At 38.0% G+C, this 144,179-nt stretch overlaps 1 protein-coding gene across 1 annotated transcript; it reads left to right on the forward strand.

Moving 5' to 3' along the window:
- Positions 1-8,854: 8,854 nt before the first annotated feature.
- FGF10 (fibroblast growth factor 10) lies at positions 8,855-68,651 on the forward strand. Its single transcript, XM_057403081.1, has 3 exons — positions 8,855-9,410; positions 62,530-62,633; positions 66,290-68,651. The coding sequence occupies exons 1-3, from the start codon at positions 9,074-9,076 to the stop codon at positions 66,485-66,487; spliced, it is 639 nt and encodes a 212-aa protein (XP_057259064.1). The 5' UTR covers positions 8,855-9,073; the 3' UTR covers positions 66,488-68,651.
- Positions 68,652-144,179: the final 75,528 nt, after the last annotated feature.

A 144,179-nucleotide genomic window follows, 5' to 3' on the forward strand; every position in this document is an offset into this window, starting at 1 on the left:
AGCCATCAATCAAAAAGCTTGGTAGACAACGTCCCAGCCTTCACTTCTCTGCAGATGTTCCATGTTGGGTATAGGATAGGCTGTTTTCAGGGTCCACAGTACTGTGTATTTCTGAACAGATCTTCAATGCCAAGTTTCCATTTTGAAGAATACATGGCTTCTCCCTAGCTCCCATTTGAGGATAATAACCAATTGCAAAAGAATGGAAGAACATTTCTTCTGAAAGTCATCAGGGAGGAACTTGTCCAATGGAGCTGAGCATAAGCTCCCAGTCTTAGTCTTCTGGAGAAGAACCTTTTACTGCAAAGTGGAGAGGAAAAAAGAGCTTTATTTCCGTCACCCCCATCTCCTCAGAGAGCAGACTTGCGGTGGCTTACCTGATTATGTGATGTCTTGACAAATTTGAATGCATGTCCACAAGGAACCAAGACGGGGAAGACTGCTCGGTGATTAAACTGAATGGTCTGGGTTAATGCATTATTTGTAAATGCTTTTTAATTTTTTTTTTCTGACTAATTGCCATTCAGTAACCATGAATCTAACTAGCTGTCTCTCAGGCCTACAGAAGTCTTTTGTAGGGAGCGCTCACCTACCACTTTACTAACTAACTAACTAACTAGGTAACTGGCTAAATAAATAAATAATAGAATTGTTAATTAGTTGAAAAGTTTTCTGCTTTCTGGTGCATGCCTGACACAAGCACCAGCAAGCAAAGCTGCCCTGGGGCAGGCTGAAGCAAGGGTTACCATTGTTTGTTTAAATTGCTGGTACAACAGACTAACAGAAATCCAAAAGACATGAAAGCGCTAATATTGAATGTTTCAGAAATTAACCAAGTATTTTTACCCCTGTATCATTTGTGGATATTGTAGGTTCGCCTATCTAGTCAGCCCTTTCATATACTCTTAGGCAGTATTTTTCATTAAATAGTGCTTTTCCACAGGCAACAGTCAATATTTGCCACAACTAAGTAACTTGCTCTTTGTTGTTTGTATTTCTATAATTCAGATATCCTGTTCCCAGTAATTACATGAGCATGGTAACTTGGTGATTCAGGGCTGGAAGGAGCACCAGAGGCAAGCTAGCATCACAAGCAGAATAGAAGAGAAAGAAATGGAGGTGTCTCCCTTTCTTTGGCTTCCTCCCTCATTCTTTGGGTGAAAGAAGCTTTTGTATGCTTTAGAAAACTGCTCAGGATGAACTTATACCAGATATATATTAGCTTCTACTGCTTGTTATTGTCTGTAATGTCTTTCGGTCTAGCAAATTCCAGCCTGGTTTAGCGGGTACATATTCCTGAGCTGAACTGAAAAAAACTTCAGCATGTTTTTTAGCATTTAGAAATACAAAGGAAGGTATTTTACCAATCACTGGCATGCAAAAAATCATGTATGTCATTTTCAAAGTTTCTTACTTTTAACTACATGTAGGATACATGAAATGTGATGTCAAGTTTACTGATTCTGGCATTTAGGAGCTAACCACTATAATCAGTAACTGGCAACATGGTTAAAATCTGCAGTAATTTATATCTGTGTGGCCAGTTGTTACCCATATGCTGTAAAGAAAAATAATCTCTTTAAGCCTCACAGAATAGATGACTGCTCTTCAGGGAGTTGCTTAAATCTTTAACATGCTGTAAACATTTTAAATAATGCTAGAAAGAAGATACCATATTGTTATCCTTTGTCTCTGTGTTCTGATCTTAATAAAAAGCTAAACAATCTGCTAATAAATATAGATCAAATTAAGTTGCTTTTCCAAAACCATAATCAGCAGCTGGAGAGTACCCTATAACAGAAGAAAATCATCTTTTAAAAGATCACAACTCAGCAACAAGCTGGCTTTGAGGGACTCATTCTTTGAAACAGAGCCTACAACAGCAGTAGAGCCTGGCTTTTCTTTCTGAAATCTAGAACTAAATAATAATAAGGGTGTATCTAGCTAGGCAATTATATCTGAGTCATGGTGTTCTTTCTAATAACATCAGGGGTATTAGTGTGCCCTAAGCTGTGAAGTGCTTTGGAAAAAGTCCCATATATATGAACTGACTCATCATTTGCATTTGTCTGCTCAGTATCTTCAATGAGACATGTTTGTCACATATATGTGGAAAGGTGTGGTCTAGGAAAGTTACTGTCCAACTCTGCACAGCAATTCTGCGGAAACACAGGTAGAAGGTGCCCGATAAGAGATGCTGTGTTACACATCTCCCGGATGATGTCACACTTGGGAAGGCTGATGGATGCCCAGCCAGGCTTGCAGTAGCTGACACTGACGGCTTAGTGGAAGCCATGGCAAGATGTCCCTTGCTTCCCAGCCCTACCCCATGCTTTTCTACTTGTGAAACGCTTACTTCCATCACCCTTCCTCACGCTGAGAGGTGCTTACTCACAGAAGTAATTCCAGTCACTGCTACAAATTAACTGACAAAGAAGAGGCAATGTGTGAGCTGCCCCTGCAATGTGTGAGCTATTAACTAGCTCAGAGGGAGCCCAGCTGGCTACCCTGGTTGCCTGTGGTGAGGCAAGCATGTTCAGCTGCTGGGCTGATGTTCCTAGCTGTCAGCTCTGTTTCAAATAGCTTCAAATAGCTCCACAAGCAATGCCTACAAGTGACTCCCTCACCCCCTTCCAGAAGCACTCAAGAAGGACAGAGCCTAGCAGAACATAAGAGTTTTGGCTTGGCTTTCTTACCTTTCTTTCTAAAAGGGATTTGGGTTGGATGCAGGAATAGTACCAGAAAGTATCTTTCAGGGTACACATCCCTGCTCATAAAAAAGCCTGTATAACTTTTGGGGGGCTTTTGTCTGGTACATCCGACACAAAGACCTTTTCCAGAAAATTAATAGGTACCAAATTATCAATATTTCTGGAAAGTTTTCTCCAGGGAATGGGAGCTTCAATGTCACAAATGAGCCAACATTTTGTTCCAGCTGAAGGTTTGAAACCTGGGAATGATTAGTGAAAATGTTTATAGTGTATCTTCAGAAGAAGCTGTACAAACAGAAAAACCAGTACAGGGGAAAACAAACAAAACAAAACAACAAACATTACCATCAGCATTTTTAATTACAAGTAAAACTCACAGGTGCATAGTTTTACGGGGGGGGGGGGGGGGGGGGGGGGGCTGTATATCAGAATGCACAAAGTAGTTCTTTGGCATCCAGGTTACTATCCTCATATAAAATGTAATCTTAGATGAGATTAAGTGGGGAAAAAAAAGAAAGAATCTACAAAGGTTGAACTAACACTTGCCTCTTCCTGGCAGTTTCTGACAGTTTTGTTCTCAATCATTCATATTAATAGGAGTATTTAAGTGGCCTACATTCATGGCAGTCCTGTATGAAACGAGAAAGAAAAACAAACGCTAAAACAAATCCTCTAAGATTAAAGTAACTCCTTGAAAATATTGCCTTTTTAATTATGTTTGTGCCGCAGAGTATGCAAAATTGGCTGCCAGCAGACCATTACTAAACACAGTGTTCAAACCGTGCACATAGCTATTTATGGCACTGCAGCTCCATGTCTGGTGGTCTGTAGTCTCCTCTAGCTGACCTCCATAGAATCCATTCTTTTACTTATTTCTTCTTTTTTTAATAGCTCTATTTATCATGCAAGAATCATACAGATATTTCAAATGTCATACCTCTCTGTAATTTATTTTCAGACATAGCAGAACTATAAATACATTCTAAGAGAATAGCCATAATTAGCATTTTAAGAAGAATAAACAATTCCCTTAATTGTCTACTTCAAGCACAGCATTCAGACAATTTTGCCAATATATCCATGAGAGAGAAATACATACTACTAAGTAATGGGGCAAATCCTGCCTGGTCCCACAATTCAAATGTGTGTTCACAAGATGACCTGCGCAGTCCTAACAGCTGCCATATTTTGATTCTGTTTCTTAAAACACAAAATAGGGCATATTCCAGCTAATCACTGCTTATCACCAGTGGCAGTGCTAGCCCAGCCAACTCTTCATTTTTCCACCAGGTCTCACAGGGTGGGTACCATCTTACTCCTTCTGAGGACTAGCCTCATTCTGGGCAGGGCTCTTGGCCATTCTCACTAGTAACAATGTAAGCTGGGTGGAAGCATCTCTGGCTGAACTATGTTTTGGTCATCTCAGACTCATTTTGCGCATGTCTGTTGTTAAGTCTGACCTAGAAATGCTCTGCTAAACTCTGCTAGAGTTCTTTTCCAGTTACAGATACTGAGCTGGAAAAGGACTGCGCGTAGAGAAGCCAAGCAGTATGCTCCACACACCACCAAATTCCACTACAGGCAGCTGAAATCGTATTCTGATTTTAGAAGCCTTAGTCCAGCTTCAACTCACAGATGAGTTACAATGCCTTCAGTCTTGATCTTTGACCACTTAAGGGCTTATTTTATACCTAATTCTGTACATAAAATGAGAATAATATTAGTATTTTGACACTTTTTAAACGACATGGAGGTACATGATATAGCAAATAATAGGGGTAAATAAAATCATAGTGATTTTTCAGATTTCTCAGAAGAAAACAACTATAACGATTTTCTGCCTCAAGCTTCAAGACATACCTTATTCCGATAAAATACAGTGGCCTTCAATCCTTCCTATTGGTGGGCATGAACTCCACACTGTAAAGATTTCAGTAAGGAGTGATGCATCTCAAATCAAAGAGCTTGTCTCATTGCTGTCTGATGATGTGTACTATGTGACGCTGCCTTTTCTTACAACCAAGATTAGTGTTTTATAACACTACCATGTTCTGCAGTTCAGAACTGACATACAAATGGAGGCATACAGGCCACCACTGGCAGTTGGCATTCCTTGCCTCATTTCTGGCAGGCTTGCATCTCTTGCAGTGACATTTCTGACCCAAATCTCTCTTCTCTTTCAATGAAATCACTGGCAAATTTCCCAACACCTTGAATAAGAACAGAATTGGGTCCCATGACCACAAGATGCATGTGCATCTCTCACCATACTGTAAAGAGCAAATGGCCATGATTGCTATCTAGAAATTCAAACTAAGGGGTGGTAACATCTGAGAGTGAGTTGATCATATTAACACTCAAGGCAAAATCTATTCCAAATGGCAAAATCTGTTCCAACTGCCTTAAAATACTGCTTCTCTGATTCAAGTTACCTACCTCACACAAAAAAGAAAAATAAATTACTCTTTGCCTATCAAGAAAACAAAAAACATTTACTGCAAGTATAAAAATAAATAATTTGTTTAGAGTATTTTTCGTTAAAATTCATCTGTGCAAGTAATTTCCCTGAATATTCTTTGGAAAGAAAACAGCCCCAAAAGAAAATTCTTAAAATATATTTTCTATTTTTTGCACAGTTTTTTAGAAAAGGGGTTTTATTATTTCATTCTGCCTTGGTCAGTGTAATTCAGCATTTATAAAACTGCAGTGCCAGAAGCTTTTCACATAATCTTAGAGTGGTATAAAGCAACGCAGAAACGTTTTAAAAGCAGCAGGTACCATTCTTAGTCTAGGACCTGTACTGAAGGTAGTTGCTTTTCAAGTTTAGCAGGGGAACAATTAATAAAGGAACCCATTAAGGTCTGATTGTTGCTGCTAAAAAGGAAGGTTGAATTTCAGTCCTTTGAAGTGACTGAGAATGATTCAGGCCTCATTACAGAGATATAATCTACATTCATACATTTATGTTAGTGATTCAAATCTATTGGGACAGATTGAATTCCGTTAAATAGTGCATCTTTCCTGTGGAACTTTTCTCAGGCTTTCTCAGGCTAACCTAAAAGGTGACCTGACAATACAAAGTAGTGGGGTATTTAGGGATTCAACTGTGCTATAAAAGAAAGGCTATACAGAAAGTAGAAAAAAGAATGAGATACAATCTAAAAAGCTATGTCAGCTTTTCATTTGGACTCTGTTTTGTAAATGCCCTCACTGTCATCACACAGGGTAAAAAAGGACTCTATGAGTTGTAGTTGCTTTAAGAACTGCACTGAATACTGCACCTGCCAGAAGCAGATTTAATATGAAACTCCAGATATGTGGGTTTTGTTCTTGACCACAAGATCAACATACAGCCAATCACAAGCTGTACAAGAAATAGGTCTAAGAAGAACTCTTCTTGAGTAAATTCATGACAGTACCTATTTTTTAAATGAGTAGGTGTTAAATATCTGTTTGACCTCCAAACTACCATTTTTTCCTGCCACCAGAGATCCTAAAATACCAATTCATTGTATTTTCCAGCATTTGACAGGAAAAGAAAAATGAAAGGTTTCCTCAGGTGTATACTTTTAAGACATTATACTGATTATTTATGATGTAAGCGGTTGGAATCAAAGGAACTTCAGTTTTAGAAACAATGTATTGTACTGTTCATGACCTAGGCAGCAAGCAAACATTGACATTGGCTTTGTATCCACATGTTAGCTGCCTGGTGTTCACCAAAAAGCAGGCTTTTGCTTTTCATTTTGGTTTTATTTTTATTTTTATTTTTAATTTATTATGAGTTGCCAAAAAAGGAAAGCCTAAAACCAGATTCACAAAAAGAAAAAAAAAAATCTGAAATGCTTCTCAGTGCAAATATACGCAGAATACTCTGAAGTACTATAAACAACACCATAAAACATATTGATTCTAGCATTAAATTGTTTCATTTTTAAGGCTGTTTAAATGTCGCCTCCAGAAGCCGAACACATAAATTTCAGAACTGACTCTCTCCAGAATAAACACCACAATTGGAGAAGATAATTTCTAATTTCTGTTGTGAAGTTATCAATATATTTAACATCCTAATCTAATGAATCAATCTAATTTTAGAACTATTTGTTCTTTTCTGCATTTTCTGTTGTTTAAATTAAAATTTATTCCAAATGCCAAATGCAACTGCATAGGCCATTTTCCATTGCATTCTACTGAGCTACATTATTAAACTGCCTCTATTTAAAAAAAGTTCTGGTTTTATGTATTGAGCTACTCACTGTGTTTCCGTACTACTTCATTCCTTTGCTACTCCATTCTGTTAGTGAAAGTTCCACCTACTTGCGTTCCAAAACAGTTATTTTACAGCACTAAATACTGAACTAAAACCTACTGTTTTGCATGCTGCCCATATCCTGTCAGTCCCTGATCCCTTATTCTGGTGTGAAAAGATCATATGGAAGATGCCTGTTACTTACTGAGAAAGTTGACAGTTCAGTGACAGGCTAGAAATACGAATCTGTCATAACATTCAGTATGTGAAATGACAAATCCATTAGGAAAGATGAAATCAAAGAGAAAAACAACAACATATGCCCCTCCAGCAAAATAATAGCTTGAAAAATCGCTTTAAAATAGCCTTGAAAATGGAAAATTTGTTTCTTTCTGGCAAAGGGAACTGCATTAGTTAAAAAAAATAAAAAAAGACAGCAAAAATATTCAGACATTTTATGGGGAAACCTTTGCAATCCCAATAAAGCCCCTTTTGCTTTGAAGTCAGATGCATGATTCAGTAAATGACTCATGTTAGCAATTAGAAAATGGTCACTTAGGGCCTTGATTTCTTTTGAGACAAGGAGGGTGAGGGTGGGGTAAGAGACTCAATAAATCTTGAGAGGCTTAAAAGGAAGAGCAGGCTAAAGTGTGAACTTTTTATTTCAGCAACGGAAGCGAGAAATCAGTGATTCATTATAGGAGGGAGAAAGACCTCCATGGAAGCTGGCAAAGAGGGAAAAGGAGCTAATTATGCCTATTCCCTTTTTACTCTCTCTGACCAGCATATAATCTGTTTTTCCAGGGTCTGCCTGTAGTATACACTTCTTTCCAGCCTCTCCACCCAACCCCTCCTCCAGCGGGGGGGAGGGGGAGATCTAGCAGGCAACAAGCTCCAGGTGGCTTTCTCAATCACTTCACTGCCAAAAAAATAAAATAAAATCCTCCGCTAGGAAACAAGTTTCTATTTTCGGGGGGGGGGGGGGGCGAGGGGGGAGAGTAGGGGTGGAGGGGGAGGGAAGCTTCTCTGGAGGGGATTGGTTCAGCCTGGAGGACAGGGAAATTAGTAAAGCATGAGTCTCTAAACCATGCTGGTGGCCGGCGCTCCGAGGAGAAGGACGCTTTAGGAGCAATTAGCAGCGAGCCGAAGGCAGCGGCGGCGGCTGCCGCTGCAGCGCGAGAGGAAACGAGGGCAGCTCCCGGGGCTGCGTCCGCAGCAGGCACCGCTCGCTCCAGCTGCAAACGGGTTTCAGATGTCCCACTGCTGTTTGACCCCCTGCAAATAAGGGTTGACCACCAGAGGCACATCCCACCTCTGACTTGTATTCGCTGACATTTAGGCTACAACTTCCAACCTGTTTACAACCCAAGGAGGGGGGAGAAAGGGAAGAGGGGGGAACAAGTTCGGGTTCCCCCCCCCCGATTTTTTTTTTATTGTTTTTTAATACTGTTCTGGAGGATTCAAAGCAAAACAAAGACAATCCCTGCTCTGGGGTTGTCAGTGAGAAAGGACGTGTCGTGCAACTGGTTTGGGATTTGCAAAAGGCGAGAGGGTGGGGATCAGAAGAAGGTGCAAAGCCACAAAGTGTGAGTGCGTTTGTAAGGGGTATGAGTGAAAAATCCCTCCTGGCACCCCTTTCCTCTCATTATTTTTGTTGTTGTTGTTATTGTTGTTCACTTTGGTGTCATCTATTTTTCAGACCTTTCTGCATCTAAGATGGTGAAGAAAGGAGTGAGGAAGAGAACAAAATAACTACTGGGAAGTCTCCAACCAGGTTGGGGAGTGTATGTGCTTGTGGGGGGGGGTGGAGAGGGAAGAGAATAAGGAAAGAGGATTAACCACAGCAATCCCCCCCCCAAAAAAAAAAAAAAAAAAAAAATCCAACAGCCTTTTTTCTGAGGGAGGACTCGAAGGATTAAAAGGCAGAAACTTCTGAGGCGATTTGTCCCCTGAGTTATGGATGTTGGTACACTTACTTCAGGCCAGATCAGAGCTCAGAGGAATCTAACCAGAAGCAGCAACCACCGGCTCGCCACTTGCTTTTTACCAGGTTTTACCCTTCCAGTATGTTTCATTTGATAAGACATTTTCCAGCGCCCAGAGTTTCAGTACAATGTGCAAATGGATACTGATAAATGGTGCCTCAGCCTCTTCCCACCTGCCTTGTTGCTGCTTACTGCTGCTCTTCTTGGTGTCTTCTGTGCCTGTCACCTGCCATGACCTCAGCCAGGACATGCTGTCCCCGGAGGCCACCAACTCTTCTTCTTCATCATCCTCCTCCTTCCCCTCGTCCTTCTCCTCTCCTTCCAGTGCGGGGAGACACGTGCGGAGCTACAATCACCTCCAAGGAGATGTGCGCAAGAGGAAGCTCTACTCTTACAACAAGTACTTTCTCAAGATCGAGAAGAACGGCAAGGTCAGCGGCACCAAGAAGGAGAACTGCCCCTTCAGTAAGTACGACTCTGCCGGTGCGCTGCCCCCCGAGCCAAGCGCCCGGCGGCGGAAGCCCCGGCCCCGCAATCCCGAGCCGGGGAGGGAAAGGAAGGGGAAGGTGACGGCTCGGCAGGGGAACGGAGGGTGGGCTCCTCAGGGACTACGCTCCTCGCCAGGCCATATCTGCAGATCTCTCCGGTTACATTTGTTCTGCAAATGCCTTCACCGAGCACGGTTTGTTTCTTTGCCTGGCAGAAATGCAAATTAGAAAGATTTGTAAGGATGTGGCGCGGAGCGGGGCGGAGGGGGGGGGGGGGGGGCATTGTCTCCCGAATCTGAAAATCATTATCCCCTGTCATACGAGTGTCTTGACGAGAACGCTGTATTGAAACAATGCATCGTTTTCCCACACGCACACACACACGCTCTTCTCCCTGAGCAGCATTAAGATCTGTCTCTCCCGCTGCCCTCTCTCCAGCCAGGAGCAGGGGCTGCTCCGAGGGCTGGGTCTTTGCCCCGAGTGTGCTGTCCGCCGTGGGGGTGCCCGGCGGGCTCGGCAGCCGGTGCTGTGCCGCGGAGCCACCCGCGGTGCGACGATGCCGGTGCCTGCTGCGTCCCTGGAGTGCGCCCCGCCGCTCCGGGGCGGCAGCGCCGCCGTACCGCTGCTGCCCCATTGTAAACATGTGAGGCGGCCTTCCCTTAGACCTCACACGCGTTTCATTGTCGGATGGGTTTCTGGTTGGGAATTTTTTGTTTGGTTTTGTGTTTGTTTTTTTTTTTGTTTTGGGTGGGTTTTTTTGTTTGGTTTTGTTTTTGTTTTTTTTTTAGAAAGTATTTCAAAGCAAAAGTCATATGGCTGTCTCCATGGCTGAAGTTTTCTGTAGCACTAACTAGGTTTTTAGTACTAACTGGCTTCTGGTAATGTATTTTTCACTGTCAGTGCTAGAAATGTAGCCTTTATTCAGTTTTCCTTTTGTGTAATCTCAAACTGAAGTAACTGTATGTAGCAAACCAAAATATATTGTATTGTAACTCTCATGTGACTACATCCCACTATAGGAGCATGCTGTTATGCCACTGTTGGAGGAAACTCTCTTGACCCACTTCAGTGGTGGAAAACCACGTTTTGGTTCTTGAGTTGGTTTATATAAATCCAGATAAACCTGGGAACTTAAGTAGATCCCTTGTTAGCTAACGTGTAAAGTATGGAGTTCTTCAGCAGGTTGCTATGCCGCGTGATAGACATTACTGTTAATTCAGTTGTATTTCTCTTAAGTACATGTAGTATAGGCTTAGAAACAGGGAGGAGAAGGCTGCAGTATCGTATGTCACTACTTCACTTGCTCCACCTTGCAGCTTCATACTTTATCACACGTTTAATGTTTGTACAAGCTTTAGGTGCCAAAGCAGCTGAATCTTACCGCCTCCCTGTCTGTATTTCATAGGAAGCCAAGTTCTTGAAAAACAAAGGTTTGACAAAGGCTTCACTTTGTATTTGTTTGGAATGAGGTCTTAGCACCGTATTTCTTAGATTAATTTTGTTTGTGGAGGAGGATGTCATAATTCCCCTAAAGTGGGATTCTGAAAACTCCTCTGAGAGCATCAAGCCATTCTGTGTAAGGAGCCCAATCTGACAACAGTGTACTCAGAGAAGTAACTAATGCTCTGAGCAGTCCCACTTAACCAGCAGAGCTGTTCAGTTGCACACATGCAAGAGCTTCTGCAAGATCTTACCAAGAAAAGGTAAGCTACGCTGAAATTCATGTATACAACTTTCTATTTGTTAAGTCTGCATGCAAGAACAACCCCCTGCAACTGTGTGGTATGATTCTCTTTCCCTAGTTCTTCAGTCAGTACACCAGAAAGAGAACTGTCATTCTCAGTGATATCATCATTGTCACATCTGCAGAGTATCTGCTGAAAGAGAGGAGAATGTATTTTTTTTCATATAAAAACAAAACAATGCCTTTATTATACATAGTTGTATCCTGTCCCTCAATTTTATGTGCAGTGAAGAAAGAACTCCCATCATCTTAAAACTTGTAACTGGCTAACCACACTTAAATCGCAGAGTCAGATGTAGAGTACAACATCTTTTAATACAAAACAATTAGGATCTTGTTAGCAGAAGATAAACCTGTTTGACTTATGTTCCTTAGCAGTCATTATAATCTGCAATGTGATATTGTATATTCTGCAGAAGTACCTAGCCTGAGACAATTTAAGAATATGTTTAATGTGCCTTTATTTCAAGGGTGTCTCTATAGCAAAATGTTGCAGGTGATTCACAAAAGCTATTCTTTTCATAACCTCATGTGTAGCTCTGCCATCATAACACTTCCATAACCCCCAGCTGGACTGAATCCATGCAGATATATTGTATCTTTAAGATAGTCTAAAATACATAATTAGGTATGACTAGAACTCCACCATGCATAGAGTTAACCACCCAGCCAACTAAATTGTAGCCCATTTAACATAAAAAATTATTACTCTCTAAGTTCCTCTTTCAAAATTATGCTTTCCTAAGTAATAGTGGCTATTGACACACAAGACTTTGAAATATCCTCATTTGGAAGCTAATTTTCTTTTTCTCGTATGCTAATGTTTAAAATCCATTTATGCTGCAGTAAAGCCTTATCTGTAGGGCTGTAAGATCACTATATGTTGTGTAATTAGACAACAGCTTTCGTGGCTGTCTGCCAATTAAGCACTGTCAAGAAGAACAGTTGGAGAGTCAGAATAAACATTCAGAAAACAGAATTTAGTCTCCAGCTTTTAAATGACTCAAGCAGCATTCATAGATTTTCTTTATAAATATTGTGTAGAGTGTGCTAAATTAAAGTTTACTCTGGCAGATGTTTTCCAACTTGATTGCTTTTAACTATTCCATCAGCTTTTCTCTACCTATCGGGTAATGGGAAAAAAGGTGGCTTCTGAGTACTTTGTCAGGAGGCTGGGGGAACTTAACAGCATTTAGCATAGCTAGAGGGTGTGTGTCACTAGATAGAAGTAGGATGCTTTTTAGGTTTTGGTTTATAGTTCCTTGCATATCAAGTTTTGTCCTCAAAATGCAGTTTGGGACTACCTCATCCCTCAACACCACAGCTGTGAAGTTTCTTGCCCCTCTTCTTGACAGTCATTTGTATGCATGAATAAGGAGATCTGTACTGCTTTCTTGTGACTTAAGTAGTTGTGGGGACGGGACAAAACAAAACCAAAAAAACCTCCAAAGAGGAATTACAGAAGTTTTCAGTATAACTTGAGGCCTGGGATGACCAAGAGAAGCTTAAGCCATATATTAAACTGAGAAAGAGCTGCATGTGTGCAGATTCTGACTTCACTTGAAGTGTTTTGCAGAAAGCTTTCTTGAAGGTAGTGAAAATTTGGGTTTAATGAATAGCATTCGTCAGGCTGTGGAACACATGATAAGCTGGTTCAGGAAAATCTGAATGTATTTTCCAGCATTATACTATTTTCAGTTGACTTTTAAAACAACTGTTTATAATGCTATGAAGCACAGATTTCTAATTTATAGAACAGATCTTAGTAGCTGAAGAACAGTAGCACAATATTCAATGCTTGATTAGTAGCAGCCAACCAGAAGTCTGTAGGGGGGAGTCCTGCCTGAGCAAGGATTGCAGGATCAGGCCATTATTTAAGTACGTGTTTAGGGAACGGAGACTATGTCATTGAGCTTGGATGTTAGTGGGAGGAATTGGTGCAGCGATTTCTGCGAGCGTAGACCAAGTAGTGCTATTAAAAACCTACAGTAGATGGCGGTACAGCCACTGTCTAGTGTCACCTCTGCTCGGTCAAAGAAGGTGGACAAGAAGGGGCTGGAGCCTCAGCTGTGTGAGCTAATTTACACCAAGGAAAGCTGAAAGATCTTACACCAACCAAGATTCTATTAATCGGCCTTCTAGGCATCCAAAGTGAATTAATCCAAACAGTGCAAAGGCACTGCAGTTGCAGAGTAAAAGTGTTTACTGAGGGACCTAGCATGAAATAATTAGCTACTTCTCACCAGCTAACCTATTCCAGGTTTTTCCCTGAGTATGCAATTATCTTTTATACATAGCTTTAGGATCTGCTGAAGTCCCTAACAGTCTTTGGTTTTACTTTAGTTATTGTGGGATCAGATTAGCAACTCAGTGACTGTAGCAAGAAAATTCTAAGCCCCATTGTGTAGCCCAAAAGATTGTAAACAACCAGTCTTCTAGAAATGCTGAACGTTATTATCAAGAGTTTAAGTGTGTGTTTGTACGCATGACATATAAATACAGGTTTGTGTTGTATTTGTGGTTATATACATAAAAACAGCATTAAATGTGTTTTGATTAAGTATACTCAGTTTGATACTAATTTTTTTTACTATACCTCAGGCGTAATGAAATCATAAAGCTTATTAGGTCCCTTAACCTCAGCTGTAAAGCTCAAACCAGACTGGAATACTTGGTAAAATGTGCTATTTTCCTACTAAACATTTTTGAAACCACCTTTTGGGGCTTATCAACTCCTTATGAACTCATGTTTGTAAATTAATGTGAGAACTTTTCCCTGTGTGTCTGAAGACTGATTAGTAGGCATATATGTTTTGTTGTTTTATTCTCCATAGGTATCTGGTTTACTTTTTAAGCAACCAAAAGACTTTAAATAGGAAATAATACTGTTTCAGTGAAGTACTTGGAAATTCTTTAATACAAAATGGGTAAGTTCTCATGGAGATGATTTCTCACTTTAAGGCTTTTTTTTCTTCTGCAGAACTCACATAATTTATAACCAGCAATATACAACCTTAGACACCTAGGATTTATGAATGTGGAAAGAATTGTGCTATTTAACATCTACATGACACTTTCATGTTACCCTTACTGCATTCCTGCCTTGTGGACCCTCCATGCTGATACTGTAGTCCTGTCATAAATCTGTTCAAAATACACAGTTGTAAGAGGTCTTTTTGTCTTCATAAATCTAACTTATAGCCACTTTTAGAAAAAAAAATAATGGGGGTAATTGGAAGTTTGATCTTAAAACCTCAGAAGAAAGAAATCAAGGGGCATGCAGGCTTATAGATGCTGTGTTGCTGTTTTAATAGGAGGGTTCTCAGGTGGCTCAGTGAAACTTCCCTTGAAGATGGCATTAGCTGAGTGAGCAATATAGAATATGTGCTTACACTTCTGAAACATCTTGGATGCATTCACTCATAGGATAAGATCCTCTATTTTGAAATAAGGCATTCTAAGATGACTTTCAGATGTCTTTGAGCTGTGTGTGTGAATAGGGGCCTTTTCACTTCAAATGGGAGTCAGATCAGATCCTGCAATAGGGGAGTTTTCATTTATTCTGCAGAGTCTTTCATTTTGGAAGAAGAAAAACCATTCTGTGAGCAAATCTTGTTAACCTGTGTGTCTTAAGTTAAAAATAGCAGGTACCTGTATGAACATAGAGCAACATCTCCTGTTGTGGTGGATTCTTGACTTTTAGTCTGAGCAAGAAATACAGTTGTACAAGGAAGGTTCTAAATAGGGAAAAAACCTCTTTGTAAACAATATTGTGCTTGTAAAGCTTAATATTTAGGACTATAGAAATAGTGTCAGCAAAGCAAAGAAATTATTTGGTTGACTTGGGATTTGTTAATGCTCCCTTCATGTCCCATTTTATTTGTTTTCACAGTTTCCTGAAGAACTTTCTGAACCAGTGCCACCTTCTGTAAAATATCACTGAGCTGAAATTCCAATTTGTAAAATTTGAACACTTGCTACCATTGCTTGCAGTTGCCATAAGATACTGAGCTACCTTAGCCTATTATTCTGGGTTTATCATCTAATGACTTCTTTGCCATTTTGAATAGTGCAGATAGTTTGAATGTTTATCAGCATTTACAACCACCATCAGCTAGATAAGATTGCATGGAAAAGTAACCTTTGCTTGCTTTGGCTTATAAAAATGAAATTACTAGTTAAGAAATAAAGAATTCACTCAGTTAATGTTAGCCCATATATAGTTTTTTGGTTGATAAGTGTGTTGGTATCGCTAGTCTGTGTGTACCTACCAAACAACTCCTTCTTGTGTTTCAACAACTTGATACAATATTTTAATATATTTCAGCCTTTCATTGCTCAGATGCTTTGAACAAGGGAAAGTAGTCAATGGGACTTGTAAACACTAGTTCTGTTAACTATAAATATCCTTCCTTAGCTGTATTGTTTCTGTTTGTAGTGCCAGTTTGTTGTAAAAGAGCTCTATTAGTTGCAACAGAGTAAAAAGGACATAGGAAACAGTGTTTGTTGCATGAAGTTTTGAAAATTCAGTGTGGGAGAACTCTGTTCATGAAGAAAATTAAAATCTTCAAGGGTAGGAGTGAGGAGGAAGTGGCTTAACCTTTAATCACTGAATGGATATTACAACTGAATTCGTTAGATGAGTGGATTATTAAAACTGATTATGCTACTTCATGAATACAGTGCAACAAATGGAAGTTGGAGGGGAAAGAAATGGTTACAAGTGAGCCAGGTCACACTTTAAATAATGGCTTTAAAGGCACTCTTTGTTTTTAAATTAGGTCACTTGTGTTCTTACTTTGAACATTCCATTCTAATTGCAACAGTAAATCAAAGAATACACTCAAAGTAGATTCCCATGTAAGGTGGACAACTGGACAGTGCCTTTTTACTGCTCCTAACACGTGCATCCAATTACTGGATTGATATACTCACAATGTCAGCGGCAAAGCATTCTATTTTATAGTTAGCCTAAAGAATTATTAGCCTGTCCCTTTTCACGTTTACCTCTAAATAATTTTTCAGTAGTGTATATCTTCTACAGTTAAATGGGAATTTTCATATGCACCAAAGCTGACTTTCAAGAAAAAGGAAATGTTGAAAAGTCACAAAAAAATTTCACTCATTTTCTCCATTCCCTCTTCCATAATTTTGGTGTTGTGCAAAAGAGGAAAAGTCTACAGACAGTAGAAACATGAATGTTCATAAATTTTATATAAAACCAGTGATCGGGTCTTTCATAAACCTTGATTTAGGAAAGCAATATGATGCCTACTCCTTCCGTGGTGGAAAACATATACTTGGGACAAAAACTTAGTTGGTTTTCACAGTTCCTGACTCCTCTTCCTACGTGGGGAGCAGAAGTGAAAATGGGGGATTTGAGGAGCCCAGTTGCTCTTCCTTCCTCTGCCACTGATATTAGAGGTTCAAATATTGCATAGAAATAAAGAACATACAAGTTTTCTTTCAGGCTCCTGATGCACATCTGTGCAGCTGTAGGCAGTCTGTGTGGGAGTTGGGAAAGGAATGACGAAGCATTCAGGATGTTGTTTAGTTGGGATTTAAGTTACGGTGCTAAGTGAAGGCTGGGCGTAAATAAATTATATCGTGTTCACATTAGAGGAAGGGGATGGGAAGCGTGACAAGTCCCAGAGCAACACTAGAAAGAATGACAAGAAAGAAATAGGTGTAGCATGTGTCGTGAGTGGGAGAGAAGTGGGGAGAGGAGGAGTGTGACTTACCCATTTTGGCAGCAGTGGACTATTGGTGATGGAATTGTCCCATGTCATCTCACTGCATCATTGGTTTGCTCACAGACTGAACCTATGAAGCCATTAAGGTGCCTGTTGAATTTGTCTAAGTGTGTACTTAGAATTGGAATATAAACTCTTCCCACTCCCAATTTCATTGTCTTCTCTGATAGATACTATAGATATCTGTGGTACTTATCTATAGTACTATAGATGCTAGACACTACGAGGTACACGCTCTGCGATTTTCTTCATCCTGTCCTCTTCAAGAGGATTAATAATCTACTTCATTCTTAGTGTCAAAGTCACTACAGACTACTTGCAAGCAGAAAGATGGGCAAATTTGCCCTCACATATATTGCTATTTGAAAGAGCCACAAGCAAACCACTGTTACTGATGAAAAAGCTGGTATTTTGTTTGGGTTTTCTTCAAATTTTTTTCAAATTTTACTATGCCAGTACTATCAACAATATTTGTTATGAGAAACATATGAAGGACAGAAAGATATTCTAAACTTCTAGGTGTTTTAATCTTCTGAGGATGGAATAGGGTTACAAGTGGACTAAGGTATTTTTTTGACTGGTATGTTAGCGAGTCATATTTTGTTAGCTTATCTTTAAGATTTAAAGTAGTTACATAGTTACAAGTTTTTTACTACAGTGAGAAAGGGAATATACAGACTAGACTAGAATATGGGATGACTGTAATATGAAGTGTGTTTTATCAGACTGCAGTTTTGATGCCTTTATTTCATACATTTTTATGATCTTTCAGGAGATGCTAAAATTCCTGATGATCAATGAAACAGTCTTTTGATTTACACTGAGAACAAACTTTGTTCTGTTGATTTCCCAGTTATACATTTTGCCTCTGTGGTTTTCTTGGATGTAAACATTAGAAATGTAAACCATACTCATCTGGAAGTACCTCTCCCAGCCAAATTAAGTACCTGCTTAGTCTCTGCTTAGGACGTATGGAGACAAGGAGGCTAATGAAAACCTCCCCCTGAACTATAACCTTATCTGACTTCACTGTGCCCTTCTCTGTCTTGGGGGAAGCAGAGTGGTGCATGTGGCTCACATTCTGATGGCAGGACACTTTTCCTTTCAAAACACTAGTGCTAATAACTGCAATACAGCAACTGGGCACTCACTGAGGATCCGTAACTGCAAAACTAGTGATAGTATGAAAAGATGCAGCAGAAGCAGTCTAGAGCTAGCCACATGAGCTGAGCTGTGGCCAATTTTTGTTAGTCTGCTTGTTAGATGCTGAAAAGATAACCCCCTCCTGTAGAAGGCACATATGTGGTTTTGGTGGTACCCTTAGCAGCTGGCTGGGTCAGCAGCAGGCAATTTGGCCAGAGGGCTAGGCTAAGGCTCCATTGTGTGTAAACTGAAGAGGGACATTAGTAAGAGCTGAATTTCACTGGGTGTTCTGACCAGACATCCAAACTCTGTAAATTACCACTTCACCTGGTTCTGACAAAAATAGTTTAGAAAGTGACTAGCATGTGAGAAATGGAAGGAAGTTATAACTGTTTCAGCTTCTTACAGGTGAAGATGCTGGGTGAAGGAACATATGTAAGTGTGCTGATTATTACCAACAGTAAAATTTACTGTCATGCCTGTTTATTCACAGACCAGCATCACCTCTGCTTCCAGGCACCCATGAGTGCACACAAGCAATGACTCACTTTTTAGGGCAATGCATAGTTTACACCACTTAAACAGATAAAACAAAATTTACTAAGGTTAGCACTGGAAGGTGCAAATTATGCCTTTCTGAGGTCCAAATTAGATTCGATTCAAGCAGTTTTGCTCCTTCCCTTAGGCTTTGCTTTGTGGGTAGTCCTAGGTTAAGGAGCATGAAGGGAAATACTGGGATCATGCAGACTGGCAGTTCTATCCAGACTGGCAATTCTATTTATCCTGGCAATGGTGATGTTTCGTACTGACAATATACAGTGGGAGATACTGCAGGACAGGGGGAGGGGGGCAATACTAACAAAAACCTCTTTTCAAAGTACTATGTAAAGATATTTCTTCACAGCTTCATGTACGTGAATAACCTGAGGAGTAGTAATTGGAACCCAATCTGTACATCCCATGGTATTTAAATTATGTAACAGCTATATATTAATTAGTTATTCCTTGGTACTTTTCTCATATGGCGTAAACCAGTCAAGAACAGTGACTGCCAATTGCTTCAAAGCTGATGATAACTGTGTATTAAGAGCTATAAGACTGAATTTATTGACATTGCTAAAACATTTTTAGGTCACTGTATGGAAGACAGAAAGATTACTGTTAGTAAATACAGTGTATAAAATACATTGCTTTGAATGAGGAAGTGCATTTCAGCTGCACATACCTCATAGAACAGCTAGTGTGTTAAGATTGCAACTGAATTGGTTGGGAAAGAAAAAGTCCAACACAAGTTTGTAGAAGAGTTTGTGGAATTTTGAACTTCCAAAAAATTCTGAAAGATCTAGAAAGATGACCACAGTGAATTTTTTTTCTTTTTTTTTTTAAATTTTTATCGAAACAAGACAGAAATGCTTAAGGGCTGGAATAATGATGTAGGATGTGGGAAACTAAAGGCTCATATCCTTCACCATGTGCTGTGAAGATATCCTCAGCATAAAAAGGCAGCAGGGGGACTCATTCTGAGTTCCTTGTGCTCCTCACAGTGATCAAGCAACACAGAGGAGGAATCTTCTTTAGGGGAGAGGGAAAAAGACTGAAAATTTGGCACAAGGATAGCTTGAGGGAACTAAACTTTGAACTTAGGGTTCATTAGCCATAAAGTACTAATATGATGAAATATCAGGTCCTATATATGTTATCCATTGTACCTCAAAATCTTTCAATGTATTTGACTCTAATCTCTCTGGCTTTTTGCTGCTTACAAAATGAGGATAGTAGTACTTCCTGCAAGAGCAAGGGTGTTATGAAAGCAAATTATTTGTGAAGCACACCAGTAACACTGTGGTGAGTGCCAGGGGAAAAAAAGCCTGCCCAGAGGGTAATCATTCTCTTTTTACAGAAAGGTTTGGATGTAAGGAATAGCGAGGGCAGTTTTGTCATCCTATAGAACAGGAAAGATTAGGCTTAATTCTTAACTCTAGCACACTTAGATGTTTGTCCTTTGACCAGAAAAAGCTTAAGATTCCCAAGGGGAAAAAAAATACGTATTCTGTAGACTCTCTTGCAAGCACTCTGTCAAGATTACTCAACAAATTTGTTGCATAGCATAATACAAAAGTTAACAACAAAACAGCTTCTAACCAGACAGCATGGGTCTAGGCACAAATTGGATTTGTCCTTCTGTCAAGCTGAGTTCTAGAACTGATTGTGCTGTATGAACATTATAATCATGAGTGATGTCAAAATTTGTTTTGCTTTAAGAGTATGAATATTAAGAGGTTTCAGCTCAAGGACCTATATTATCTCCATGATTAAACACTTAAAATATAATTGTTATTTCACTCTCTTTACTGTAGGCTTATCAGTCAAAGAAATCTGAGCATATGACCTCCATCTCATATTTATTGTACTTGGCCCTATTATATATTTTTAAGACTACCCTAATTTCCATGAAATGCTGCCAATGTGTTGCTGTTGAACTACTGGAATTTTTTTTTTTTTATTTCTTTTATTACCATGTTATTACTATTATTATAATTAATTATTATTGATACTTTCCCTTTAGTGTTACAGACATTATTCTTTCAGCTTAATTTATTACAGTTACTTTTACATGTCACAACTCCTCTTTGAAATGACAGCCATCCAAGTTAAAGTCTTTTCAACTTTAGTGAAAACACATAATGAGGCTGACACTTGGCTCATGTGGAATTAATCTGGTCTCTTGGTCATTTCTTCTGTGTTTCCTCCTGCAGCCTGCTCTGAAAAGAACATATCTGCAGCTGGGGAGAACATAAGATTAACTTCCGCCTCTCTGTGGCTTCTTGCCTCAGACCACACACCAAATAATTCCTCAAAGCATTATCCAGATTTGCTCAAAATTCACCATGCTTGCTTTATTCCTTCAGTTCTACCACACATGCATTTGTGGACTCTGCTTGCAGATGATTCTGCTTATGAAACAGGAAACACTTTGTAAAGATGAGGATTTGGAGACAAACACTATTGTAAAATATCTGTAATAATTTTTCTGTGGAACTGTTCCCTTTTTTTTTTTTTGCTGATTTTATAAATTTAAACAGTAGACCATAAAGGTAAACAAGATGTAACCTTTTGTTTCCAGCTGTACTCGGGACATAACAAGACTGATGTAGCTTTTAGTACAGACTGAATTGCAGTAACTCCTGTGTCAAAAATGAAATTAAAAAAAAAAAAAAAGGCAAACCCCAGTGCTTATATTTAGGAATATCTTTAGTGCTGTCTGAAGTATCAAATTCAATAATGCTAAAAAAAACTCCAACCAGCCACTGTGTGGATGGAGGAAGTATTAGACAGCACTCTTATCTAGGGACCTCCAGACTATAATCAGTTTAAAACCCCTAGAAAAGGAATTACAGATGTCAGGATACCTCTGCTCACACACCACTGCAGACTCAAGTTGTATCTGTGATGATGAGCAGGAAAACCAGTACGTAAAACATCTAACTACTTCCTGTTACCTCAGTTAAAGTTGAGGTTACCAGGTGCTTCTCATTAAGACCTTAATGGTGATGGGAACGTAAGTTTGGTGTTTGAGTAAACTTCAGTCTGGCATTTTCTAATATTCATATTGTTATTTTTTCAACTAAATATTTTTTCGTGGTAGTTTCAGAATCTTTCTGCTTTTCACAGTAACCAGTCATAAATATCTATGTAAGCTCTTCATTTATACATGTGTTTTGTGTGCCAAGCTATAGAAGTTCTACATGCAAAACTCCTGTTACAAACTCACAGACATAATAGAAGGGTAGATTGTATGATGATGCAAGTTATGTACTGCTTAAGATGAAGTTTCCGAAGAACCTGAAAGGGCCCTAATTGAAAAGTACGCTTACATTTTCAGGTGTAATAGTTGTGCAGCTATTTCTGTAAGCTCCTCTGAGACCTTTCTGTATTGATTTTATGATGTAAAAGCTCATGATGTGAAACATCTTGAGAACAGGTAGAAATTTGTGTCATTATTGCAGTATTTGGACACATTAGATTAATGTCTTCAGGAGGTCCATCACATGTGCTTTAGCTAGGAAAGGATGATAAATGTTAGAGACTTCCAGATATTTAATAATAATTTCAGAGTTTAGTTAAAGATCATATCTCATTCCCTTGTTCCAATAAATACCTTGCTAATGAATCGTGGTTAACATGACCTTGTAGCAGAGTTTTTTGCTGTTTCTTTTTTTCATTCCTTATCCAAATTATAGATTTGTTTTCTGATTTTGAAGGAGAGCTGATACTCACAAGTCATATGTCACAAGCCACTAAAAGTGTCAAAATCTTACAGCAGGCCCTTGGTGGCTTGTTAATCTCTCCTACTCCCACCCTCCCCCTCCCTTCTTTTTTAAAGGAAACAGGCTAATTCACTTAAATATAATGAGAGCCATGCTTGCCTACTTTTTAAACAGTATCAGCCGAAGAAAGATCTGTCTTATTTCTTCACCTCCTTTTCTTGGCTCCAACAATTAAACAGAAAGCTAAAAAATACAGGGGTTTATGGCAGAGCTATCTCATATGTCAAATGAGAAATGGAGGCTGCCATTTTCATAACAAAATATACAAGTGCTACGGCAGGGAAGTTTTACTTTTCCTTTTGTCTCTCCCTCCCCCCCCCCCCCCCCCAAATTATCATCAGCAACACGCAAAAAATAAACCTCTATGTTAAATAGGGAGACCAGATGTATGTTTAACCCCTCACCCTCTTTTTTCTAACTGGCTTCCATTAGGAACAAAAAGTTAAAATATCTCCAAACAAAAATAACTGATATGGTAAGGTAAACTTTTCAACTGGATAAGGACTCTAGAAAAAGACAGTATTACAGAGTCCTATGTTAGGCCAACAGACTGTTTTAATGTAGTGGTACACTGATACTTGGAACAGTAACTCCATGTATGCTTTTGATAAGTAGTGGCAGAAAGTTTGTTGAGTTGCAGCAAAAATGAAAGCAAGGATTAGTTAAAATTCTTAAGTGTTAAAGAAAATCTAGAAATACTGTGCTACAGATCTGAGGTTTGCTTTTCAATGTTAGACTTTTTCTTCTCCACAGATATTAGCTAACCAAATCTTGAAATATGGCTGTGTTATTTTCCCCTTCCTCAAGAGAGGGAATTTTAGCAGAAAGTTTAAAGACCAGGATTTTCTCTCTTTTATCTTGATTCATGCTTATTCCACCAGAAATCCCTGAACGGATTCTTTATTCCTTATTTTATGTTCACAATACAAAGGATGATATTCATGTTCTTATAAAAATGGAACTTGCAGGGTAAGGTATAATACTATTTAATTTGTATAGCATCATACGTCTCCAACATAGATGTAGATGTATGACAGATTAAGTGACAACTTTAAGACTAGGTGAAGATACAGAAAGTATAAGAAAGTCTACAGAAGTGATTGAAAAGAAACAGCAGACAATTCTGTCTGAAGACAGATGTATTGGTAAATGTCCTCTCTTGGTAAAAACGTCAACCAGTGGAGTCAAGAAAATTGTCAATGTTTGAAAACGAGTTGTTCTTCATGAGCAAAGCTAAGAGCTGCTGGGAACCCATAAGCTATCTTTTGGAAGAGTTTGAGAACTGCATTTGTTTTATCATAAAAGATAAATGTTTTAAGTGCTGTTAATGTATTCACTATAGATAACAGCTGGAGAGTGTGTCCTTTTGGAAGTACACAGTCTGAAAACCAGACTATTTTGCGTATAGATTCTAAATTCCTAATTTTAGTTGCTTCCGTCTCATGCTGTTAAGCTTTTATGTATGAGTAAGGGTTTAGGAGAGATTTAACTGAAGAAAAGTTATTCACTCAGGAACAGAAGAAAGTTGCCTACAGAAAGGCAGGAGAAACATCTTTGACATTGAAAAAAATGAAGAGACTATTGCAAGCAGGGAATCACTACCAGAAGTGGCTGGGTAGAGGAGAAATCCTCCAGCAACTTGTTCTAACTCTTCTGCTGAAGACTGCTAAATTTTGTGAGCTTATGTTAGCATCCCCTAACTTGCCCCATCCCAAATCACACACCTTTGCTTTACTGCCTTAAATACAAGATTTCAGCTATCCTGAAAACACTAAAGTGTTTGGAGAGCAGCTAAGCTCTTATTTGGGGAAATCACATAAAATCAGGCTGGTATAGATTTATTATTTTTTTTACCCTTAGTAACAGGGATGTTCTACAAGAGAAAAAAAAAGAAGCGGGGGGGGGGGGGGGAGTATTAGAAGTGATGTTTGATATAAAATCATTTAGACTTTGAGCAGAGAAGATGAAGTTTTCACCATGTACCTAAGTGCAGCAGTCCAGGATCTCAGTTAATGCGTTCCTCGTATTTCTCTGAAACTGTCAATGTAAAGTAACCAATTTATTCGCACTGTGATTTCAATTGCTATCAAGAGTATCATTTCAGCACCTTACAAAAGTAATAATATCACTTTAGAACCTAGTCGAGGAGAAAATACCATTTGACTTTATGAGTTGTGCCAATTCTGGAAAAATTGCAGATGTCAGCTTTACAGGAGGCTGAAATAGCCAAAGGAAAAGGTCAGTTATGGGATAAAGAGGAAGAGGAAATCTTCATGCCACAAGCTGCAGTGAGGAGGCAGGATCACTCTGAATTTTCACTATAAGCTCCTCATGTTTTGTGCTTTGCAACTACCTTAGAAATCTTGTCTTACTTTGTTTCAAAAGTAAAACATTAATATTGGAACCATTCGTACTGGATAGCTTTAGCAGACGGTTTCTGTGGAACTAGATTCTATGCACAGTATCAAGCACATCTTCACTACACTTCCAGAACACTCTCTCATCCACAAGATAGGCAGTTCCAGGTGGCCCCTCCCACCTACTAACATTCAGTGTACGACACTGAGATCTGTAGGTAGTTGGGGAGTGGTTTGTGTCTTTTGCCCTAGAGCAGGGAAGTTTTGCAAAGCCATGTAATAAGTGAACTTATAGTACCAAAAACCTCTCCATTCTTCACTGGCTTCTTTTAACATCGGCTTTTGGTGGACCACTTCAAAGTGGTTAGCAGGCCTTGTGTCCCAGGATCAGGAAGCAGCCAGCACTGCAGGGGAGCTCTGCTGCATGCGCAACCTCACCATGGGCATATGTTATACATGGCTGGTGTGTGTCTGTTAATTAAAAACGTGTCAAGTCACAGAAAAGCAGGACCAAGGAAACATCCTCGGAACCATAATATAGCCTGTGTTATCACCAGCGCTGGTCATATAAATTTGTCCAGAAGTTTACCAATTTCAGTTAGTACCACACAGGTTTGCTTACCATACTGTTTATCTGAAGTATGTTCCACAATGTCATGCCTGCAAGAGTTACAGATAATTCTTATTTTCTATTAAAATACAATCAGCAGCAGCACTACTCTTCCTGCTCTTTTGCCCAGTAGTATCCTTTGCTGTTCCCCAGCTTTTCTTCTTTAGAATCCACTGCCACAAGTATGTGTAGGAAGCAGTTAAATATAAAAAAGCTAATAAGTTGTTGTTTTTTTTTTTCCCTCTGCTAAAATTAGATTGCCAAGTTCATTGCTAAACTGAGAACAGTGAGCTGAGACATACCCCACCATCTTCCTGTTGGTTTGGGATGTGAAGCAACTAGCTACATCCTCATGGGCTAATAATAAGCTATGTGTCTTGATGGAGAATATCAAGTCCTGTGTGGCACCCTGAAAACATAGCTGTCTTGCTTTTCATACCCAAGATTAATAGCTTTACTGTGACAATTTGATTTGAAGTAGTCCCTGTGGGTCTTCTGTTTGGCTCTATGTGGACATGCTCTTTTTTTATAAGATACTTTCATTATCTTGCCTTTTCAGAGCAGCTTCTAGATGCCTGGTCTTAAACCAGAACTGTACAACATGTCCCAGACCTAAAAGAATTCCAAGATTGATGAAACTAGCAAACATGCAAAAAGACCTCCCATATGCGGCTTAGCAAAGGATGCCTTTGCCCAAACATCAAAAGAAATGTGAACTGTAGAAATGGGCCTGGTTTACAATGTGCTTGTTACTTGGGCAGTGTTGAAAGGTTGAAGTACTCTGCTAAGAGTGATGCTCGGAATACAGCTGATGTAGAAAAGGTGAATTGAAGCAATTTATCTTGTGGCGTTTTACTGTCATTAATTTGCATTAATTCAAGACTTTTCTTGAAATTTGAAAGAAGAATATTGGTTTATGAAAGTTTTGTGGAATGAACTTATTTTCCTCACTTTCTTAAAGATGTTGAAATGCCAAAGCACTTTCCAATTAGAGTGAATATTGCATCTAACTTTTCTACAAAATCAAAGGCCAAAATAATGCCAGTTTAGATGAAGTATGACATTTTGTGGGAATTAGTTAGAAATATATAATAAAAATTGTCTATTTTTTTTCTTTTTTGCTATAGTAAGCTTAAGATTTCTCTTTCCCCTCTAAAAAAAATACAGTTTTTAGGAAGTTGAACTTAAAATTTAATTGAAGCCTGTTATTTCTGTAAGAAAATAAAATTTGTGATATTTTCAAATGAAATTATACTCGGTCATAAAAATTCTATCTATAGCTTACTAACTTCAAAATAGGAAAAGAACTGGAGAGCAAGGAAATAAATGCTCAGAAGAGTTGTAGTATTCATTTCCAAAATAATTAGGCCTTCACTGACGTGATGCTAAACACAGAGAATGACTGTGTTGTGTTTCACACAGGCGTGTGTCCAAGTTCTTGGTCCAGACAAGCAGTTTGACCATCTGTAAAGTGTCTAAGTTAATACTTGAGGCTCAAGGCACTGGTGTCTGTATGACTGAAAGAATAAACAGTTCCAGCTAGTCCTTCATAGCTTCAGTCCCTAGCAGTTATTGAGTTATTGAATTAGAAATACTTGAGAATGAAGGCACATACCCATAATGGCTTAACATTGTGCAGAGGACTGTCTCTTTTCATACGGAAACCTACCCATGGGTCATTATGTCTGTGTCCTACATACACAGGGAAAAGGGCTCTACCCTTTCCTCCTTGCTTCGTTCCCCAGTGTTGTCAATGGATTTAGGGTTAACATTAGGAAATGTGCTCCCCAAGCAAAGCATTGCTCCTCCTGACTTTTTTAGAGTAGTGTTACAACTGCCATTTGCTCTGAATACAATGCAAGCTGAGCAACCACAACTTTTTTCATGAAGCTGATTCTTCTGTGTGCTAAACACACATTTGTATTTAGAAAGGACTTTAGAAAACTGTTTTATGAGGCTGTGTATTTGCATTTGATATAATCCATACAGGTCTCTTGCTTCTGTTTTGAGGAGGGGTGAAAAGAATGTGTTGACAATTTTTTTGTTTTTTTTTTTTTTTTCATATTGTGACAGATCTTTTCAGTGTTGTATTTCCCAAGGCTTTTAAGTATAATTTGACTTGTTTCTGCCATTCTAAGAAAGATATATCAACCAAAGCTATTTTTAGTGCTCCCCTGATACATCAAGATGTCACAGAAGTGTGGACTGTTGCAGCTGATACATGGACATGGAGATAATGGGCAACACATGACATTTTTTTTATTCATATTTTCCTTCTACCATTTGTATGTCTGGCTCTAATCAGTGAGTTCTCTGTGAAATGTTGCAATTGAAAAAACTCTTTGCTCTTCTCTGATACGGACCTGAGGATTATAGGTGAAACTGCATTAAGAGGCTGCAGAGGTTAATTCCGCCTGAAAGTTTCCAATACTATCCAGATCGGTTGACACTCTCAGCACACTTCATAAGCAGTCTGGGAGAAGATATCATTAGCAAAGCTTGAGTGCCACACTCTTCCAGTCCTTGCACTATCTTCTCAGATTTCAAACTCTTCCCAGGTGGTTGTACATTTTGCATGAGTTGTTTATGCATTCGAAAAAGTTTGTTGGTCAGCTGCACATGCTGTGTGGTATTTCTTTCTTATATACAAGGAAAGAGATTCTTACCTAGCCGACAAAAAATTAACACCTGAATAGACCTTTCTAAAAGCTTTCTTTTAATTTAAATTACCTAATCTTTCTTTTTTTTTTTAATAAAAGCTTGAGGTAATCTTGGTAGAACACCTGCATATATTGTACTTGTCAAGAACTTCCAAGGTTCTGTGATTACATTTTGCTAGTATAAGACTAGTATAAGAAATACTTTTCTCTGTGCTTTCCCATGAAAATTCCATATTAAGCCAGAAGCTTTCATTAAGAAAATCATAAACCTAATAAAACAGAAATGTTGTCAAGCTTGAAGTGTACTAAAAAAAAAAAAATTTACTGATAAATCACTGCTCTCTCTTTAATAGAATCCTTGTATGTGTTACGCTAAAAAAAGAAAGCATAAGGTTTTCAAACAAAAGCAGTCTCAGGGCAATCATGTCTCGCTTAAGATTATTTTGTTTCAAACCAAACTCCAGTGAAATGGGTTATCTCCTATGCAAAACAAAGATTAAGATTACTTTGTTTCAAACCAAACTCTAGTGAAATCGATTAACTCCTGTGCAAAACAAAGATTAAAGTGCAAGTACCTGCTTCCCTCTCTCTCTTGTTACAATGTTTTCTTACATTCCAACACCATTTTCTTTACTCTTTTTGAAGAGGAAAGCAGCTTTATGCTTTGGAGTGTGCAGAAACAAGTTGAGGAAGGGTTGGAAGGTCAGCCAGTGAGCTCGAAGTGTGGCAATTCACTTCTGTCTCACCTCATTCCTGCTTCTTCAGAGCAGCAGCACAATAATCTTTTAAATCTGTTTGATAAGGCTCGTATGCTTGAAGCAAGTTGGACATTGCTTGCATAGGAGCTGTCTTGACTTTGCCCATATGAGATCACAGAAAAAAGAAAAATCATAGGACACTCAAGGAATTTTCTAGGTTGCTAGATTTAATTACCAGAATTTCTAAGGAATTCTTTTGTACCAAAAATAATTGGATCATAATTTTTTTTTAAGTGGATTAGATGCAAAAATATAATGTAAAACAGCCATTAAATTGAGATATGATGTGGGACATTTTTAGCTGTCAAAATGTGCTTAGAAATGTATAACAACTGCCAACATGATACCGTGAATTGTGAAAAGGAAAAGACACAAGTTCGGCTATTTGCTGTTGCCAGTAAATGTCTACTTTTGTTTAGACATTATTCCTACAAAAGCCAAGATAAGACTGTGATTTGCCAATTGTTGCGTTGTGCTGTCCAACTCGGATTTTGAATTAAAATGCACATGTGCCAAAAGTTATGTTTATATAATTTAGTATATTGTGTAATAAAAGTGTTAGGTAGTCAAGTTAATTAAATTATTAAATTTTGGCAGAGTGGTGTTAAATTGAGTTTATATTTAATATTAGATTTGGGAGAGTGGGTGGAAGGAGAGTTGAATTCTATGTCATATTAATTGAAACAGACTAAGCTGTTGATAATATAATGCCTGTAAATAGGAATTAACTGCTATGTAATAGCAGTTTTTCTAAGAAGACAACTTGGAAAGAGATTGATTTAAAATGGAATAGTCTAAAGTGGAACTTTGATTCCATGTAAATGAGAGTCTGTGTAGCTAACTTCCCTTTTGGACAGGTGAGATGATGCTGATCCCGGGAGAACAATGCACTGGGAAAAAGCTCTTTTAACTCACAGCAAAAGTCAAAAAATTATTTTCCTACCACCACATCAGTGGTAGGAAGAGGCCCATGAGAATTAGTACTGTCTTCTCTCAAATAAGACTTTGGTTCTCAGAATGAGTGCAGCCTTTTCCTTTCTTTTGTAAATTAGAGTGCACATACCATTTAAAGGATCTCATTCTTTATATCAAAAACCTATTGTAGGTACTTGAGTAATTTTCTTGAGGTTAAATCTCACTCGGATGGAGGAGTTTGCAGGATCAGCTTTGGTTTCCTTGCAAGTTGCCCAGGCACTTTCAGTTGGACAAATTCTGCACACCCCAGCTATAATGAGTTATGTTTTTTGTTTATTTTTCCATTATCAAGATGACCAGTTACATGTTTCATAAGTAGTTTTTTGATCAAGAGTGTGGCAAACAAGCTCCATTCGTCCCTTGTTTAGTTTGACACCTTTCTTGGTGACACTTAATTAGTCATTGTCCAATCAGAGGAATTTGAGTAGCTTTTTGATTTTGTTTGTTTCTTCCATCCCATCAGTAAGTAGAGCAGTGTAAGATGCGTCCTGAAACAGAACATGATGTGAAATAGCCATGCTGAAAAATTCCTTATTATGGGTAACAGAAGTTAAACCATTGCACCATTCTTAAATTCGTGTTGGTTGTGCAATGAGAAATGACAAATGTTCTAAATTAAATCAGCAAAAGAGAGGGAGGATTGAAATTTTAGCTAGGGATATCTCTGAACTTTGAAGATGAAATTAAATGTTATTCTAGGAAATAAGAAAGTAAGTTGAAAATAGAGAATAGAACGTATTTATGCCAGTTTGAAATAAAACTCTGAAAATTAACAACGGCAGCTGTAAAGGGCCTGTGCTGTCAATGTACATGTATACTGCTCTTTCTTCCAAGCATTAGCTTTGTAGTTTGGGCTTCACTGAATAAAAATGTTGAAAGAAAATTCAAGTTATAGAAAGTTTTCCACATAGACAAAAATACCAGCCTTGTTCCTTTTTGAATGATTTGTATAAACACTTGCAACAGCTCAATCCCAAAACGTTCATTAAAGTCAATGTCTGCTAAGCTTCACAATTTCTGTCTTTCCAGTGAATATTTCCAGTTGTTGCAAACTAGGCAACTGGGGCTTTTGTTCCCTTTTGCTCAGTATATTTTGCTGTGGCAATAAGCAAGGAGGCAGATAAAGGTATTTTAAAGTATTTTCTGTTGTTCGAGTCAAGCTAAACCTTGATAGCGTCTGCCTAACCACTGTTGGGACTAATGAATAGCAATGGAGCCTGGCATTACAAAGTGCACGAAATCATCAAAGGTAGTAAAATTGAGATCAGACCAAAGCAGCATCTGGGAGTGAAGTTTTAAGTAGCAGACAGGAATGTGTACTAATTATTGCACTGTTAATATGTCGCATGTGTTGGTTGAGTAGAGATGGTGTGACTAAGGGCAGGCAGTAGCACAGCCAGTAGCCCTGGATTTTATCCATCACAGATTCTGTATTAAATCTCCAGCTGCTTTATAACTTTCCTAATACGACATATTCCCATGCAAAACCTGTCTGTCCAGCTGAGCACACCACTTCTTTCAGATGTCACCAAATTTATGTAACAGCCTAGGACCATTTGGCTTCCTGCTAAACTGGATTGAAAGCTTAGAAGAGACAGCTGGACAATGTTTCACTGCTACTAAAATATTTGCATTGTATACATCAGACACTCAAGTTCATCCATGTGCTTTGATGGTTTCTTTCCTATATATACAGGAGGAACATTTAGCTGAGATGATACTGTAACACTGACTTCAAACACAGCATTCCAAGGTGTCATTTATCCTTAGAGGAGGCTGTTCTTCAGTCTGTTCTTCATTTTTATAGATCAGGAGACTTTGGAGAAAGTATTGTTTTCTTTTCCGTACAAGGTGCACCAAAGAAATACAGAGCAAGCACAATTCACCAGCCAAAGAACCTCTTCATCCTGAATTTTACATGTTTTTTTATTTGAAATATCAAAGCTGTGAAATTAAATGTAATACTAATCAACCTGTTGAACAGAATAAAATTTATAATTTGTACTTCAGATTTTCAAAGCTATAGCAACATAAACTAATGTTCTGGAAGCACAGGAAGCAATAAAAGTCCTGTAGTGCTTTGAATCTGATGTAGTGGGATAACATAATCAGTTTACATGTCTGCATGAGAAATAGTCTTGAATATTAGCTGGAGTAATAGTGTGGTAACTGAAGCCATAATTTTTCCCTATGAAGTGTTCCATATTTCAGGCTTTTGCCATCAATATCTGTTTAAAATGTAGAAAATTCACTTGGTAGCATAATTGCTGTTTGCACCATTCCCAGTTTATGGCCTATTCTGCTTCCAGACTTCCTTGAGCTGTCTGATATCAATGAAAAATCATAGGAATATGACAGATGTAAAGGGAATTTGCCTTTTACACCTAGTAGCCCTGTGAAGCTCTTACAGAAAGTTTTCATTTCTCATGTCATTCTGAAGGTTGTCTTCATGTTAGGGAAACATTATAATTGTTTATAAGTAATATGAAATGGAATTTGTTTATTGAGAGCAATTGTAGGATGTGGTGTCTGCTAATGCAGATGTTAATCCGTGATGAAAACATTTGGTTAGAGTTAGTGAAAAGTAGTTAAAGTAGAGAAGCATTGAAAAACCTGAGAGTCACCATCTCTTTGACCTGAGAATGGAATTGTGTTTATGATTTGATCAATAGTATTCATCAGGAACAGTCACATTTTGCTGTGACTACTGTCACAGGGCCATCGAGAAAGAAGGCAGCGGGGCACCAGCCACCAGGTAGATTATGGTGCTCTGGATTTGCCCTGTGATATTCAGGTTTTTCTCACCCCGGTCGTAAACTATCCAATGACCAGATGCTTCGCGCTAAAGAATTTACATTTGAAAAAATGGAAGTGTGCTGTATCTCTTGTAGGCTTTGTCCATTCTCCTGTATATTATTTTTGTCAGGAATCTGACAAATCAGGAACTTCATTAGTTTTTTCCTATTCTAGTTTCACTCTCAAACTCCACTGCTGAGAATGTCTGATTTTTTTTTTTTTTCCCCCCAATTCTGTAGATTTTGAAAACTATCTCACCACTATCTTTTTTGCTCTGTAGCATATTTTATTTTGGACTCAAATACCCACTTCTCTGGTAGCAGTGGCCTGGTCAGCCTCCTTGGTGCAGAATGGGAACACTTTTGAAATCTTAAAATGTTTCCTGGGCTAGAGGGATGGTTTCCCACCCAGCTCTCAGTAGCAGTCATATATTTATCCATGGAATCCCCATATGACTTTGTGGGTGGTAATGTGTAGAGGGCAGCTTCCCCACCACAGCAGATTTCCTCAATACAGATTTATTTCTCTTTTGCTCTGCCGTTTACAATCTTAATCACTGTTAAACTTAGGCCTGGTGTTTGTAGGCCGATATTAACTGTATGAAGAAATAGCCTATATTGAACCTTATAGCTCCTTGGATACCCATTTGTTACTTTTGTCTTTAAAATTGGATAATTATTTTTAAAGTTTCCTCATCCTGACTAGAGGCAGAATAGAAGTACAAAATCCTGGCACCCAGACTTTCATTACAAACTCTGGCCTGAAGGCAAATCGGTGACTCTCCAAGGGTTGAAAAACCTCAGCCATGCAGAAAGCAAAGAACCAACAAAAGCGGAGTCCTCTGGCTGACTTCTATAGATGAGAGCACTGCAGTGCTCTGTGTACATAGCAGGGGGCAGACAGCAATCAACTTTTGGCATATTTTTGTGCTCTGAGGTCAGCAGTCCTTTGAAATTCATGGCACAACAGTATGAGGGCAGCAGGGTCATCCTGAAATTGATAAATACCAGTTTGAAAGTGTCTTCCATTGGATAAAGACTGTCCAGAACCAGACTGAGTGTCACATATCCTGCCCTGTTAGCTTGTGAGCTGAATCCAGGAATTTCACATGTGTACTTGTCTTTTGTTATTAATATGCTCCAAGGGGCTGAGAAAAGACTATTGATTCCAGTCCAGTAGATAAAGATCTGAACTAAATTAGAAGATGCCTTTTTGGCAAATGTAGCTTATTCTCTTCCTTTGAGGAAATATTATTATATTGTGGGGGGAAAGGGAAATAGTAAGTCATGGTTCATATATCCTGCCCTCACTTGAGACCTAGGGTGCAAGAGGCATTTAATGCACACTGTGGGCTTCCATTGCAGCCTTGTCCAAAGGCAGCTGGAGACAGCATGCAACTACCTCTCCTTCTTTTATAAGGTTCATGGAGTACCGCTATTCCACTCTCATCAAACTCATAGGGCTTAAGAGGACTGTAGGCATCAGTATGTTAAGAGCTTTCCTTCATTTCATGGAGCTCACTGGACATCTCCTACCTACAGGACAAGTCTATTTTTAAAACAGTAGTTTTTAACAATATTATAGGATGATGTATGGGGTGGCAGAGAATGAATTAAAAGCAGCTCTGAGGAAAAGGACTTGGGGGTATTGATTGATGAGAAGCTCAGTATGACCTGACAATATGTGCTTGCAACCCAGAAAACCAACCATATGCTGGGCTACACCAAAAGAAGTGTGACCATCAGGTTGAGGGAGGTGATCCTCCCCCTCTGCTCCACTTTTGTGAGATCCCACCTGCAGTTCTTCATCCAGCTGTGGGTCCCCAAGATAAGAAGGATGTTGGAGCTGTTGGAGCAAGCCCAAAGACTATCGTAGGGCTGGAGCACCTCTTCTGCGAAGACAGGCTGAGAGAGTTGTGGTTGTTGAGCCTGCAGAAAGAAGGCTTCAGGGAGAATTTGTAGCCTTCCAGTACCCTAAAGGGGTGTACAAGAACTCTGGAGAGGGACTTTTTACAGGGGCATGTAGGGACAGGACAAGGGGAATAACTTTGAATTGAAAGAAGGTACATTTAGACTAGACGTAAGGAAGAAATTCTTTACTGTGGGACAGCAGTGAAGCACTGGAAAATGTTGACCAGAGAAGTTGTCAATGCCTATCCCTGGAAATGTTCAAGACCAGGTTGGACAGGGCCTTGAGCAACCTGATGTAGTGGAAGGTGTCTCTACCTATGCCACGGAGGTTTGAACTCAATGATCTTTAAGTTCCCTTCCTTTATTTTTTTTCCCTTTTTTTTTTTTTTCCCCAGAAAAAAAAACCTCTTGAGTTGTTTTTTAAGGGACATAAGGTCTTAAAGGCAGGTTTTAGCAAAAAAACTGGTACCCTGAGATTTCTGTCCCACATAGTTGGCCACATCTGTCCATTACATGTTCTTTACTGCGAGGCATCAATTGAAGAAATGGAATGCTTTGCCACTGGCTGTTATCAGGCACAAAAATTCAGCAGTGTAGGGATCTACTGCTGGTTTGGAAGAAGGAAGACTGCTCTTAGTGATCTGACTGCTTTGAGATCCTTCTGCTCATTCCATTCTTTTTTTCCTTTTTGACTCATCCACGCAACTTAAAAGCAGATTATTTTAAAATCATAGGGTATAATTATTCTCTTCTTTAATATTCATTTTAAATCCAGGGAAATAAATACAAAATGGGACAAATTTTAACATTTATTTTCCTAAAGGGCATAATGTCAGAGTAATCTGGTATCTTTCTTCGATGAGTGTTTTTTCTTGAAAATAAATGACATCTATCTGGCTAAACCTCAGGAGAATTGATACATTTTCAGTGCTTTCAGTAGTAAGCTGGACAACAACTAAATTAAATTTGGTGGTGTGACATTGAGAAATCTCAAAAATATATAGCAATAGCAGTATATAGAAAGTATTTGATAAGATCGGGGAGGAAATTTGATAGTTTTGAAAGCAAGACATATCATTACAGGCTAGTAACGAGAATATATATTACAGGCAACTATCAATTAATCTGAAAGCAGGATTTTTGGCATATAGCTTCCTCACAGAATGAATAAGAACTTCTAATGTGATGCAGCCATAAAAAATACCAACACACGCCTCTAGTATTCTGTATTGTAGAGTTCCTGCAAAGGTGGAGGGAGAGGGAGCAGTTGTAGTTCCATTCTGGCACTGTTAAGAGCTCATTTGAAATAAAATGCATTATTCTAGTTGAGAAAAAATGGAAATGTAGCTGAGGTAGATATGAATCTGTGGAGAGCTCTGCAATGGAGAGAAACAGCTTTATCAGAGAGGCTGAAAAAAAATACAAAAAAATGCTTAACCAAGAAAAAAAAACACTGAGAGAAAAAGAGACAAGATGACTCTTTAAACTAGAAGAAAAAGGTAAAAACTGACCCTTATAAAATGTTGCTGGAATTTGTATTTTTTAACACTACCATACAGGAATTTTTGACTTGCACTTTCAACAAAAAATAAGCAGGCGTTAAGGTTTATAAGTTTGTGGAATGGGTATATGATGCAGTTGCTTTACGTGACAATTAGCTCAGCTTTACTAACCCACTGCATATTACCATGATTTAAAGCATCCAACAGGAATATTTAATTTAAAAACAATCATTTTGCATTTGTTGGTTTTAGTCATTTTGTTGTTTCTCACTGCTCGATACCGTTTAACACTCCTCTTTGCTAACCACAGAGTATCTGCAGATTTGTATATGTGTTATGTGGCTTAATGAAGAGTTATTCAGATTTGTAATTTTTCCTTTTTGGTATTGCTAGAAAATGGTGGAAGATAAGTTAGTTATTTACAAGATAATCATTTACATATGGCTCTTGTCAAGCCACATTTGGAAATAAATTAGCATGACCTAAAAAATTCAAGCCCAACAGTTTAACATTGTTTTGTTAGTTAAATTACACCAAGTGACATTATGTTGGAAACACAGAGCAATTTGTCAAAACGTGCTTTGCATTTAGTATGAACTAAATTATTAAGCAAAAGAACTTTATGCAGTTACTGTACTAAACTGATTGTTTCTGATTACAGCTTTTTAAAAGTAGTAGAACTCATCTTCAGACATCTTACTAGTAATCATTGATTTCTTTCATGTTACAAATTTTGTTATCTTTCAAATTTCTAATACCTCTTAACTTTGAATGGATGACTTATTGACATAAGTTGAATAAATCATAATGAATAAATAATAATCATAAATATCAAAAATTTTGCCTGCTAAACCTCTGGTGCAGAATGTTTCATCCATGTGCTTTATAATTCAATTGCTTGATACCTAACTTCAGCAAGTGTACTACTTCATCAAAGAAGTTTGTCCAGCAGGTTGAAAGAGGTGATCCTTCCTCTCTACACTTATGAGACTCTTACGAGGTTCTTCTTGGAGTACTGTGTACGGTTCTGATGTCCTCAACATAAGAAGAACATGGAGCTGTTGCAGCGAGTCCAGAGGAGGGCCATGAGGATCATCAGGGGACTGGAGCACCTCCTGTATGAAGACAGGCTGAGGAAGTTGGGGCTGTTCAGCCTGGAGAAGAGAAGGCTGCGTGGAGACCTCAGAGCAGCCTTCCTGTATCTGAAGGGGGGCTACAAAGATACCGGAGAAGGACATTTCATCAGGGACTGTAGTGATCGGATGAGGGATAATGGGTTAGAACTTACACAGGGGAAGTTTAGATTGGATATAAGGAGGAAGTTCTTTACCGTAAGGGTGGTGAAGCAACTGGAATGAGTTGCCCAGGGAAGTTGTGAATGCTCCATCCCTGGCAGCGTTCAAGGCCAGGCTGGACAGAGCCTTGGGCAGCATGTCTAGTGTGAGGCATCCCTACCCATGGCAGGGGGTTTGGAACTAGATGATCTTAAGGTACTTTCCAACCATAACCTTTCTATGATTCCATGATTTAACATCATGATTATAGTGTCAGTCTTAATAATTGATTATTTTTTAATTAAAACAAATCTAAAGCTACAGATTTGTATTTTTTTGCCATTTATATACTAAAGAGAGACCAGGTAGACGGTTTAATAATGGGAGGTGCTGTAGTATTGCCTGGAATAATTGCTTGATCGACTTCCATGATTCAAAACTGTCATGGCTTAACATTAGGCAGCTAAACTCTATATAGTGCTCAATCCCCCGCCCAGTGGGACAGGGAGAGAACTGGAAAGGTAAATGTGACAAAACTCGTGGTTTGAGAGAAAAACAGTTTAATAATTTAAAATTTTTTAAAGTTTATAAAAAGGAAGGAAGAAAGAAATCAATAAAGGGGAAAAGAAACCCAAGAAAAACAAGTGCTAGATTAAAAATAAACAAAACAAACAAACAAACAAACAAATTACCCAAGGGAAAAAAGAAAAACAGCAAAAACAAAACAAAACCACCAAAAAAAAAAATCCCACAAAAAAAAACCGCAGTTGCTCACCACTAACCAATCAACCAGTGTCCAGCCGGTCCGCAGGTGATGGCATACCTAGCCAAACACACTCTCCAACCCAGTTTTGTTGTTGAGCATGGCACCGTATTGTGTGGGATAACTCTTGGGTCATCTGGGGTCAGCTGTCCCAGCTGTCCCCTCCCAACTCCTTGTGCACCCCTAGCCTGCTCACAGGTCATGTGGTGTGTGAGGTGCAGAAAAGGCCTTGGCTTTGTGTAAGCACTCCTCAGCAATAGTTAAAATGTCCCTGTATTATCAACACTGTTTCCAGCACAAATCCAAAACGCAGCTCCACACTAGCTACTATGAACAAATTTAACTCTACTCCAGTCAAAACCAGTTCAAAACCCCGTGTTTTATTTAGACTTTTCTACATCCTACTACAATCAAAGTAATATCTGTTTATATATCTAAGAGTTAAAAGCTCCATTAGTAAATACTGAGGAGGCATAATATTATAAAGGGATAGTGGCATGTAGGGTTGAAAGAAATTCAACGTTGATTTTAGTGGAAGCAGATTTAGCACAAGAATGAACTGTTTAGATTTAGGCCAATCTTAAATGTAACTGTGCATTTATCTTATTTCCCACTCTACTGGCACAAATAAAATATTACTGCAATAAGCAAGGAAAATAATGATGCCTTGGTTGTTGTATGATGAACTGTAAATGTTCTTGTGTACTACAATATCTACTGATTCTGCAGTATTCACTAAGCTCTGATTTTTATTATTCATGATGTTTTCAGGGACCTGAGCTTTTTTTCAAGCAGTAGATTGTTTTCAGTGTTGGCAAGACTTCCAGGATGTAAAGTGAAAGTATTTTATGTGGAGAAGTCAGAGAGCAAACTTGAGATTTAGCTATAGCTGACACATCTCTACTAAAACTGCTGTCACCACTGCATTTGCCAGCTCTGGTCATGGCTCACAGGGAGAAAAACTATAAACTTCAGCCATTTTGTGCACCTATTTTCGGACACTGCATTTCATAATTGCATTTCACAATTCTTTTCAGCAAAGCCAGCCAAATGTTTCATTGCGATCTCTTCTTTATTAATGAAGTGTCTCCGTACAGACAAATTTTTTGATGATGCACTTGTGATGTATTTGCAGTTAGTCTGTGAGCATGCTGTGTGAATACACTTCAGCCTTGTGCAGAACTGCGCATTGCAATATAGTCCATCAAGTTCAGTTTTCAGTATTTATTTTCTTTTACAGGAACTTGATGATGTTTCTGTTTAATATATATATACTAAAAAATCCTTCATTTGGACAACTGGCCGAAATTTCTGTGTTGTGGAGAGAGTTGCGAACACCTGCATTAATGAGCTTAATGTTAATCAACTAGATTATTACTAGTACATATTATTTATTATCTTTAGGGATATATCAATGTAAATATATTTATCATCTGATGTCACCAAAACTAAATCATATTTTTGGCAGATGTTTGCTAAAAGTTGGCTAAACACAGTGGAGCTAAAAAGTGAAGAGCTCGGAATACTTTCTGAAATAATCTTTCTCTGGTTTTAGCTGTTATTTCTTTTGTTTGACCTGCCTCCAGATGGGAAGTAGCTTAGACAAGATCTATCCATTAGACAACATTGACATCTGTCTTGTGGGTAGAAATATGAGAAGGGAAGATGAATGGTGTCTCATGCCTGTGCTGAAATGCATCAAATTTTAAGAGAAGCAAATTCACCCTGTGCCCTTGGATTACAAGAACTGTTGACAAGAGGTCACCATCATTTTGCTCGCATGTAGAATCCTGTAACTTTTCTTTTTCTACAGCATTCTCTGGATCAGAAATATTAATAACTAGTTTGCTTTATACATGTTCAGTATAATTTGAATGTATGAACTATTTGATATCTATGCAGCAATTTGACTTCTGATAGGAAATATACCAGGGATTTCACATCCAGTTACAGCTAGTTCAGAGTTTGGAAGTACATTTCTAAATTATATATGAAATGTTCTCTCTATATAAGAAGTCTTCATAAATAGTATTTCAGTAACTAACATTCATACGGTTGGATCTGGTTTTTTTTGCATCAGAGACAGAGTGAGGTATACATGTGTATACAGTGATACATATGTTTAATACCTGTGGAAAAAAATACATGTGAAATAAACCTTTTCCTACGTGCGGTAGGAACAAGATGAATGTGGATACTGGCAGGTGTGTAGATAAAGATGTGACCTCTATCAGTTCAGTTTTGTAGCTGAACTTTAAAGTAATTTGTTTTTTCTGATGTCTTTTAAGTAAAGGAGCATGTTGAATTGTTCACAGCAACTCAGTCCTTACAACCAGATGCCAGTTTCTAAGTACTATCTGAAGACACAAGACTGGAAAAAAAGTGGAAACAATACTGGTCAACTGGACAAATGGTCCATAAAAAGATAACGTCAAATGCCAGACAGTAGCTAAGCACTGAGAAACAGAATGAGTCAAACACAAAGGGTGAGGTTTATCCTGGAGAAGAGACAAATTATTTCTTCACTATGGTATTGCAGAGCTGTTAAAGCTAGCTTTAAACTAGCTAGCAGCAATCAAGCTACTAATCTGAATCACTGTAGAGCCAACACATTGCTTGCGGAGCACCTAAATTCTGTGGTGCCAATACTGTCATGCTGAACACAGTGAAAGTACAAAATAAGTGACAGTTCCTCTGAAAAAAGTTATGTCATTAAACATGTTATTTGCTTGGGTTTTATATTTTATCAGATACAGTGTGAAGCCTCTAAAGGCATTCCATTCAAATCAAATGGTTTAAATAAATCAGCACAGGCTCCTAGCCTGTGAGGGAGCCTGTGACAGAGGCAGGGCTGCTCTTTCAGATCCTGGGTTGTCTTAACAAACAGACAAATCATGTTCTTTTTTGAAAGAATTTCTGTACTGCCTCAACAGTTGCAAAAACTGTAGTTTTTTTTCAATTGGTCTGGTAAGTGATGTTACACACGTTTCTCTAGTCACAGACTCTAATGAATTCCAAGGATTTCAGAAGAGCTGTTTTCAGTTTACACTGTGGTATTTTCATTTCTCCCTAGCAGGAAAACTTCTACCTTCAGCACCTACACATGTGATTATGCATGTTGTTTCTGCACATCATACCTATGTATGACAGAATTTTATTGTCACAGATGTTCAAAAAACTGTATTTGAAACCAATGCTTGTTTGAAGGAAATAAGTGCCAAAATTAGTTTAGTTTAAGTATTAAGTCAGTATTCACTGTTTTAGCCTTGTGTACCAAGAAGTAATTGTAGATGTGCTGCTTTGTTTACAATGCTGATTCATTCTGTGGTTTCAGGCAAAGCAACAGAAGGAGAGTGGAGGAAAATCTTAAAGTGTTAAGATGGCAGAATCAGGCACACTTATCTCAAAGGAGCAAACACTAAATTTTGATATTAAATTAAAGCATATACAGCATATGGAACTGAATTTTTCACAGCAAATCCTATAGCCAGTAAATGGCCTATATGTATACTTCTAATGTCCCCAGGCACATATAGTTTATTTCCGCCACCCTCATTTATTTTTCTTGTGGTAGATAAGTGGTCACAAACTAGCAAAAAATGTTCAGTGATCTCAGGTCAGATAGTAAAGCATTTCTTGTAAATGCTGCAACTGTATGTGGCAATTCAAAGCTCCTAGGAAACTTTTGTTACAATTCAGCTTTTTTGTGATGTATTTTCTTTGAACTTAGACTGCAATAGGGAAGATGAGGAAAAGGCTCTACTGATATTTGAAAAACATCAAAGGCTTAAGAAACCAAACATGTGAGACAGATGCTTTCCTTAACCTGAGCTGTATCTCATTTCAACATCTTTAGCAGCATATACAGCTTCATGATTTGACAGAATTACTATTTTGGTGCTTATTGATGTGAAAATATGATACAGTAGGAAACACTTGTTTCTGAGGGGAAATTTTTCTTTTTACAACAATTCTAACCTAAAACCAAGAAAGAAAATAAATAGAAGAAAAATAAAAAGTAAATAGTAAATTGCTAATATACAGCAAATCTTAGAAATCTTAACTGTATGGAAAGAGCAATAGCATCTCTTATAACATGTATTGCAGCCTATTTATTTCCTACAGTGAATGCTGCAGAGAGAATAGTAACTTCCAGTTTGAGCATAGCTAATATTTGGCTAATCCTATATCCCAGACAGGCATTAGTCTTGGTGTAGACAATCTTCATTTTTTCTTTGATAGCTGGTACTTTAGCCTGATCAGTTTTTTTTTATTAAAGTGCTTTCATCCATAATGAATTTTCCTGTCTTCAGCTTTTACAATTTGATCTCTTCTGCACCTCTGAGAAGAAACCTCCACACAGATATAATCCTAAAAGTGAGCAAGGCTTGCCAATATGATAGTAAAAGCAAATCCTTCATAACCTAGGCCCAACTTTAGACTTCATTTCTGACTTTTGATTTGGAAACAGTAGGGGAAAGGGAATTTGGGTCTTCTCATTCCTGCATTTGGATAGCTTCAGCTGCTTTTTCCCTGGAACTCCTGTATTACCAGCTTCTAATTTCTGATATTTTTTCTTGAAGTAAAAAAACAATGATGTAATGACATCTAATAAATTGTCTAATTAATATAAAATAAATTGTTTAATGAATGCTGCCCTTTACTGTGTCAGCTCTAGGGTATGCATACATCTACCCTGTTTACATTTAAAGACAACTCCTAAGATCAAGCATTAGAGAGGCCTGTTGGAGCAGAAAAAGCCGGGTCGTATCCCCACTTCTGCTTTGTAACCACAAATTTGTTACAGTATTTTACACACACTGCTTTCCATTTGTAGACCTTGTCTAAAATACTCATTTCTAAATTTTCCCAGCTTTCCGTTTCATTCAGAATATGATATACCACTGGGATTTCCTTATCTTGTTTAAACTAAAAATGGGCATGGACTACACCTGTCAGTTTTGCTTTATTCTATTATAGTTAAAGTAGCAGCTTTTAATCATTACCAGTAAAATTAGTGCCACAATAGTGTTTACATCTCAAATATGCTTCTAATTTTCCCAGTCAAAGGCAAATTGTTGGTGATATCTTAATGTTTTTTTTAGGTAGCTAATGCCAAAATGCTAGGTTATGATCTTGATCTGAATATTTCCCAGATGTGTGGTAAGGTGAAAGGTGGAACAGCTAACAGAACTTGACTTCCTATCCATGTTAGTCTAAGTTAAGTGATTTCTAAGTCAGGCGTAATTAAAGAATGAAACCCCAGAAGCCTTCACCTTCACAACTGCTTGAGATGAAAGCTTAGCGCTTGGGTGGATGTAACATAATCCACATGTTGGAAGAGAAATCAGAATCAGCTGTCACTGTCTTCTTGCATGTTTTCTAGTGCCTTATTAGCCACCTTCTTGTCAAAAGTCAGTGATCTTCTGCAAGCTTAACGCTCCTAATTCATTTACAGTGGAATCAAGACCAGATTCTGAATCTGATGCCAGTTCTACTAGAGTGACTTCCACTTAGGTTTCAGTTTGCACAGGGAAGATTAAGTTTTGGAAGAGACTGTTGATGGAGATGAATTCTAATGATTCTCAAACATGAAGTCAGTCAACTCTTTACCAGGACAGACACATCAGAGTTAACAAAGATACCAAAAAGGAGAAATAGAACAACTTAACAAAACTTTGAATTTGTCTCTGGGGTTTGGACCAGATGACCTCCAAAAGCCTTTTCCAACATAAATTGTTTCTGAATTGAAAAGGCATCTACAAATCTTTTCTATGTCCCACAACACTGAAATGTTAAGCTGGAAATCAGTGGTTGATATTCAGATCTTTTAAGGTAATTAGGAAAGCTTGCTCTCATTAGATACTGTAACCTCAGTAGATAAAACACTGACATAGGATTTAGATAGCTCAGTCCTCTTTCAGGCTTAGCTGTTTTTCTGCTAGGTCACTACTGGAAAGCTATCAGTCTCATGATTCAACAGTGTTTACTCACTTCTCAAACTGATCTTACTGGCTCTAACAGTCCTGGAATGTGGGTCATACTCACTCTGGGTATTGTAACATGTATACAGATATAAAGGGGAAATGGCATTCAGGAGTATGTCTATTAACAGTAAACAAGTAATAGCCTGTTTTTAATATACATGATAAAAACTATTTTATGAGGGCTGAGTGGGAAGACATTACAGAGTGGTCCTATAACAAATCCATTAGTGATTTGGTTTAGCCCACTTGTTACTAAAAAGTAAGCCAGGTTTCTTGAAGAAGTAATGTTTAAGTAGTTATGGTAGTTGTCGTCTCCTAATAACTTCTGCATTTGCTGGAAATTCTCATTTAGGTTTGTTAATGAGTAGCTTATAGCTCAAGAGTTTTCATGTAAACAAAGATATAGCTGTTATGAGATACTAGGCAAGCAATCAGGGAAGTGACAAATTACTAGTTTTGCGCTAAGAGAAATGATAGATTTAATCAACCTCGGGCCACAGATCTGCAAGAACATTTTTTGTTAGTTTTCAGAGCTATGTATGATATGTCAGAAGCAGCTGAGGCATAAGGAGTTGCTGAAGTATTAGCAGATGATTACAGTGTATTTTCTAAGAGTACTGATCACTGACTTTATGTGTTATACATCAACTAAGATGAGATAAGGCTTCACACAAGAGCATAATGCTCTTCACACAAGAGCATATTGCTTGTTAAAATCTATTTCTGAGCACTGGACTTAAATCTTGAGTTTGAGCAAATAATGGTGAACCACGTGAGACCTGTGCCAGACTGGTCACTTACTGACTTGTCTGACATCTCCTGTTGAAATGGGATTTAAGGAGGAAAGGTAGATCTGGCATGAACTTAAGTCAGCCTTTGGAAACTTCCAGTCTGCCTTACTGTGGGTAGTCTGCCTCAGTTTGGGAATGTGGCCGTAGATCTCCTTTCTATGTGTCCCACAGCACTGGAATTGTTACATTGGAAATAAGAGATTGTATTCAAAAAGTGAGGATCAAATAGAAGGGATTTCTGAGGTCAGTGGGCAATGGGTCTTGTCAGCTGACAAGACCCACTTTTTGCAGCGGTGGCACTGACATTGAGTACCTTCAGGCAGCATGCTAGAAATCTTTTTACCAGAACTGTCACACTTTGATACTAGGCAACTGAGAAGGTAGTTTACCAACTGGCCTTTTAAAGATTTTAGAGAGCTCTAGCTGTTGTTCATTATGTACATGAAATATATGAGACATGGAAATCAAAAATCACCTGTAAATAGTGTCAGTAATATATTGATTTTACTCTGTAGCCGTAACAAAGGAAATATTTTCAATATAATTTTATCCTGATATAAAAATTTCTTCCATCTTTCCTACCAGACACTGGTTTATTATCTCCTGCTTTTCTCTGAGGGCTTTCAATTTTTCATAGACAGCTGACAATGCAGCTGGTGGGACTGAGTGGGCAGTCGAGTTGCTTTGTAGTTGCATGGAAGTGAGTTATGATTGTGCGGATGCATTACAATAGATTTAGCAGTGACTTGTAACTGTTGATTATTGTGTTAGTTTATACACAGCAAGGAGCTCCCGAAGTGTGGTCTTGGCACACACAGATTTCAAACCAGTAAAGTAAATAAAGAAAATAAATACACTGACAGTTTAAAGGAAGCCACTGTGATTCTTAGTTGTATGTTTCAACTTACTCTTTTTTTATCAAGTTCTTTTGTTAGTATCTACCACAAGGTGAGAGAAAGAGATTACAGTGTGGGATTGAGGAGAAAAAGAGGCAACAGGAAAATTAGGAATATAAAGAAAATAATTAATTGGAAGTGGGCAGAGTAAAACGGACATAAAGAATCACATCTTCAGAAGTGGTTCTGTTATCTTCATGCTTTGCTTTGTAGGATATTTCCTGCCTGTGAGCCTGATTTGTGAAAAAGTTTCCCAGAAATTTCTAAGTCTTGTAGGAGCTGCGGTTAGGAGTCCAGCTTGCAGATTCTGAATCCCAGGTTCTTTAGGGTACCTCAGTATGCAAGTTTGTTATTTTGTAAGTAGAATTCCCTTCAGATTTCAGTGTAAAAGGCGTAGTATTGTTGTCATAATTATGTTTTCCTTGACAGAAGTAAATAGGTATCTGATTTCTAATCACCACTGACTACAGTGTTTGAATAATTTCTATTAAAGCAAAAAGCAATTATGATTAGCATTGCATTTGATCAGATATCAGTTAGGATCAGTAAGTACAAACCTGGAAATAAAGAACGTGAGTATGAGGGACATAAAGTTCACAGTTCAGGGGCAAGATTTCCAAGGTTTTTACAGAATATATAAAGACCATGCACTATAAAAAATATTTACACTCTTGAAGTTTTTATGGGAGAAATCTAAATGATCACACTTCTACTGTCACCTAGATCTAACACATCTGGACTGACCTCTGCTGCCTGGGCCTTTTTATGATTCTTTGCATTTCTTCTTGAATTCCAGCACATTGATCAGAAATATCATGGAGTAGTTCTTACTGGTTTCTGTGTAACCAAAAATCCTGAATGTTTCAGGACATCTGCTGCACACCATGTGCACTGCAAGTCCATCCATTTCCAGAAATGTTTGACTTCCTATGGCAACACTGTGCAGATTACTGGTCTGTAGTGTAGTAAGTCCAACATTTTCAGAAACACTGGTTTGAATTGTTATGTATGGAAACACAGCTTCTTAGGCTTGAAAGAAATCTCAAAAGATCTTTTGGTGCATCCCTATCATCCATGTATGTCTCACATTGTACATATGGATAATACCTATCATCAACTCTGCTGGACACCTTTAGAATCATAGGATCATAGAATAGTTAGGGTTGGAAAGGACCTTAAGACTGTCTAGTTTCAACCCCCTTTATCACTTGCTGTTAAAGACTGCACACACTCCAAACGAGTTTAGTGAATACAGAGATTTTTTACTACCCTTATTAAAATCTTATTATTCTTAATATCCTCTCTTATTCTTCTGTGCTGTTGAGCTTGTTATTTCTGTTGCCTCTTGCAAGGAGTATTGCATTCCTCTTTTCAGATATTCTTTTAAGTATTTGAAAGTTACTGGTATGCTTTCTCTTCCCAACTCTCATCTTCTTAAGATAAACAGGATGAATTTATTTAATTTTCCATTGTAAATAATATTTTCTAGGCTTATGACCATGCTGATTACCCTCCTTAGACATACCTTGAAATGAGCCCAGAGCCCAGAAGAAGCTTTCCAAATGCTGGAGTATGTGGAAAGATTTTCTTTTGCATTTCATGCACTTATATTCATACTTAGACATGCTAGGAGTATGTTTGCTTTCCGTGTTGTTCACTCAAGCTCATATTGTGGAGCACTAGCCACCCAGACACTCTTCTGTAAAATTACTGTCTCATTCTTCATCTTCAAATTACATTTGTGAGTAATTTGTTCTGTTTTGGCAGTAAATCATTGAGAATGGTTCTGTAAATAATGTTTTCTAGACTGATTTTCATCCCACTTACGATACAGTTTTGTATGAAATTAGTGTATTTATGATAATGTAATGTGATAGTGTCAAAAGCCTAACTGCATAGCTCTTTTCATTATATGACCTATTACATTGTCATAAAATGAAATAAGTTTTAACAGAATTTGCTTTTGGCAAACCTTTGTTAGCTTTTTTCTGCAATTTCTTCCATTTCTCTATATGAGGAGATGTATACATGAGTATTAAAGGTCAAGTCTACTGCTTCAGACTAAAGGTCAGTCTGGTTTCCTATCTCTGACAGTATCAGTAGAAGACTGAAGAGGAGGAAGAACAAGCATGCAGTGGTAACTGCCTATTATACTTTCTTAGTGTCCATCGGTATGCAATTTAGAGACTAATGACATTATCTATTTACTTGTCCTAGGAACAAGTTTTTTGAAGTAATTGTTCTGATTTTTTTCAGTTCGTGTAAACTGACATGCCACCAATGACTGCTGTAATCTAACAAATGTGAAAAAATACTTTCTGTTGTTTTAAATGTCTGACCAATTATTTTATTTAAGATTCAGTGCATAGTTGCTTCTTCATTTTCTCGAGGTGGGTCTACAATTTTATAGATTCCCCCTCCTCAAACCATTTCTGTTCTACCTTGTAAAGTCCTAGGTTTTAGTTATTCTTCAAACAATAGTTAATCCTTATTTCTGATCATGCATCTTGTCCTTTCCTGTAGCTTTTCCAGTTCTGTTCCATCTTTTATCAGATGACTAGGATAGAGTGAGTGTTCAAAATAAAAGCACAGATGGATTTAAACTTCGTTGCTATACTTTCCATTTCCTAAACATTCACTAGCACAGTCCTCTACCTTCCTAATTTTTGTTTTACTACCTAAGACCAAGAAGTGATATCAGGGCCATAAGCCATTCTGTAACACATTCCATGTCTATAAACCCAACATTACTTTCCCTCTGTGCAACACTTTTTACAACATCCACCTACACCGAATTTTATCTGGTATTTTATTGCCTTGTCAGCTTGGATCCTGAGATACTTGCACAGTTAACTCCCAGTTCCTTCAGATTTACTACCCTGAATAGTTTAGTATAATCAGCAGGGTTTGTCATGGCATTACTGTTGCTCCTTAATGAATATGTTGAGCGCAGAAAACACAGTAATTTGCTGATTACCTTCCTGAGAAAAATGGTTAATTTTGTTCCCTATTTTTAACCTATTAATTTATAGTTAACATGCATCAGTTATACAAGAAGTGTATAGAAAAGTTGATGCTTCTTGGAATGTAATTGTGCAGCTGGTTCATGCACAAGCAATAAGACATTGTACATAGTTTTATATTTATTGTCTGTAGCCAGGCTATAGAAGCAGCACACACACTATTGCTCTGACATTGCCCAGAAGTATCTGTCTCCACATGCAAAATCCTAGACAGAAACACGGCAGCTCTGTCCTTCAGCTGCTCATCTCCGTAGCAGTCTAAGACTAGGTCTGCACTGTTAAATAACTTAGCTCCCCAGGTGGTTTTTGGATTCAGAGCTTCTGACCTTTCATGTTGCCTATGCTGGCTCACACTTTGCTTTTTTTTGGCATGAACTGTTTCTTTCTGGAGTGAACTTCAGAATTTTAGGATAGTTCTCTGCAGGGAATTCTCAGAATAGTTAACTGCAGGGAAGTACACTAAGCAGAAATATGGACAGGACCAAGCCAGACTTGGTTTCTTTCATTTTATACACTCTCACGACAGGCCCTGCAAGAGGATGTCTCTACGACCTTGGCTTTGACCTTAGCACCAGACTATGCAAACAGCAAACTGGTGGGCTACCACACAGTCTTCACAATATGTCGGAGACTCAGAATGGAAAAAGCACAGACGTGTCTGAGGGCTGTAGGTAATGTCTCTAGAGGTAATAGTCTGAGGGAAATTTTAACCAAGCACTCTCAGGGATGCACCAGACCACCCTAGAAGGTGCAAATATGATTGTCAGCATGTTTTCACCAAACGGTTTGGGGACCAGGCGCTCTTTGCAATGTTAGACAGTAGTGTAAGCAGAAGTATCTCTGAGCCTGACATAAAAGTATATGGAAAAGATAGGAGGGTCTTTGCCTGCCCTCTACACATCCCCTGACAAGTATTCCACTGGGATCACAGCAGAAACTGCACTGGCTGTCAATTCAGTGGTTGATTGGGGTTGGTTGGCTGAGTGGTATTTTGTGCTGTTAACTCCTGAGAGCAATTTAATACAAAAGGTTGAATAAAAAAGCTGAAAAGAATGTATCAAACCTTCTGAATTGTATTGTCCATTAACTGTCCCAAGCACAGTGTTGTATTTGTGCAAGAGATTTACATAGTTCAAGGAAAGGGAAAACCAAAAGGATTTCAGCAACCCAGGCTAGAGAAGCAGATTTTGAGTAAAAGAACAAGACATGTGGCACAACCAAGTGCAATTAGATCATACAATCTTGTGTGCAAAATATGCTTGTTAGCTGCTGAGGATGTCAGGAAGGAAGATAGGAAGCAATATAGAAGGAGACTTGAGGATAGTGAAAGCAGAAGGGTGTGAAGTGATTGTGCTCTTTCAAATCAGCCTTTTAAGTTTCTGTGCAAGATTGACGATTTTGTCATCCTGCTTTTTGATGAGGTGTTGAATGAATGTTTAAGAAGGCAGCACTTATCATTGCTCATCAAAGTTTTAAAAAAACTGTTTGTACTAGAGGACTGAAGTTACCAGGTCCAGCCAGGTTAGGAGACAGTCAAGTACTGAAGATGAAAACACTGTGAAAGACATACATCAGGTGCTCACACTATAGCAGGCAATAGTTTACATCTGTGTACAAGGGAACAGACCTTGTTACTTGCTTTGGTGTTTCAGCATACCTTTGATGGTGAAAGAATAGTACAAAACATGTAAGACAAAGTACAAACCTAACATTAAAATGTGAGAAGCTGATCACACAGCATTATAACAAGAATAATGCAGTTATTAAATGGTGTCTTCTGATTGGTTGTAATTTAGGATGAATTAAGTATTATATTCATGTCAGAGAAAACAAAAAAAAAATGGACAAAGCAACGAACTAGTAATCAGAACTCACTGAATTCTTTTCAGTTGCTAAACTGTGGGCCTTAACATCTTCTCATATAGTAACAACTTGCAATTAATCTCTGTTTATTTACTCCAAGATTGTCCAATAACAATTGTTATAATAATTGTGTCTTTCAAGAAGTATTTTATCTGGAAAAGTTTTGACAGTAGCTTGTTTGCAGACTATTCACAGGGTTATGAGATACTTACAGACTGTGACTGGGCATCTTAAAATCGTATACAACATTGACCCAAACTATGTAAATATGAGTATTAGGGTAAGAGACCTGCCTTTAATTTGATCACTTCCATGTCCATTAAGAAAAGAATTTGTGGAGGAAAAAAAAAAAAGTTACAATGGACAAGCAACAGTTAAGAACTTTAAGATATACTGAGCTATTGTTTGCAGTCATTTTCTTAATACTCATCTCCCAGACCATACAACAACCCTAATCTACATTTCTCAGATGTTAATTCTGTTCCCAGAGTCATTATAAAATTTGTTGTAAAAAGAGTGATTACTGTGACCAAGCAATATTAGGAATATTTGTGGTATTGTAGAAGAACACTGCTGAAAGTGTTGATGAGTAACTGCCACCAAAGATAATTATGTGAAAAAGAGTGATCATTATAACTGTCCAGGGGTAGTCTTGCAGTATAAGCATGTGGATCCCATATTTAAAAATACCATGAATTCCTTTTTCCTGTATGAGGCAAAGACAGACATAAACCGTTAGAACAAACAGCTAATTGATGTGGTGGATTAGTGTGTTTGGAAGGTTTCTGATTTGTAGGAAAAACACAAAAACATCCTTTTTTTCCCTCCCTCCAGAGAAACATAGCAGCAGCAGGATACTGCTAGGAACTGTACCTAGTCATAGTCTCTTAAAGAGGAGCCTGCTGAACTTTGCGATTTTTCTTTTACCCTATTATTAGGTAATTAAGCCCATACAAATTTAGGAGAGGATCCTACCTAGCACAGACAGTGAGACCCACATTGCCGAGCTTTATTGTACAGTTATGCAGTGAGTTTCCTTCTCTCTCCTACATTTCTCAAGAACATACGTATTTGAGACTAGCAAATGACAGACTATATTTTTCCAGTCCTGTTCTTCTGCACAATGGGGAATCAAGTTGAGATTCATCACAAAAGCAAATAAGGCCCCAAATTAAACATAACTGTTGAAAGAAACTTGTCTCGTTTTGATGTGCAGCTGAGCAGCCTTAGCTGGAACAGTTACCGTATGTCAGATAGTCTCAGTAGGAGGCAACAAACCTGTAATGGGAATAAAGATTGTTGACAGACAAGTAACAGAGGCCGTCAGCAGCACACTTAGTTTCTTGAGCCTCAAAACCTCCATATGTCTCACAGGGATACTTTTTTTCATGTTTATACATCCTCTGACCAGTTTAACACCCTGTCTCACTTCCGCCTGCTAATACCTGCAAGTGGTAAATAGCGACTGGCTCCATTTAATTATAATTTGTACCCCAACTGTGAATATATTTACTGTATCTGCTAGAAGCTCCTGACTGAGCAGCAGCTGACTGCGGGAACAGAGAAGACCTCCCTTCCCTGAGATTGCAGGTGATGGACAGCTACTTCTCTTGGCAGTCACCATGTGTTTTGACTGTTTCTTCTGCAATGCCACTACTTATGTATTATCCCTTCCTTGTGTGTTAGGATGGTCAATGAACAGCCTTAACGTCATCCAGTTTATTCCAGTTGGCAAATATTCACATTGAAACTTAAATAAATGGTAAAATGCAAGAGGTAAATGTAATGATCATGAATGTGAAAGGTAATTTAGGATTCCACCCAGGCTGAAATAGGCAGCTGAGAAAATTTACTGTGCTCTAGTCTCTTACTAGTCTCTTATATGCTTTTCATTCTCCTGTGTAGTTCTGTGGAGACCTAAAAATTTAAGATCTGGCAGAAATCCTGAGTGCCTGGTCCTGTCTACTAAATGGAAACATATATGGACTGCCAAGTTTCGATTAGGATTTGGATTGGGATCCAAGTTTCCTTATAAACACATGAAGTAATCTTTCTGTTCAATTCAGTACCCATCAGGCCCTTGTTAGTACATCAGTCCAGTCTTGGGCACCCACCTCATTTCTAAAAAATTGGCCAATTGGAAAGGTACCAGAAGGAGAGCAATAGGAGGTCTAGAAAACATATACCACTAGGAATGACTACAAAAAACTTGGATTGTTTAGTCCTTAGGGGTTTAGGTTGATTTGTTTTCTATTGAGAGTTATTTCCAAGACAGATCATTCCAATGATTTTGTTTATAGTGCTGCTATATTTGAAGGGTTGGTGAACTTCAGCACAGAGGCAGGAAAATGTATCTGGGGGAGGGGAGGGCTGGAACTCCTTAAGCCATCTTTGTCAAGAAATCTAACAAATCAGATAACTACAACGCTGCATTCAACCATATATACTGGGGTGGGTGTTGTTTTTTTCTCTTGGTGTATGAACTGCTACCATTCTTCGGTCAGTATGAGTCATAAGTTATAAAACCTCCATCCCAGAAACAGGTCAGCTAATGAATTCTGACACTGTCTATGCCTAATCTCAATCAAAGCATAGAGCTCAAGAAATCTTGATCTCTGATTAATGAGCTCAGTACAGTTGGCTCTACCTGTAGCCATCCCATCTCCACTGCATGAATTAAATCCATGTGAAGGAAGCAAACTGTTTATCTTCCCTCCTGCATGATAGTTCTAGAACTTTGGCTAAATCTGATGACATGCTTACACGTTAGTGATGAAGGTGATGGACAAGGTATCATAGAGTGCAGATCTGAATTCAACTGACAGCATTGATATGTCCCAGAGTCGCTTCCAGAACTTCCTTTACTTAAGATTATCTCATCTAACTTTGGACATTTTACAGAGATTGGTGGTGTTTAGAACTGTTCTTTGGAGATGCCTCTCTTCACTGACAAGAGGGAAAAACGTAGGATAACTGTTCCTGGATTGTTTCTGTTAAGTGTCAGGATGTATACTAGCTAAAATGATTCCTGTCATTCTTGTAGCTAAACTTAAACTCCTCCTTTGCTAATCAACAGCTCTCACTATTGCATTGTTAATGAAGTTCTCTCTTCCCATGTACTCTTGCTTCTGACACCCTTCCATTTACTTGGTCTACAGAACACTGCTAAGTGGTCCTTGTTATGCTATGATATTAAAGCTATAAAAGCAGTAGATAAGGAAATGAGGAACACTTTAGTTTTCCTATAATCCCCTTGTGGGTCTGAGAAAAGGCTCTAATAGTTAGTCTTTTACATGGTATGTATGCACCATGGAGATTTCACATCTTATGCTGATATTGTGATAATGCAGGAAGGCTCAGAAGTCCTGTTCCCACAGCCTTCCAGAAGTTTGGATGCATATCTCAGTCTTATCCAAATCATCAGATGTGGGAATTGGACTGGAAACCTCATGGGACACTAGAATTTTGGCTATAGTTGATCTAAAGATGACACGTTAGCAACTTGCTTTGCAATCTTTCAGTACTTTCACTTCTGATTTAGAGCAGGAAGGGTGGAGGTCTTAGAAAATATTAAATAATAATGAAAAGCACTGAACTGATTTTATCTGCACATGAAGTTTTAGTTTTAAGTAAAGGATCAAGTTAAGGTTCACATTGGTTATTATTTGATATTTATGCCCATAAGTGTGGCATCATTTACATGGCAACATAAGTTTGTATCTTAAGCTGCCTTCAAAGACTATTGTAAAATCTGTAAGATTACATTTTAATGGCACTGCTTTTTCTTGCTGAAAAAACTTCCAAAGGCGAGTCTGTCTTAGCGCATCTTCCATTTCCTATCTTCTACTCCATCATCTTTGGCTTTCTGTTGTCAGTAATTCTTATACAAAACAAAGAAAAGATAAGAACAATATAACTTGTCACCTGGGGATGTTTTCAGCTTGCTTTGCACAGGTGTAAATGGTGAAACAGAGTGGAAACACTGTCAGTGGCCTCTCATTCCTTAGTACTTCACTCTTTCATGAACCACATCCAACCTGTTTTCTTATTGCTTTCAAACCACTCTTTTTCAAGATACCTACTAAGAGAGCTTTTTGAACTACTAAATCTTTAATGTTTTGCCTTTTCAGTGACTTTGTTTGATGCAAACCAATGCCAGTCAAAGCTACCTCTTCAGAGAAGTTCACTGGAGGGTGTACAAACAAAAGTTCTGAAAAATCAGTTCAAACGAATGTTACGAAGTTCCATTCTCTCCAGTTGCCCACCAAGAGCAGCAGCTTCCTGTCACCATTTGGGAAACTGGAAAGTTTTGGAAGCTCTCAGTCATGATCACATTCCATCCAGCTGAATTCACTCCTCATTTGCAGTATTTCTGCAGGCAAGGGAGGGAGTGAGTGCCTGTGGATTGCCTCATATACGGGCTAATCTCTGAAAAGGAAAGGAAGATGCAAAGTGGTCCTGTTTCTCTATGTTAAAGGACTTCAACTAGAGTTACAGACATTTAAAGTGCTTTTTAAGAACTTATTACACAAATGATGCAGCTGTAGAGAACTGGCCACTGCCTCATTTCACTGCAGACAAGTTGTATTTGGTCACAGGATCAAGTGGTTCTCATTGCAGGGTATGTTTGGATCCATTGCAGTACTGCCTTCATAATGCATCTGGTTCTCTGTCAAATGTCCTATCAAATTACTTGAAATAGTTTCACTCAAGCTCTAGGATATTTTTTTTTGCTCATATTCTAGCATATTTCTAGGAAACTTTTTGTTTCAAATTACTGTAATTTTTATAAAAACATGGGACATTTAGAATTAGAGTACAGAATTATGTAAGAGCAATTTTTCACTAGTACTTTTTACAGTCCCTCTGTGCAGAGAAAGACAGCCAGTCAGCTTTCTGTTGCCTTGTTATTTATATAATGATCATTTTTATAAACTATAAAAATACAGTTTATTTAAGTTAAATATATTTGGTTTCTATTGGGAATATGTTTCTAGCCTTTGGGACCTGTAAAGACAGCACATGCATAGCTACAGGGCACATCTCAAGTTGATGTTTTAAATGTTTCTAATTATAATGAGTTGGAAATGGTTTGGGTATTGAAAGCTATGCTTTTAGAGTGGATGTGGTCAAAGGGGATTAGTTGTAATTGTTGAAGTTTACAGAATCACGGCTGTAGAATAATAGCATGCTATCTGTTTTAAAACCATAATGGAGGCCACAGCATTTCTTTTTTAATTATTTTATTTTTCTTTCCAAGTTCCTAAAAAGCATGGAAGCAGAAATAAGTCACTAATAACAAGAATTTTCCTCCAAGAATATTGATTTTTGATAGCTTTTATTATCACACCTAATTACAAGTCACATTATATTATGGAAATTTTTTACCTTACACATTTTCTTGGAGTTAAAAGTTTTAAGTCATGGAAATGCCTGAGCCCAAGCAATGTTATAAAAGAAGATATAAGAAACAAGCATCACAGTATGTTGAAGTTTCACTTTTGTTTCAGTTTTCACAGCAAAGAAACAGGAGCTCCAGAGAAAAGTTAATATTGGTTGGAACAGAAAAAGAACAAGATCAAAATGAGTTAGATGATTTATCTGGTTTTAACTTGATAAAATTTACTCACTCTACTGAGTAGGCTGGCCAAAAGTCTATAGAGATTCATTCTGAAAACTTGTGGAAAAAAAAAAAACACTCCTCAGATAACTGAGGAAGCAGTAAATATGCTACGTTTCTTTAAAAAGGGAAAAACAAAGACCTAGAGACAAGTCAGCATATCCTGAGAAAAATACAGGGAAAATAATTTTTAAATACATGGTTATAAACACAAAAGAAATTACTGACCAAAAAGAATTAATCAAAGAGAAGTAATACCATAGCAACCTAATTTTCAGTTGTGATTAGATAAAAATCTTCATTTATAGGAAAAAAGTAAGTAGACATCATAAATTTCAGAATGATTTTTGACTCTAATCTCTCTAATGATATCCTCGTAACTAAGATCAGCAAGCAAAATCTTACAGCCATACTAGGGAATTAGCAGGTTTTCACTGCAAACCTGAACAGAGGCACCAAGTTCCAAGACTCTCTTCAGGATATCTCCTAATCAGAAATTCATTAATGTCTTGAATGAAGGAAGAAAAACATGGTTATTGAAGTTGAAGGCAATATGAAACCTATAATAGTTGCAAATATTTTGGCAGACTGAATAAGAACTCAAAACAATATTGACAAATTAGACAAACTATGAAATAAAAAAATGGGCATTTAACTGGGACCTGTTCAAAGCACAACATTTAATCAGAAGTAATCAAACTTACAACTACAGAATGAGGAATAATTGCTTACATTTATTCCATGTATCTGAGGTGGTGGATCACAAACTAAACATGAATCGGTATTATCATATTAATGTAAAAGTAAACATGCATAAATGTGTGAGTATGCATACATTCTGTGCAGAAATATGAAATGTTCCTTCATGTATTAATACTGGTAAGACTTCAGTAAGAGGACTATGACCATTCTGTGGACACAAGCACAAGAGTATCCAAAGGTCTAGAAAACCTGACAGCTTTAAGGAAAGCATTGAAAAACTGTGCTAGAGAGCAGAAATTGGTAGCTAGTTAGGTAGGTGTGATAATAAATACTGAATATGTAAAAGGTTTCTGCAAAGAAAATATCTCATTTTCCAAGTTAGTTTAGAGTTTAAACAAGAATTAATAGGCTCAAATTACAAGAAGGCCATTTCAAATCATAGAAATATAGAATGGTTAGGGTTGGAAAGGACCTTAAGATGATTTAGTTCCAGTCCCACTACCATGAGCAGAGACACCTCACACTAGACCTCATTGCCCAAGGCTCTGTCCATCCTGGCCTTGAACACTGCCAGGGATGGAGCATTTACCACTTCCCTGGGTAACCTGTTCCAGCGCCTCTCCACTTGCACAGTAAAGAACTTCTTCCGTATATGTAACCTGAACTTCCCCTGTTTCAGTTTAAACCCATTGCCCCTTGTCCTGTTGTTACAGTCCCTGATGAAATGTCCCTCTCTGGCATCCTTGTAGGCTCCCTTCAAATACTGGAAGGCTGTTCTGAGGTCTCCACACAGCTTCTGTTCTCCAGGCTGAACAGCCCCAACTTTCTCAGCCTATCTTCATACGGGAGATGCTCCAGTCCCCTGATCATCCTCGTGGCCATCTTCTGGACCTGTTCCAACTGTTCCATGTCCTTTATATGTTGAGGACACCAGAACTGTATACAGTACCAGGAGTGGGGTCTCACGAGAAGAGAGTAGAGTAGGATCACCTCCTTCGACCTGCAGATTGGATTCTAAAACACTTTCTAATGTAGACGGAGAGGAGCTTACCTGGCAGGTCATAGAATTGAATTTTTTGAAGGTGTCTGAGGGCAACCATCTGTCGAGCGTTGTTCTCCTAACTAAGGCCAGGGGAGTACCCACAGTGGTCTGTCGTCCTTTCAGACATACTGTCTATGACAACACATAGGCTCTTACCGCCAAGCCTGTAGCACTTGAAGAATATGAAATTTTAGAGAGTTAAGCTTGACAGCCTATTTTTTATTGCAGTAGTATAGACGTGCAATCACAGCCAATGACTCTACTGCATAGACCTTGAGGAAAATACAAAATTTGTTGTGCCGTCAAAGAAGTCAGTTTCGTTAGATGGGGAAAACACTAGTTTTAAACTTCATACTGTTATGTCTCAATTTCTTTTTTTATACATTCCTGCTGAACTTAATAATGACTCAAGAATAATCAAATACATATTTTCACCCTTACATCAAAGGCATTTGATTTCAATCCCGTCTATTCCAAGGTTTTGAAAGGTTTTAATGACTTCTGCTTGTAGATCCATGTCAGATGAGTTGGTGTTCTCATGCTGACCTTTGAAATTTTCGTCTACATCACTGGCACCTAGGAAATGATTCCTTTTGTCTTCAATAGATTTGTATCAAACTCATAAGAGAGTCTCCTGAGAAAATCTGTAAATAATACTGAATAATTTGCAATCTAGACAAAAGCTACTTTTCTTCTTGTAACTATCATGTAATTCCAGTGGGGTATCTGGGACATATAGAGAGTAGCAGTGTAGGAAATTACCATTTTAGCATTATTAGGTCCCTGTTACTAAAGCGTGATAGATCAAGAGTATTAAACTAAGTTAAAAGAAAAATACTCAATAAAATTTTCCCTTCTCCCCACCAAATACTGCAGAGGTTAGAATATGCAAAATTGTCATGGAAAATTATGCACTTTTCAACTTCCAAATACACAAAACACACTCAATAAATCCAGGAACACTGGTGATGAGATCAAACTGATAATAGTTCTGAAGAATTCAGCTACATTTGGCTCCAGTTAAATAGCGTAACTAGGTATAATTAAGCTAGTTACTGAAGACAAAATGTAAATGTAGTAACATTACGCCTGATTACCTCCTTTCAACTGCTCCACTGAGGATATAATGGAACGTAAGATTGCAAACAAACTTCACCACAAAAAATTACTATCTTTTATTGTATGAATACTTGTGTTAGCTTAGGTATTGTACTGAAGAGGACATGCCATTTCCATCATTCAAGTACAAGACACTTAAAATGGGTTTATTCAGTACAAATTTCTTATTTAAGAACTGTTCTCCTTCAGCTTCAGGTGTAACAGTGACTTGAAATGGTCTAACGTGGTGTTATTTTCATGGATAATATGACAAAATATAACTTCATTTCAAAATATAACATCCATTTTAACATAAAGATTAATAATGGCACATTTTATGTCAGTATCTTTGAGGTTTTGTAGGGGTTTTTTTTGGTTGCTGCCCTTGTTAGAAATGGGTGGACCCAGCTTAGTTTTGCTGGTGACACAGTTCAGGATACAGCAATAAATTTCTGTAGAAAGAATTGACTAAAGTCTTCGCATCACTTTTTGGATGAAAAATACAATAAAAAAAACCAGCAAAACACTGTGGTAGTGTTTGCACAGCGTTCTTATTATCTGATAGCTTGTTACCCACATAACTTTAGGCACCCCACTTAACTTTTTTTCATTTACAGCACAAATACTTTAGGTCGTGTCTCACATGGGAGAAATATTAAAGTCCACTGTTCTGTATTAATATTCTCACAGAAAGTCAGGAAAACAAGTTTGAGTTTTCTATACTTTGAAAGTGTGAAAATGTGAAAATGTGAATTTAAGACTAATATAAACATGATAGGCCTTGGCTAGTATGAACTCTGTGATCTGCTTATATCAATGGCATGACATTTGGTATATATGAGCTGACTATCAAGACCTATTTAAGGAGCCTTCACAACTTCTCTTGAGATGAGAGAGCATTATTCTTTTCAGCTTATGTATGGAAAATTATATATGGCTCCTTTGCAAAAGTAGACCATTTAGCCTTCAAAGTAGGTCATGGGTCTTAACTGACTCTTCCTTCACATTTGCCGAGTCTTCTTATATTACAGAGTCCCCACATTGTAGCTCCTCTTATTTCCACCTAAGCATCTTGTGCTAATTCTCAAGCTAACATTAGTTACAACTACTGGAAGTCGTGTTTAGAGTTTTTGTTTAGACAGCCAGCCATATCTTTTCTGCTTGGCAGTAATTAAGCACCTCAAGCTACTGAAGAGGCCTTTGCTTCTGTTGGGTACCACTGAGGATGGAATAAGCTAATTTGGGGAACTGTTTTTCTCTCTCAAAAGCAGCAGACTTGCAGCTCTGTATGCAACTGTGCATTCACTTTGCTTGTTCAAATCTGAGTTTCAAGATTGAGAGGCCATTAATGCAGAATTGTTCTCACACAGCTATAAGAAGCTCAGTGGATATTCAGATATTTCACAGTAAAGGTAAAGTTTTCTTAGTTTATAAATGGAACTCTACCCCTAGCAATGCTGATTTTTTTTTAATGCTACAAATAAGAATCATATCATAAAAATCTTGCAACAGCAGACTTTATCAATTGGGGTTTTTTTAATTGCACATGATTGATGTGTCTGTCAACATTTATATTTGTATTTTTATACCAATATTTAAACAAAAGAATCCTTCACTTTCATCTCGTTACAGAGTTGAGCAAGGTATTTTTTTTTCCCCATTATTTCTTGTTTAATATGTTCCGTTTTCTGAGGGGCTTCAATAGGTCCTAGACCTACTGTTTATCTTGCAGTTCTCACTGAAGTCTTTCTTATATGTAAAGACTAGAGACCTTATATCTGTTGCCAGCCTAATGTTTCTCACTAAGTAAAAACAAAGGTTCTGGTTATTGCATTAGAATTTATATATCTTAATATCAAAATATTTTGCAGCTTATATAAATACAGAATTTTATATATATATTTTAAAATGCATCCAGGAAAAGCCACCGCTTATTCTTGACAAAAGGAGGTCTTTCATGTTAAATTGGCCAGTTTGATGTTCTCTCTCTCCTTCATACACATAAACTGTGTCATCAGTTTACTTCCCAATAAAAATCAGCTATTGCCTTCTCATGCTTGACTCACAGCTGCTGCCCAGCTAACATGAAAGTCTCTACTTCCAGTCAGAGAAGAAGTAGCACCCTCGCTCCTGAGTTCAATGCCCATACAGAATGGCTTTTGCATTGTATATAAAGCAGCCATTTAAAAAAAATATTACAGCAAAAGAACTTCTTCCTCACATCTGCTCCACAATAAAGTCCACATGGTTCCACATTCTGAACAGACTGCATTCAGTTTTCAGGGACAGAAAATCAGAATTTCCGTGAAAAGCCCTGAATTCCAAGTTACACTGTTGGATTCAGTGGATCTGTGTTTACCAAAAGGAATTTTTAAGTAAATGAAAAAATATATGGATTTTCCAGTACTACCCTGTTCAGACAAAAAACATAGAATATATTGAGAAATAAATTATTGCAGATTCTTTTTTTTTTTTCTTTTTTTAAACAGGTAGCAATTCAGCAAGGTTTTTCCACCTGATCTATTTGTCACATTATTTGTTTGCTTGCTCTACTTGGTCTAGGATGTTCTTTACAGTTTCTAAACACTTTTGCCCTTCCTGTAATTTCCCTATTTTTAGACCCTTAGTGACTACTGATTTAGATGTATAATTGTTCTGACTACTACTGTTTTAATATCAGGAGAATTGTTGGAGCCAGGCATACTACCTGGATAAACAATTTAGAAGTTATTTGGTTGGAGATATACTTATCCTGTATTAAGATTCAATGATAAAACAGCATAGCCATACAGTTACTCTAGCAATATTTGAAAAGGGATCTCTTAAAGTCAAGTAACTTCTACTGCTCCCAAATCAGTATGCTCTTGGGCAGAAAACATAGAGATGAAAATTCCTGTCTCCCATTACTGGCCCCTTGAGCCATCCAGTATACCAGAAAGAGTCTGTTTTAAAGAAAAAAAAAAATTAATCATATTTATTACAAACAGAGCAAAATGTTTCTGATATCTGAAAGACAAAGATAGTGTGGCCGTTAGGGTTAGTCTTACTATATCCCAGAATGTCAACACACTTGCCAAAAGTGAATTTATCAGCTCAGTTCAGCCAAGAGATTTAGTTTATCTAAATGTCCTACAAGAAATAAATAGTTTACCACGGGTTTTGAAGATTGTGGGAAATCTAACATTTCTATTGACATATGCTGTAGATTTAATTTAATGCTGTGGTTCAGATGTCTCTTATGATAAATTTTATTAAGATCTATGCTAAGAAGAATAAAGCTGTTTCAGTATTTGTCGGGTTTAAAATGCAGGGTTAGCAAAGGAAACATTAATTGAAACAATGTTTGTGTATATTCTTGTAATGGTTTAAAAAATTTTACAAAAGTTTGTTGGTCAGTTGGTTCTGAATATTAGAAGTTTAATGTTCTTCAGGCTTATTGACTTTCTATAGTAAGAAAATCCTCTAATGAAGTGATTAAATAGCTCAATTTTTATTTTTTAGGCATATTGGAAATAACATCTGTAGAAATTGGAGTTGTGGCAGTTAAATCTATTAAGAGCAACTATTATTTAGCCATGAACAAGAAAGGAAAAGTCTACGGCTCTGTAAGTATTTTTTAACCTTCCAAATGGATTTCAGTTATCCACATAGTTCTCTTTTTTACTTATTGAAAACCCTAATACTGTGTATTATGACTAATGAGAGCTGAAATAAGCTGTTTCATCCTCTGGTAAACCAGCACCCTCACTCTCCACAATCTCCCCTTTGTTTGTTAAGCTTGTATCACACCAAAGCAGCTGCTGGGAGTTATTGTGCTTATTGCTTCAGTCAGTTTTCTTATTAAGTAGTGGCCAATGGAGAGGATCCTACAAAATGTAATCTTTAAAGCTGTTTTTCTCTGGTTTTCTGCAGTGCAGTCACATTTATCAGTAATTTGCTATGTGTGGATAAAGTGTACCTGAAATCTTGGAAACATCAGCTGTTGAAGCAGACACATCCAATATGAAATTACAACTTTGAAGATCTCTAGAGTAGTCAGCTTCCAATTGAGTGTACTAATTAACAAACAGGATTATGGGCAGTACAGACAGATGTGAACTTATATATAAGCAGATAAGGTTTGACTGAGCTGAATTTGGGTATAATTTGAAGAGTGTCCGATACAATAATCTATAAATCTGACTACTAAACTCAAGTGTACCCTCACACATCCATGTGATTACACAAATACCAGATTGTTCTGGTATTACATTTGGTTTGGTTTGTAATTTTGCCTGTAGTTAGGCCAGTTTTGCCAGTTCCAGTGAGTATGAGCCCACATAAATGTAAACTTATTCAAGTCATATGCAAAGGTTATGAACCAATCTTTAGATTGCTTTCAAATACCTATATGCTTAAAAAAGAGCAGGTCACAGGTAGATACTGGGGCTGGCTTTATCCTCAGGCGATACAGCTAAGCCTCTTACCTCTGCTGAAAAAAATGAAGTAATGCCAGTTTCAACTGCAACTCCAGGGGCTTAAAGTCATTTGGTCCTGTGTTTTAAGGAAGCGTTTCTATGGGTTGGGTGTAGTTCATACAAACTATATAAACTGTCCTTCTTGATCTGCATTGTAGCTAGTCACTCCTTTCTAAACTCCTGTACAGTGTCGAAAAATCACATTCAGGAGAGACCAAAACAAAGAAATTTTTCTTAAACTCCTGTAAGTGTGTATTTTAATTTCTAGTATTACACTAGTCAGAAATACAGGATAATCAGTGGTCAGTCCTGCACCACTGGGAGGTATAAGATATACTGAGTTGCTGACAAAGTAACCTTTTGTAACTTAAGTTACACTAATTGATCGTGGATATGCATCTGCACTTATGTGAAGGCGATAGCATAAATCACCATCTTCAATTGACACATCTCATTTTACAGTGTTTGATTTAGTCATTTATGATGGTCCTTCCCAAAGCTTGAGAAAAGATCTTTCTACCCATGTTTTAGCCACAGCTGGTATATGGTGAGAATCCATCCCAACCCTATATGCACACAAAAGAAGTCAAAGCAGCTTTCAGGTACCTAGGTGGAAACTGCTTCCATAAGATTCAGTAATTCATAGCGTATTAGAAATAGTGTTGACAGGAGGATACGAAAGTGGAAAGCATTTTTTTTAATTCCAGCTGAGATAATTTTTCAATATTCACATCATAAAATCACAACATAATGGCTTATCAAAACCTATTCCATAATACCTCAGAGATTTCAAGAATCCTTCTGTTATTATTTTTCCCATCCTCCCAAGACTTGCAGTTAGACTCATATTACTACAATGTGGCAGCTTGCAGATGAATATGAAAACCAGAACCAATAACAATTTTAAAAACACTCTTGAGCATGTGCACAATAGACACTGGTGTAGGTTTATGCTGAAATTTGTTTGAAATGAGCAAAGCAGTACCGAGCTGACACTCAGACTCCTGCCAATAAGACTTCTTAACCACATCACAACATCATCTGTTCTCTCTTTATTATCTAAGAATAGAGATAAAAGTTTGGATTTGAGTACAGTTCTGCATCTGGGAAAACAAGTTAAGTAAGACTTTCTATGTTTATCAAATACTTTTCCATTTGACTTACTTTGGTTAGAATGAGAGACTAAAAGAAGACTATTTGGTTTCTTTAACAAAATAAGCAGAGTTTAGAACTGAATGCTGGTCCTTAGTATCTTGACACCAGAGGTGGCATGTTGCAGTAAATAAATATTAAATTAGCTATGTATATCTTTATGAATACGGGCAGTATCAAGGATCATATAGAGTCTTCTCTTGATCGTGCCAGACATTGTTCAACTAACTACTAATTCCAAAGTCAAAGAACATTTTGGGAACCAAATTAAGTCTGAATATACAAAATTCTGCTAGGAAAATATAAGCATTCTGTGGCCTTAGCAGCAAATAAGTGAAATATTAATTACAGACCCAAAAGTTCTTACTATATCAAAGTACTGATCATTGGCAGTTTAAAAATTCTGATTTAAATTAATAGGAATGAAAAATATATTTTTAAAATATATCCTTTTTTATTCATGTGGATACTTTCTATATCTTTACTAGCTGAATATCTGAGGATTTTGATCATAATAAAAGATAAAATGCCCCTAAAATTCTTATCTGTGCCATGAAAATTGTTTTATTGTTGAGACATATTTATTATCTTGTTCATAGACAGGGTAAAAATACCACATGTAGTTAATATATCACACTCTAAGATTGTGACAGGCTTCTGCCTGAGCTGTGAAATGACATCTCATTTTCTGAATACTAATTTTTGGTTGTAATTAAAGTATGTTGTAATTATTCCCCTTTCAAAAGCCTTCTAAGTGGAATACAAGTAACTTGATAAAACTAGGGAGTTTTATACCCACTACAAACAAGTAGAAAGTACTTGTTTGTTGAAACAAAGCATTCTTATCTTCATTGTACAGAAGATATGTATAAAAGTGCATTTAACATTATGGACAAAAATGGTCTTTCTCCTACATGCTTCCACCAGCTTGTATTTTTGTATTTTTTTTTTTAGCAAACTGTCAACTGGCTCTCCTTTAAAAACAAAAACCCTAATCCCTAGCACCATATAAAAAAATTGCTTTCAGGTTTATTTAGTCAATAAGATACAGGACCATCCATGATTCTTCTTTAGTCTAAGCCCTTTTCCAGGTCTGCAAATTAAACAAGCCTCACATGCATCGTAACAGCAGTGTAACAGTGACTTGCACACATCCAGAAATGCCAGTGTGGTGTAAAGGATCTTACTTAAATGAGAAGTAGGCCTATGCCATGAATGTTTGTTTAACATATGGTATCAATAATCTCATTCAAGATATTTAAGAGTTATATTTGTTATGATTAATGGTTCCAAGAGTGCTACCTCATACTTTGAGTTTATGACTGAGAATATGATTTAACATTGTTGCTATATTCCAACACAGAGTTTAAATTCAGCTATGAGTGAATTATATAATTTCACCGCTGTAATTATGCACCAAAAAAAAAAGTCTTATGTTGATTTCACCTTTTACAGTCTAACTAATGTTGCTTTAAATGCTATGTACACAATGAAACTTTTCTTTAAGTACACTGTAGAATTCTAAAAGTGTGTTGCATACACACTGCTCAAATGTTCCAGAACACTTTTAGAAACGATTTACCTTCATTATACTGCAACTCTGACAGATTATTTTTTTCTGAATTTGTGTATTTGGTTTCTTCTTTTAACAGAAGGAGTTTAACAGTGATTGCAAATTGAAGGAAAGAATAGAAGAAAATGGATATAACACATATGCGTCATTAAATTGGAAGCACAATGGAAGGCAAATGTTTGTGGCCCTGAATGGAAGGGGAGCCACAAAGAGAGGACAGAAAACAAGAAGGAAAAACACTTCAGCTCACTTTCTTCCAATGGTAGTGATGTCATAGATGAAGGAACTATTCTATTGATACAGTTGAACCAAAGGCTCTTATGTCAAGAATATTCAGTAATCTTATTGAAGAGTAAATGCAAAGAAATAGTGCAGACATCTGCTTGTTTGAAAAGAGAGCAGGGGAAGCATTTGAAGGTTTTGTACTCATTACTGGCATATGAAATACTTTTAATCAGTTCAGTGTCATATCTTATAATCAAGATATAAGCTGGATCAATGGGGATGTAAGTTACTGCCAGTGTGAACAATTTTTTTTAATTTTATTTTATCTCTGCAACAGAACTTAACGAACATGAGACAATCTGTTGAATGGTCTTCATGGGGAAAGTTATTTATGGAATACTAACTCATATCAAAGACCTTAGTTGCTCGTTCAAGCCTAATGATCCAATGAACAGTTAGACACACAAACATTTACTGGAAGCACTTGGGTCATATGCACAAATTATGACATTTCTGGAGGAGCCTTGTGGACGAATGGATAGACTTAAGGAATATAAGCAAAGTAGTATAAAACTGTTCTAACAAAATGAATAGTATGGTTTGCTTGTATGTTCAAAATTCATTTCTTTTTATTTCTCTCTTAAGTTATTTATTTAATAGGATGTTAAATATCTTTCTGATTTGAAATATTTTCCTCATTTACTTCTCTGTTATTTTCCCTTTTTCTCAGTACTTCACACAGAGGTTGATAGATTTAAATGTCAAAACCTCAGAAGTACTCTGAGAATAAGTAGTAGACAAGGCTTTAAAGGCAGAATTTAATATGTATAATCCATTTTTTTTCCTAAACTGTCTTGCACTTAAGCAAAAAGACCAAACAAGCAGTGCTTGCATTTGTGGTACTGGGTGTCTTTATGTTGGAGAGAATAACTTTTTTTAGTTATCAACACTCAAGAGCAAACTTCAAAAAATACTTTGTTCAAAGGGTCTTTCTGTTGAAATAGAGAGAAGGGGCCACATATGTACTTGGGTGTCAGTGCATGTGTATATTCATCTGACTGATTCCAATTTAAAACTAAGATTCGACGCATTGCAATCAGTGAAATATTCTGCAGCAAGCATTGGGCTGGAACATAGATGTTGACAGCTGTGTTAAAGTCACTGAGATTACAAATGTTAAAATTAAAGAGTGTGAAGATCTGATGCATCTCAATCAGTGAAATATTCTGCAGCAGGCATTGGGCTGGAACATAGATGTTGACAGCCGTGTTAAAGTCACCGAGATTACAAATGTTAGAGTGTGTAACTCCCAAGTGTAAAATTTGGCATCTGAAACATAAGTAAAAAAGGACACGCAGTCCTGCACTGCTTACTCAACTAATACACCCATTCAGCCCATCTGTTCTAGTTATCAGCTTGCAGAATCACATGCATAGAGTGGGAAAGATACCTAAGTAAGGACTGAAGGACAGGAGATCCAAAGTCATACTCATGCATTTATCAGAGATTATTATTCACATGTATATTATATATGAGACACAACCAAAAAGCTGTGCTGGTTATCCAGCTTTAGCCTGCCTTTCATATCCATCATAGTAACTGAAGGCTTAAAATACATAGTATCCAGCACATTTTTATGAAGTGTTACTAGTCCCATGGCTTAACTTGAGCAACTGCAGTATAATAAAGTTAAGCATAATATGAAGTCTGTTCAATTAAAGGTACATAAGGTATGTTTTATGTTTTGCTTTACTCTGTAATTTTAGAGAGCTCTGGATAGCTCACCAATGTAACCATATTGAGATTCATTTTGTTAGAGCAGGTAAATAGAAAACAGTACATCAACCAATTTTTACCACTGTCTTCACATTGTATTCCACTAAATAAATCAATAAGCCTTTTTCAGTGTCTTTAGTAAGAAACAAAAGTAGTATAATATTATTTTGTTCTAAATACTTTAACTGATAAGTATGAGATTATATGGATGCTGCAGTTTTATCTTCAATATTTCTTGTTGTGAAAAAGTTGGTTCTATTTTTATTGTTTGGAAGCTGTATTTTGGTACAAGGGAGAGCCTTGCTTAATGTGTCTTTTTGAGAATGTTTAACCTCTATAAAGGCTGGTGTAGTTGGAATCTTCTGTAAGTTATTTAAGTCAATGTTTAACCAGCACTTCGATCTTAACCTGTTATTTAAATATTAGCTGTTCTTTTTTTTTTTTCAAAAAAATGGCAAAAAGAAAAAAAAAAAACAGCTTTTCCGTAAACTACAAAATAGATTGTATTTCCTGTCCTTATATAAAGTCAACTGTTTCAAACCAAGAATTCTTTGAGAGACATTTTAGCTGATAGCTGGCATTGTATTTCATGATACTTTATCTCCAACTTTCTTCTTCACAAATGAGATTTTTGTAGAAAGGGAAATAAGAATTTCAGACCTTAAATGTAATTGCAGGTCATAGCAAAACTTAACTGCCATGATAAAGACAAGTTTCTGTTGTTTAAATTTGTAATCACTAATTAAAACTGACAAGACCTAAAGGACCACCCACAGAGAACATTCAATGTGAGCTTGGATGAATGCAGTATTGGATGACCACTTAAAGAACATATAGGGTACAAATGAATTTCTCTTTTGACAGAATTACCTAAATGACTTGGTCAGGGAAAGGATTCTGCATAAGTATGATCATAGTACTCAAAACACCATGCTGCTCAGAGGCCAAAATCAGGAAATACCACTTTTCCAAAGTGAATCAAGAACCATTTGTGGCATGAATAGTGGTTTCTGAAAATTAACCAAAAAAAGAAAACCTTGAAGGAATCATTGATTCCTGTGTGTTTGATATACTGTCGTGGGAGGAAACTGCAGACACTCTATCTAGAGTATCACAGATCCTCAACCATAAGCTCTGTTTTATGTCACCCTTCGCATAACAGACTCCTGAGCAAAAGAAATATAAGGGTAGGGATTTTTAAAAGAGAAATAAAAATCACTGAGCAACAATGCATAGTATGTTATATTAAAAAAAAAAATCAATGTGGGGATAGAGAATAAAAATAATGTCCATGTTTGTTTTATTAACCTGAAAAGATACTGCACAACAAAAATAAAAAGGGAAAATACCCATTGTACTACAGGATGTGGTTTGGTGCTGTATAGCCCCAAAACAAAACAAATATCACTTGAACATTTCTGAGTTTCTTTAATTTTTTGCATGTGTGAGTCAGCTATCTCCACACTAATAACAACCAAATGCTTTAGATTCTTCCTGTAAGTATTCAAATCCACTTAGTTTATAAAGTGGAAAAAGCAATGAATTTAAAGCAAGTACATTTGATGAAAGAATGAAGGGCTTTAGGAAGAACATGTACTCACATTTTTAGAGTAAACTTTAGACATGGAAAAATAGTTACATTTTATATAAGACTTTATTCAAGACATTTCATGTTATGAAGTTCACTAAGGGTTAGTAACTTTTAGTAATAAAAGACTACCAGTGTATCAGCACAACTGTAATTTCTGTCCCTTCTGAAACTGATTGTCTCTATTCACACTATCAGTCATAACTGCTTCAAGGAGTGATCTTGTAACCAATGCATGGAGACAGCCCCTCTTTTGTAGTATCAAGTATCATTATTTACTTTACTAAGTTAGATTGTGGGGCAGAATTCATCCTCCTGATTTTCTATTAAATTAGAGAAAAGGAAGTGCAAGACAACACATATTTTGCTGCAGATAGTAAATGCCTGATTACTGATGGTATTTTTCAGAAAAAGCTCATTGATTGAATCAATGCTGGTGCAACTGCAAGTAACAAACACATGCAAAAAGATATAAAAAGTTGTTTCCCATCATATTGTAAGCAAGAAATCAAATATGGAAAATCAATTAGATTTGGACCTATCAGATTATGATTTATGGTTATGCTTAACCTCCTCAGATATTTGAATTTCATGTTTAACTATATGGAAATTTTCTTGGAGTAACTTTGGGGATTTTCTAATAAAGCATGGTGAATCTCAGATATCTGATTAATGTCTTTTCACTTACTAGTCCCAGAAAATAAGATGTATGTCCTTTGCCCGGCCCAACAATGTAAAGAAAATACACCCTGGCGAAAGGCAAAATAAAGGAACCATGACTAAACCTCAAGTAACTGATATGGGATCATTGATCTCTAAGCTACTGCAGTATAAATAAGGATAATTTGCACTCCTGAAATTCCTCAGCAGAAATCATAGAATCGTCTAGGTTGGAAAAGACCTTTAAGATCATCAGGTCCAAGCATTACCCCAAGACTGCCAAGTCCACCACTAAATAATGTCACTCAGGGCCACATCCACATGGTTTTTGAACACTTTGAGGGATGGTAATTCCACCACTGCCCTGGGCAGCCTGTTCCAATGCCTAATCACCTTCTCAGTAAAGAAATTTTTCCTAATATCCAACCTGAACCTCCCCTGGTGCAGCTTGAGGCTGTTACCTCTTGTCCTATTGCTTATTACTGGGGAGAAGAGACTGACCCCCACCTCACTACAACCTCCTTTCAGGTAGCTCCTTTCAGGTAGCAATAAGGTCCCCCCTGAGCCTTCTCCAGACTAAATGCCCCCAGGTCCCTCAGCTGTTTCCCATCACACTTGTGCTTCAGGCTCTTCACCAACTCCGTTGCCCTTCTCTGGACTCACTCCAGCACCTCAATGTCTCTGTAGTGAGGGGCTCAGAAATTAACACAGGATTGGAGGTACAGCCTCACCAGTGCTCAGTACAGGGGGATGATCAGTGCCCTGGCCCTGCTGGCCACACCATTGCTGATACAGGCCAGGATGCTGTTGGCCTTCTTGGCTGCTGGGCACAATCTGGATCATGTTCATCTCTGTCAGTCAGCACCCTGAGGTCCTTTTCTGCAGAGCAGCTTTCCAGCCACTCTGCCCCAAGTCCGTAGGATTGCATGGGTTTGTTCTGGCCCAAGTGCAGGACCCAGAACTGATCCTTGTTGAACCTCATTCCATTGGCCACAGCCCATCAATCCAGCCTGTTCAGATCCCTCTGCAGAGCCTTCCTATCCTTCAGCAGATCAACACTCCCACCCAACTTGGTGTCATCCACAAATTTACTGAGGGTGCATTTGATCCCCTGATCCAGATTGTCAATAAAGATATAAGGAACATTGGCCCTAACAGCGAGCTCTGAGGGGCACCACTAGTGGCAGGTTGCCAGCAAGATGTGATGCCATTTACCACCACTGTTTGGGCTGGGACCTCCAGGCAGTTTCCAGCCTGGTGAAGAATCCTCCTTCCAGGCCATGAGCAGCCAGTTTCTCCAGGAGAGCACTGTGAGAGACAGTGTCAAATGCTTTACTTACTTAAATCCAAAGCCACAATATCCACAGCCTTTCCTTCATCAACCAAAACCACAATATCCACAGCCTTTCCTTCATCAACCAGATGGGTCACCTTGTTGTAGAAGGAGATCAGGTTGGTCAAGCAGGACCTGCCCTTCATGAGCCTGTGCTGACTGGGCCTGATCCCTCTATTTTCCTACGTGTGCTTTGTGATCTCACTTAGGATCATCTGCTCCATGACCTTCCCCAGCACTGAGCTCAGGCTGACAGGCCTGCAGCTTCTGGGGTCTGCTTTCCTGCCCTTTTTGTAGAGAGGTTTCACACTGGCCAACACCAAATCCTCCAGGACCTGCCCATTACAACAGGGCTGCTGATAGATGGTGGAGAATGGCTTGGCAAGCTCCTCTGCCAGCTCCTTCACTCTTAGGTTTAACCCATCTGGCCCCATAGACTTGCATACGTCTAACTGGAGCAGGAGGTTGGTAACCACTTCTTCCTGAATTACAGGGACTTCAGTCAGCTCCCTTCTCTGCCATCCAGCTCAGGGAACTGAATACCCTGGGGATGGCTGGTGTGACTACTGAAGACTGAGGCAAAGGTAAGCATAAGTACCTCAGCCTTTTCCTCGTCCTTGGTTACTAGCTTTTCCCCAGTATTCTATAAAGGATGGCAGTACTCCTTGGCCCTCCTTATACTGCTAATACATTTGTGAAAGTACTTTTTATTATCTTTTATGGCAGTGGCCGGATTTAGTTCCATCTTTGCCTTCACCTTTGTAACTTTACACAGCCTAACAACATCTTTGTACTTTTCATGGGGTGACAGTCCCTTCTTCCACAGGTGATAGATTCTCTTTTTTACCTGAGTTCCAGCACTATCTCCCTGTTTAGCAAGGCTGATTTCTAACCTGTCAGTTTGATTTTCAGCGCACAGGGACCGCCTGCTCCCGTGCCTTAAGGATTTAATTCTTGAATGGGGGTCCAGCCTTCCTGGACCCCTTTGTACTTCAGCAATGTTTCCCAAGAAATTCTGCCAACCAGCATCCTCAACAGGCTAAAGTCAGCCCTTTGGAAATCTAAGGTAGACGTTTTGATGACTTTCTTGCTGACTTCTCCAAGGACTGAAAATTCAGTCATTTCATGATTGCTTTGCCCAACACGGCCTCCAACCATCATATCACCCGCCAGTCCTCTCTGTTTGGAACAGCAAATCAAGCCATGCATCTCTCCTAGCTGGCTCACTCACCAGCTGGATCAGGAAGTTACCTTCCACACCTTCCAAGAACCTCATGGATTGTTTCTTTTCTGCTGTGTTGTACTACCAGACATCTGGTAGGTTGAAGTCCCCCACAAGGACAAGAGCAAGCAATCATGAAACTTGTCCCAGCTGTTTGAAGAACACTTCATCTGTTACTTCATCGTGCCTTGGTGGTCTATAGCAAACTCTTACCAGGATATCAGCTTGGTTGGCCTTCCCCCTGATCTTTACACCCAGACCAGCCTTGCCTTCTCACTCACAACGCTGAATTCAAGGCAGTCACTGTGCTCTCTGACATACAGTACAACCCCACAGTTTTTTCCTTGCCTATCCCTTCTGAAGAGGCTGTAGCCATCCACTGCAGCACTCCAATCATGTGAATCATTCCACCACATTTCTGTGATGACAATTATGTCACAATTTCCCTTCTACACAATGACTCCCAGCTCCTCCTCTTTGTTGTTCATGCTGCAGGTATTGGTATAAATGCATTTAAGTTGTCCTGTGGATCTGGACTCCAGCAGCAGCACACAACCCAATGGCTCATGTCTAGTGAACCGGGTGTTATCCCCTTCCCCCTTTGAACGTAGTTTAAAGCTCCATTCATAAGTCCTGCTAGCTTCTGGGCTAGAATCCATTTCCCGCTTTTGGGGCAGGCGTACCCCACTTGCCACCAGCAGGCCTCATACTGTGTAGACTGACCCATGGTAAAAAAAAAACACTCTGAAGTGACACCAGTCACTGAGCCAGTAATTAATTAATGCAATTTTTCTGATGAGGAAATTTATTGATGTCACTGTACACTATTTCAAAATACTAATTCATGAAATTGAATAAATGGATATGCCAATGGTGACATCAGAAATGCATGTCCTATCAGACCATTGTCCAGATATGAAGAATCACAGTATCTTGAAAAAAAATGGCAGAAAGTACTCCACTGTACAGTTCTGAAAAAAGTATTTAGGGCACTGATGGTATATAGGTACCACAGTGAAAAAAACAGTGTCTATATTCACATCAAAGCTCAGACACTATATTTATCTTGCAATAAAGTAGTAAAAGAAGAATCAAAGCATTACAGGGTCTTTAATGTTGCTGAAATGTAAAGTGTGCATACCTTTGGTGTAGCCATTCATTGCAGCTCCAGATATACTATCTCACCATCCAAGCTATTCTGTGGCCTGTTTTAAATTATGTTATCTGATTTTCTGATTATGAAACTGTATTACTAATTGCTTAAAGAACTTTTAAACCTTTCATTTGCTAATATCTTCACAGAAGTATGGAAAAAGGCCAAATGCTGGTCCACACCTGAATCTGCACTTTTCTTCCTAGCTATAAATAGCTGAAAAAAGCCAGATTACTTTCAATGTTGTACGTGGAGGAACTTGCCTTATTCAGTGAAGTATATCTGAGTGGGATAAAAAAGGAATCTCTTGACTCCATTATTTTCATGATGTCCAGCTAATTTATATACCTTCTTGCACTAGAAATACTCCTGAAGTCTCACTTCCCCATGTTTCAAAAAATGTACATAACAAAAGAGTATGAGCACTTTTTTTCTTTTGGCTTAGGTTGTTTTTCTTTTGTTTGTTTGTTTTTTTAACAAGTTGAGACAGCAACCAGAAAAGGAACTGCCTTATCAGGAACCTGTGCATACAGTTCAACATTCTTTCCAAACTCTACTAAAATAATCCATTCAGGACAATCAAAATGTTTGAGCTTGGTCCTCTGGTATCTATATCAGTTGGATACTGATTAGTAGCATACTTCAGATATAAATGACTACTGGAAAAAAAACTATTTTATTTATACTAAATTGTAGAAGCACTAGTCCAGGAACAGCAGAATCTTGGAAAAAAACCCTCAACATCTTCTAGATAATAGAGACCTTTTAGGCAACGGTTCTAACAAATCAAAGAAAAAATATATTGGGTGTAAAGAAAATCACAACATAAGTTATGAATAAAAGGGTCTAGGGATACCTTATAGCAGCCTTCCAGTACCTAAAAGGGCCTAAAAGAAAGCTGGAGAGAGACTTTTTACAAGAGCATGTAGGGGTAGGACAAAGAGGAAAGGCTTTAAACTCAGAAAGGGTAGAGTTAGATTAGATATTAGGAAGTTCGTTACTGTGAAGCTGATGGAAGCAACTGCTGGAAGAGGTTGCCCCAAGGCCTTGTGGATGCCCTATCCCTGTAAGTGCTCAAGACCAGGGCTTTGAGCAACATAGTCTGGCAGAAGATGTTGCTGTCCATGGCAGAAGTCTGTAACTAGAATGTCTTTAAGGATCCTTCCAACGCAAAAGATTCTGTGATTTTTTTCCACATGAGGTATCTTAAATTTTTAAATTTGCACTAAAAATGTGAGCTCAGAACAGTTCTTATTTTATCTTTTTGAAAAATATAGTTTTAAGTGTACTCTTACTGCTAAACCCGTGCATATATTTTTCTTTTACATGCTAAACCCGTATATTTCTCATCTAGTTATGATAATCTCCTATGATTTCTTCCTTCTCTTACATGTAATCATTCATCCAAACAGCCAGATTCATAAATGCTTCACTTCAGGAGCTTGCATGACTGATATCTGCAGTAAACTGTCAATAAGTCTACAAACATACGACTCATTTCTGGTTCTGTAGAACATGACACAGAGATCCAGTGATACTGTAGTGTTTTGTTAATCCTCGACTGCCCTCAAACTACTCATACACTTACTAGCAAATATGCAAATTAGGTTCAGAAGTTGAATATGCATTGTGAGAATAGCTTGAATATTATAACAATCACTGTGCACAAGATACACTGCAATTTTCTTTACCTTTCCATGGTTCAGTCAAGGAAATGGAAATAGAAGGAAAGGATATGTTATTGTTATTGTTGTTGTTATTTAAAATCTTCAATGCTTTTCTTCATTGGTAGCCAGTACATGACCTGTGCTAGTCTTTGACTGGATCTTATTTCCGTGATGAAATAGAACAGAGATATCAGCAATCTTGTAAAAGAAGGGTCAGCCTCTTTCTCCTCCTTATGGTCAGCCAATTTAACTTACTGAGTGCTACTGATATAGCACACAGTTTATGTTCACTTAAATATAGATTATGTTAAAAGATTCCAGCTTTGGAAGAGGAGATATGGTTCCGCTTATCCTATTAAATGAGAACTGTATCTTTTTCCTGACAAAGACGGATAAGATTTAATCCATTCATCTATTTAACTGATTGCTTCTTAAATGCTCTGAGATGAACGATACAGTGTGAGAGAAAAGTCTTGCGAATAGCTACAATTGTTACATTTCTGTGTCAATTGGGAGGTGGAGTGGGAAAGTACAGTGTCAGGATAGCTAAATTATTTCAGTGCGAAATCCTGCAGCAAGGTTCACCTATACCGAAAGCTGACATTGAGCTGTAACTGAATGCCAAGGCCTCCAGAGTTGAAAAAGTCAGTTCTCCAGAAGCAGTGGTAGGCCCTCTGATCCCCTGGTTGCTCTAGTGTCTTAACCATTCTCCAGATTTAAGTCACAACAAAATTGACTGGATTACATGTACAGATGCAGAACATGATGCAAATTGTGCTTACTGTCAAAAAGTGACCAGCAACAGTTTAAGTCACCTGCAGCAGCCGTGTTTCATTCCCGACACTCCTTAACATTTTCCCTAGGCTTCTTCTCTAAGTCCTAACACAAACACAGTTTTTCTTTATTGCGCTTGAAATGAAATACTGTATGAGGTTTCTAGCGTCACATCTTATCTGTACCAGGTACTAAGGATGAAAATTCACTAGTGAAAAATCTCAAGTGAAAACTTGGAGTTGGCACCTTGCAGACACATTGCTGAGAGCTCTCTGTGACAAACAGGACAAGAGGTAAGAGCAGACTACTCCTCAGCTCTTATGCGCAGGTATTGTGCTTGGGGTTAATCCTTACATATATCAGATTTTCCCTAAACTTGTAATTTATTTTTGCATAAAGGACTTCAGTGAGCTTTGGACAGTTGACTCAGCTTGTCCGCTAAGGACTATTAAAACAAGACACGAGGTTTTGGCTCAGGAATTTCTTGAGTTTCTTAATGTTGGACTTTGGAAGTGTACTTTATGGAAATACTATAAAATTGCTCTATTCTTCTGCTCCACCTCCTTACCACACTTTCATGCTCACTGTTAGAATATTTGGGTCTGACCCACACTGCCATTGCACACTGGTTGCAGAAAACAGGACTGACCCAGGCTGTTACAATATGCAAAGGTCAATGTCCACCTCCTTTTGACATTTAGTAACTAAATCAACAGATAATTCTCATGAATAATTGCTATATTTTTTCAATGGTTCTTGCAAGAATAATGCCCCAGTGAGCAAACTTCTCTATTTACCCACTCCTCCTCGAGATGTGCTATGTTCTAGTATTGGCTGACTTGGAGATACTGTCCCTCCACTTATTTCAGCTATCACTAACAGTGCTATAAATTAACCAGCAAATCAATTTGTTCTATTTAATACAAGCTTTTTTGTCTGATGTCAGGTAAATAATTTGTAGTGATTATTGAAATTTGTTTTCTTTTGTTGATTATTTTAAAGTGAGTGTGGTTTTATCAAATGACACACTGACCCTGCATCATATAAAGCCCTTTACTCACAGTGGGGACAACTCAGACAGCCACAGCTTCTTGTTCTCACACTCTGTTGTCAGTCCAAAGGAAGGAATATGAGCAAAACCCCTTCAGACATACTGAAGGTAGAAGCAACAACCAGAGCTGAAGGTAGAAACAACAATCAGAGCTACTATCATCACACTATCACAAGTTGTATAATATCAGGGGAAGTCTCAGTAGGTCCCTTTTCTTTAAGTGAGGTCAAAGATAGAAAGACAATGAAAAGGTGCCAAGGCTTGTCATGGAAGAATGATTTTAGCAGCTGTGTCCTTGAGCCTCCTAATGACGGGATGCATTGCTGTCATCCAAGCCAAACAGCAACAGGACGTAATCTTTAAAGTATGTGATCATGATGGTCATCTCAGAACAATGTGCATTTTTCTCATTCAATAGGTTCAGGAAAGAGTTACAAGCAAATTGACTTTTAGCCATTTGAAATATCATCTCTAAATAGTACTTCATTATTTTTATTTTGAAAATAAAGTTCTTGAGGAAAACATAGTAGCCACACAAATTTAGCTGTTCTTTATACATATTTTCTTATAAATATCAATGTATCTCAGAGGAGCATAACGTGAATCTTGATACTGCACTGTAACAACCAACATGAATGCTCAGTGCTCAGAAGTGACAGAAACAACTGTGTCAATCAAAAGCTGCAGGAAGGGATAGATCTAGAGCCAAACATGAAGCTTTTATCGAAAATGTTTTGCCTCTTTTCTTTAAACAAATAGTTAGCTCAAAGCTATGTTACAGGAGAATAAAAGGCATCATATCAGCACTGTAGAGCAAAATTACAGCCTTAATATTATCAAGTATGCCCTAAGTGCCGCAAGGTAATATAAGGATTTTTATGTATAAAGGATAACTGCAAAAAACTGCTGGGCAATGACAGGCTTCATATCACAAAAGCAACAGAAGAATTTAAGTGTGGCTACACCAAAAAGTACAGCAGTGGTAATAAGGAGTATTGGGAAGAATGACTTAAATTAGCTCTGTAGAACCTCACAGAAAATATTCAAGTTTTGGGCAGTGCCTGAGCCTTAGGGAAAAGTTCAAATTTTCTTCTAATCCAGACATAGAAGAAAGTTGCTATTTGGTTCTAATTATTAAATTAAACCTGATTTTTGTTTGTTTCAGTCCTTCTCAGATTGTCTGTGTTGTAAACATTTTACTGGTAACATTATTGTGCTTTATGTAAACACAGAGAATTTTCTTAACTTGAGCCAGATCACATTTAAAACAAGCACTATGTAACAAGTACATCCCTAATTAAACAGAGGACAGTTGGCAACACCATTGCAATACATAGAAATCTTGTGCCATTTCCCGTCTGTTTTTATTGAGCATGAAATCCACAACAGACTTCTTGCCACCTAGGTAGAAATGAAGAAGACATACTCTCACTCTTACTCTTCCCTGCAGATGTACATAGCTGGTACTGTACAGAGCCACAACATTGACTGTGGGACTAAGTAGCAGTTTGTGTTAACCCACACTTCCAATATGCAGCCCATACCAAACCAGGAGCTTCTATAGGAGATCCTGAGGCAGTTTAGCACGCATTGTAAAACAGATCTCTAACACTGATCTTAGAAAATCCATTAGGGAAGAAGTTCTTCACATTAGCAGCTGTTTTTTGTTGCCACAGAACTTCACACTTCACTCTTTGAAAAAACAGCAACATAAAGGAAGAATGAAAGTAGTTTATACAGTGGAATCAGGGCAAGTACAGTTGATGTAGTCAACGTTTTCTATGACATGTTCAGGTAACAACTCCACTAGAACCATTTTTTCCTACAAAGAACAACATAAGAAAGAAAAGAGAAAAGATCAGAAAGAAATAATGAAGTCAAGACGCAAGAGGAAAAAGGCTGAAGTAAAAAATGCAGGAAGCTGGCTGCACAGTGGGCTGACAGACCTGGGTTGGTGTGATTGTACTTAAACATACTGTCTGCAGTGACCAAGAGAACACCATCAGTACAATAAATTATCTAATTCTTCACTGCAAACACTTTACACTATTTAATGAATGACTGCTTCCATGTTCCCATGACTGTTCTGCCTTTGTTAATTAGGCACAACATTTGACCAATACAATTTTACACATATATTTAGATATGGAACTTTTCAGTAATTGCTTTTGCAAACAAAACGATTATCTTGTTCATCTTTCTCTCATGCACCCAGAAAACATGAAGCTAGAAGGAAATATCATTTCATCTTCACATTGTGTTTATATTCAGCTCAACCAGTTTGTCACTAATTACAGCCTAATTTGTATTTGACTAAGGCATCTCTTCTTGGTGGGTGACCTTATCTTGACAGGAGTATCTGAAAAGTGAGTGAGTCCAGTTTTATCTCAGTGACATGCTTTAATTAAAATTTGTCTTTGTCTGGCTTTAACATGAATCTCATTTTCAATTCTAACTTTTTGCACTGGAGCTAAAAACCAGTGATATCCAGTGCTTTACTCTCTGTGAAAGACAACAATCAGTTCACTTTCAACATTTCTAAATAGACAGAACTCTCAGTTGCTCATCGTAAAGCGCGGTGCTTTTCCTCTTATGTTTAAGACTTTGTGGTGTAGCAGCATCCACAGTGCCTACAGTACCCTATTAGCAAAATAAAAAATTCTAGTTTTATTGCCCCTAATTATAAGTCTGAGGATGAGACTAGTTCACCTTTTGCCACAGAATGCTTTCTTATGAACTTGGTTTGTATCAATATGTAAGAAATCTATGTTTATGGCCAGGTCATAGATTAAAATCCTAAATAGCATCAGGCCTAATATGCTCACTTCTGGAACTTCTTTATTTGGTTGTTTTTTCTCTGATTGCTACTTTTTGCCACTTTGTAAATCATTTAACATGTATTTTATTACTGTTTTATAATGTTGATTTTTGTAACTGTAATATGATGCTTAATGTAAAGTTTATAAAACTTAATGTATCTACATGCTTTTATTTATCAAACTCGTTACCTTAGTAAAGAAAATCTAATTTACTTCATATGGTCTAAATTTCCATCCAGGCCTATTAGAATCATAGAAACATAGAATCATAGAATAGTTAGGGTTGGAAAGGACCTTAAGATGATCTAGTTCCAAACCCCCTGCCATGGGCAGGGACACCTCACACTAAACCATATCACCCAAGGCTTTGTCCAACCTGGTCTTGAGCACTGCCAGGGATGGAGCATTCACAACTTCCCTGGGCAAACCATTCCAGTGCCACACCACCCTTACAGCAGAGAACGTCTTCCTTATATCCAATCTAAACTTCCCCTGTTTAAGTTTTAACCCATTGCCCCTTGTCCTGTCACTACAGTCCCTAATGAAGAGTCCATCCCCAGCATCCCTATAGCCCCCCTTCAGATACTGGAAGGCTGCTATGAGGTCTCCATGCAACCTTCTCTTCTCCAGGCTGAATAGCCCCAACTTTCTCAGCCTATCTTCATAAGGGAGGTGCTCCAGTCCCCTGATCATCCTCGTGGCCGTCTTCTGGACCTGTTCCAAGTGTTCCATGTCCTTTTTATGTTGAGGACACCAGAACTACACAAAATACTCCAAGTGAGGTCTCACAAGAGCAGAGTAGAGAGGCAGGATCACCTCCTTTGACCTGCTGGTCACGCTCCTTTTGATACAGCCCAGGATACAGCTGGCTTTCTGGCCTGTGAGTGCAAACTGAAGCTGGATCACGTTCAGTTTCTCATCTACCAACACCCCCAAGTCCTTCTCCACAGGGCTGCTCTGAATCTCTTCTCTGCCCAACCTGTAGCTGTGCCTGGCATTGCTCCAACCCAGGTGTAGGACCTTGCACTTGGCATGGTTAAACTTCACCAGGTTGGTATCAGCCCACCTCACAAGCGTGTCAGGGTCCCTCTGGATGGCATTCCTTCCCTCCAGCGTATCAACCAAACCAGACAGCTTGGTGTCATCAGCAAACTTGCTGAGGGCGCACTCAATCCCACTGTCCATGGCAGCGACAAAGATGTTAAACAAGACCGGTCCCAACACCAATCCCTGAGGGACACCACTCGTTACTGGTCTCCAGCCAGATATTGAGCCCTTGACCACAATTCTTTGTGTGCGGCCATCCAGCCTAATTTGCTGAATTCACATCTCCACTTCCATTGACTCTGCAAATGAGCTGAAGGCTATTCACCTAATCATTAAGACAGTGGCTTGCTGTAAGAACATAACAAAGAAGAAAGAAGAAAATGCTGGTTTTGTTGCTTATGAATCATTAATAATGAGTCACACAGGAAATTTGCTAGCTTATCCAGCAAAATAATCAAGCAATGAATTACTGAATGTCTCTGAAAATTTGCAGTTTTTCTTTTTGCCTAGTACTTATTACTTTTATCAGTGATCTGGAGATAGAAAACTGATAGTTTTCTGTTCCAGGCCTTTTTTCTTATGTATAATCCTTTACCTAAACCACCCCAGACAGAAGTTCATCTGACAGTTTCCACATATTTAGTTATGGAAATCCTGCTGCTTCTTCAAGTAGCCTGCTTTAGATTCTTAGTATCTAATATAAATGGTCTTTGCTACAAATTAATCTAACTAATTCATGTTCTGCCTTTTGCAGGGATGAAAACACTTGATCACCATCTTGTTTGCGATAACCTCTTATGCATTTGAAAGCTGTCATCATATCCTTCTTCATTCTTTTCTTTTCCAGACTAAACAAATGAAATTATTTCACACTTGCTTTGGAGGTCATGTTTTCTATACAGTTTATAATCCATATTATTTATGAAAAATTATCTCCAGTTCTGTGTCTTTCAGAAAAAGTGTCTCCTCCCCCCAAAAAAGTGCTCAACAACAACAGGTAGCACAAAATAAAGACATTCTAAACCTAACAAGAGACCTTCATTTACTAACCTTCTGGAATGACGTTTACCTCTTTTATAAGTGAATATTCACTTGCACCTGCATCCCAAACTTGTTTCTTGATTTGCCCAGCCAATCCTATTCATGTACAATAGGTAAGATGGTTTTCTACCATATGTGAGCTCACTTTATATCACTTTCACTGAGACCATATGCTTCTAACTTGCTTGATCACGGAACAGAGGACTACAGTGAAAGCATCCAACTAGTGCAGATAAATATTAACCCACACTCTGATAATTCCCATCAAGAGCCAAAATTCATATAAACTAAGAATCTCCTTTCCCTGCCCTCCAACCTTACTCTGCAGACTCCTATCTACCTCCTATCTGCCTGCTCCTGCTCTAACAATTCAGTTAACAGGTTTGCTTCTTGAGATCCAGAAAGTAAGTCAAGCTAAATTGGCTGGGCATTCATATAAACCTTATTTAGGCAAGCGTTTACTTTAGTTAGCCTATTCTAACATGTAACACATGTAACAAGTTTACTTTATTCAAACACTTGCCAAGCCTCGGTATAAGACAGCTAACTGCAACTATAATAATCTAAAGCATCCTACAATCCCAGATATCATGTTTTAAATTTCTGGAAATAGGTAGCTAGCCTCTCTGCTGTAACAGGCCATTCTCTGAATGTTACTTCCAGAAAAAAACAATTACACCTGCCATGGTTGTGAGCAGCAAATTAATTGAGGTCAGGACTAGAAAGTCTTTTACGTTTTGCTTCTCTGCCTTAGGACAGGAAGGATCAGGATGCAGCATATTTATGAAATGCACCCTATATGGCTAGTGAGTGTGCCCATGGTTGTTATTATGTTTAACAAGAAAATACAAATCACTGGACAAAAAAATCTATCAATAATTCCATATTGATCTCATGAAAAATATGAGAAATTTCAAGATGAAATAAAGTAACTCAATAGCAAAGAAATAGCTGTAAATAGTCAGAGGTATATGTGTTTTTTTTGGAAACACAGGTATACCATATCACATTAGTATTGTGCATCAATTATATCACATTATACATAGAATCATCAAATCACAGAATGGTTTGGGTTGGAAAAAACCTTAAGATCATCACACACTAAACCATGTCACCCAAGGCTCTGTCCAACATGGCCTTGAACACTGCCAGGGATGAGGCATTCACAACTTCTCTGGGCAGCCCAATTCCAGTGCCTCACCACCCTCACAGTAAAGAATTTCTTCCTTATATCCAATCTGAACTTACCTTGTTTAAGTTTCAACCCATTACCCATTGTCCTATCATGACCATCCCTGATGAAGAGTCCCTCTCCATCATCCTTGTAGGCACCATTCAGATACCAGAAGGCTGGTATGAGGTCCCCACACAGCCTTCTGTTTTCCAAGCTAGGCTGCAAGAACACACTGAAGCCAGCTCATATTATCTCTCATCAACCAGCACCCCCAAGTCCTTCTCCGCAGGGCTGCTTTAAATCTCTTCTCTGCCCAACCTGTAGCTGTCCCTGAGATTGCCCTGACCAAGGTGTAGGACTTTGCACTTGGCTTGGTTTGCTTCATGAGTTTGGCATTGGCCACCTCTGAAGCTGTCAAGGTCCCTCTGGATGGCATTCCTTCCCTCCAGCATATCAACCAAGCCACACAGCTTGGTGTCATTGGCAAACTTGCTGAGGGTGCACTCAATCCCACTGTCCATGTCGCTGACAAAGATGTTGAACAGAGTCTGTCCCAACACTGACCTGTGAGGGACAGCACTCATTACTGATCTCCAGTTGGACATTAGGCTGTTGACCACAACTCTCTCTGTGTAACCATCCAGCCAGTTTTTTATCCAGTGGGTAGCCTATCCATCAAATTGATGTCTTTACAGCTTAAAGACAAAGAGGTGTTCCTGCTCCGGCAGGGGGATTGGACTAGATGATCTTTCAAGGTCCCTTCCAATCTCTAGCATACTGTGATACTGTGATACTGTGATGTTATGGGGAACAGTGTCAAATGCTTTGCACAAGTCCAGGTAGATGACATCAACTGCTTTGCCCCTATTCATCAGTTCTGTACGCCCATCATAGATGACCACCAGACTGGACAGGCAGGATTTGTCCTTAATGCAGCCGTGTTGGCTGCCAGAAACCACCTCATTGTTTTTTATGTGCCTCAGCATGCTTCGCAGGAGAGTCTTTTCTGATCCTGACAGGACAGCGGTGAGACTGACAGGTCTGTAATTTCCTGGGGCTTCCGTATTTGCCTTCTTGAAATTGTGGTTATATTTCCCTTTTTTGCAGTCATCAGGAGCTTCACCTGACTGCCATGACTTTTCAAATATGACGGACATAGGTTTTGTATGGTTCATAAGCACAGCTATGAACTTCTAAAGTTCATAAAGGCACAGCTTCCCCTCTACAGTATCCATGTTGTTCTCTTCCACTTTTACTCTCTTTGTGCTTGCCAGTATATGTGTATCCATTTGCCTTGGAAATAAACAAAATAAATACTATTTTTGACAAAAAATGGGGTGGGGGGATGTCTTTATTTTCTGTTGTTTAGTGATAGACTATTCCTTTTTAGTCTAAAAATATACTTGGGAGATTCACTTAACTGATTGAATAAAAACAGTAGACCATCAGCTGCAAGCTGTTTAATTTTTGAAGATTTATAGATAAAAAGGAGGCAGACTCCAATTTTGCAAGACATATTTTAGAAAGCATTTTACATATATCTGCTCACATTTCCACTACAGACCACATGGGGTATTTTTTATGCCACTGTTCCAGTAAAACAAAATTTTAAGATATTCACGATACAGGGTGGCAGGAGAGATTGGGAGTGAGACAGATCTTTAAAATACATTAGATTGTGTTTTGGTGATAAACGAGCCATATGAAGATTAGCTTTTCTTTGAGACTAGAGATCTAGAGAGGCTCTGATGCTATGGTGCATGCTAAGAGCAGGTTGCTGAATATAAACAGTGCTTTACTGAAACTTGCTTGATGCTGAAACTAATATGCCAAGGCTGGTGCCCTGATGTGATTTAAATGTATATATTTAATTACAAAATGGCTAGTTAGGTTTGCAACTATTTAATCCTGAATCTACTGCCTCAAAAAGCATGTTTTTCAGTTTGTTTTCAGCATGCTCTTAGAGTCATATGAGCACCGCTGCGCTAGGGAACCTCAGACAAGGAAAAAAGGTAAAATAGTATGAAAACTTGATTTTATTTGGCTTTGACAGAATGAAATTATCTTTCCAGCCTAAGCTGGGGAGAACATGAGAAAACCCATATTAAAAGTATTATTACAGCCTTATGCTCCACTTCTGAAGGGCAACTGTTGAGTGCTAGATCCTCATGTCACCTCAAACCAAGAGCTATCCCTCTTTGAAATGTTTACTATAGAAGACAGGAAATCTGTTTGCAATCTTAACCACAGACCAAACTTTTCAAAGATGCCTCTAGTGTCTAAGCATAAAGTTAATCTTGTGGGTAAGGCACTGGACTTGAATTCTGACCTCAAATCTCAGCTGCCAGAGTGGCTATATATGACCTTGGCAAGTCATGTAGAGACAGATGTAAGAAAAAATGGCTAAAATAAAGATTCAGATGTCTGTGGCAGATGATAGCTGCGTGCATCAAAATTTGTAATCTGACAACCTTCACTTGGTTGCTGCTTGAACCCTGTTGTCATTTTTCTCTTTTTGGTTAAGATCCTTTACACTGTATGTGTTTTATCTCTTATTCTGATCCACCAGGTCAGTTTCAAGCTCTCTCCTAAGCATGATTTTCTCCTTTGTGAGTTATTAATGGGAGCTGAGGATTTGGGAAGCTGATCTCACATCAGCAAAACCAAATCAACAAAAATTATGGGTGCTGTCTTCCACAACACAGTGGCTGGCCAGGCTTTTTTTCTATCTGTCACTTAGAGCAGTGTTGTCAGAATGTTGATAAGCATGATCTCTTCGAGAATCCATTTACCCTTGTGGAACAAACTCACTTTCTCTGTCCATCATATTGCAGTTGCAATTACTAAGGAAGAAACTAAGTATTTTTAATTTAATTGGTTAAATTCAGAGTAACAGCTGGTTGTAAATTTCTGCTTCTGGTACTTCACAACAGTTACCTGCCTCTAGCTAGTATATAAATTCTACAGTGCCCTTGACCCATGTAGGACCATTTGGTGATTAACTTGCTGCTTAGACTAAACTACAGGTTATATCATGTGCTAAGGAAGAGGAAAATCCATGTTCAAGCTTGTTCTGCTTTATTGCCCTTCACATAAAAGCAAACAAACAAATAAAACCAACAAAAAAAACAACAAAAAAAAGAAAGAAGAAAAACAACAACAACAACAAAACCCAAACAAACAAACAAAAAACAAAACAAAACAAAACACATCTTGTATGGAATCACTGTTTTTAGGGTTCCCAAGAATAAACCCCCAGGAGGTTACCTCTATACAGGTCAACACTAAACTCTGCATAAATTTATCTGAGCCTGGAATGTGCGTCCTGAGAAGTCAGCTGTCACCACATTAGCTACAACAGAAGTCTAGGAATCCAGCTTGGACTAGATACTAACTTTCCTACAGCTAAAGGTGGACCATACCATCTTAAGACTATTATCTCTTCAGGAAAAGTACTGACTTTATTATGTGCCATTTCCTTCCACAAAATGTCCATAATCTTGACAGAAGCTTCTGTGGCAACAAATACCAATTAAGGTGTTCTTAATATGATTTCTTTAAGTTTATACATTATTTTTAGCAATCCATTTTAATAGCAAAAAGCACTGATGCACGTTTCCTGTTCTTTGCCCACTACAAAAAGAAAATACCTGCTAATTTCTTTTTTTTTGTTGGTCCAACTGGAACCACTGGTATGAGTTAAGTCCTCAGATCAAGATGAGGTTAGTTTACCAAAACGCAGTTAAGCATAATTCATGAATCTCATACTACAGCTCTAAATCGCAGCTCCTCCATTATGACCCCAAGGAGGTCTGTATAGGGTTTATAAGCCCTTGTCTTTTACAAGCCCGTCTTCAAATGCTGTGTTTGATGCAGTTGTTGAATGCTTAGGAATAGAACATTGTTACTGGCTGTTCATCCCAATTCAAAATACATGACATTAAACATTTTCAGCCAAGCATAGCATCTTGAGGATGTTTCACATGTTTGGCCGACAGAGAAGAGGTTATAACACTGTTGCAATTACATCCTCTACAGATGGCACATGCTGTATGGATTACAGTGTTGCTTGTTCTGTTGCTGCAGGCTTGGTTTGAATTGTCTGTGAAACACTGGAACCATAAATCAACTTTTCTCCCTCTTAAAGAAAAAATACTTCAAGGGGAATTTCGTCCAAAATGGCAAGGGTCAGGGAAGCTAGGGCGACTTTGCATCAAGGATAGAAGGCCTGAATAACACATGAGGAAGCATCCTGAATAAAACGATTTTTTTCTCCTGACCTCATATATCAGAAAGAAAATCTCCATTACAACAAGCTATAATGGAAGGCAGACTATACCCAACCATGTCTTGTATAGATCTCCAGAAGTTGCAATTGGCCTTGAGAATAGCTTTACCAGCATCAGTGGAAGACTGAGCCAAACTCTGCATCTAACATACTCTTTAAAAGCAAACTGTTCGTGCCTAGAAGGATTGTAAAATATTGCAATGAAATGTTTTTCAAGCAGAGTGTTGAACCAGATGACAAGGTAATGTCATGACTTGATCAAGCCTTATGTAACTGTTTTGGTGTGTGGCAACACTAAACGTCAGTTACTCTCGCTAACATTTATCTTTATACATGGACAGATCACTGGTTTGCAGAGAAACCCTTTTGATAGAAGTGTCAAACTATTTTTACAAAAGTGGATCTTTTAATCTTGATCTTCTGTTGCAATTATTCCCAGACCTTATTGTGGTTTCCTGCACAAAATTATATCCTTAAGCATACCAGTCTAGCATTTAATACAGACACAGGACAATAAAAAGTCAGCAGCAGGAGACAAGATGTTTTATATGTGCAGTTAACTTTACACACTGCTGGAAAATATTGGCAAGTAGCAGTTAATTATGGTACCCCTGGATTCTTACAATATATCACAAAGAACCCAAAGGCACAAGCACTTATTTACTGTAGTTACTTTTAGGAAGTACAAGCTTTGCATCTTAGAATGTTATTTCAAGATGTTCTAATTTCACTAATACAATTATTCTTTCTTGTTTGCATTGTTTACTTACTTTAAAATCATTTCTAATTAATAAGCATATCAAAAGTTGTTTCACCTGAGATATCTGAAAAAACAACTCCAGACAAATTCCACTTTTTTTTTACCTTTTTGGCTCTGGGTCTGTAAGTTACAAACAACTCCAAAGGTAGAGGATTTTCTGCTCAGCTGCATGATACCTAGATCTAGAAACAGGATCAGTGATGGAAAAATCATTTTAAAACAAAAGGCAGGTTACAGAGAAGTCAACAGTAGGACATTTAAGTTTGTTGCCCATTGAGACCACATCCTAACATGAAATTGCTGGAAATACTGAGCTGAAAGTTCTTCAGAAAAATACATAACCAAATGATCTGATGGACAAACCTTCCTATTTTCTACTTAGTGGTACACTCAGATTCCAATTATCTATACTATCTAATACTGACCAAACTTGTATGCAGAAACCATATCCCATTTATTTCACATATCAATAAAATGTTTTAAGAAGAAATTAGCTCAGCACAGTCATATGAAATGAAATGACAGCCAAAGCTTACCAGTTGACAGTAAGCTGTTGGTTTTGTAGCTTGTGCAAGAATAGTTTTATATTTCAACATAAAGAAAAACATTTGGACAGTAAATACCTTCTAAAAATTGTAACTACTACCTACACTGTAGCAAGCCAGTGTACAGTGTAATCCCCCACTCTCTGAAAGGTACGATGCAAAGGTCCCTGGAGTTTCTAAAGGAAATTCTGGAAAAAATTATTCAGCTAAAGTTGAAAATGGTAAAAAGGGATAGCTGTGAAATACTGTATTTTCATTTATTAAAAATATTTACTCCCTACAAAAAAAAAAAATCATTCGGGAGAATTGACTTCCTTTTTTGTAGATTGTAGGCTGACAATTTTCTTAGTTTTGTAAGTGATTTTTATTAGGAAAGTAAATCAGGAAAAATAATCCGCATGGATACTGCAAAACTTGATGATGCTTTACTTTCAAAAGTATGAATGTCTATTAAGAAATGCTATCTTTCATTTCACCAAGTGCTACAGACAGCATTACAGCTCAAACACTGTGTTTAATAATCACTTTTGTTGCTACTCTGGGAGAGGTGTGCACTGAGTTAATATTAGATTCAACACTGCTAACTTTTGGGTCACACGCAGAAGAAGAAGCCAACATCTTTTCTTACCGGACCCATAGTTTGACCTTATTGGCAACATTTAATTTTGCCAGCATGATTTCAAAATATTGACATTTGACTCGTTGAAAAGAAAAAAAAAACAACAACCCCTCCACCAAAAAAAAAAAAAAAGAAGAAAGAAAGAGAAGAGGAAAAACCACCAACAGTCATTCCTACCATTTTCTTTTTTATTTCCTTATTAGTACCAGGGCTGTGCACAGCCACAAAATTGCTGTGGGCGATTCAGAAGCACAGCTTCTCCCTCCATCTGGAAATGCGTGCATGGCAAAAGGCCATGTTCATGGGTCATGGGTCTACAGTTCTGTTAGCCACTCCTGCTGAATCCACCCTGAATAGCAGAATGAAAGTTGTTTGAATTTGTTTTGTGTTTGGATATTTTTTAGTAAGCTTATTTCTGATTTCAGTTCTAAATGAACCCAGAGAGAAACCTTTGACCAGGCCCTTCTCTGACATGAGATACTGTTCCACTTGCTTTAGTGGCATCTGTGCTGATTTATACCTGTTTATAATCTGTTTCAGTGTGTCTCTGTTAACTTCAAGACAGAATCTGAATCTGTGTTGAGCTCTCCCACACAATAAAAGCCACAAAATGAGTGTATAAAAAAAGGCATCTCCATGTGAGAAACCGTGTGCTTTGTCTTCTAGCCTCACTCAAAGAAAAATGGATGTTGTCTTTGCACACAAGAAGGTGCAAAGGTCAAAAAGGTCAAATTTCAATTCACAGAAAATGAAGACAGCAAAGATTTAAAGTTACATAAACCAAACAACTTTTAGAAGATTTTAATTCTTCATTCCAAAAACATAATGAAAAATTCTTTGTGACAAGCTCACACCTACCCGTATGTAGCTGCACTTTCAGAGGTAGATGACCCTTACAAAGAATTTGAAGTTGGGCTGGCAGCCCACAAGATGAATCCTTTTTTTCTAGACATTAGTTTAGTAGATTATGTCACCTTAAAATCAAGTCTTTATTTTGTTTGTACTCTGCTAAAAATTAATTACAATTAGAGGGCACATGCATACTTTTTATAGAATCATAGAATAGTTAGGGTTGGAAAGGACCTTAAGATCAAGCTATTTCTTCAGCCATTTAGGAGAACCAGTGCAACACCACTCATTAGTGTAATTTCACACTTTGAGAAAAGCAGCATACAAATATTCCACCTTATCACATAAACTGGTATTAGTCTGTCTATCATTTGCATATGACATTTGGAAAAATGGTATCTACTTCTATGGGAGTGATACTGTAAAGCTGTAGTTTTATCTTACTTTAATTACAATGGACAGTCTGTCAAGCCGCAAAGATGTAAATAGTTATACTTTACTTTCATCTTTCTACGTGGTTCTATCTCATTATCAGATACCTTTGCAGTTTCTACTTCCTTTTCAGAGGTGGTATATTTGGGGTTTCCTACTTTTTAATTAAATAAAAGTATTCTAGGTAGAAAACTCTTTTTCAAAGTATATTTTTCAACCAGCTATTTCAGGTGATATCAGTAGATTTCTAGATACAGGGTCATCTGATTTATCTTTAGCCATCTAAATGGTATAACTGGGACCCCTTCTTATTCAGTATACAAAGTTATATTTTAGGATGGTATGAGTCACTCTCCAGAGGTGACAACCTCCCTCCGTTGACCATGAGAAGGAGTCACTCAGCCTAAGAGAAAAATCTCACCCTTAGTTTTCCAACAAAATGAAATGTGTATTTTCAGATATATTGATACACATTCTTTGGACACAGGCAGAATGAGTAAAGGAGATTACAAAATACCTCTGGTATGTTTACACTTTGCATACCCCTGTGGAAGTCACTTCTAAGCATATAACTCTTTTGAAGAGTTCATTAGAAAGTAAAATGAAAGTGAACATAGTGCTGCAATAACTACCTGCAATATTCTATCTTTTGTTCTCATTCATTCATAAGTATGGCCGACACTCTTGAGATGTCCTGACTCCCACCCCAGTGCTATAACTGTGCTTTTAAGAGCTTACTCTCAGAGAGTATGTACATGTATGTTATATGTGATGTCTCTGTATATAAATTACACAGCCATGTCAGAAGGCACTGACATGCCACTTGCAGCTTACTTACCAGATACTAAAATAACAATTCAGGAAAACAAAAAAATGGGACTTACATTTTAACAAGTATAGTCCTCAACTAGGATAAATCAACAAATCTCCAAGTCAGAATTTCACTGATTTACAGTGGCTAAATTCTACTCTAAGTGCTTGTAAATGGCACTGCATATGCAAACCAAACTTGTTTACATTAGTGCTATATTCTATCAGTGAACATGAAAATATTTTCTATTCTCTCAACACAATTACAGTCATTAATAAAACCACAATGATTTGTGTGGATGCTTAAGAATCATAGAAGACTAGGTTCAAAAGGGCCTCAAGGATCATCTGTTCCAACCTTTACTGGAAATAAATACCACTGAGTCATATAGTTAGATGTTTTGTTCTATTTGCAAACCACTCCTTATATCTTCTAAGATTCATGCCTTGTGTAACTTACGTAGGAGGACAGATTCTAGCTTTAATTCTGCTTTGCTGTGTTCTTTGTACTGAAGGATAATTTTCTTTCTTAGCTAAGAAGTTGATAAGGGAGTTTTCCTTTGAGGCCCAAATAGGTACTACTATTAATCTACTTAAGAAAAACCAATATAATAGAAAGAAAAGCTGAAAGGAATTCTAACAGACAGTGCCAATTTAATGGGCAGGCCCAACCTTTTTTCTTTTTCCTTTCAGCAATGAGGCAATAAATTGTGATCTCAGGGCATTGCATCTTTTTCCCTGTGGCTGTGCATAGACAGTGGAAGAGGGTGCTGATTCCCTATGGACTGCCCGAGAACAAATTAGGTGCACACCCATTATCTGGATTTCCTGTAGCAGAACCACTGAAATGATTATGGACTATGACCATGACAATTTTTGACATTTTATTCAGGAAATTAGACTATAGTTTTAAAAGTGCTGATAGTCATAGAATAATAGAATCATAGAATATTTAGGGTTGGAAAGAACCTTAAGATCATCTAGTTCCAAAACCCCTGGCATGGGCAGGGACACCTCACACTAAACCATGTCACCCAAAGATCTGTCCAATCTGGCCTTGAACACCCCCAGGGATGGAGCATTCAAAACTTCCCAGGGCAGGTCATTCCAGTGCCTTACCACCCTCACAGGAAAGAACTTCTTCCTTATATCCAATAAAGATTTTTTTCCTTATATCCAATCTAAACTTCCCCTGTTTAAGTTTTAACCCATTACCCCTTGTCCTGTCACTACAGTCCCTAATGAAGAGTCCCTTTCCAGTATCTTTATAGGCCCTGTTCAGATACTGGAAGCCTGCTATGAGGTCTCCATGCAGCCTTCTCTTCTCCAGGCTGAACAACCCCAACTTTCTCAGCCCATCTTCATACAGGAGGTGCTCCAGTCGCCTGATCATCCTCATGGCCCTTCTCTGGTCTTGCTTCAACAGTTCCATGTCCTTTTTATGCTGAGGACACCAGAACTGCACACAATACTCCAACTGAGGTCTCACAAGAGCAGAGTAGAGGGGCAAGATCACCTCCTTGGACCTGCTGGTCATGCTGCTTTTGATGCAGCCCAGGATACGGTTGGCTTTCTGAGCTGGGGGCACACACTGCTGGCTCATGTTCATTTTCTCATTGACCAACACCCCCAAGTCCTTCTCCACAGGGCTGCTCTGAATCTCTTCTCTGCCCAACCTGTAGTCATGCCTGGGATTGGCCCTTCCTGTTATCTTTCACATCCCTAGCTAAGTTTCACTCTAACTGGACCTCAGCTTTCCTAACCTGGTCCCTAACTTCCTGAATAACATCCCTAACTCTTCCCAGGCCACCTGTCCTTGCTTCCACCTTTTATAAGCCTCTGTTTTCATTTGAATTTTCCTCAGCAGCTCCTTATCCATCCAAGGAGGTCTCCTGGTCCTCCTGCAGCATTTCTTTCTAGTTGGGATGCAACACTCCTGAGCTTGTAGCAGGTGATCCTTGAATATCAACCAAGAGTCTTGGGCCCCCTGCCCTCTAAGGCTATATCCCATGGAACCTTACTAAGCAGGTTCCTGAAGAGGCCAAAATCTGCTCTTTTGAAGTCCAGGACAGTGAGCTTGCTGCACGCTCTTCTCACTGTCTTTAGGATGTTGAATTCGACCATCTCGTGATCGCTGCAACCAAAGCTGCCCTGGAGTGTCAAGTTTCCAACCAGCCCTTCCCTGGGTCAGCACAAGGTCAAGCATGGGACCTCTCCTTGTCGGCTCCTCTGTTACTTGCAGAAGGAAGTTGTCGTCCACACAATCGAGGAACCTCCTGGATTGCTTGTGCCGGGCTGTACCGTTCCTCCAACAGATATCAGGGTGGTTGAAGTCCCTATTAGGACAAGAGCCTGCAAGTGTGAGGCTGTTCCTATCTGTTTATAGAGTGCTTCATCCACAGAGTCAGAGTCAGACAGATTTCCATACTTTCCAGCCTATCCTTAACACAAATAGCAACTTCCCCTCCCCGCCTGCCAGGCCTGTCTTTTCTAAAGAGCCTGTAACCTTCCATTCCAACACTCCAGTCATAGGAGCCATCCCACCATGTTTCTGTGATGCCTATTATATCATACCCCCGTAGACGTGCACACATCTCTAATTCCTCGTTTGCTTCCCATGCTACGGGCGTTTGTATAGAGGCATCTGAGCCGAGCTCCAAATGAAGCCGGCTCATTGGCTGGAGCGGCTGGAATATTTCTACATTGCTCCAAGCATTTATTATAGGTTCTGGCAACTGACTGGGTGTGTTGGGGTGGAATGGTGCTCCCCTCCCCCAACACATCTAATTTAAGACATCCTTGACCAGTGTGGCAAGCCTCCTACCAAAACCGCTCCTCCCCTTAGACCAGCTCCACCAGCCCCCACTAGACCTGGACTCCTAAAATGAGTCCCATGTTCTAAATACCCAAACCCCTGACTATGGCACCACTGTTCTAACCATTTATTAACCTGACCAATCCTCCTAGCCTTTTTAAGGTGCTCCCCTTTATCAAGGAGAATGGACGAAAAGACTCTCTGAGCTCCAGAGAGTCTAACCACCTCTCCCAGGGCTCTGTAGTCCTTCTTTGTGTTCTCCAGGCTACTGCTATCTATATCCGTAGCACCCACATGGATCGCTAGAAGTGGCTAATAGTCAGTGGGATTTACTAGAGCAGGCAGCCTCTCTGCAACATCCCTGATCTGTGTCCCTGGTAGGCAACACACCTCCCTTGAGACGGGGTCAGACCGACAGATGGGTGCCTCTGTTCTTTTCAGAGTCCCCTGCTACTATGACCTGATGCTTTTTCCTGGCAGCGCCAGTAGAGATCTTCTTTACCAGTGCATCAGCCGGCTGTTTCTGGTACGAGTGTGTTTCCTCGTTAGCCTCCTGCAGGACAGCTAAGTGGTTCTGCGGGGGGACAACAGATTCAGGGGGAAGCCCCTTGCTTTTAATTGTCCTCTTCCTACTTTTTTTGCTGGTCTTTTTTTTTTAACTATTTCCCAGTTTCCTGGGTTAACGGCCTCCTTCTTTCCTCCATGAACTACAGGGGACTCTTGAGGCCCCTGCACAGTTTGGGCCAGTAGCAAGCATTCCTGCTTCCTCTCAGCTACCCTGACATCTGTCAGCCTATAGACAGCATTCCGCAGCTCAGCCCCTGCTGCAGGAGGACCTCCACCAGGGAGCACCGAGTGCAGCTCCGCCCATTGTGAACCCTAAAGTTTGTCAACTTTGTCAAGTTTGTAAGAAAAGGTCCTTTTTGCTGAGACAGTTGAAAACACTTCAGCCTGTGTATCCACTGCTGGGCACATAGCAAAGATAAGAGAACCACACATCACTTTTTATATAAAGCTTTCAAAAAAACATCACTTTTAGACTACACAATGAAGTAGCAAAAAGACACAACTGTAAAAACACCTTCCTGTGATTTGTCCATCTATTTTAGTTCAGAAGCAAGATACGACAGTAATGTGAAAAAATATTAAAAAAGGGAGAGATTAAAGTTAAGTGTACATGGCATAGATTCTAGTTATATGGACTATCATTAGCCCACAAATCATCTCACAACAATGGAATTGGCAGGCAGGGGCAGCTCTGATACATAAACTGTTTTTAAGGAAAAGGCACACAAATTTTATGAGCAATGTGAAGTTTGTATGAAACCTACCAAAAGAAAAACCTGCAACTTCACCAATGGATAATAGCAACAGAAAATGCTGCTGTAATGATTTTTGCTAGAAAACACTAAGATAATTCTTGGTTTTAAAAGTACCAATATTTTGGCTTAAATTCATTGGCACTTTATAGTCTATATTGTCAACTATAGAATAAACAAACTAGGATTTGGTCATCATTACCTGTTTTGTATAGTTTTCATTTATATATGCAAATACAGCTTTAAAGTTATATTAATAATTGCATTTTTACTACGAAACTCCAGAATACATCCAGATCACAAGTTTATTATTTGGTTTACAGTATTAGTTGTCGCTTCCTGAGGCACGGAGCCAGGTAGGGGTGTCATGGGAATAGGAGATAACTTTGGTTTTTTCTTTAAGAATCATGTTTATTTTAGCATTTATACCTTCATAGAAAAACCTTGAACACCTGAAGTCAGAAAACTGCAAACAGTGGACATAAAATCCCAGAAGGCCTTTTATTACATCTTATGAATTTCAAGACAATCATATATTTTAGTGAGACAGACTTGATTTTGACAGATGTATGGGGAAAGTGTGGAAATGGAGCTTTCAAGGTCTGAAAGATATTTCATATCAGATTATTAAACTAATTGTGTCTGGGGTAATGAAGCAGAAATCCAAGTGAAACAGCAGCTGTATTTTTGCTCCTCTGAAGTGACTCAAGCTCCTGCTAAGGCAGCTGAAGGTGCCATTTTGAAATGAATCTTCAGAGTCAAGGATCCTGGGCTACAACTAAAGAAGTGTGACCAGCAAGCTGAGGGTGGTGATTCTCTCCCACCTGAAGTACTGCCTTCAGCTCTGGGGCAACAACATAAGAGGGGTGTGGACCTGTTGGAATGAGCCCAGAGAGGCCCTGAAGATGATCAGAGTGCTGGAGCACCTCTGCTAGGAAAACAGGCTGGGCTTGTTCAGCCTGGGGAAGAGAAGGCTCCAAGAACACCTTAGAGGAGCTTCTGGTACCTAAAGGGGCTACAAGAAATCTAGAGAGGGACTTTTTACAAGGGCATGCAGTGTCAGTACAAGGGGGAATGTCTTTAAACTGGCAAAGGGGAGATGCTAAGAAGAAATTCTTTAGTGTGAGAATAGTGAGACACTGGAAGAGGTTGCCCACAGGGATGATAGATGCTTCATTCCTGGAAGTGTTCAAGGCCTGGTTGGACAGGACTTAGAGCAACCTGGTCTGACAGAAAGTGGCCCTGCCCTTGGCAGGTACATTGGAGCAAGATGATCTTTAAGGTCCCTTCCAACCCAAACCATTCTATGATTCTATGATATGACTATGCATCCAAGTAACCGTTCTGTATTCCAAATGTTTTTTTGAAAGGAAAAGCAATAACCAGAATATGCAAGGAAATTGAGACGTATATCCCTGCCAAAAGCAATTTCCTTATGATTTTGAAAGTTAAATGCTAAGTTTCAAAGTTACGTGACTGAAGACAGAATGATATTAACCTACTTCAGAAGGAAATTAAAAGCTCTTGGCCTTAATTTTCATGATCACCCAGAATCTGTTCTTTCAGTAAATGAAAAAAAATAAAAAATAAAAATTACAAAGAATAACACAATAGAAAGGAGGATTTCCTTGCATTCTGGCACTTAGGTGACCTGAACATAATTTCTAATTTAGACTTTCCACGTAACCATAGGCTGTTTTCCCACAACACTTGCCTCAGACTTCACCCAAAAAAAAAAATAAAATATGAGGCAACATCTCCAAATTCCTAAGAAGCTTTCTTAGGATAAAATTTATTCACATGAAGCATTATAACACCACAAAACTGAGGGCTGTATACTTTGTTTTGCCATTAAAATGAAAGGATACAATGGCCAATTTTTTTGCAGGGGATTAAAACTGTGGCTGTGTATCAATAGCATGCTAGCATGTCATGATGACAGAGCTTTTCTTTTTTTTTAATTAGTCTTCTAAAACAAGAGACAAGTGACTAAGACAGGAGTCCCCAAAGTGATTGCTATGCCTTCTGCCATTAAAAAATCCATAACCAGTATGATGCTGTTAAAACACGGCACGAGTCTCTTAGAGCCATATCCTCTGTGAGTCTGCAAATTAGGTCCTTTTACAATACTCCAGTAAGAAAGAGCTGGTCTTGTTGGAAAGATCAGAGAAGAATCATGATGCTTCCTTTTAATGCTTTGCATCAACTTGTCTGGAATTTCTTGACTTAATGACTTAGCACAAATAAAGCCTTCTCCTTCTAACCTGCTAGGTGAGTGCCAAAATGTACAAACTACTCTAAATTAAAATGAAATAGGTAAAATTTGTCTGGTTTTGGACCTATTTATTATTCATTTGTTTAGCTCACTTACTCTCCCTTACTCTCCCCCTTTTTCTTCTTACAATCCAAAGATAAAATGAGCTATACAAACTTCAGAGCTGCTCCATGTGTCAGAGAGTCTTCAGAAACAACAAAAATCTGCCCTGTGTCTGTGTCAGCAGGCATGGGATTGGAAAGACAAATGTTGTCATAACCTCCACCCACTGGAATCTGGTTGTTGGTTTAGTTAACATATCCTCTGGCTATTTGAACTGGTCACTCAAAAAGTCAACAGTAAGTCAAGTTGTCATGCATTGCTTATTAGTCATTTCCTCCCACAGCTGGGTCTTCTGCATTCATGTTTACAAATCAGCTGAAAACTTGTCTGTGCTTTGAGGATGAACTAAAGACATTAGAGGAGTATCTACTGTTCAGCTCTACAATCTAAGCAGATTCTGATTCCCCCATGCAAGCAAACTTCACCAGTTTGCTGTGTGCCAGCTGTTCCATGCAACTTCTCCTGAGTTTCATGGGGGGTTTAGTGTCTTATTATTTCTTTTTTTTTGGGGGGGAGGGCGGGTGGCGATGGAGACACAGAAGACACAACCTCTGATCCCTTCTACGCAAAGTACCCAGGCAGGAATCTCAGGTATTTTCAAGGAAGGAAATGCTTGAGTTATTTCATGTAGTTTTGCTTGACATGGTAGCACTGAGCAGTTATGTTTGTTCATAGAAAGACATGCTTCTAATGACTTTTTTTGTCTTAACACAACAGCCATTTCTGGGAAATATTTCCGCTATCTGGGCAAGTGCTGAGGCTGTGAATCAACATAACTGCTTGGTTTTGACTACTTTCACAGAAGAGAATAAAAATTCTACCTTTAGGAATTTTTTCAGTTTACTGAATGCAGAACAGACAGCATATGAAAGCAGGCGAAATGGACATGATATCAAGGAAGAATCTGGAAAAGTTCTAACCAAATCCAGCTCATTGTCAATGTTATTTCTCTTGATGTACTGCGTTTATTGGCAAAATTACCCTTTCCTTCTTTCTAAAGAGTTACCTAAAACATGCCCTCATCCTGCTATATGTGACTAGGATGTCAGAATTTTCCACAAAGATCTTTTCTCATTAAACACAGAAGACTTCATCTATTAATTTTGGTTTTCCCCTCAAGTATTCTCACTGGATCGATCTGTTTTTTTTTGACATCCAAAAAAAATTTAATTCTGTTAAGAATTGCCTGGAAAAAAGTAGAATTTCCTTGAGAAAAGCAGAATATACTTGCATTAAACCAAAAGCAGAATCAAATAAAATTATTTCATCCATAAATTTTGTTGATCTATTCTGAGAGGCACACTGCTTATGCATTAGTCAGAACATTTTTTATAAGTATGTCCTTCACATATTTAAAGTAATTCTTTAGAAATAACTGCTACTTAATCACCATCTTTTTTAAGAAGTGTTTGTATTCTACCTTTAGTTTTTATAACATCCCATTCCCAAGAGATTAATATAGAGCTGAGGTCACCTGAGAATCTCAAACATTCCTCTGGCCTGGAACAACTGAATCTAAGGCTCAGTTCTTTATCCTTACAGTTTCTCCAGTCCCACCAATTCCATTTTCATCTATAATAGACTTACAACTGCAATTGACTTAGGCTCACACAAACTCAGATCACTGCCCAGTTATCAGTTATCCTCAAGGTTAGGACTCACTTACCAGCAAACGGTAGATAAAGCTTCTCTAAATATCATAGGAAATTTCATTTATTGCCTCTGCTTTAACATGAAAAATGGTATTTCATATAATTACTTTATGCTAAAGGTCCTCAAAAGGCTTCCTCCACAAGAGTCTAAAGCACTGTCAATTTCACAGGACAGTCAATCAGCAGTTATGGGCCACAGAGATGAAAAATCTTTCAAGGAATGTTTCTAAAATGGTGAAGAGTCATATAATGTTTAATGTATTTGTATGTACTAGGCCTCTTTAGTCTTTTCAAATGAATAAAAGTTTTCATGGGAAATAATTCCATTGCCTGTAATGCAGAGTTGCAGCAAAATAGATGCCAGTCTCCTTTGTGTATAATATGAGCAGGTAAGTACATTTTGAAAAAGCATCTGTTTGCACTGTCAGGAGTAAAATATTTTTTCTCAGAGTTCATTTCACAGTAAGCATTTTCTTAGTTCCAGATGAGGCTCGTCTTGAACCAATCAAATGTACATTATACAGCTATTCTTCCACCTATATGAAGACAGATTAACTGCCTGGCACAGAATGCTTTTTTTGTGTACTTTTTGCCAGTAACAAAATGTAACATCAGAAAAATATGTCTATTGGCACAAAAAAGGTTTTTTACCTTGACAATTGTGGGTTACACTTACACAGAAGAGACCCATTTGTTCAAATTCACAATTGTGCTAATAATTTCACCATCATTGCTGCTGCTGTGCTCAAGTAGTTACCTTTCTTGTGGTCCACTGTACTCTTACACTTATTTCCAGTAACTAACATAGATTAAGTCATAGGATGTACTTGACCAGCAGATGGAAACAAGCAGGAGGAGGAGGGAGATATGGCTTCCAATGCTTTGTTTATGAGAACATCCTTCCTGTCATCCATATCTGCATTCCATTTACGTATGGTTTCAATTCTGCCTTTGCAATATGGTTCAAGCACTATAGTCAAAGCATATATGCTCCAGTCAAGCATATTTAACTTTATATTTAATCAAATAAGAAAGGATACTATAGCAGTTTCTGTAAAAGCTTTAGCTGCTTACAGATCTGCTTCTAATGATTCTCATTGGTACTGCAAAGCTTTTCCATTGTGTAAGAGCAAATTCAACTTCTGATAAAATATTACGGATAGTATACATGTAAAAAAAGATGTACTCCAAAGTAGTTGTGGACTTAGCTATCCATATAGTTCTTTCAAATTTACATGATTTATACTAGCATTCTGTCAAAAAAAAAAGAAAAGTTTGAAATAATAAGAAATAAGAAAGCAAGCCTGAAAGAACCACTAATCTTTAATAAATCAAAACCTCCATATATGTTCCTTCATTTCCATAGCATATTTACTGTGTCCAGGTTCATGGCCTGAGATGAGCCTTAGGAAAATATTTGGAATGTGAACTGAAATTGGAAAAGAAGTGAGGAATCTATTAAGAAGATAATTCCAGAGTATCAGCTATATGATGTCTTGAATTCCTGAGAGTCAGCTAGAGTATGTTTTAGGTTAGCTAGAGCCCCGCTGGTTGTCATACAAGTTGTAAATACACGGTTTATATGCATACACCTGTATGTAACCACTTAAAGGCAGGTGTCTCAATCTGCAAGATGAATCCCACATTAAAAGTCAGAAGGTCTGAAGACCCTACCTTAATTCATCTGGAGATGCACCAATTAGATGTTTTTTATTTAAATCAGCAAACTGATGCCTGTATAATCCTAGTTATATTTACATAGCCTGTCCAGAATACAAGAAAAATTTACTGTTTAAATTAATTCCCAACAACATTAAGAAGGCACTTTTGACCAAGAAATCTTAGATATTTCTTCAGAGCAATTTCTCCTCACATGTGTATGTATGTCTGACTGCAAATGTGAGCTGAATCAGAACTAGAGACTGGATCTGCTAGACATTTTTTCCTGTAGTTTGAGTTTATGACATTGGCACAACCTGTGGCCAAATGAATAAAATCACTGTGATCTGCAGCTCTAACTTCTTTGCTAACAACTTGACTAACGTGCAAAATTTCCAATAGACAATCATAATAGGCATTATAAATAGTGATTCCTGAACATTGCCCTACTTCTGTAACAATGTGTGAATCCATTAGGCTGCCACAAACCAGCCTCTGGCAGCAGATAACAGATTCCTTTGTGGAAAAAGGCTTGGTATGGTCTAAATAGCTGACAATTTCTTTTATGATTATGGGAATTACTGAAGACAAGGGACAATTTTTATGTTGGGAAGGGATAGTAGCATGCCACCTGACCAGGTGTCCATCTCAAATTCTTGTTATATATTCTGAAGCTTCCAGTGACTTCTGGATAATTTGTTTCCTGCTAGAGGGATATAAAATAAGATCAGGTTATTGAATTGCAGAACTATTTGTTAGTTATAAGACAGAACCTGCACCTTGATTCTGCATTTACATTTCTTTTGTTTACAGCAGGTGCTGTTTCTAGCTTACATCTGTTTGTAAGAATGTCTTATATGTTTGTTAAAATGCCTTCTCTACTCTGTATTTAAGACTGAGATATTTCTCCTTTATAAGTTACTAGAAACAACATAAAATTAATGGCTTCAGTGGAATTACTGCTGGCTTACAAAGCTGAACTGCTCTTCAGCACACTTTCCTCATGAAAACCAACCTAATGACAGCAGGGAAATGGTCTGAAATAATGCAGCTTCCATATTTTTATGAGTAAAATTACTGAGTAATTTGGAATAGACTAGGATAACATAAACTATTTCAGATAGAATGAACCTACAACAATCATCTAGCCCAACTACCTGACCACTTCAGGTCTAGCCAAAGGTTAAAACATGCTGTTAAGGACATTTTCCATATGCCTCTTCAACTGACAGGCTTGTGGCATCAACCACCTCTCCAGGAAGCCTGTTCTGGAGTTTGACCACCCTCTCAGAAAAGAAATGCTTCCTGATGTCCAGTCTGAGCCTTCCCTGGTATAGCTTTGGATCCATTCCCATGCATCCTGTCACTGGGTACCAGGGAGCAGAGCTCAGAACCTCCATTTCCAGTTCCCCTCCTCAGGAAGCTGTACGAGATCAAGGGGGTGACCCCTCAGCCTCCTTCTCTCCAAATTAGACAAGCCCAGAGACCTCAGCCGCTCGTCACAGGAAGTTTCTTCCAGCCCAGTCACCAGCTCTGTTTCCTCTGGACACATTTAAGGACCTTCATATCCTCCTTAAATAGTGGGACCCAGCACTGCCCACAGTGCTCCAGGTGAGGCTGCACCAACACTGAAGACATTGGCAGAACCACCTCTGCTGACCAGCTGGTGATGCTGTGTCTGACGCAACCCTGGGTGTGTTTGCCCTCTTGGCTGCCAGGGCACTCTGCTGGCTCACGTTGAGCCTGCTGCCAGCAAGCACCCCCAGATCTCTACCTGCAGGGCTGCTCTCCAGCCACCCCTCTCCCACTTAAATCTTGAGCCTGGCATTACTCTGTTCTATGTGCAGAATCCAGCATTGGACTTGTTACATTTCATCCCATTAATGATTGCCCAATGCTGCAATCTATCTAGATCCCACTGCAAGACCTCTGTCCTTAAGAGAGTCAACTGTAACTCCCAATTTGGTATCATCAGCAAACTTGCTAATGGTACATTTGACTTCTATATCCAGATCATCAATAGACATATTGAACTGAACTGGCCCTAAGCCTGAGCCCTGTGCACCACAAACCAGTTCATTAGACAATTTTCTCAGAAAGATTATATAAGGGACAGTATCAAAAGCTTTTCTAAAATCAAAAAAAAAGTACATCCACCACCTTTCCCTTCACCTAGCTCTGTGAGCTCATCATAGAAGAATATCAAATTAGTTAATCAGGACTTAAGCTGGTCTAGTAGATGTCTGTGCCCATGGCAGGAAGGTTGGAACTAGATGATATTTAAAGTCCCTTTCAACCCAAATCCTTGTGTGAATCTGTGATTCTATGACTTTCCCTTTGTAAACTTGTGCTGACTGTGCCTGACACTGCATTGTTCTTTAAATGCATTTTAGTTGTACTGTCCGCAGTTTTTCCAGGAACTGAGGTTAAACAGTCTGTAGCCCCCTAGGTGTTCCCTCATGCCCTTTTTGTAGATTGGAATGACACTGGCTAGCTTCCAGTCAGCAGGGACCTCCTCAGAGTCCCAAGACATTAAGTAGATAATCAAAAGGGGTCCTGCCATAACATCTGCTAGCTCTCCCAGGACTCTGGAATGAATCCCATCAGGCTCCATGGACTTTTGCACATCCAGCTGGCACAGCTGATCCCTTAAAACTTCAGTGTTCACATAGGGAAAGTGGCTGTTCCCACACTTGTGATCCTCAGGGGACTGGGCAGCCTAAGTTCTATCAGTATTACTAAAGACTGAGACAAAAAAAAAAACATTGATGCCTCCACTTTTTCTTCATCCCTATTAGTCAGATAACCACCTTCAACAAGTATCAGTCCAGTGTTTTCTTTAGATTTCCTCTTGCTGTTTACATACATTAAAAAGCCCTCCTTGTTAAATGAAAGAACACTGGCCAGTCTAAGCTCTAATTGAGCACTGGCCTTTCATGTCTTCTCCCCGCGTATATGAAACATAGCTCCGTAACCTTCCTGCAAAGCCCTGACCTGTGTTCCAGACATCACACAATTTCCTTCTCCTCTTGAGCTCCACAAGGATGTCACTGTTCAGCCAAGCTGGTCTTCAGCCCCATTTGCTTGACTTAGGATACAATGGGCTTGACTGCTCCTGGTCTTCTAAAAAGTGGTTCTTAAAAAAATGAACCAGCATCTCTAGGTACTTGAAAGCAGATTCTGGGGGTATTCTGCTAGATAGCTCCACGAATATCTTAAATTTTGCTGTCCTGAAGTCCAGGGTAGCAACTCTGTTGCCATTTTTTCACATTGCACTGAAAATCAACCGTTTCATGATCACTGTAGCCAAGACAACCACCTATCATCACATCTCCCATGAGTCCTCCTCTATCCACAAATAGCAAGTCTAGGAAGGCGTTTTTTCCTAGTTGGCCCGTTGAGTACTTGTGACAAAGATTATCTCCTACAGACTTCAAGAATTTAAATTAACAGACACAAAAGAGGAGGCAGGGAGGAGAGGTATTGTGTTCCCATTTACCAAGTTCTGTTGTTGAATCAAGTATTCTGGACTACAGACAAAATTGTTTTAAATAAGCTGTTGTCTGAAAGTTTCTTGTGGGCAAAATAGCTATCATTTTCTGGAGTGGAGACTAACTTAACTCTAATAAAAGAGACTTCAATACTATGAGAAAGAACTGAAAGCTGCAAATTAAAAAAACAAACATTTGACCACATTTCAGTCTTGTGGTGCAGGAAGTGATGGGCAGACACAAACTTCCCTGAAATCCTACCAAAGCTTAAAGAAGATCTGTCAGTTTCTGAAGAGTAGGGCGTGCCTCAAAATCATTGCATGGGTTTTACAGTCACCACACTGTGGACTTCACTAATACGAACAAGGTATTCAGAGGCAGGGATGCTATTTCCACAGTTCGGCTTCTTGAAATTATAGCAACTGACTTCTAAACAAAATGTTCCTGCAACATGTGTCATAACCAAGAATCTGTAATTGGTACAATATATGGGGATGTATAATTTTCTATTAATCCTCAGGCTTCTCTCTACATGCAGCTGAAAACACATGTCTATTCCCCTGCAGCAATTCAGACTTTGTGACTCAAATACCAAAGACAACATAAAGGAGCGGCATTCCCAAGCTGTTTCTATTACTTTATTGATTATGTTCCAAGTAGTAGCATTAGTTACAATGCCTCAAAATAGGTCTTAGTTGGTGTTCACAGGTAAAAGAAAAATGAGTTTCAAGAAACACTGAATACTTCTACTGGAACAAATCTTGCTTCTGACACTGTGAAATCTCCCTGACAGCACTGGAAGTGATGTAAGTTCATTTCATGGGGTCAGGGAGTTATGGGCACCAGGATACAGATGTCAGGATACAAAAATTAGGTCTGCATGGACCAGAGTTTGTGGAAGGCTGAACAGTGAGTCACAGGGTTATGTATAATAGTCATCATTAAAACCAGGACAGGAAAACAGCTGTTGGAACTTCTACAGCTTCAGGGTTTCTTTTCACAGAGCCTATTAGTTGGAAAGAACTAATTTGAGATAATAGACTACAACTGGCTTCTGAGGGATTTTGCAGGTTTATAAATGATTGCTGTTTCATACCCATAAGTAAAGTCCTTATTGCTTGTATTCCACCAGGTTAGCTGAGAAAATCATATAGTAAGCAAGGCAAATTAAAGTGGACATGACCTTTACTCCAGTTTTTATACTGCAAGAGAACTGTGGAATGAAAGGCAGAACCTGAACAAATGCTAATTTCCTAAGTTTTTTTCTATTGTTCCAGAATTTTAAGTCACAAAAGAACAAATTATAGGAACACTGGGAGGTACTGGTAGAAGGAAAAAGGCAAAAATACTAGTAGTAGAAAAATGCAAGCATTCAAAAGAAGCTCCTGGACAACAGCATGATACCCAAGTAGACAAATGGGGTATGCCACTTTAGTACCCCCAAGAGCTGGTCCAAAGAATCCACAGTCAGATGTTGCATGGGTAGAGATTCACCTAAAGAAGACCATATGAATGGATATAGAACTGATCATGAAAGCAGTTTGTGATTATGGATCACCAAAAGGGGGCAGAGTGAAAGAATATAATTTGTTCAAGGGGAGATTCAAACCAAAAGGTAAACATCCCTTCGCTAATATTAAGTGCTGAACATCTCATTACCAATACTGAGCAGTGAATTGAACAGAAACACTAGCATTTTCCACTCACAGCTTCATTCATCTGCAGAGAAAATGGATATTTCCCATAGACAGCCAGGTTGCTCATCAACAATCGCTGACTTTCATAAACAGCTTTTTCAGCGCCAATGCTGAAATCTCTGCTATGTGATAGCTTTGTGATGATTCTTGGTCTTCTCACCGTTTTCTGCTCTTCCTCAGGCAATATACTAATGGACAGAGTATGTTTCAAAAGGAGCAGGAGGGACTCTCTGGAGGCTGGTCACACACCAAGACATTGTCCATCACTTATGAATAAAACATTCATATTAGCAACTGGGACAAATGGCTTAGCCAGGAAGGTACTAAAGTAAGAATCTGAAATTCTGAACAGAATTCACAAACCATATGAGAATTCTAAGGAGATTAATTAATTGTATACAGCAGTTTCTATAATAATAGGAATTTATTTCCCAAGAGGCAACCATAAAGTTCTGATTTGGAGGTTTTCACAGTATCACAGTATCACAGTATGCTAGAGATTGGAAGGGACCTCGAAAGATCATCTACTCCAATCCCCCTGCCGGAGCAGGAACACCTAGATTATGTTACACAGTTTTGTTATACTAGTGTAAGACAAATGCATTATGAAGTCCTCAGCAGGTACCTCTTTCAATTTTGCTTAATTTTTCCAAGATTACTTAACTGATCCATATTTATAAGAAGAGCAATCTTCAGATCACATAACTGTGCTTGGACAGTCAATACTATCTATATTCCCAAAGCTTTAAGTACCTTCCATTCAATCAATTTCTATAAGAAATTTACTTATGCGCCAATAAATCTCTTAACAAAGCAGAAACCACTATTTATATCTGCAACTGAACCACTCAGACAAGCTATCATGCTCATAATTTTTGGTTTCTCAGATGCAACCAAGAAGGTAATGTTCAGAGATATTATGATTATGGTTGCTCATTATACATATCACAAATAACAATAGTCTCTGTAAAGCATATGTTGATTCTAATTTATGGGGAAACGCATTAAAGAGGGTTATTTTACCTGAAACCAGAAGCTGAAACTTCCAGGTCAAAGCCAGGTCAAACCAAAAAAGGTCTAGAAGAGGAAAATTCAGCTTTGTAAAAGATCATCGAATCATAGAATAGTTTGGGTTGGAAGAGACATTGAAAGGTCGTCTAGTCCAACCTCCCTGCAATGAGAAGAGACATCTTAAACTAGGTCAGGTTGCCCTGATTACAGCCTGTCCTTGAATGTCTCCAGGGATGGTGCATCCACCATCACTCTGGGCAACCTGTGCCAGTATTGTATCACACTTCTTGTAAAGTTACTCTAACACCCAGCCTGAATCTCCCCTTTTTTAGTGTAAAATCATTACCCTTGTTCCTATGACATGATGTTAGTCTCACAAAGGACAGTACTCATAAAAAAAAAAAAATACAGTTTTCTTTACGGTTCTCTAGATGCATAATTTGAAGATCAATACATCTCTAGGCTTTTATCAGTGGTCAGATACATTGCACCTCTCTTTAGATGTCTAGTTATTAACTTCTAAAATCATACGCTGTGACTTTAAGCCCAGCTAGTAACTCAGAATCAGGCAGCAGCTCACTCAATCCCTACCTCAACTGCCTAAATCCTACTAGCACTTAAAAGGCTATTAGATATTTATGTTTTTCATGCCCAATTTTATTTCAACTAGGGTTCTTAAATTCAGGATTTATGCTTACTGCCTACTTCATGCAAGTACAAGATTCTCCCCACTCTACAGTCTTCTACTGTCTTAAATCTAACCACTAAGGCTCTGAGGGAAAACTGAGCTCCTCTGAGAAAAGGTGATGAACCTCATTTATTTAATTTTCAATGTTTTGGGGTTTTTTTAATTCCTTTAACAGATGGTGACCTTCTCTAACTGCCAGAAATCCTCAAGCACGTGTTGACCTGTAACTAGTCATTTATTCCGAGGAAAGTGTGTAATGGTTTGACTCTCCACTTTATACCGGCTGACCTACAAGTTTTTTCCTAATGTTTCTGCAACAAAGCAAACAGGACTTTTTACCATATGACAGTGACCTCAGAAGCCAACAACATAATCTGCTACATAAACAATATGTTTTCAAGATAAACATAATGGTGGATCAAAGTATGATGAGTGTTTCCAAAAAGGGGCATGTTAGCTTCGTAATTGTTATGCAATCACCCTGAGCTTGTTGTGTTGCTGATTTTCTTTACCTTGCATATTAGTTTTCATCTGTATTTTAAATATCCATTAAAAAAAACCCATGCATTTACTCCAGCAGAGGATAAATTATAAATGTCTAAAGATGGATTTAAGTACACGATCTCTCTTATTCCAATGTAATTACATTGCCTTACATGTTGCAGTACTGGTCTCAAAATAACTCCTCTGTTCCCTAAAAACAAAACTCCTAAGCTAGTTCAAGCTTCAGGAATTCAGCCTTCAGAGAGCTCAAACTAAACAGACTCTGTCCTGATGGAAATCAGGCACTTTCCCAAAAGGTGATAATGTATAGGCACCAGATGGCTGACTGAGGACAAACCAAATGTTTCCAGAGTGTGCCAAAAAAAAAATTCCAAAACCAACATAGTAGACTGCAGTTTCACACACTGACCTCAGTTAATACTTTTGTGCCAAGCTTATTAATGAAACAAATAAAGCACAAATTTTGCTTTATCTTTATGGGCACCATACAAGCATAAGCAGGTGAACCTGAAAGGCTTGTGAAGAGCAAGAGGTCAGGCAGATGGTTCTTCTTTCCCAGCCTGAAACACCAGAGCCTGTAAGCCTCAACCCACCCCTCAGATTTGCCTCTACTGAGCACTTTCCTGTAGACCATTACCTGGATGAGCCACCTATTTCATGTGCTTGAGAAAGATATTTCAGCTCCATGACACAGACTTAATGATAGAAGCTTCATGCAATGTCATCGTGACTCAATAAAACAAACTTTAATTATCTTTGCAGACTCCGAGAGAGTGTCTTCTACTCTGTTTTTGGCGTGGTACCTTGGACGTCAAAATGAGCAGGTCCAAGAACAACAGAGGCAGTAAGGCTCTGTTTCCAGGCCGCACTGGCTTCCATGAAGACTGAAAGTCTCTTTTCCCTCTAAGCTTGTGCAACATTAACCTTCCTTCACCAGCCACTCTGAGCATTAGAGTCCTACAGCAGCTTACAACAGGATGGGTGCTCCTCACAGCAACTGGACACAGCTCCTGCTTGCCTTCAATGGAGCTGAGTTCCCTTCCAGGACAGGCCATATTGTTCAGGGGAATCAAGAACATATAGCAGGTCAGAGGCACAGTGAGGGTGAAGGGAGATACATAATCCTATTGACAGCCCTTTCCCAGAGCTCTCTGAAGCCAGCCTTCCTGAGGAGCCGTGGGGCTGTCACTGCAAACCTGGATTCAGTGACCTTGAGCAGCAAAACACAGCACTGTCTGTATGGGCAGCCTCAGACTCAGCCGCTGTAAGGCCCTCCCTCTCTGGAGTCACCAAACAGTGCAAGGATGGATAGAGGCTTAGCCAAAGACAGGAGGACTGGACAGTCAGTTTCCACAGAAATTCAGAAGGATGCAAGGTGATGGTGCTGCTTGGCAGACGGAAAAAGCCAGAAATGGAGGCAAAACACAACAGCATGCAGGAGCTCTGGAGCCAGGCTGTGGGACAAGGGAAGTATATGGGGACAAAGCAATACCAGTATTGCAATAAACCGGATTGCTGGGAATACTGCCCTTAGATTCGCTCTAAAATACTCTCCTTATGTCATTCAGAAAAAGCATAAAACCATGGGCTATACTCACTCCCAGTGCAACCACAGGTAAATTTACTGCGTTCTGTGACATCTCCGCTAATGCTAATTTTGTCCATTCCCAGTTCAAATGTTCAAGAAAGTAAATAGAGCATCATGCAGACTTGGTGGAATTTGTTATCCCGCTATGTAACAGAATTGAGCATAGACAGTCTGAAGTAAACATACAGCTGCAGGTACCACATGCGGATTTGAAAATCAAATTCTGCAGGTGAATAGATGATAAAGACAAGGCCACAGACAGCATAAACCATTGTGTATTTCACAGAGGGTCTTTCTATTTCCATTCAGATTAAAAAAAATTTTGTAGAGTTAGTGGATTTTTTAAAGGAAAGGCAAATTAATACAGTATTCTTTCTGGCATTATAGGGGTTTAAATTTTCAGTTTAGAAGCTGTATGTTTCATGTACATTGGCTGCCACCTCAAACAAGGGCAAGTTTTCAAGACAAAGTTCCTCTAAAAATTCATACGTGTAACTGGCCAGTTCTTTTAAATCTGTCAGTTTAAAATCTAAATATCATTAGACATCAGAACTGAAAGGTGCCAAAATACTGAATTTCCATAGCTGTAAACAGTAAATACCTTAAATGGGAAGAATAAGAATGCATGAAACTTCCAGTAGAGTGTGTTTGGCATTAATATATACAAATCAAATGTTTTGTGAACAATTTAAGTAAGTGGACAAAACGTCAGGAATGAAGCAATATAATAGAGTAAATTAAAGTATGCATACCCTGAAGCAGAAGTTTTTTTTATTTTTCTTGTCATAGCACAGCATTTTGTTGTGTGTCTGGAATGAGGTAGGAAACACTCAAAACAAGGAGCTGAGCAGAATTCTAGAAGGCTTTTGCAGATACTTCTGGTACTAAAGAGCAGGTTTTTGTTTAGGGTCACAAACCCTGTGCCAAAATGCCTTGAAAAAGTTCTGCTTTCCCTCACATAGGTTTAGAATTTCTTCTTGTTTTAACCTCCAAACTATTCCCCTGCATTTTTCTGTATGCAAATATAATGCAGATTGCAGGCAATGTATACTACTAGCATTGCTTGTTTATTTTTTACTTCCACACTCAAAAATTCATTTTAATTTGGAACCACATTTTTCTTCTTTTTCTTTTTCCTTGGCTCCAAGCAGAAGAATGTAGAAACTGGGGTTCTAGTGTTCCCAGGGCTGGGGGTTATCCCTAGGTCCGGTCTTGTCCTTCCCAAACAGTTAATCTAGTGAGAATCCAAACACCCTGAATATTCTTTAACCTATTTCAAGATCAACTTCATTAAACAGAGAAAAAAAAATGCTTCTATAAACAACCTGCCACCCACTGACTGAGCTTTACAGAGTTCAGGCATTTGCTACAAAGTGCAATCTTCGTAAGAACTGCTTTTAATTAAATCTTTACTTCCTATCTTTGTCTTTTGGATTACATATCCATGTATTTATTCTTTTCACAAATTGTCTCTGTGTTTCATTTCAGGTTCATACGTTGTCTATTACTTTAATTACCAGTAGTAAAACAAGCAGCTTGAGTTATGTCTTTTTGAGGGAATTTAAAGTCACTATGCATTATATATAAAAGTAGAAGGCTAGTCCATTCCAAAAACTTGCTTGGGATGATCACGTCTGCACTAAAACCTTTCAGTACAGATGCTGTGCCTTAGTGCAAAATAATCTTCTATTTGAGAAGAAAAAGAGTGTGTTCTATTAGCTTTTCCTTGAATGTTTTTTGTTTCAGTTGTTCTGAAAGTATATATCAGGAAACAACAGCTGTATAAAAAACAAGCCCTCAAATATATTTCTGCATACTTTAATTAGATTAAATGTGAAGTGTGCTTCATCAATAATCCATCATGAGGAGAAATAAATCATAAGAACCTCTCTCTGTTTATGCAGTGATTTTCTTCACAGGAACAAGCATGTTTCTCCTATGCTTCACATTTCCCAGATCACACTATTTATCTGTGACATTTTCATCCTTGCCACAGTAGTGTATTCTCCTGTCTTATGGGCTGAAAAGTAACTGCCAGCCTGGAAACAATTTTTTCCACATTTTTAGGGGAGCAGGACAGGATCACATATGAATCTTCTTACAGGATTGCTTTAAGCGTTGGGCTCATCAAAAGGTAAGAAAGACATTGTGTTATGTTGCCTGCTTTGCTGGTGAGTCTACAGCACTTTCCATGCTGTCATGGTGCTTTTCACACTTTAGTGTGATTCTGCTGAAAGACTTTTATCTTTGATCTCTCACAGCTCTGCTTTTCCATGGTATGTATTTTTAGACACAGTGGAAGTAAGCCATTGGCATTCTCCTTTTTTTGAAGACTTCTCACATGTTGTTTACTCTCCTCCACCTCTGTGAGTTTTAGTGGGGTGTTTCTTCTCCACTGAGAGGAACATACTGTTCACGTGCACTTTTTCTCCTACTCATGTTTGTGTTGCCTGGAAAAGACCAAATTTCCCTAACTGCATCATGCCATGCATTATAAATCACATTTGTGTCCCATTTAAAATATAAACCACAACAGACAGAGAAGAACAAAAGGAACCACACGCCCAGCTTCTTTGACAAAACTCCCACACATTGATAATTAGAAGCACATAAAACCATACACAGGCTAGGAGAGCTTGAGCGGCTGTCATGCCTCAAGCTGTCTGTCTCAGCCTCCTCCACTTTCAATTCTGCCACAAAATTGCCTGGAACAGTAAAAAGGGCAGGAGAAAATTAACATAAACAATCTGTGAAACAATAGAAATTAAAATAATTTTAAAGATTGCCTGACAAGTGTGCTTTCATAAGACTCTGGAAGGTCTTTGCTTTAATAATCTGCACTTGTCTGAGGGATAACTGAAGGGCTTAAACACTAAAAGGAGAACAAGACATTTTAAAAGCTGTTTCTAACGCAAATAATTGTTGATAACCTTTTAAGTAACATAATGCATAGGTAATGTGGATAGGGGATTCTGGCTGCCTGTTTGTTTTATATTTTGCAATCAGATTTACTGGCTCTACAGACTTTAACTATAATCCTGCAAACTCACACATGCAGTACTCCAGCTAGGCTGAACAGAAGTATTCAGGTGACTGGATTGTTCATTTTGCTATATAAACCACCAAATGTAATGAACAGTGCTTAATACATTCACTAATATTGTTACTGCTGTTACTACACTCCATGTATTTGTACTTAAACCAGGTAAGCCATGATGAATTCCCATACCTCATACACCCTATTGCCCCTAGCAGTGTAAACACCTAAGAAGAAAACAAACATATTAGCAAACTGTGGAAAGAGAAATAATGTTTTGAAGGACTAAAAGACTTTACCCAATGATGTTTAACAGATCAAAGGCAAACCTTAGCAGGAAAACTAGGTCTCTTCTTTCCGCACACATCAACACTCACTAGATGGCAATAGCTATACTTCACCATAGGATTTTGTCCAGCTTGCAGAATAAGGCTCTTATTTTAAGCATTTCACAGCAAGCATAACACATGTAAATGAGGTGAAGAACCACCTTCCTGATGTCAGCAGTTTAATAATGCATATTTATTTTAGTCTAAAAATTTATTAGCCTTCAGAGTGTCATTTCTCAACTTATATAATTTCGGTGCCAATTTTTTCATGTTAAAATACGTTAATTTCATCCTTTAATTCAAGTGAATAAAGATTACTACAACATAACCATCCTTAAAATGAAAGATGCCCTTTTGTAAAAGCCAGTTCTTTATATTCCTTCTCTTATTTTTAGATCTGCTGTTAAGCATATCCCATACAGGTATTTGCTACTAATCCTCTGTGCCATTACATTACAGGTGTTTCACCCAAAGCAAGGGAGATGCACTTGGGGAACTTGCATAAAATCACATGAGCTCCACACCTTCAGATCATCCTGCTACATACTGCATCACACTTGCTTACTTTGAGCAACGCCAGCCTTTAGTAGAAACTAATTTCCTCAGGACTACCTCAAATGTAAGTACCTATCGAATGCATGTGAATGATTCTAAATCTAGTGGCCATAACAGTAATTACTTCCAGGACAAATTTACTCCTCGGGTATGTCTAGTCAGAAGCAATCAACAAGAACAATTATTGACTTTAAAAGCCTAAATTAGTGCTTAGATTCAAGTGAATTGACAGTAAGATGAAAGTTAATTAGCTCTATTTGCGAAATTCTCAAATGCTAGTGAAAAAGACCTTATCTTGAGGTAGTTAATTGCTTTTTGGCCATTCAAACTGCTCATGATTGCAAGCTTGAAAGGGCTTGTTATGTCCTAAGAAAACAAACCAGACTTATAAAACCCTGGAACACCTTACCACCAAGCCATCACAAAATTCAAACAGCTCTTTGTTCAGAAATTAAAGAAAAAACTAAAAGCACAAGATCTTTAAAAAAAAAAAAAAGCTTTTGAACATGAAGTTGTAGGAAGAAGAGTCTTGAAATATCTGTTATCAAAGAAAAAGGAAGAAAAAATAAGACTTCCATGAACTGTATGCTGAATTTCTTGGGTACATTTTTAATCTCCATCTTCCATAAAAAGTAAAATAAATAAATCTAAAATTGGTGACATTTCTTAATTTATGTATTTGTTGCATTTACCTGAACAAGTGAAATTTACTGACATTTGATTTAAAAAAAAAAAAACAAATAAATAAAAATGCACTTGTCAGTCTCTGGGTTGCTGAAAGAGTAATCTAGTTGTGTGATCTGAAATTTTTTCTCCTCGGCTGTCTAGAAATCAAACGATTTATACATTAGCTCCACTACAACTGATGTCATCATGAGTTCTTCCACTTCAACGAAATATTTTCTTCTTCAACTATTACCTTCTATTCTTCCTGGCTTTACTTACAAATCTTAACAAAGTTAAAGCATATGAAGAGGTTATATGGAGTGTTGCTCAAAATTTTAATTTTTTTAAATAAAATATTCGTTTTACCTTAATTTTTTTCACATTATTTCCAACAAGATATTTTTTGTTTAAATCTTGAAATTATGTCTTATCTGAGTCAGTAGGCTAGATATTGATCAGAAACAAACGATACTATATTAAAATCATTCTATAACTTCCTAATTAAACTTATACAAAACCAAGAGAGGGGATTTCCTCTTACAGTTTTTAAAGATTTCCTTTGGGAATAGAAAGAATTTTTCGGTTGTTTTTTTAAAGTAAAATAAAAAATAAAGGCTACAAAAAGGAAGTTCTGGGTTTCACATGGAAAAGGGGATGACAGCTGTCATTCAGCTTTTTAAACTTTTTATAGTGATCTTTGTAATTGCAACAATAGATCACAGTACTAAAAAACATTTTTAACCAATATTTTATGAATTTGAAAAGAAAGTACATCAGACATATCTATGCCTGATTCCACCATGTCAGTCCTGTAAATGCACTATTTTTTCTTATCTTTAAATACTGATCTTTTACTCTACTGCTTGCTGCTTTTATTTCATCCTTCCTTAAGCAGTAGGTTTTTTTTATATTTAACTCTGACCTTGTCTTATTCTTTCTCCAGTTTATCGTCATAATATAAAAGAATTATGACTCTACTGAATTAATCTAGTAAGTAAATATTGTATGTAATATCTAACTTGACTTCTCACAATGCTTCACTACTTGTACATTTTAAGGCAGCACCCAGGAGAGAATCTTAAGTGAGAAATCTAAGCTGCTTTGACCAAGCCATTTCCAACGCACAGCAGTGCTTGCATATTTTGTTTTACTTTTTTATTTAAAATTCCCTGCAGTTAAGTAGACGTTGGAGAAAGTCACTGACTTCCAAATCACAACTTTTCTCATTTTCTTGAAGAAATAATTTCACATGAAGCTGGGGGAAAAATAAAAAAATCCTCCCCAAATCATTAAATAATTTCACATTCTCGGCTGAGAAACGATAAATGGTTTCTGTGAGGGCTTAACTAGACCTTGTACGTGGGGTCTTCCTATCTGGAAAAAAGGAAACTGAAAGTAGTCTTTCAGTAATTTCTCAGTCTCTAGGTAATTCCTATCCATAGAACCTCATATAATTTTTCTTTTTTTTTTTTCCATGGAATTTCTTCTTAAAGAGCAGCTGGTTCTTTCCATGCTTTGCTTAACACAGAATGAGACCCAAAGTCCTAACCCAGTGGTGACTGATGGTGACTTCAAGTTTCCCATTATGTGCTCAGTCAATGGTTTATGGTAAGAAAATTAAAAGAACATCTTAATTACCTATACAGCAGGCACTTCTTCCCACTAAAATTGTTCACCAAAGACACTTATGCACATTTCGTGTGAAATTCTACAAATCTACTCGAAACAACCTAGAATCTTGTCTGAAAATAATAATGTATTGATTTTTTTATATCTTCACATTTGAATTAATTGGAAGCTGAGTTGGGATATTTGGAACTGTATTTTTTATAATTATTTTAGGGAAGGAAGAGAGGGGAAGATTTTTCACCTTTTATTCTAAAATAATGGGAAAAGGGGGAGTTAAAAAGCTTAAGGAAGTGGAGGTTATATACACTTAAAAAACAGAATCGCTCATGTCTGGCTTATGTCCAGGAAGAAAAATCTAGTGAGACATCTTGAAGACTTTAAAATAGCTATTTTCAACTCTCAGGAATTCTTATATTATCCGTGGTAAAAAATGAAATGAAAAGGAACATAGGTCCTTTTCCTCTATACATTTTCAGACCACAGTTAGAACATATTATAAGTCGTGTAGATGTTATTTTTAGGTCAGATTGCCTCGTACTATATTCTAGGTACTTTATGTATGAGTCACAGAGAGTTGAGCAACTGACATACACTGTTGCCCTGATGCATGGGTAGAGTGTGTCTTTCCCAAGGTCTTCTGCTCACAGAAACAGCACTTGAACCTTATGACATTTTAAAGTGTTGCTGGTTTGTTGGGGTTTTTTGGTTTTGTTTTTTTCTTTTTGTGGGGGGTGTTTTTGATTTTGTTTTAATTTGTAGCACACCCCTTACTGAAGTTTTTTGTCCCCGTTTTGTTTGTTTTTGTAAGCTGAGAAGCCATGTCGGCTAGGAATTAATTTGCAAAACTTCCCAACTCAAAAGTAATTGACCTTTGGAAACTAAGTTAAAAATTCTGGTCCAGCAGAGAACCCATACATCAGAACTGGTTCAGTTTAAGTGTTTCTCACCCTTCACAAGCACAAAGACCATATGAGGTGTTTGAAATTCTCTGCACATGTTCCATAACACTGCCAAATTATTCAGATGAAAACTTAGTAATTATGTGTAACTATTTTTGGCCATTTAAGCAGAGGCCTCACACAAACAGAAGAAAAGTCAGAATTTCACTGGTCCTCAGCCTAGATGATTACCAATGACACATGCTTTTCACCAGAATTTTTCCTCTTCTCTGTACTTTCTATTATATTCTCTGGTAAGATACAGCATCTTTCCCAAATTATCTCTTAATCAAAGCTGCTGTAAGCACAATAGAGAAATCAGCATGACTACCTGTCTTGGCTGCTGCTCCCTCAGTCCAAATATGCCCCTTGAACCTGCCTCCTGCTTCCCACCTATGTTATCTGTGAGATTTGTTCACCAGTGTTAAAACCAGATTAATTAGAGCTCTTCAGATGATGGATGGATTAGGAAAAGCATTAACAACTGCTCTGTTTCCAGTGCCATGTTTTTTGAAAGCAACCCAATTGTTCCATCTAGGCAGGATTAAGAGCCAATCACAAGTAAGCCAAGCAAATGGTAGCCAAAGCATAAATCATCATTACATGCTGGCAGCTGGTTGCAACTACATGACAACTATTCACAAACAGGATGCTTAGTGCCCTTTTATGTGGATCTTGTGTTCTTTGCACATGTTTGTTCCACATGAATTGTTCCCTTGGAAATACAGGGAGAGAACTAAGGTACTGAGAGAATAATAAAATACCTCATTGTCTCCTGCTGCCTTTTATTCTTGGAAAAAGGACCCTTTTATTCATGGACAAAATAAGATTTGCAGAACTGATGCAAAAAGATAAGCAAAATCTTCAATATGTCCTTTAGACATGATATGCAAACCATATATATTCTTGAGTCTTTGCCACTAACATAAATTGATATACAAAATTGTATTTACTGCAGTCCATTCCCCTAGGTTTCCATCCAGCCACAGTCACAGAAGAAATACTTCTTCACCATTTTCTGGAGCTCTCTAGCTCTATGGTATTTCTGTTCCATGCCATACTCTCTCTAGTGAGAGACACATTGACTATATCAGCAGGAACATAGGCTTCCTTTTCTCTTGGAGTGATCCCAGAAGTGTTATCACATGTGTAAAGATCATCTCATTTTCAGGAAGAAAATTGTGTGCTTAAATTACTCTACTTTTAAAAGTCCCAGTTTGGAATTCAATATGATTTAATGGCTTAGGTGACTGGGCATTTTTTTCTTTATTTTTTTAATCACCTTTTCATTGCTTCTAATTGTTTTTCATAAAGAAGTCAAGGATACATATATTTCACATAGATAGGTGAAATTGTGCAGTTGTGCGAAGAAGAAAAAACAAAAAGAAAACCTATTATCTTGTAGAATATTTTTCCCCCCTCATAATCAAACCCAAGTTTTGAGGCATGATTCCATGACAAATTTTATTCTTTATGGCATTAAGTAAGTTAGTCAAAGACCCAATATGCATAATAAATACACTTAATAAAGGGTGTTAAAACAATCTCAAAAATCCACAGAATAGCCAAATAACACACTCCTCTGTACTTGTACATTCACAGATATTCATATCTCCTACCATGGGTAATACTTTTGAAAAACATAATCATTATAAACTATCTCTAAGCAATCCCAACCTCTGCCATTCAGTTGTTCTGCCATTCAGACTTAGAGGTCAATACCTTATCAGTAATAGTTGTAAATAACAGCTGTAAATAGCAAAGAAAGCTGTAAGAATTTCAGCATAGGCAGGTATTTGATAATCATCTGTCATGTTAGCTTTCATCTTGAATCCTAATCTTTGACAATGGTTTATGCATCAAAACATGACACTGTGCCCTTTGAAAATGTGCTAGGCTTAGCAAGTGTTATTCTGATGTTCTTAAACCTCATGCAAATGTCCAGGACTTTTCCAGACCTTGCTGAGTGCTTCATTGCTGACTTTCTTTGGAAAAGTTCCGCTTGAGTGGTTCGGTAGACTTCCTGGCTGTTGCTGAATTCTGGGAGGGTTCACTATAATTCACTACCATGCTGCTGTTTTGTGTATAGTCTTCATTTAGCTAGAACAAAACATCCCAGAAATCCCAGATTTTTAATTTCATGGATCTTGCAGCCAGAACAGACATCGTCATCTCATGGAACACATTTATATCCACAAGGAAAAATCAGAATCCCACTAAAGTCTGTTTGTAAGAAGTGCTATGAAAAGAGCTTGACATACTATGAACCCTCTTCCAAAAGTAAATAAAATTTTTCTGACTAGGACATATCCTATGTGACTTGTGGCAGTGATTGTTTTTCTGCACAGGAATGAGCATCACTCTTATCTTTGGGTTACTTAATGTAAAAAAACAAATTCCCTCCAAGTAGCCTTAGTTATTAAATGTAGCACTGAGACATTATCCACTGTTTTCTTCTTGCCCAATATTTCATTTTATCCATTATGACATCTAACAGACCAAATATAAATACCTGAATGCTAGATTCACCAATTTACATTGTCAAAATTCTCAGTAGCTTCATATCCTGATAACATATTAAGAAACATGAGAGTTGCAAATTATTCTAGAACTGGAATCTATTAAAAATACCAGAAAGCTAAACCAGAGAAGGGTGCTTTCTATTAAATTCCCAGCAGGAGTGAAAAGTCTATGAATCCAATTAAATGACCTCATAATTTCTGCTTGAAACCATGGTCTTGTTGGTCTACACACACATTTTACAGACAGCTTTTCAGATGAATGGAATTATTTTAAACCAAAGCTGTATCGATATCCCATTAAAAGGGATTCTTTTATTTCAGTAAACTTATTTGCCTTCTACAGGATATAAATCAATTGTAATACTTTTATATCTGCATAATTGAACACACAGTAGTAACTTTTATGTCACTACAGAAGTGTCAGTAAGACAAAGTAACTAAAAATAAGCAGCTGGGAAAGGCTGGCACAGGGTCACATAAGCTTCATAAAATTCTTCAAGGAAAGATGGTGTCTACTGGCTTAGACATTAGCCCACAAGACCTTATGAGTGTGTCTAAAAGCCACTGAAGCCAAAAGGCTTTAAAACACATGCTAACTATTAGAACACACTTAAGCACCATTTCTGAATAAAAATGTTTTCCTGAATCAGGACCGCAGACAAGCTCAGAGCTTCTTTCTGCTACCCAGCATCCCATGTGGGTTGCTGTAAGTGTTGCCCTGAGGAACTGGAACTGGATATTCCACACAATGATTCAACACTCAACATTTTTCCAATTTGTGCTGGTCCCTTATATTTCCAAGAATGGGTGGTCCCGACTGGCTTTGCCCCAGTGTTAAATAAGGTAAAGGTGTGTTGAACAGCAAGCTTTAGGAAGATATTACTGTTATACTTACTTGCATGGCTTGTAAAAGTAATTTTGTTGCCAGCAGCAACAACAGTAGTAAGTAACTGGAATCGTTTTATTTCAGAGACTAATGGCAAATGCAAATTAAGATTTCTTTGCTCAGAAAACAACAGCACAATGACTTAACCAAAACCAGGATAACTGGTAGCTTACCCTTCCAGTGACAAATCCAGTTTAACAATAAGCCGCATATACGTCTCTGAGGAATCTTTCTGCTACATATTTCTTTGTAGCTCAGTTAGTATCTACAGGGATACTACCTTAGGACTAGTCTATTCAAAGCTGCTCCAGCAGTTTAGAGTAAAAAATGTACGTTACAGAGAAGAACTAAGTTAGAAGCTCTGCTAACTTGATCACAATTGTTTCCTTCAATTGTAACTAAGTGCACCATTTTACAAGAACAGCTTTAATCACAGCCCTTCCTGCACCACAGAAGAAGCAATAAGGCTTAGCTGCTGATACACTTCTTCTGTGTCTGATGATCATTTCAAGAAGTTATTGCAAAATAGGTTTTAAAGTAAGTTCTGAAACCTCCTTCAAGCTGGGAACCTTGTTTTGGTGCACAGGAATGGGAAAATCAGGCATAAGAAATGGAAAAAAAGAATAATTTATAACTGAAAACTACTAAAAAAAAATTTTTTTCCACGGTAAAAAATAAAAAAAAAAACCCACACTCTTGCAAGCAGTCCACTCCCCCATAGAGTTTTAGTAGGACACCATTATTTGGAATGAAAGTGAAAGTTGTTCATTTATTGTTGTCTACTATTTCCTACTGGCAAAAGCTTTCGTGATGCTTTCATTTTAAAGTAAAATTAATTTATTTTATGTAAAATTCCTGTCATAAGACTGTAGTAAACAAATATTTTCATCTGTTTTGGGAGAGAAATCATTAAAGATTTGCTAACAGTAGAAGTGAGAATGGACTCAACCCAAACCCAACCCAACCCAGCCCTGTCCCCAGGTTTAATAGTGATAATCAGAGAGATAATGGACAGAAAAAGGATGACAGAACACAAACTAAACCATGGGATATAGATGATCCAGAACTGAGGAACAGATGAGCTAAAATATCACTCCAAAATTAGTGACTTAATCTCACCCCAATGTGGACTGAAACTTGGTCCATGACTGCACTGCCTTGCTAAGTGGGAACAGAGCTGTGCCACAGCCCTGTGTCTGGTTTGAGAATGAGAGGATTCATTGTTGCAGTCTTGATAACTTAAATATTAAATACAGATTGAGCTAGTAAATTCAGGCTCTGAGTTTTGAGCAATATGGGAGGTATATGAATCCAACACTGACTCAAGCCTCAGGCTCTCTTGCTGCTAAGCCAAAGTTGTATGCTTAGTATGCATTTCCAAATTCTGTACATAATAGTCCTCTGTCTCCACATATTCCTTGTTCTGAAAACCTCCCCCACCAGCTTCTGATTTTTGTCTTCTTCTTCCTTTGATTGTTTATTTTTCTCTTGCTATTTTGTTTGTTTGTTTTTTTTTCCTTGTTCTACACTTTATTTTGCACTTTTCTTATGGTCCTTTCATTGTTCTCTTTTTTTTTTTTTTTTCTTTTTCCTCTTTAGTATTTCACTCTTCTGTTTTATTGATTGGCTGACTATAACTGTGTGGGAAATGACTGGAAATATTCAGCAATTTAGAAAGCATCATAAAATGAGCAAGTCATTACCTGAAGTGTGAAAAATCCCTGCATTTCTTTTTATATTTGTGGAAAAACAGGTGGTCAACATCTTTAGAAATCAGACAAAGATTTCTCCTCTCTATATTCTGGACTCCACTGACCTCACAAAGTGTGCTAATAATGACAGCAAGAATGGAAAAGGCAAAGAAACACTTCTGGGTGAAAATTAAAACAAAGAAAGCAGGCTCCACACCTCAGACACCTAAGCTCAACTTATAAATAAAGGGATTTACCAAGTAATGGGATATATGTCAAAGGCTTTAGAAATAAGGACTTTGATACTTTGATTATCTCTTCCACAAATACAGATCTAAAGGTGGAAACAGCGAAACCTTTTAATTAAGTTTTTAGGAATATATTTCAGGGAAAACCATAGACAAGTATCTTATTATCCAAAAGTTGTGTTCCAGAAAATCCCATGCTGTATTAAAGAAAAAAAAAAAAAGACTTTCCAGACCTTTCAAAGTCTTTGGTCTTTAATGCCATGCTCAGGTGCGGCTCTACTTTGAAACATAAATCCATATGTAACTTCATTTTCTCACATTGATTTTTGCACGTACTACTAATTTTCTAGAACAATGAACCTGGAATTTTAAGAATCATGAGACATCCATGACCTTTTTCTTCCCGAATAGTATCTTGAAGTCAATGAGACTAACCACATCTCATTATTTTTACTTCTCATTATCTCTGAAAATGTTCTACGCTGTTTTGTTGTTTGTAGCATCCACTCACACATTTTCCTGCTTATTTAGACTTCCAGTAGGCTTTAAACAATAGCTTTAGGGGTCTTATTTTATTTCCAGTAAACTGAAATATATTCTTAGTAAGTGTTCTCTATGTGTCATAAGCATATATGCTGCATAGCCAGACCTGCAGAATGCTAGCAAGAGGAAGTGTTTGCTATAGGAAGTACTTTGATTCCTTCCTATAGCAAATGGGAGATGATCAAGTTCCTCCAGACCTATTCTGATGACTCAAGCCCTCTGAAATATTACCTTTTACTCCAACCTCAAGTCTATCAGGCACCTGAATTTTCCTATCAGCCTGGGCTGCAAAGTGCAGTCATACAACAGCAGGCTCCTGGGCCTCAGCTCCATCATAGCATGCCTCTCACAACAGGACTTGCAGAAGAATCCCCAAAGACATCTTCACAGCAGACTACCACAGTGCCTGCAAAATGGGAAATAACTGCCTCAAGGGTGCCTTTAGAGCAGCTAGATCATCAGTGAGATTTCTGAACCACTGTTTTTTGTAGAATATCTAATGCATTAAATCATATGAGTGATTTTTTCACTGATTGCTTATAATTAGCTTTTTTCCACTGCTTATCTGAAAAATTCCAAGGTCTCATCTTCTCACTGACTTGCTACTGTGTACCTTTTATTTTCTTTCCTCTTATTTTCTTTCCTTTTTCTTAAGAAAACAGAAATAGTACTGTGTTTTCATACAATGATTGCTGAAGTCACTTAGAGTGATACAATGCAGTATGTCATCTACGTCTACCAGGGAAGCTCTAGTGAGCTTAAAATATCAAAGTGTGGGAAGGTTTGGCTGCTAATCTGGAAGAATGTAAGGGCTCTGAGAACACCCATACTGGACATTTCACTGGAAAACTGCAAAAAGTGCATTCCATACGGCTTCCAAAAAATCCCACAGTCACTACCAACAGGGAAATTGGGAGGCCTTTAGAAATCAACCTCAAAATTCTTCCGTTGTCTGTCTCCCTGGACATTGTGTTCCAAGATTAGCACTAAAAAACAAAAAGCCCAAACTTTAAATAACTTGACACAAATAGAATTAATATATAAATTGCTACCATTCAAGAAGATATTTTTTCTAATAATGTTTTTTCATAGATTTATGAAAACCACAGTGTGCTAGTGCACATGTTTTCAGATCAGAGCAAGGTATTTGTAATTAGGAATAGTGAAATTGTGCACTTGCAAATTTGAGCTTCAAAAAGGCCAGGACATCATAGCTGCAGGAGTGACTCAAGGGCAGAGTATTTTCATGGAGAGGCTGACTCCCGAACTAGTCCTCTTTTGCTACAAGATAGCCAGTAGCTTAACCTAAAACCAGGCTATAGTGCTGTTGTGATTTAAGCCCAGTCAGCCATGCAGCCCTCGCTCATTCCCCCACTTCCTCCCCTCACTCCCAGAGTGATGGGGAGGAGAATCGAAAGAATGTAACTCCCACTGGTGGAGGTAAGAACAGTCCAGTAACTAAGGTATAACACAAACCACTGCTGCTACCACCAATAATAATAATGATGAGGAAAATAACAAGGGAAGAGAACAAAACTGCTCACCACCTGTCGAATGATACCCAGCCCAGCCCGAGCAGTGATCTAGCCCTTCCAGGTAACTGCCCCCAGTTCATATAGTGGGCATGACGTGCTGTGGTATGGAATACCTCTTTGGTTAGTTTGGGTCAGGTGTCCTGTCTTTGCTTCCTGCCAACTTCCTCTCCTCTCTGGCAGAGCATGAGACTCAGAAAATCCTTGGTCAGACTAAACATTACTAAGCAGCAACTAAAAACATCGGTGTTATCAGTGCTGTTCCCAGGCTGAAAGTCAAAAACACAGTATTGCACAAACTACTAAGAAGGAGAAAAATGACTGATACTGCTGAACCCAGGACAAGTGGCAAAGCTGTTTCATCTGAACAGTGAGCCTAAGTATAGACTGAAGGAACATGCTGTGGCTCCCCATGGCCTGTTTGTCTGGGTTTCCATCCTGGGCAATCCAGGACACCTGCTTGGACCTCAGCCTGACTGCAAGCTACCTAGAAGGAAAAGTATGGAATCAAGATGCCAGTCCTGGGACATCCTGAAATTTGAAGTTCTACTAAGCATATTCCAGAAACTGTTTCTGAAGATATTTTGTATTGTTGTCTAAATTTCCACTACTAACTTTGAATTTTGCCTTTCATGTGTGTCTGTATGTATATATTATTTATATTACCTAGAATATAAGGAGTGAGAAAGACATTTAGAGATTATTATTACTCTACTTCATGTTGAGCAATGTGTGTAATTCTAGTTATTGTTCATGATAATTGTGTGTACACAGCACTGCACCACAAAGGAAATGTAATTCTTCTTCAGTGGTGAAAAAATAGTGCTGGTATACTACAGCCTATGATTTGTTAAATTCTGGAAGTCATATGGCTATTGTGACTCTAATAGGGTCAGAGAAAATTCTTTTCACTCAAGAGTCAACTGTATTTAACTTTAGTGCAAATTCATTCTTAAAAAATTAGTGCATTGCTGTTCATAATAAAAACAGTAGAAAATTTTACTAAATAGCTAGCTAAAACATGACAACCTGACATGTGCTCCAGTATATCTATGTACCTATGCTTAGGAAACCATAAAAAGATCAAAATCAAACCACCTTCATCCTGAAAAGAACATATTCCAGACACAAACACTAACAGAGCCACCAAGTCTTCTAATTAAAATAAACTAGAACCTTTTGTAATGTATAAATCACTGGTATGAACACGTGTTAAAACTAAATACAGACGAACACACTACAATAATTTTTTCCAAGTGCAACTCTTGGAATCATATAAGTCACTGTGGTTTCCAAGAAGACAAATGGCCTGGAAAATGAAAAATAAATTAGTTCTGTGACTAATTGGAGTCAGAGATTGGAGGTCAGACTTGGTTCTGCAGTTGACCCTGGTGACCAGTAAAAGTCCAGCTTGGCTCACAGTACAACTTTCTGTATTTAAAAGTTGTTTACAGTAGAGAAACACTGAAAGCGTACATTAGAAAACTTCCTCTAACAAATCTAAAACACATGCCAGTTCATAGGCAAGTAATAAACTTATAAGGGGCCATGTTGACAGTTTCAAAGCCTTTTGGTAGGCCCCTGCAACTTAAGATTGGAAAGAGTATCATAAACAACTCTGCTTTTAAATTTTGCTGCTTGTCCTAAGATGCCTGAAAAATGTATCAGCTTCATAAAAGGTTTCATCTCCCCCTGTCTTTCTCATCACACAAGTAAAAATAACATTCCACTTTGAGCATATTTTGCTCATGTATGAATCTCATGCAATTCTCTAAGGTCAAGAGAGTTACACTAGCAAAATATTTTTTAAAAGTTGCTTCAGAATCAGTTTTTTTATTTTTCACATAGAGAGCAATATGATATTAATTTAGTGCATTGGCTTGGACATGTAATGGCTGATATTTTCATTGTGTTGTTCAAAGTATTTTACTCTCTTCAAAAGTGTTAAAAATGTTTATAAAACACATCTGTTTCCTTGAATCATGTAATCAATGGACATAAACTCTTGTTTATGAAGCACCACACATACAACAGGTTATAAAGTGTTTCAAAGCTGCGATGAGCATGAGTGTCTCTAATCAGAGAAAAGTCATGCTTTCAATGCACAAGCGTTATTATGATTACTACTTCGATACACTTGCAGCCATAAAAGAGGAAACCATTTCCCCGTGGAAAAATTCATTAAGATCAAATCTTTCACTGCTCCCCAGAGTCTCAAGTAAACAGGTGATATGGAAGACTGAGGAGCTGACTTGGAGGAAAAAACCTAACCTAGAAGCTTGGGTAGGAGCAGATGCAACTCTGACTGTATGGCAGAGAAAGAGAAAGCTGCATGATCATCAAACTCACATCACTTCATTGGTATTTGGGTAGATCTGTACTTATCTTGATCAGCTGTACTTGCAATTTTAGATTTCTTGCTACTTTTCTAGTCTCATACAGGCTATTCCTTTTTCTTCTTTTACACCTTACCCAACCACTCAGCATATCCTTGCTACCCCCATACCAGACAAAAAAGAAAACAGGGTACTGCCTTTTACCTTAGCCTGCAGATGGGAAGGCAACCACAGTAGTTCCCAAGTAGCAGGGCATTTCAGAAAATGTTTGAAGTGCTATTTAGAAATTGTCCCTATTCCCAACACTGATCTATGGTAGTTTGAATGTGCTTGCTGTTCTTGCCTCCAGATAATTCTCAAAGCATTGTGGATTTCATTTTAAAGTCAATCATATCACAAAAATAGCCTTCCAGAAACTGTCTCCTCAAGAGCTGGAAGCTGGGATTTTTCCATGACTAATAAATTCCATGTCTGTTTAATCTATTTTAATTACATTGATGCATCCATTTTTCCCCTTCCATTGTTAAGCATGCTGCTACCAGTGCTTAAATGAGTTCTTCTGTATTTCTTTGTCTCTAGCCTGAGAATGTCAAGGGCAAGGACCCTTTACTTTCACTGTTTACCCACAGAGTAAAATAGCTCCTGACCTCACTGTGTTACTCAGTGAATAGCCATGAAATCATTAAAAAAATGGAAAGGTTTTCAGGATAAAATAAATTTATTTATTGGACACTACCATGGACAGATGACTCCTCTTTAAATTTGTATCAGTAATACTGACTTATAAAAGGCCTATGAAAATTCCTCATACTGCATAAATTAAGAAACTAATTCATCTAAGCAAACATTCCAGGAAATATATGTGCCCGGAGATTTTGGTTTTTGTTTCATAGGCAGTGACATGGAAGATGCAGAGGGTCTTGCAGAATAGATACAAAGCCAGTATCGACCGATCTGAGATAATCCAGTCCTTACAAGTCAGAAAAGATTCTTGCATTTCATCCAACTTTCCAATCAAAAAACAGGCTCTGTTTATTTATGGAAGCCTGTGAAGATCTACAAAAGCCCAGAATATTTGTAGCTCAATATATACGAAATTCAAAGCAACACCTTTGGAAAAAAATAATATGAATTTACACACAAATAGATCTTAGAATTATTGATAGGCAAATAGTATGGATTGGCCATGTCTGAAGAATGTTCCACTTTTACAACAGTGAGACAAAAAAGCCTACTGAATGCTAGATTGTATGATAAAGAAAATACAGGCAGAAACTGAGAAAGTATTGAAGTGACATCTGCCAATATTTTGAACCATCTTTACAGTTCTTATCTATGCCAGCAAACGGAGAGGACACAGAATGAAAATGATCCCCATCTCCAATGCAGTGAATGAGACTCATATGCCACAGTAGCTATGTGAATGTCTAATTCTGGCCAATCACAGCGCAGATCTGATTTCTTCAACATAATAACAAAACCCTAAAGCCCTTGTCAGTTCCCAAAAGTCCTTTGTATAGTCCTGCTCTTATCTCCAGATCTCTCTCCACCATGCAGAGCAGAGGGGGTGGCTGTCCAGGTAGAGAACTGAAAGAGCAATTCCCCCACCAACCAAGTCTGCAGTTCATTCACCCCAGAAAACACACAGCAGGTAGCCAGCTGTTCTCTTGCACTTGGATGCAGAAACCAAAATGCTTACAGGATATTCAATAAATAGTTCAGCCTTTAGTAGGTCCCAGAAGGAAAAGACCTTATAAGATTCCCCTTCCCCCCTGCCCAGGTCCTTCTTGAGTCTCTATTACAAGACTTAATGCTCTCCAGAGAAGTTACCACCTCAGGGCTGAAAAATGCTGCTTTAGACTAAGTCTCTCAGCTAACTCAGAAAAACTTACTCCTTGTGGATTAATAGCTCTCTCAGGCAATTTGAAAAAACATACTGCTTTGGATTAAATTACACCAGAATCTTATTTTAATAAGAAGAGGAATAGGAAAACTAAAGTTTGGCATGCAGTTGAGAAAGGTGTGAGATGTCTTAATGTACCCACCATAGGTGATGATGTTAAAACACTAAGTTTAACTTATGGTTTAAGAAAATAATATTCATGTCATCAGATATTCTCCACTTACATTTTTTTAATGTCATGAAATACTTTTTGACTAGTAGTTGATGAGATAGGAAAAACCCCTACAAAATATGCCACATAAAAAGAGTTCAACTTACACACTGTTATTTTTTCATAGTTATTAAAACTAAAATTTCCATTTACAAGTAACCCCAGAGCATGGAGTTCCAATATCAACTAATTCTTAATAAAAAGCGGTAATTAAACTACATTGCCAATAAATTGTGCAATGTTAATACAAGCATGGAAAGTTTCAGAAACAGTGAGAAATAATATAATAAAAGGGAAAAGGGTAAGACTATGTCTATGAAATTCACGTCTTTTCTGCTTTTTAGTATGAGCTCATCAGAGGTCATAAACTAAGTCCTGGACTCAGGCCAAATTAAAATTAGATAAGAGAGCCTGGGAGTTACAGGAAGATGTATTTTCCTTTCGTGGTTAATGTCAGCTTATTGCCAGAATTAGAAATACCAGACTGCTGGAAGTACCATATTTCAACTGTCATATAATGCGTACGTAATGCTTATTTGTGTCATGAAAAATGTCACACCACTGCTCTACCTTAGGTATATATTAGTCCTGCTGGGTTGGTCAGACTCTCTGCTGAGATAAACATCTTGCTCAGCTAATAGATCTCCCCTACTTTCACAGGCTAGAGTCTTTCTATTTGTTTGAATTTGATTTGAATTTTTGTTTTTAAATTTTCAATATACCAAGTAAAAAAACATACATGCCCCCAGAAATTAAAAGCAAGTGACAGTTAAAACATCAATTAGCTTGTGATTGTTTAACTGAAACTCAAATATTCTCAGCAGTGTTACACAACCAAAAATGTGCTTGGTGTGTTTGGTGATCAGTAAATCCATGTTTTCATTCCTGTAGTGGTGGATATCACCATGACAAAAGCCGAGTCAAGAGTCAATATCATTAAAAGTCAGGAGCTACATTCTAGTTCTGGCTTCCTGTGTTATCTGAGCCACTCTCATAAATTCTCCAGACCTTGCTTTCCTGCTCTGTAACATGGTTGAGATTTTTAATATGTGTTTGCGGGTCACTGGATGCCACAGAAGTCTGTTTAGATCCCAACATATGCATGCTAAGGGTTTAGAGTCAACCAAGAATTTAAGCCCAAAGTTAACTTTCAGCCTTCCAGCTTGACATTGATCCTATGATCCTGTGCTGAAATCCTACTGACACTGGAGGGCTCATCATCTACAAATAAAGAACACTGGCATTTTGCTGAACTTGTTGCCTCAAAAGTTTTCAATCACAAGTAACATAAAGAGCTGACTGAATAGGCAGATGCTGCTGAGAGCTCTGCTGTGCTTATCACTGGAGATTGTAAAAAAATTAATTTCTGTGTTATGAAAGACATTTCAAAAGCTGTCAATAAAGTGCAGCTCTCAAGTGGTTCTATGATTTGTATCACAGCAGTTAAAACAGGAATTGTGAGGTATGAACACTGAAATTCCTGCACTGAGCAAGGGCTAAGTTAAAAAAGGCAAAAAAAAAAAAAGGCATTTCTAGGCTTCATCTTCCTCAAGAGACTACACATTTAACCCTACAACCTGCATGTGCGTTCTCAGAAATGAACTGTTTCCTGGTGTTTGGCATTTTAAATCAGATCAGGCTTTGCATTTAAAAAGAGCTAATTCTCCGCTTACACATCACAGTATCTGAGATGCAGGACAGTGTGCTCCAAACACTCCTACTTGGAAGATGTTTCAGGATTGGGTCTCTGCATCACCACCATAAATGCAGTCACCACCATAAATGCAGTCACCACCACATTCCTTCTGGCCCAACCAATTCCTATGTACCATCAATGAAGTAAAACACCTTCACCACTAGAGTCTAAACACTAATTTTCAATGCAGAGGCACAGACCACGTCTCAAACTATAGGAGGTCCAGGACCAAAACATGTTTTCCAAGCCAGAGGAAGGATTTGAATGCATACCAGCATATCACAGATGAGTGTGATAAATGTATTAATGTAGCTCTATCCCATGCGGGACTGCTGCAGTGACAGCAGTAACAGTCCCTTCAATTTGTGTGGTAACATACATTCGAAAATAATAGTGCAGGCTATTCCTTATCTGAAAGCTCTTTGCTCAAAGCAAAACTCTTCTGGGAATTCCAGGAACTGTCAAACTGAAAAACAGCTTTTAAAAAAAATACCGAAAATGAATTCTTTTATTCTTGCTGTATTTACTCTTTCATATTTCATTTTTTTTTAATTAGAACTGATCAACTATCTCTCATCAAAGCCTAGGACATTACTGGATTATATAACATTTTAAAAACTGTTTTTTCTGCATTATTTTTTTTCTTTTGCATAATATGAATGAATATAGCTGAAACCCTGAATGCGTAATTCTCTAAGAGCATTTTTTGTCTCCAACGCGGTCTTCCCAAATGCACTTGCAGGAGGCAGGTATCTCAAATCATAGCCTCTTATAGCCTCACACAGTATTTAAAATACCATGACGTTTTTTAAATAGAATAGATAAGACACTTTATTAACCCCCATATCACTCTCAGGACTCACAGCTGGACAGTTTTAGGCTAATAATTACTGGTGCCTTGAGTCTTGTTGTTGAGCATCAACTAGTTTGGCACATAGTGTTCTGAATGGAATAGGCACACGGTTGCATGACCTCTGTGTTCAGAGAGGGATTGCATCTTCTCATTTCCGTCATGCCTGATCAATGTTGTTCAGTTTTTTAGTTTTCTTTTTGTGGGAAAATGCCTACTTTGTTTATACTGTGAAACACCTTCAATATGGAAACTATTAGTCCAATCAAATTTGGAATTTAGAAATTGAAAAAAATAACTCATAAATTGAGTAGACTATTTGACAATGAAATTAATACTTAAAATCCTGAAACAATTTGGTTTGGTTCCCCATTCTGTGAGTATATAACTTATGAAAGCATTTCTTGGAAGCTGTCATGACTGTTTATGTGTTCAGTCTAATTCTCTTGATATCGACAATTAGATTTTTCAAATAAAAGCTAGAAACAAAAGAGTTAAAAACTGAATTACTATTAAAAGATTGATCTTAGCCAGGTGTTCAGCTATCTTGCAAAAAAGGCACTTGAGATATACTGTCTGCTGTAAATATCATTAGGAGACAGATTAGGCAATGTTATAAAAAACTTCAGTGAAACACAGGGATAATGAAAAAAACATTGTTCAAGTTCAGTGGAATAAATTGTCAAACACATGATGTCCAGAGTGCTGGGGTGTCCATATCTCTGGCAGCAGGCTTGTAACATCTCATGCACAGACAAAGGCAATAATGGGTTCTTCTGTCATAGGCACACTAGAAACAGATTAACAGCTACTCTGATGCTATAAAAGATTTTGTGCTAAATCACATAAAAAGTATATTTCACTTACTCCTTGAGGGTACAGAATCTTTACAGTATCTTGCTAATTTTATTCAAATTACAGGACCGTTGTGTTAACCCTAACTTGTTGCATGACATAATTCTGATGCAGAGCATAATAGCAACTAGAGGTCTCCAGGAGAAGAGAACTGGTGTATATCCTTTAAAGGTTTGGCCCTTGGAATCAAGCTCCCTAGCATCCAGTTTGGTTTATACAATATAACCACTGAGCTGTTTAAAAACAAAACAGAAAATAACACCCCTTTTGGTGAACTACTAGGAGAAAATGTAACCTCAGGGTTAAGGGATGCAATCATTCACAGGTGGGATTGTCTGGGGAGGTTTATGTTTTCACAGCATAATATGCATACAGACAGAAGAAGCCACAACACAACAGTCTGGGCGGGGAGGGGAGGGGGGGTGTGGAGGTGACAAAGCAGTAAAATAACTACGTCTGTTTGTAGTTACTGGGCTGTTGTGCTTTTTGCTTAGTAGGTCAACAGACTGTCATTTTATTAATTTGTGTCTGGTCCTATCACGCAAAGGCTGTTCTTTCACAGACGGTTTCAATCAGAGCAGTCAAACCAGCAAAATAGGATATCCTGGTCAGAATTACTTTCTCAACCTCCTTTTGAACTGTTGCTTTTTCAATCAGTCTTGGCAGATTTCATTATAAGGTATTTATTACAGCACGCACTTTTCACGTGACAGTTTTATTCAAGAAAAGTGTGCTCAGTCACAGAGTAAACCAGGATACAAAATACTATTAGACAAAGTACTCTTGATCAAGTCACGCACCATGAGGTAAAAATAGTTGGTGTACTTCTACCACAGTCTTTTTCTTTTCTTAGTGTAATCTTTGCAATGATATTCCATAACACTATAACAAGTACAGTACCCACTTCTGACCTCTCAGAGGCTGAGCTGTGTGACAAGCTGACTTTTCATTTCCATTTGGAGACCTTTGAAATTAAAAGTGTAGCTTTTACAGGAAAAAGAAAAGTAATGAGTTCTCAATCAAAAATATCCCCTAACTGCTGCACGAGTTCTCAAGTAATTCTGATTGAAACTGCATCTTGTGTTTTTCAGTGAATGAAATAGCTTTCAAAACTTTGTTTAGTTTTCTGCTCTTTTACTCTGGCTAGTCCAGGCAAATGATTCTTCTCATCTCAGCAACCCTTAATAGATACTAATCTTCCCTAGATTTCAGCATTCTATATCTGTTTCTTTAGCTAAAGTCAAATTTGTTCCTGCAAAAGCTTACGACTTCTTATCAACTAAATAAGAATTACTACTTGCAATATTTTAATATCATAAACAATGAGCTTTTAAATCCTTAATAACGCAAGTGTCTGCATGTATATGTCAGCCTGAAAAGGAAACAGGGACACCAAGATGGTTGAAGATAAATTGTTTATAATACTGTTTGTGTTTTAGTGCTATTTTCAATTGTTAACTAGGTTACTCAATGTTAAATCTTAAAAACCCACAATGAGGACATACTGATGAGACGTTTTGACCTTGATTTGAGATTTTACACTTCTTAAAAATATGATCTTCATACAGTTCTGCTGGAAATCATAACAAATGCAGTCTATACTGTAGTATCCATAACGAGGACAAGTCACTAAATGAGTGAATTGTTCTTTGTAGTTATGTCTCATGTATTATAATGAATGCATTATGTTTATTTGTAATGGAAGTAATTACGCTATTGAAATACAAGATGAGGGGGAAAGTTTAACTAACCATTTTTTCTTAAATACATTAATTTCAACTTCATCCCACTAAAACTTACCTTGTGTTCCTGTACTTATGCAACCCTGTATTGTACCCAAAGCTATGCATGTTGTAGTCGTTCCTCACCAGGTGAGGAAGAACATGAGTGAGCCCAACTGCAATACAGGTAGCAGGCTACTTAAGAAATTCCAAATCTGTCTGGTTTTCTTGTAGGCTATGTTGATGGGCAATAAAAAGGCATGAGCATAACTGGAAAGTGGCCTCATTACTTGTGCTGCCTCACTCACTAGCTACTGTGGATACTGTGGTTACGTACTTGGCATTGTCTCAGCCTTTAGCTCCTGTGGTTACGTTTAATGATGTTGCCTTGGTTGCTAGCTACTGGGCAGCTTTGGTGCCTTCTCCATTTAGTATGAAAGGTTACTGCTTCTGCTGCTAATTTTCTTTGCTGAGGTACTGTCAGGATCCTGCTCTGGTGCCAATCTTGTTATTTCTTCTTGGCCAGACGCTTGTTACTTCAAAGTTTCCTTTCATTTCACATTTCAGAATTCAACCTGACATCAGTGTATCAATTGACAGATATAACTGGAATATATGTTTTATGAGAGATAGATGGTATTTAGGAGTTCAAAGGTCCGTGCGGGAGTTAGACCCCTTCTTTTTTGTTGTATCCTCAGGGAATGACCACTCTTCTGCAAAGTCAGAGAACTTCTATTAGAACAATTACTGGTTACAGTAGAAGAGCTTTCTGATGTAACCAGTTTAACCCCAAATTGTCTCAATATTTAGCTCTCTAGACTGGACTTTGAATGCAGATTTAAGAAGCTGTTTCTTCTTTTTTGAATGTTCTGCAATGATGCTGCTGAATAGTCAATGGTCACATTAGGGTGAAGCAAAGAACCAAGAGATGACTGAAGAAAGCCACCTCACTAGGACCTGAGTTATGAAAGGGTATAATTCACTAGCTACTAATTCAGTTATATTCAGAGCATTTTTCCTTTGTAGGCACTCAGAGAAAAGAGAAAAAATGGCCAGATGACAAGAAATCACACTTGAATGCTTTTCAAAAGTAGAACATTCTGACAGAGTGATGGTCACACAATTTAATATTTTCCCCACTTGCTAGATATTTTCCCTATTTGATTTCATGTTAGAGGCTTATATCTTACAAAAAAGACTGCATCTGTGCTTCATTATCCTATAAATTCGGGGGAGGAGGAGGACAAGAGAAAAAAATCTGAAGCATTTCTCCAAACTTCTCTGAATTTTCCCAGTGGGACTGGCAAGTGCAGAGAGCAAAAACCAAAAATGAAAGATTAGCAAAGAATATCATAAAGAAGGGAGAAATGAACACACGAATTATAGGGTCCACTACAAAACTGCTACAGTCTAACATTGCTCCTAATTTTTTTCTTTAGATAGTACATGTTCCATTTAAAAAAAAAAAAATTAAAAATGTTTCTTAAATCTATAAATGAGGTTTAAAATACACATGAAAAAGAATATAGAGGAAAGACAAGGACCTATCGGTTCTGTTACACGAGTGCCACACTCTATTGTAAGTATTCTCTTCTTCCTATATCAGTCCTCCATCATGACATTCCCTTTAAGAGACACACTGTTTGCCCTTTCAATTTCTTTCTGTTCTGTCATGTATCTTCCTACTCATCTGACTTCTGTCCTTGCTTTTCGTTCACCAGGATTCGTATTTGCTAAATGACCTTTTTTCTCTCCCAGTGTTTCCCAGCCCACTTTTTTCAGTGGTGGCAGTGCCAGCTAGCACTGCTTCTGTGTCCTCTTGCTCATTATGCACATACTTTTATCCATGTTCCCCTTGTGCTTCTCATTTTTACAATTTAATACGGGGTTTACGAAATCACTAACACCACATGTCCTAGCACTTTCTCCATATTTTCTGCTGAGAACAAGAATCAGAGTTTATTTTTCAAAATGTAACTAAAACTACTGTATTTAAAATTGACCATTTGCCTCCTTTTAATAATGTTTTCCAAATGCCCATGTTACTTACTGTCCAGTTCTAAAATAAGGAACATAACACTTAAAAAAAATAAAGCTGACATCAGCTCTAAAATAACATTTGTTTTTAATCACAATTTTAGATAAATTCACAGAACAAGTATATTTGTAACTTCTTCCAGTTGAGAAATTTATTGTAATTAAGAATGTCCCATCTGTCTTTTGCATATATTAACACAAATGTTTCTTCTGAAGCTCTCCTCTATTGTGAAGCAATGGACAAAATGCAGTACATTTTAGATATTGGCAGTATCTCTGCCACATAAATTCACTGTTAGTTCTTCTCCCACACAAAAAACAGTATTTTAATTTTATTTTTTTTATAGCTACCTGTATGAGAAATGGCAGGTGCTTGATTTGTCCTCTTCAACATGCAGAAATGTCACTGTACGTGATCCAACATGCTGCTGTCTAGCAACACACTGGAAAGAAATCTTATGTAACTAAAACCAGAGGAAAGTATTTATGGAGAAGTCAATCTGATTATTATGTACAAATAAAAACGTGTCAGAACAGCAAACAGGAGTGGAAGATGTAGCCAGGTTCTTTGAATTTCACCCTCAAAAACAAATGTCATTTTGGCTTCTCCAGTTCAGCTATTAAGCCCATCAGACACTACTTTTAATAAGGAGTCTTAACTCTCCCCATGAATAAACAACCTTCTCTTGTCAAAGGACATAATTCCGCCAGAAGTCTATCATCCATCCTGGATATTTGCTCACTCAAATGCAACGCTCAGGGCCACAGAGAAAGATTCTAATTCAAAAGGTGCTCACCAACTACAGTCTTTAATATGCTTTGTGTCACTCTTTGGACCTTCAGCTCTAGTAAGTCAAAAGTCTGAAGCTGATTTCTCCTCCCCAGTCCAAAGAAAAATTAAGAGAAGCAGAATAAAGACAGGTACAAACACCCAAAGTTGGAGTAATGTTCATTTACATTAAGAAACCAGTCTGGGCTTCTCTAATGCAAGAGTTTTCTACATAATTACAAAGAAACTGTTATCACTGTAGTTACGTGCAGCCATGGCATCCTTCTACAGAAGCAGGATTAAGTCCAGTGAAGTCCATGGGGTTATTGAGATGTTAAAGGCAGTTCTGCAAGTGACTATTAAATCTGCAGCCTTGACAATGCCTAAATTTGAGCCCAAGCTTCATTAAAAGCAGTATAAAAATACAGAAGGAAAGAGATTTCTTAGCAAACCCTGTTTCTTGTGTTGTATTTAAACATGAAGTATTGGTCACTGTTGGAGATGAGGTTTTGCTAGTCTGACTTTGCTCTGACTCATTACGGCAGTTCTTACGTTACGAAGTGCAAGCAAGAAGAAAAACCTGGTCCAGTGAGCCCACAGCTTTTAGCCATCTGACTTTACAGAGCAACAATACTGGTTTCATTAACTCCAGCAATAAGATGGCCTTCTGGGTCCAATCTAAACCTGCTATGAAAAGAATTAATTATTTTACCAAGCTCTCAGTTATGAGGAATGAAGATTACATAATTCCAGCCTGGCCTTTTTAATTAATTTAATACAGAATGTTACTTGCCCACAGTCTGTCTCTTATTGTCCAGTAATGTTACATAAACTAAAAAGTAATCAAACAAAATAAAAGCTTATGTTTATTATCTAATTACCAAGAAAATCTGAGAAGTGAAATTTGGACTTTTCCCATGTTAAGCTATATTGGCACCCAGAAGTTAATCTAGTTATTTATTTAGGCTAGTGAATTGTTTGCTACTTCCCTTTGCTGGCACCAGAAAGTAAAGGATTGGAGGGCACTGTGCCTCTTATCTGCAGAACTGGCCAGCAGGAGGAAATTACTCCAAGTGGACAGAATGACTCCCAGTGACCTCCTGCTGCTGCTTCAGAGAAAACCTCCTCCTACTGTGACATCAGGACACTGGCATGACCTGGTCAGCAGGGACACAACCACTCTTCCACACCAGCAGGCAGCTCCTGCAGCAGGCAAATGGGTAGGGATGTTCAGCACACTTGTGCCCAGTCCACCAAACAGCTTAAATGCATGCAGCTTCTCCATCTGCACGGAGGCATACACCTAATGCCTGATGAGCCAGTGGATCCTTTTCACCCTCATGAGGATTTAGACAAAGCTCTTTCATCCAGTAGCAGACCCTGAGACTCGAGCTATTGCCTTTTGCTAGGGGGAGGTGGGTTTAAGCTCAGAATAAAAGCTGAGTTCTATGCCCACTCTCATGCTGAGTGCCATGGGTCTGATCTTGCATGCAGGAAACACCTCTTGCCTATTGCATGGGCTCTCAGCAATGATCTGCTCAAGAGCTGCTTGGAGAGATACTCCCATCACAGCTGATCCACTCATCAGGCAGAAACCACAGCACAGCCTGAGAGAACACTCATTTTCCCAAACAAGGTTATAGGGAAAACACGGACGTTTCTGGGCAGTTTATTTCCTTGATTTACAGATTGCTCAATAAGAAAACATTTCTGATCCTACACAATCCACGTTCCAAAAAAACTGAGGAGGGAAAAGAAGTATGGAAATAATGGCATAAAAACTTTAATGCTACTAAGCCTTCAAGACAAATTTAAAACACATGTACTTTTTTAAGACATTTTTTTATACAAAGTGAACCATGTTCAAGTCATTGCTTACTTTTTGCCAAACCAGAAAAAATATGCCAAACACAGAGCTTTGATGAATGCGCAGGTGATGTCATTTCAAAAAGTCCAGGGACATTTAAGGGGGGAAACAATTTATGATTTCACTTCTGAATGAGAACAGTCTGCTGTTTATTCAGACTCAGTGCTTGAAAACAATGCTAATCTGGCCTACAGAAAATGAGATAATTTTATTTATTTCAACAAAAGAACTGTTTATACCTAAACAAAACTATAGCGTTTTTCATACTGACTGTGAAATATGAAAATATCCTGGTAGTAACCCCCAGAAGAATCATTTTGATTCTTCTTAAGTCATTGCAACATTCTGTTCTTTTCTTTGTAGATTAGTGTTTATATGTGATCTTTATATTTAACGTTCCTGTGTATAGGCAGAGAGCCAAATGTCGAAATGGAGATAGGATCAACAGTTCTTAGAGCAGAGTTTTGTCCTCTGGAAAATGAAAAAGCTGTGAACAAGACAAGAAGTTGCCTGTCTTTCTGTTGCCTCAGCGATCATCAGTTCCAACTTTCCTCCTTTTTAGTCAGCACACACAGTGGACCTTGTGAAAACTAAGCCTGTCTTTCTTTGTGTTGCTAAATGGACATAACCTATAGGAATAGGGCTCGATGGTCCTGGAGTTTGCCACCATTTTCTCTACAGAGTAGGTAGAACACAGTGAGGGTAATGATCAATCAGCCACACCAGGCCTAACCTCTAGACATGTCACCCTCCAGGTGAACTGGAGGAGGGTAGTTTGCTCCACCACGTGTTTCTGAGGTATTCTCTTCACCAGCCACCATCTAGTTTTGAGTCACTGAAAAATAAGCATAAAGCTATGAGGTAGCTGGAATCATTTAATGAAAATAGCATAGCCAGAAATTAACTCCTGATCATTTTATCAAATGTGGGCAGTGTAACCTGCCCACATATCCAAGCACAATGACCAGTCATCATTCTTTCCTCTCACTAAACTCTTATAGACCTAGATTTAATGATCCGTGTATTTTCGTATTTAGTGTCTAAACAGGCTCCCTCTGTTTCACCATGGGGTGTTGGAACTTGTCCTTCCTCCACCATTCCTAGTGTGCCTCCACTTCTGTCCCCACAGTAGGTCCCCCATCACAAGTTTTCCCACACACATACTTTCAAGACAACTGTAAATGTAGCCTGCCTGCTGCTTCCAAGTCCCTTCTTGGGAGTGGATGATATCTTGAGGAGCATGTGATATTCTTTGCATTTATTTTATGTTCTTTGTTACTTCTGTTTATACAGAATTAAGTTCAAGTATATCTCCAACTGGTTGCTTTGTACAAGGAATGTGCATGTATACTTCTTTCTGCCCACATTGTTGAATTCGGCTCTATGCCAGTTATCTGAAAACCATAACACTAGGAACACATCCCAGGTCAGTAAACTTGGCCTCTGAGGCTACTGTCAACGTATTTCTATCTTTATGTTCTTTAATGTGATTATGTAAGAGGATAAAGAAGAAAAAACTGAAAACACCCATACTCTAGGCTGAGCTGAGGCATATTGGTAACCTTGAAGTGCTGGTAATTAACAGTTTTGAGTGGGCTCAAGAACATACCAGATACTTGAGAAAGCAGATACTGAGAAAGCACTTTAAGAATATTCTCTCACCAGCATTTCTGGGATAATTTCTTTAAACAGAAAAGAGGAATCCCAGATAACAGGACTGAAACAGAGATCATTTAGTCTATTGCTATAGAAGCATCAGCCATATCTAAACTGTACTTAAACCAAAAAGGTTGTGGAGGATTCTGTAAGCTCACAGCTAACATTAAATCTGACATATTTCTGTCTAGGTTTTCACCCAAGACCTCACCTGTTGATAGGCCCAAAGTGTGTATATGTGAGTTTTAAGAGCCCAGAGCTTATTTGGTCTAATACTGGTTGAATAAAGTGATCTCCTGGATCTGCTACTATACATAGCAGTTCTCTCAGGCATTCCCTGACAAAAGGTCTAAAGATGGTTAACATTTCCTCTTCATTTTGAGGGGAAGGAGGAGAATGAAGGAGCTGATGATGGGGAGATTGAAGGAGATCTAGTTTTATGCAAGAGACCTAATGACCAGCTGGATACCGCTGTGTTTGCCATTGTGCATCTAGCAGTTTAGAAGAAATATAATTTTCATATCACCCAGCACCAGAGCAGCTGGGACCCTATTTACAAATTAACCGCCCTAAAAGGTGACTTCAAGCAGATGTTTCTGCCTGAAGAAACATTTGCTACCATCTTGTCATTTTGTCAGACAAAATGACAAAGTAAAACAAATCAAGAAAATAAACAGCCTTAAGCTAAACAAACAGCCTAGCATTGCACCCCAGACACTACCTCCAGCGGACTGTCAAGAAGGAAAACATATACAAGCTGAGCCACTTGGCTGAATTAGTCTTGCAGCCAGGCTTGAAGGTTCAGCCCTGCAAAACCTAGTCTGCCGGCAAGGTGGGGTGGAGCTGAAGAGAAGGACCTTCAGAAAACTAGGTTGAAGAGACTAGTTAAGATGTAAAAACAGACCAAGTGCTGCTGTGAGTTTTAGCTAAAGTATAAAACTACTCTTACAGTAACACAAATCACTTGTGAAGAAGAAAAGCTTTGCATCCCATATGTCTTCTCAGAAACATGAGCTGCAAGCAGAACATAGCACAGTAGATGAAAAGCTGTAATGGCTGCTGTGAAGTTGCCATTAAAAGGATATAGCTTATTACAAAGAGAGGCTCAGAAAACAATAGACTACAGTGCCATCCAGGAAGAGTTCTTTCTCCTGAAGGATACCAAAAAGAAATTAAATATTTTAGCCATTTTTCCATCATTAATTACTGTCAATTATTTCATTTTAAAACATACGTGAATTGTTGATGCCATTTCTTTTGCTTGTTAAATAATGTCCATGCTCTTGGAGTTACACTGTGCAGAATTCAGTGGGCTTGTTTGTGTGATTTATATGATTTTACCACCGTCATGATCCTCAAACAAATGAAAAACTTTCAAAATGAGCTTGCCTATACTTCCTATGTGACTGCATGAGTAAATCCACCACACAGTAATGGATTCTTCCTCCATGGATACTTCTGGAAAAAAAAAAAAAAACGTTTTACTCATAAAATGCTGCAAATAATGAGAAAAAAAGAGAATGAATCAGAGTCTGCACCTTTGAGTCAAATAAATATTTATGAGCAATATTCACCGGGCTCTGTCCAGCCACATCCCCAATTTTTGCGAAAAGCTGCCATGCTCTCCCAGTGCCAACAAGTCCTTTCTGCAGTTTTCCAAGTGCTTCTCCTGTTTATTTCACATAGAATTTCTGCCTCTTTCAGATGGAATAAAGCCCACTCAGTTTTATCCTCTTGGACAGTCTCACTCACTAGAGCTTGTTTACGTGCTAGATGGCGTGCTATCTGGTGGAAGTTTCTTCTGTTCTCTTTCAGAAGAATCTCTGTAGACATTTCTGGCTAGACTTTCAACATAATAAGTAACTTCTGCATGAAAACCAGTCTTGTTGAAATTGTCACAATGTAATTTTCATGAAAAGTGGTAGAAATCAAACATAAACATACAAATAAATAAAACTCTTCTCTAGATAACTTAGAAAAGTTTCTCTCAAAACAGGAGGACAAACTGTCCTCTAAAAGGTCAATGTATTCTAATTTAAATGATGGAGAAGTTTGTGTTAACATCTGAGCTCTGCTATCCTAGAGTAGCTACAAAGACCTGCTGTAGAATGTGATTGAATGTAAAGATGAACTGACAAAGATACAAATATCTTGTACTTACAGATGTAGCTGTTGTGGAGGAAAGATAAAGGGAACCCCTACCTCTCTGCAACTGTGATGTTGCAACACTCAGCTTCTGAAGCAAATCAGTCTGTAGCCAAGGAAAAATACTTTCCTGATTTGTTACTTTTGTTGTGTTTGTCTTTCCTACCTCATTTAAAATTCTTGCTTTTAGAAACAAACTTGTAAATATTTACAAAACAAATCATACTAAACAGCAAAGGAGATTAGAGAAATGCTTTAGTACTAAAACAATGTGTTTCACAGAGCCTGATTGTATAATTCGATTTTATATTTGAAGGGAGATATGTAAAAACAAACGGTGAAATGTGACCCAGTTTTACAAGGTCATATTTCAAACCATACAAGTGAAATCCAAATAAAGTTCTAGTTGCTATGTTTACTGTGGTAAAACTAAATTTCATAAATATGTTAGCACCTGGAGATTCTTGGTGATTTCTGCATAACAATGTTAAAATGTTAATAAATCAAAATGTTTGACTGTGAACAAAATATATACATTTGGCTTTGGGGGGGTTTTGCTACTGAGATTTATTTTGTTTGATTGCTCATAACACATAATACTTTTCACATAAACACATGTAAAGCTGGTGTTAATTATTAAGAAAAAAATGGTGCTTCCTTTTGTTTCTTAAAGCTTTATCAATACTACAGTTAAAACAAAAGCTGTAAGAGAG

The sequence above is a fragment of the Pezoporus wallicus genome, unplaced genomic scaffold (genome assembly GCF_028554395.1).
Source record: "Pezoporus wallicus isolate ANWC-B61680 ecotype Strahan unplaced genomic scaffold, APGP_CSIRO_Pwel_v1 contig_2997, whole genome shotgun sequence".
Classification (NCBI taxonomy): Eukaryota; Metazoa; Chordata; class Aves; order Psittaciformes; family Psittacidae; genus Pezoporus; species Pezoporus wallicus.

What these genes read in the sequence shown, in the direction of transcription:
- FGF10 (XM_057403081.1), top strand. Translation starts at nt 9,074, where the DNA reads ATGTGCAAATGGATACTGATAAATGGTGCCTCAGCCTCTTCCCACCTG. An exon ending in GAAGGAGAACTGCCCCTTCA is followed by an intron (nt 9,411 to 62,529) that starts GTAAGTACGACT and finishes TTTATTTTTTAG; the next exon opens with GCATATTGGAAATAACATCT. An exon ending in AAGGAAAAGTCTACGGCTCT is followed by an intron (nt 62,634 to 66,289) that starts GTAAGTATTTTT and finishes TTCTTTTAACAG; the next exon opens with AAGGAGTTTAACAGTGATTG.